General features: G+C 41.1%; 3 protein-coding genes across 5 annotated transcripts; 1 reads left to right on the plus strand and 2 right to left on the minus strand.

Annotated features, from left to right (window-relative positions):
• The first annotated feature begins 5966 nt into the window (after positions 1–5966).
• PPIC (peptidylprolyl isomerase C) lies at positions 5967–15986 on the plus strand. Its single transcript, XM_035099534.2, has 5 exons — positions 5967–6148; positions 10093–10206; positions 11793–11886; positions 13794–13978; positions 15202–15986. The coding sequence occupies exons 1-5, from the start codon at positions 6032–6034 to the stop codon at positions 15334–15336; spliced, it is 645 nt and encodes a 214-aa protein (XP_034955425.2). The 5' UTR covers positions 5967–6031; the 3' UTR covers positions 15337–15986.
• SNX24 (sorting nexin 24) lies at positions 15509–92199 on the minus strand. Of its 2 annotated transcripts, none has more exons than XM_035099535.2 (7): positions 92025–92199; positions 52109–52192; positions 48611–48715; positions 23177–23271; positions 22443–22475; positions 21703–21767; positions 15509–17288 (listed from the first exon to the last, which is right to left on the minus strand). In XM_035099535.2, exons 1-7 carry the CDS (start codon positions 92082–92084, stop codon positions 17218–17220), a joined length of 513 nt encoding a protein of 170 aa, XP_034955426.1. In that variant the 5' UTR covers positions 92085–92199; the 3' UTR covers positions 15509–17217. The 2 variants fall into 2 exon arrangements, with proteins under 2 accessions (XP_034955426.1, XP_060136121.1); XM_060280138.1 differs by lacking the exon at positions 92025–92199 and adding an exon at positions 91727–91755.
• Positions 92200–97659: 5460 nt separating this feature from the next.
• SNX2 (sorting nexin 2) lies at positions 97660–128921 on the minus strand. 2 transcript variants are annotated; one of them, XM_035099882.2, is made up of 15 exons: positions 128682–128921; positions 121881–121998; positions 118300–118463; positions 116746–116812; positions 116550–116593; positions 116313–116454; positions 114792–114870; positions 111459–111534; positions 109896–110009; positions 109544–109637; positions 106632–106837; positions 105753–105896; positions 99655–99735; positions 99477–99548; positions 97660–98725 (listed from the first exon to the last, which is right to left on the minus strand). In XM_035099882.2, exons 1-15 carry the CDS (start codon positions 128847–128849, stop codon positions 98675–98677), a joined length of 1620 nt encoding a protein of 539 aa, XP_034955773.1. In that variant the 5' UTR covers positions 128850–128921; the 3' UTR covers positions 97660–98674. The 2 variants fall into 2 exon arrangements, with proteins under 2 accessions (XP_034955773.1, XP_034955774.1); XM_035099883.2 differs by having other exon boundaries at positions 97663–98725; positions 128742–128919.
• Between the last annotated feature and the right edge of the window lie 15258 nt (positions 128922–144179).

Here is a 144179-nt window from a genome sequence, read left to right on the forward strand (position 1 = left end):
ATCTTGCGTGTACCTTCCACAAATTGACTCCTTCCATTTGCAGAAGGAACTGAGATCCAGTGGAGACTAGAGGAAGAGCAGAAGCTGACTTTGCTGCAGATCCCACGCTGTTTTGGAAGGCCTCCCCACCCATCTTTTCATGGAGCACAGGGAGCTGCAGTGGGAAGGAGAAATGGGCAAAATGGTCATTCTTCCAGGGAAATGTAAAGTCTAATCTCATGTTATCCAGAGCGAAAGAACAGGCAGCCATGTGCAACATGTGCAGAGGAGGGTGACTAAGATGATCAAGGGTCTGGGAATCAAGCCTTCTGAGGAATGGTTGAAAGAGCTGGGTATGTTTAGCCTGGAAAAGAGGAGAGAGGGGATATGATATCTATCTTCAAATATCTCACGGACTGTCACATGGAAGAGGGAACAAGCTTGTTTTTGTCTCCTCTGGAGGGTGGGACTCGAACTAATATCTTCAAATTACAAGAAAGGAGTTTCTGACTAAGCATCAGGAAAAAACTTTCTGGTCTCCCTTAGGAGGTTGTTGACTCTCCTTCCTTGGAAGTTTATAAGCAGAAGTTGGATAGCCATCTGTCATGGATGCTTTAGCTGAGATCCCTGCATTGCAGGGGGTTGGACCAGTTGACCCATGGGATCCCTTGCAACTCTAAAGTTCTATGATTCTATGAGTCTCCAGTGTGACCCCGTGGGCACCATGATGCCATCAGACACCTCTGTGGTATCATCCATTACTTCTAAGTGTGCAAGCCATGTGATTCACACTACTTCACAGATCACAATCTGAGCCTTCTGTTGAGGGATCTTCATGCCCATCAGGAAAAAGCTGGACATCCTTTTTTGTAACACGATGATTACGTCATTTTCTAGCTCCAAAAAGGTGTGAACTGTGAACTCCTGCCTGCATGCAACCCAATCCATTGGCTGTGCCAAGCAACCTACTAATCAAAGCTAACTTACCAACAAAGATACAAAATCAATTTGTTTGTTTTCTTCTTTTCATGTATGAATTGCTCCTTATGAAACATCTCAAGGTGATTTAACAGTAAGTATATGATGCTTAGGGACCCAGGTGGCGCTGCGGGTTAAACCACTGAGCCTAGGGCTTGCTGATCAGAAGGTCGGCGGTTCGAATCCCTGTGATGGGGTGAGCTCCTGTTGCTTGGTCCCAGCTCCTGCCAACCTAGCAGTTCGAAAGCACATCAAAATGCAAGTAGATAAATTGGAACCGCTACAGCGGGAAGGTAAACGGCGTTTCCGTGTGCTGCTCTGGTTCACCAGAAGTGGCTTTGTCATGCTGGCCACATGACCTGGAAGCTATACGCCGGCTCCCTCGGCCAATAATACGAGATGAACGCGCAACCCCAGAGTCGGTCACAACTGGACCTAATGGTCAGGGGTCCCTTTACCTTTACCTATATGATGCTTAGGTTTCAGGGTAAATGGGATGTCCTAGGGGGGAGGAGCATCAAGTAGGTTTGTTGTTTTTAAATGGCTGAAATAAATAAAAGTACATCAAGGAATGGCCTAGCCCCCTATACCCCCATCCCCACCCCATGGTCACAGCAGTTTTGAAAACACAAAAGGCTATATGGTGTGCAATCCACAATGGGCCACATCCAACAGCAACACTACTGCAAATATTTTTCAATGAAATGGTCTTATAAGGAGCTGGCAAAGGTGAAGCATTCCCCCCCCCCCGTTCTGTTCTCACCATTGTTTTGAGTCTCATTTCCTAATTAATGACAGTATAATTTATTCCTCATGTTATTAAAAGACAACACTTTTGAAGAAAATGACATTGTTTACCTTCCCTGGGAACACTGGTTGCTTAAGACATAAACACATTGCCAGGATGTTTATAAAATAACTGCCAATTAGAACTTTGAATTAAAAAAGGTTTACCAGCCTGAATCTACAGATTCAGATCGGATGAAAAGTATGAAATGAAGTAGTTTGCACTTCATCTCTTGCTTCAGTCTTATTTTATGGCTCTCTCTTCTCACAACAGTTGTGAATATAGACGGGATTTACAATAGTACTAAGCTCTCCTACCAAAAGACACATATAAAACTGTCATTGGGCAGCTCATGCTGTCTGAAGTTAGTGGATGTTGACAAAGAACATTGCTAAGACTTAGAAGGCACTGAATTTTCTTCCAACTCAGAGTGAGACAAGACTTGGGCCTGGGGGAAGGGGGTTATTGGCAAGTTTATTTAACTGTTCACTATAACCTCCTTGTCTCGACAAGCATCCAGGACTGGCAATCTTAAGAATGACTTTTTTCTCACTTGTCAACTTGATGGAAGGAAAGACCTTAAAAGAAGAGCTCTCTAAAAAGCTAATTTGCTAGAAGCCTGTGCATGTAATGGGTCCGATGTAATGATTAGAATGCTAATGTTTAAAAAAGCTTGAACATTTTGGAACGCAGTGGAATATGGACTTTATCAAGCTGATGTTTTAATGAGGAGAAAAATGCCACCAGTTGTCTTGCCAAGCCAAAATCTTTCTGCTTCTAAGAATACCATTGACATGTCCCTAGATACAATCAAAGAAACATCTGCACTGCTTCCAGGCTGCTATTGCTGCTGCTAGAAACCAGGGACGTATTCAGACATATGCAAAAATGGACTTTGGAGTAAATCATCAGCAGATAGACGTTTTAAAACCTGTGTTTGAATCCCCAAAGCTGTAAGTTTTGAAGGGGGAAGAAGACATCTAAGATGTAACAGAACACTGACATTAATTCATCTAAGCAGATTTGATAATGTAGGTATGATTTCCTAACATTAAAACATGCCTGCAAAACCTTTAATTTGTTATAATTCATTGCTATATTTTGATATAATTCCTTGACTGAGAGGAAGAGACTTGAGAATTACAACCACATGAAGTCTAGCATGCTTTTAAAGTTATTTTGTCTTCCATTCTCTGAAACTATTTTTCAACAAGGTATCTAGTAAAGCATGCTAGAACTCAAGTAGTTGCAGCCTATAAATCCCTACCTCTCTAGCAATTGTAATGAAGCCAATGCACATAATTACAAAGTAAGTTGTTTATGGACTGAAACTTGATTCGCTTCAAGCTGTATTAAATGTAGCTTTATATCTACGTGAAAGAGTAAAGCAAAAGGGAAGCTACATCATCTACTGTACCTCTTGAGTTCTTCATTGTACAGAAGATGAAAGCCTGTTGTAAATATCCTGTTTCTTACTGTCTTTTAGTGCTTCATTTTAAAGCAACACAGGAACAAGTAACAGTAGTATAAAACATGGCTTGTAACAGTGCATAAAGAGTAAACATTTACAATGTTGGAGGGAATGCCGTACAGTAAATATAGACAAACCACAGTGTTTGGACATTAAAGGTTATTTGAATGGTGTGTCAAACATATATAATCTTTAGAGCAGGGAGCCAGGTTTTTGTGCTCAGATTCAGGGCAATGGAAAGCACAGGTATTTGTGGCACATTTATTTTGTGGTTATTCTACTAACCAGTGATTTTGAGAAATTTACTACCTGATATAGGTTACTTTGTGGGTTCTATTCAATGAAGTTGACCAGTTAGTGCAAATACTTCTGTGTGCAACATATTGCAGATATTAATACTGTGCAGTTTGAAACTGGATGTATAAAAACTGACTCCTTTTGGAAATGAAGCAGCACAATGAAGAGTGAGCCTGATCAGTGGTCACAGAATATACTGGTGTGGCTGGATAGTGGTAGAAGGGGAATGAAAAGGAGCATTCTGAAATAGGGCATATCTGGCTGGAATGCTAAACCAGAACAATAACATTTTGTTGTACGTCCCACTTTTGAATCCATCATTTGAACCTTTTAAAAAGAATGACTAAGTGAAACTTGGTCAATTTGTCCATTACAACATATTTAAAGCTTGCTTTTGCCTTTGCCTTCAAAGAACTTACTTACCATAAACTCCCTTACCCCCATGCACCAATTTGATTGTGATGATCTAAAATTCCTGGCAACACTGCCTCTTCATAACATAAACGTAATCTTGCAATAAATTCCCCCTTCAGTGCATGTGTGGAGTTAGTGACATCAAATGGGTTTTGCCATCTTTACAGCCCCCCTTTTATATGACTTATCAATTAATCTTATTCCAAAGATACTTTAAGTATCATTGCTTACACACTGCCAAAGTAAATTTAAAACAGATTCTACCATATTATATTTTAAAATAAAAAGGCGACTAAGGGGTTGCGCCACTCATCTTGCTTTTCAGGCCAAGGGAGTTGACGTTTGTCCACAGGCAGCTTTCTGGGTCATGTGGCCAGCATGACTGAACCGCTTCTGGTGCAACAGGACACCGCCACGGAAGCCAGAGCGAACGGAAACGCCATTTACCTTCCTGCCACAGTGGTACCTATTTATCTACTGGCACTGGTATGCTTTTGAAGTGCTAGGTTGGCAGAAGCCAGGATGGCGCAACGGGCGCTCACCCCGTTGCGGGGATTCGAACTGCCGACCTTCCAATAGGCAAGGCTCAGTGGTTTGGATGCGGCTGGCGCTGTGGTCCTCCTTCCACTGAACTTCCCTAGAACGAGATGTCACTCCATAGTTGCTCCATCTCAAGATGCTAGAACAGCCTTCATCGACCTGCCATCTTCCAGACGTTTTGGACCACAACTCCCAACAGTCCCAACTTGCAGCACCAAACCCCTGGAAGGCACCAGGCTGGTGAAGGCTGAACTATAGAGTACTGAACACTATCTATCCCAGATGCGCCCCTTTGGCTTGTGCAGGGTTTCCCAAAACTTGCGTCTCCGGGTGTTGTTTGGGGACTACAATTCCCAACACTCCTGACCCCTGGTCCTGCTAGCTAGGGATGATGGGAGTTGTAGTCCAAAAAACCCAACAAGTGGAGACCCAAATCTTGCTTTTAGAGGCGGAAAAGTTCAGAAGGACCAGACTTTTTCCAACTGTGCCACAGGACATAGGCGCAGCCAAGATTTGTGTTAGAGGCTGCATGCCTTTTGTTAGGGGATGGGGTGGAGCAGAACCTGTTTGCTATGCCTTTTTATTTATTTTTATTTATTGGGGGGGGGAGGTGGCAGCATGCCCCACGAGCAGGGCCGGATTTAGGTTTGATGAGGCCCAAAGCTACTGAAGGTAATGGGGTAACCTTTGTCAACAACAAATGGTCGCTGTTTTTGTGTTGAATATATGCTATATGGGAATTTATGGATCTAATAGGTATCTAAAGCAATTTGCACATGTTGCCATGCAACCAGTCCATGCAGAATGTAGGCACCCTATATACAGAAATGAGCAAACCAGTGATATTTTAGGGAGCATTACATCATAGGGAGCCTACACAACACAAAACACTGTTGCTGTATGTAGGTTTTATTTTATTTGTTTTTTAATCTTGTACTTTGGAAATATACATCCAGTTGTTTTTCCTCCTTTACATTTTTTTTGCCCCCCCCCCAAGAGAGTGGGGTCCTAAGCTATAGCTTGTTTAGTTATACACGTAAATCCGGCACTGCCAGGAGCAGCGATTTGAAGAAACCAGCGGCAGTGTCCCCAAACCCTTTTTGGGGTTTTGTTTTTGTAGCGTTCTGGGAAATTACTTTTTACCATTCGTGATTCAATTCATCTGGGGCCTAAAGAGGCGCAGAAGGAGACCTAAATTTACCTCAGACGACACAGCCAAACAAACAAACAAACAAACGAACAAACAACGGGCCTTCAGGGCTTCTGAGGCAGAAAGCAGCGCGGAGCGGAGGCCGCTTGCCCTTACTGAGGCAGCTTCCCTGCTTGACAGAACAGAAGAAAGCCCGTTTCCGAGTCCGGAGTGGGCGCGCCAGCGACCCCTCCGCTCCGCTTCCTCAGCCCTGAAACTACGCGTCTCCGGCTCGCTCCGCCTCCTGCCACGGTGTCCGTTATTTGGGGGGGGGGGGGCTACAGAGCCGAGACGCGCAGGCGCCGGGAGGCGGCAGCGCGCCCCGCTCTCAAGGCCAACCGCGGTCTCCAGTCGCGGCCGCTGAGGGGAAGAGGAGATGGGCCGCCTCGGCGCCTTTTCGCCCTGGCTGGTCGCGGCCACGTGCCTCCTCCTGCTGGCGTTCCTCTGGGGGGCCGAGGGCTTCAAGAAGAGAGGACCCGCCGTGACCGCCAAGGTGACTATGGCTGGGTGCCGTCCTGCCGCCCCTCTCCCTTTCCCCCCCCCCACACTTTCCTTGGCTTGAGGGTCAGCGTCTTTCCACGCTGGCCTCCTCAGGGTTTCCCAAACTTTTCTCTCCAGCTGTTTTTTTTTTTTACTACAACTCCCGTCATCCCTGATTGCTGGTCTTGCTAGCTAGGGATGATGGGAGTTGTAGTTCAAAAAACAAAACAAAACAAAAAAGCAGCTGGAGAGCCAAAGGGTTGCTGTGGCGCAAGGAGCAAATGCTGGCCACCACCTAGGCATGCAGGTGTGCTTGTAATAATGCCAGGGAATTGCTTTTCCTCTTCATTTTCCGGGTGTGTGCTTGATGAATAACCAAGCTTTTTTTGGGGGGGGGGGCAGGGCAGGGCAGGGCAGGGCTGGAGGCGAGTGAGGCCATTATTATTGTTGTCCTTGTTACTGTTATTATTAATTGAATTTATATACCCGCAGGTCTCAGGGCAGTTCACAGGATAAAATCAGATGCTCCCATGCTGGGTGAAATTTATATTTTACATGCTTAATAGTTCCCGCATATTGTATGAGAGCCACAGGCTGGACATGAGCCTATGACCGTTCAGTAAACTTGCATCTTATGCACGTGTAACTTGTGCACATTCAGCATTCAGGCCCATGTAATTTAGGTAATCACCCACCCACAGTAGACCACTTTCCAAGGTGAATGTATTGTTTGCACATATCTTGTTCCCTACACCTAATAATAATAATAATAATAATAATAATAACAACAACAATTTTATTATTTATACCCTGCCCATCTGGCTGGGTTTCCCCAGCCACTCTGGGCGGCTTCCAACAAAATATTAAAATACAATAGTCTGTTAAACATTAAAAGCTTCCCTAAACAGGGCTGCCTTCAGATGTCTTCTAAAAGTTTGGTACCGGTAGTTGTTTTTCTCTTTCACATCTTTGTTTAATCCACAGTGTGGCCGATATATTCTTCTTCAGTAGACTTTTGCTTGTACAACTCTTAAGGTAGAGCTAGGCATCAAAAAGAAACAGGGAGCTATTGCGGCATTCAAATACTGAGATGGGATGGGGACTTTGTGGCCCTCCAGATGTTGCTGGGTGACAGCTCTGATCCACCCTGACTATTGGCATTGCTGGCTAGGGCTGAAGGGAGTTGGAGAGCAACCATATCTGAATGGCTGCAGGTTCCTCATCCCTCTTCTATTGGATGCAACTGCTCTGTGATTTCCTCATTGCTACTACTGATACCTAGTGAGGTGAGGTGGTGAAATGCACAGAGCAACTGTGTATTGTTGGTGTAAGGACTTCAACTTGCACAGTGAGGGTTCTCCCAATCCCCTCCATACCCTTTGCATCTGCAAAAATTGTCTTGGGGTGGCGATATCTGGAGCATCCCCAGAAGAGCCTGCAGAGGGCAGAAATGGTGGGGGATCATGGTGAGGTTTGTTTGTTTGTTTTTTAAAGAAAATTCAGTAGATGTACATCTCTTGTAAGGTACGGTAGGTGTATGTACTTTAGGCAACTGGAATATACATTGGATTTTGTAGAAAAATCCTGGTCTGCAGCTGCTCCTCAATTAGTGAGCAAAAGAGAGCAAAAGGCAAGTGCATTCTAGCATTTGACAATCTACAGACCTTGGTGAGGACTTTAATTCCTTCATAGAAGTAGTCATTACAAGATATGGCGAGTTTCAGCAGATATCCCGATCAGCACCAATTGATGAGAAACCCAGATTTTTGCTTTTAAATGATCGTTTAAGAGGAAAGCAAGGAAAGATTAATGGGTATTTTTATACTTCCTTCTAATATAACTTAATGTGTATGCCTGTTCGGCAGCATATGCAATCAATTTGGCAGTATTTAACCATCTGCGGTAGTGAGCTCAGGGGCCCCTACCTCTGACCCCTTATTTTTGAAAGATGTTTTTCTCCTGAAAGCTGGATCATCTCACTGCTTTGCCACCTCTCCCTTGTGTTCTGTTTTCCTGACATGTTCTATTCTTGAAGATGTGCATTAGAGAACAGGTACTATGACATCAGCCTAGTATAAATTGTGCCTTAAAAGAAGTAAAAGATTGACATTCTGGTATCAATTAACACAGATAATTCATCTCAATTTAATATTCCTCTGTGTTTTGCTTCCAAGGCAATGGATAGTCATTGAAGCTTGAATCCAGATCTGTGCATCATTTTATAAGTAATAATAAAACATTCTTAGAAATGGATAAAATGGATTTGGTCAGTGGGTGGAGAACTTGTAACCCTGCAGATGTTGGCATACAACTCCCATTACCTCTGACCATTGACTGTACTAACAATGAGCTGATGGGAATTGGAGTCCAGCAGTATCTGGAGAATCACAGGTTTCCATCCCTGGATGAGGCAAAAGGAAGAATTTGAGAAGGAGTTAAATAGACCTCATGGGACACTCACAATACTTTTGAAACTGGTTGCTTCCCCTCCCCTTTCATAATGAATGGCTGTCTCATTAAAATTTCTTTAGTAATAAGATCAATAACACAGTGGGGGTCAGATAAACAGGAAAGAGAAGGAGATATGAAGACAACTGAACACAATAAAATGAATACAGTAAAAAAAAACCTCTTTTGAACAGGCACTAGGTCTTCTTCTTTTTACCTGTGTTGGGTTGGTTGAAAAGGCTTTAGGGCTAAACTAGGTATGATGCTTAATGTATCACTTGCTATTGTGTCTTTAATTTTTCCACCATTGCTAAAAGCAGTGCAAAATTCAGCAACTTGAAGAGCTTCTGCAGCCTATTGATAACACGAAAGAAAACCTGAATTTTTTATTTTATTTTTTTAAAAATCTCATTAGTATTGTGTGTTTTCTTAAGCTTTTATCCCTTTCTGAAATATGACACTTTATGCATTCTGTACGTCAAGTGAAAAATCACGTCCACCTGGCCTAATATTACCACAATCACTCCCTCTAATTGCAAACTGAGATGGTTGAGTGTTGAATCAACACTGGGACACTGGGAAGAGCTCAAAAAGGATTGACCATGCTCCAAATCCACAAAATGTTGAATGCTGGATAATAAAAAGATAAAAAAACATGGAGGGAGGAATGGCCTAATTGAGCTCCTTATAACTTATCACAAAGCTGGAAACCTGAATAGGGATATACTGCAACACTTTGTTTAAGGTCCTACTTAAACACTTGTATTTCTGAATTCTCAATTCTACCTGACATTTCCTTTCACTTACCTCCTATGAGAGATTTGAATATCTCCAAAACCAGCTGAATAAAATAAGTTTTCTGGATATAGCTTGACATTTCATACCTTAGCTGATGTTTCTTCTATATCTAGAGAAGGTTGAAATGATTATATGGAAGAAAGCATATGGCTTGCATGTATAAATTAGGCCTTCACTTCCTATTTGTCAGAATTGGTGCCACCAATGTAACAGGTTGCATTCCATTTGTTGAACTTTTAGAGGCAGATGAAGCTCTCAGGAGTTGCCTGCCTGATAATATTGTAGCTTTTTAAATGCAATATTGAAAATAGTGAAAGTGAAGAATTAATATGCCGAAATGTATTTTTTAAAAAATGCTATGTATATTGTTCAATTGATTATTATATCATTTGAAAGAAAAAAATACCTTTGATCCAGCTGAGGCTCATGTGATCAGAATGAGGAAGGTGATACTTTGCTGATGCTTCCCCCCCCCCAATTGCTCCACAGAGTTAGGGGATCAGCATGGGCTATGGGGGCAAGGTGGAATTGGCAAAAAGTCTCTTCCCACTTCCATGCCTGAGAGCCTCCACTGCATCACACATCCTTGTGTGCACAGGCAGAACTCCTCCCATGAATGGAAGGGCACCTTTGGATCCTACCAGACTTATTTCCTCATTAATGATATTCTGTGGTTTTCAATGATTGCTTTCATTTTTTGGAAATTTGTAGGTATTCTTTGATATACAGATAGGCGGCAAAGATGCTGGCAGAATTGTAATTGGATTGTTTGGAAAAGTAGTACCAAAGACGGTGGAAAACTTCGTTAAACTAGCAACTGGAGAAGTAAGAACTTTTTAAAAATGTTTTGTACATGCATTTTAGTGAAAAGACAAATGCATTGTGTTCTCTCTCTCTCTCTCTCTCTCTCTCTGTGTGTGTGTGTGTGTGTGTGTGTGTACATATTCACGTGGTGCAGCATGGCAAATGCTCCATCACATTCTAGTGAGGTTGAAATCAGCAGCTTCGGCCCTCCCCTTCAGTTTGGAGCTGGGGCAGGAATTGTCCTCAAAGTTCTGCTGCAACCAGCACAGTTAAAACTGTGAATGTCTGCAATGCCTATGCCTGGCTGCTTTGGATCTGAGTGATAGGAGGCGTTTGGAATACCTTTTTGCTCAACACTAAAACAACTTCAACTTTATGGAGATAAAGTCAGAGGCTGCTTTGCACTGCATGTCAGGAACATAAGAGCTCTGCTGAATCAGACCAGAGGTCAGCATTCTTGCTCTCACAGTGGCCAACCAGGTGCTTATGCAGAACCTGTGTGCAGGAAGGCTCTTGATTTCCAACAGCTGCTATACAGAGGCATACTGCCTCCAACAACAGGGCATGACATCATGGTTATTAGCCCTTGATAGCCCTGTCTTCCAAGAATTGGTCTAATCCTCTTTTAAAGTTGGTGGCTGTCACTATATCTTGTGGAAGCAAATCCCAGCATTTCGTGCTGAGCTCAGATGTCCAAAACAGCTGTGGGGATAATCACTACCCCACTTCTCTAGCTCTATGGGAGGAGAGTTAATGGCTATCTGTAACCTTATGCAAAGTTGGATTAAGGGAAGGGTAGAGTCCTGAAGACTGGAAGTGTTGGCTTGGTGACAATGACCAGCCAAAATCTGTCAAACCCTGTTCTAGTGGTTTCTCTACTTTTTGTTGGGTAAAAGTAATGTAAAGTTAAAGGACCCCTGGACGGTTTAGTCCAGTCAAAGGTGACTATGGGGTTGTGGCACTCATTTCACTTTCAGGTTGAGGAAGCCAGCGTTTGTCCATAGATAGCTTTCCGGGTCATGTGGCCAGCATGACTAAACCGCTGCTGGTGCAATGGGACACCATCATGGAAGCCAGAACACACAGAAACGCCGTTTACCTTCCTGCCACAGCAGTAACTATTTATCTACTCGCACTGGCGTGCTTTCAAACTGCTAGGTTGGCAGAAGCTGGGACAGAGCAATGGGAGCTCACCCCGTCACAGGGATTTGAACAGCTGACCTTCTGATCAGTAAGCCCAAGAGGCTCAGTGGTTTAGACCACAGCGCTACCCATGTCCTTTACCTTTACCTTTTTGTTGTGTGACACAGCCTCAATATAATAAATAATAAAATTAATAAATTATTTATTATTTATACAGTAGGGCGGGGGTTATTGTTTTGGTTTGTTACTATGGTGTGTATTTTTATGATCCTTGGATAAAGGGTGGGGTAGAAATTTAATAAGTAATAAAATAATAATAATTAATTGACACAACCCCATCCGCCATCTCTTTTATCTCAAAAGTTCAGGGTGGCAGGCATCTTGTTATTCTTTATTTAATCGCTTATTTCATCATAGTCTATAGTATTTTGCTGAATCATGCCATTCTGAATTTTGTCTCATAGAAAGGTTTTGGCTATAAAGGAAGCAAATTTCATCGTGTAATCAAAGATTTCATGATTCAAGGAGGTGACTTCACAGCTGGAGACGGCACTGGGGGTAAAATTGCTTTCTTTTTAAATGAATTTTATAAATAAATATAAAAGATACAGAACTATGTAGTCCAACTGATGCCAGTGGCAAAGTCCAGGAATGATGTACAACAATCAAACAAATCTAGAATATAAAATAATTATAATGTTCTGAAATTTAGAAAAACCAAAATTGGTATGCCTTTGGCCAAACTGACTGATCAATAAACAACCTTCCAGTGGCATATGTAAATAGATAATTTTATTGTGATATAAGCATGGTTAAGGTTAATTTACAGAAGAAAACACAATTGATCTGGGATTTAATATGAGAAACTATTTCTATCTTGATGCAGCTTCAAAGAAGCAGTTCTCTTTTTCCTTCCCAAAACAATTTCCCCTGTAAATAGATAAGTTCAGCATCAGTATTTGGAACTAGGTCCCACTGTGTTCAATTCTCACCACACTTAAGTGGGAATAAATCAAATTGACTAGGTCTTACTGCTGCTTACTGCAGACCTACAATCATTGCCTTGATGGTGTTGAATTTGAATGTAAAAATACAAAGTGAGGCAGAGAATTGTCATATTCTGATTCAGCAAATAAAGCTTTCAGAACATACTTAAAGACTAATTTAGTGCAAGAAGCAAGAATTAATTTCATTTGTCCTGTTCTTGCAGAGGTGACTTAAATGTAGAAGCAGACATCTGCATACACATTCCTGTTCAGAGCTTGAAATGAGTGTCAAGTTGGGCAAGGGATCTTTTTGTGTGCTGTTGGATGGAACAAGAAATTAGACACATCACACGTATATGTTTATTAAGCACTTGCATGACTAGCAATGTCAGGACAGCTTGTACAGAAAATACAGGGATAGAATATACTACTTTACACTGTCCAAACCTAAAGCCACACTTTTTTTTGCCAAAATCTTCTCTTCACTACTATTTAAGGTAAAGCCTTAAACAGTAAATATCCTTAAAGTACTCAATTTTTTGTGCCTGCTAATTATTGAACTAAGACAGATCCATAAATGAATAATCGCTGCATAGTAGATATTAGATGACTAACTACTGTGGAGAAACTACCACTGATATGGGATGTGAGTATAAGCAAGGGGCAAAGCATGCTTTATTTTGCTCCCTCCCCCCTTTTCCAGTCTGAAGTGTCTTGGGAATTTTAGCAGTTCAAGAATCTGCTGTAAAACCGCCTGCAGTTGCCTGTTGCACTGGCTTCCAGCACTTTTCAAGAGGATGTATGTAGTGCTAGAGAAGTTCTGGTAATGCTGGCCCAAGACACTCAAGGTAAAGGAAACATGGTGCCTCATTCATTTACATGTACAAAAGCAAACCAAACTGCTAGTTGACCCTTACTTCAACATTTGTGAGTCCTATGATGCATCTATGGACAGCATCCTAGCAAAGGGGGTGCAAGTTAGACAGTGTTGCTTCCTGGAGCAGCTGCCTTCCTCTGCCAAATGTTAGGGCCAGGCCTTGCTTCTGTCAGCTTTACCATGTTAGTTACCTGTTTGGCAAGTATGGTGAATCCATTCCCGTTCTTTCCCATCTTATACATCAGCTTGCAGATGCATACTCTTGATCTTGGCCAGGGTGGTATTATATCACCTTAGGGAACAGTGCCTTGCCGCCCTCTGAATACCATTTTTATGGTGCTGGGGAAGGGGAAATGCATGGACGCGGCCGGTGCCTAATTACTAATTACATTGCATGCTGGGATTGTTCTTACTGTTGCAGTTAGCATGATCCCTGGTAGCTGATTCAGCAGTTGAAAGTTCCATTTAGGTGGATTGGTGAGGTTAAGGCAGTTGAAGGTGTTCTGGAGATTCAGGTGTTGGCCTATATCTTAAACCCTTTTAGAAACAAAATGTATTAAATAAAATATTGTTTCTTCTGAACCTGATGTCTTGTTTCCCAGGAAAGAGCATCTATGGAGAGACATTTCCTGATGAAAACTTTAAACTGAGGAATTATGGTATTGGATGGGTCAGTATGGCTAATTCTGGCCCAGATACCAATGGTTCCCAGTTCTTCATTTCTGTGACAAGGCCTCGCTGGCTAGATGGAAAGCATGTAGTGTTTGGGAAAGTCATTGATGGAATGGTAGGTAAAAAATAATTATACCAGCTTTGTTCATTAGTTGGAAGCAGTGAGTATAGCAGAGAGTGCCTGACCTGTGGCCTGTGGGACACATCCTCCCCCACAATAGGTTTTTTTGTGCCCCCACTTATAATAATTTTTTAAATAAACATTTTTTAAAATGATTGCTCCCATAGGTCCCCCACTGTGATGCCAAAATGATTTTTTGTGACCCTGCAAGGACTCGTAAAACCAGTCCATTTTAAATGTTTCTGATTGACCACTCCCATGGGTACCCTGCAGTGACTGTGATGCCACAACATTTTTGTGACGTTCCCCAAAAATGTGTCCTTTATTTTTTTTAAATGGCCAGGCTCACTTTGACATGAGTCCTCCAGAGATTTGATCATGGGTCTACGTCAGGGGTAGGCAACCTAAGGCCCGTGGGCCGGATGCGGCCCAATCACCTTCTAAATCTGGCCTGCGGACGGTCCAGAAATCAATGTGTTTTTACATGAGTAGAACGTGTCCTTTTATTTAAAATGCATCTCTGGGTTATTTGTGGGGCATAGGAATTCGTTCATATTTTTTTTCAAAATATAGTCCGGCCCCCCACATGGTCTGAGGGACGGTGGACCAGCCCACAGCTGAAAAAGGTTGTTGACCCCTGGTCTACGTGACCCCTGGCTGGTTAGCTATCTGGGGGCTGGTTAGCTATCTTTGCTAGAATGGTTTTCATGAGTTCTGGTGTAGCTTTATAGGCCCTTAGCAATTATCTAACTATTCTTAATTATGATATATGTACACATCACTAAAGTGGGGAATGACATTATTATTATTGTTATCATCATCATCATCATCATCATCATCATCATTATTATCATCTGTTTCCTCCCTTGGCTGAAATAAAGCCTGCAATATGGCTTTCTACTATAGCCAATAGAAGGCTTTTTTCCAAGCCTAATTGTGGTGTATGGGGCACTTTGTGGGGAGGTGTCTACAACTATCTCCAGCTGTGACTTCCCATTTCAAAAACATCCCCATGCCACAATTAGGTTTCAAAGCAGCCTACTATTTTCTATCAGAAGCACAGAAGCAGACTGATTGTCACCTTAGTGGGGAGATACAGAGCAAAAATAAATAAATAAACAGGAGTTAAGACAAATCCCACAAAATGTAAACTCAGCAGTAAATTTCACATCTATATCGTGTTTGACATCAGAGGTCAGTTTTTCTTCTTCTTTTAGTTAGTGGTGCACGCCATAGAACATGAGCCGGTAGATGATGACGACCGCCCTCTTCAAGACTGTGTGATTGTTAACAGTGGAAAAATAGATGTAAAAGAACCATTTGTGGTTGAAGTAGATGACTGGAGAAGTTGACGGCAACATGAGCAAAGGAACTGCAATGGCTTCTCCTCTGGCTAAATGCAGGCAAGGGTATCTGAAGATTCTTTTGCAAGAGAACGTGGTAACCTCACAGGTAGCATTGAAATATCTAGGTGCTAAATCCAGATGACTATTTGATTGCCTTTCCAGGAAGTAGTTTTATGGGGGGGGGGAATTAGGAATGTATTGACTTAAGTGGTTGAAGGCAGTATTTTTCCTGCTCTTTGATTATTCATATGCTACTTTTATTAACAGCTCACCCTCATTCTTTGGACATGTGAGTCTTCCACCTTATGGATAGATCTGCTTATAGGGTTTTATAAAATATTTCATCCTGGAAACACTTAAGTATTTAGTAGTTTGTGGTGAATGGAAAACACACTCCTTCAGCCTGCTCCTCTAAAACATGTTCTCTGCTTCAAGCATCTGACACAGTTCTCTTTTCATATAAAGAATATTTGGAATTCTTCTTTCCATTCCTTTTTATAACAGGGGTTTCCTTCATCAATGATGGACACATGTGCAGGTGCTATGGCATGTATGATGAATTTAAATTTGTCCAAATTCAATATATGCAGAATGTGAGCGTATTACTGTTGCAAATAAGTATATACCCACTGTTGTGTATTGATATTTTATACATACATTAAACTTCTGCTAAAAAGCTATTCTTGTTTTCTGAAACATATTGCCTTGTTTGCCACGCAACAGTATAAAGATGTAAAAGTATTTTCATTCGCTGCATTTGCATGGAATGTTAAACCTTGATTAGCTACTTTGGGGATGAAGCAGAAGGGCTCTTGAGAAAAATGCTGGGCTTGTGTGGTGCTCCCTTGCTCTGCAGAGCACTGGGACTCCTGCTGCAGGGTTACTTTCACTTTTAAAGACGTGGTTTAGTATTACTAGTTATGAATCAGATATAATAGTTTAAAATCTGGTTTGGTATACACTCTGGGGCATAATCCATGGCTTGAGGCTGTCCTGTTTAGAAACTGACCACAAGCTGTGATTCCTTCATAACCCTTAACACAACCACCCAACTAATAAAGCAGCAAGCATTGACAAAAGAATCCAACTGAGTAGGTTGCTATTAACAAACACTAGAATTAGACCGGAAATAGATGCACGTAAAACGCTAACATATGCAATGTAATGCCAGTGTTTTATTTTGGGTTCTGACATCTTGTGAAGCATATATGCATATGGTTCACTTAGACAACTGACCTCTGAATGTTTATTAGTTGATTATTTTTACCCATCATGTTCTGTCTGCTTCCTGTTACATAATGGTACAAGTTAATTAACATGGGAAAGTTATGCTCACCAAACACAGTCTATTGGCTGGAAGCACAAGGTTTGTTGCCAGGGTTCTAAAGTAAATTTAAGTCATACTTAAGATAATATAGATATGATATAATCACATCAGAAATACTGATAATGATAAGCTTAGATTGCATTTCAAGTTTTGGCAGTAATTCTCTTAACATTTTTTTCGGTCTTGCCTGTGTTATAAGTTGCCCTGTGTACCCACTGCCAGCAGTGGATACTACATGGAGACAAAAGGCTTAGTGTAGTATTTTATTATTTTAAAAAATCAATACATGATAAAAGTGGTTAGTGTAATTCAGCTTATGAATGTCAGCTTTTTAAACATTTGGAGTTGGGTAGACAGATTCAACAGTAGCGTTTTCTCCATAATTTTTAAAGCAGCAATATTAGTGATACACTAAATAAATTTTAAAAGGGGAAATGTTCCATCATTAAATATCATCTCCACTGTGACCACATTCTGTTGTTTTAGGAGTTTTACTAAAAATGTGCAGTTCCAGGAAGAGGGCGAGTGTATTTCAGTTACTATCCATCCAAACCCATTTTCTACCTGGGCTGTAGATGAGGATAAAACAATCCGCGGAGAACACCTTCAATAACTACGTTTGGAAAGTCATCTGGAAAAAAAAGGAAGGAAGAAAAACTGCTTTCTTACATATGTCAATACAATATAAATGTTTTTGTAGAACTTAACAAGGCAAGGCCCAGTGTAATTTAGGATATTGCATCACCACCATGTTTATCCATGCTCAGGATTGTGCTATTAGTAATGCTGTTTCAGCACTAAACCCACTTTAGTATAGCACTGGGCATTGCCTGAATGCACTGCCAGATTTGTAGCTTATTGATTTAAAGGGATGTTCTAATACTTAATGCTGCTAGGCTCCAGCTCTTTATCTGAATCTTTTCTCACAAGGAAGATGGATTACACTGGCAATTCAATTTCTAACAAAATCTCAATACACTTGAAGGAATTCCAAGATTTCTACTGGGAATACTTCACAGCAGTTTTTCCATTGTAGTTTACAACACTGTTTAGTCCAAGTTGACTGGAAGAGGCTGATGCCATCACATAAGCATCCTTAAAGCATCTAGTCAACGTAAAGGGACAGATTCTTGCAATAAGTCCCAAAGGAATAGTATTCCTAAAAACAAAGGATGCTAATCATCATAATAAGATAAGCTAATGTGAGACTTGCAGAGAAGAGAAGAAATGCATAAATGTGATTAAAGCACATTTATTCTACGTTCATAGCATTTTCTCCAGTTTTGTGTTAACTCTAAGCAGACACACTAAATATAGTAAGACTTAAGTAATTTATTTAACAAATGCTGATCCATTATTACTGTTCAGGCGTTTTGACTGCTATAAATGTTCAACATAAGCCAAACTTTTGTGTTGTTGTTGTTGTTGTTGTTCTACCCTTCATCTGTAGATCTCAGGGCAGTTCACAACATAAATTTACAATACTATTCAGCAGCTTTTAAAATCAGCTCTTGAATTTCACAAACACTTGTATGACCTGAAAAACTAGGGGCTGCCCCCTGCTTGCCAGCCCCCTTGCCATTCCTCCCTACATTTACCCCTTAGAATTTATTCCCACACCATGAAACTGCTAAGATCACTTTTAAAACTGTTTCTGAAGCCTTTTCTTCTATTTGACAGCCCTGCTTTGCATTCGTTTTCACCTTCACTGCCATGTCCATGCTTCCTCCTCTTGTGCAAACCTCCCGCTGCACATAAACCACTTTCTGGGTAACTTTCTGCATTTTCCTTCTCCCACACATTGCAGCTACTAAGCACCCCTTTTCACCTTCCGCTCAGTTTTGAAGTCACCATTGTCTCCTACTCCTTTTGTGTCCTTGCTTCCATCTTCACTCCCATTTCCATGCCTCCTGTCCTTTCCCTTTGGCACCCCCCTTTACACTTTCACACATTTTCCTACACCCCTCCTTACTTTTCTCAACCCTTGCACACAGATCACCCCCATTTCCATTCCTTCCCTTCTTGTCTAATTCTGCAGCCCCCTTTGGGTGCCTATCCCATGATGATATATGTTACTCTATCTTTAGGATAACTACAGCCTTAATAGCAAGCCTGTCAGTTAGCTTGTTCAGTTAGAAAAGGTAAAGTTCAGTGGTCAGATGTATATCGGGGTGGCCAACTCCCAAGAGACTGCAATCTACTCACAGAGTTGAAAACTGGCAGTGATCTACCCCCTTTTTGTTTTTAGGAAGGAGGAAGGCCCATTTGGGGGGGGGTTGGGTCAAAGTTGTTGAGTTTTTCAGGGAGGAGGTAAAACGTTGAGCTTTTTTTTAGGGGAGCCACAGTTGTTCAGCTTCTTTGGGGGGAGCCAATGATCTACCAGTGATCTACCACAGACGCCCAGTGATCTACTGGTAGATCACGATCTACCTGCTGGACGTGTCTGTTGTATATAGATAAGTGTTTGCTTGTTAAAAAAAATCTGCTCTGAATTACTACATTGAATCTGGAACTTCAGACAACACATGGTTCCAGGAGTGAAAGACATTGTGTGAAGGTACTTTGGAATATTTGAGGGCTCCAAATCCTTTATCTCTCTCTCACATGAAGCAGCTGAGGAATGGGAGAGAGAAGTTTGAGTACAGCAAGAAGGGAGGAGTGCGGAAAGGGAAAAAGTAGCTGTTTTAAATGACGGAAGTTTCAGTAAAGCAGGAGTGGAGAGACCCTGAGAGGAAAGTGGTGGTTATAAACAAGAGCAGAAAATTGAGTAAAGCTGGTATGGTGGAATACTTAAAAAAACCACACACCAATTTTAAGAAGGAGAAACAGCAGAGATGGGTACAAAACAGAAACTTAACATCAAAAAGCTAACACAACTGCCCTCCAAACTCCATTCCCTCTGCTGACCTCCCCCCACCTCTCTCAAACCTCTGCCATAGTCTAAAAATGTCATGTTCTCAGTTTCCTCCATCTCTGCTCTACTCAAACCGTGGCGTTTTTTAAACCACTTTTCCTCTCTCAGTGTCTTTCCCCTCTCAATCCATGTCAGGGGCCCTGCTGTTGTGCCTTCACTTTTGCTCCTCTATTTTACCCTCACTTTTTACAAATCCAGGATTGTGATACGGTACTGCAAATCATCTAGTGGGGGCTATGTGACAACATTCTTACATTTTTATCAAACAAAGAAAACTGCTTAAGCTTATGAGTACCAAGGCTGCACCCAGCAGCAGTGCTCTGCACACCTTACATTGCTACTTTGAAAAGCTGTGGCGTAAGAATATAGGGACACCCCAGCTTTCATTGACTATGGGGATTGGGATGTGTCCCAGCTAACCAAGCTGGTAGGTAATTTGCATGACCATGTTAGCAGCACTGACCATTGGACCACCCTTGGCTTAGCAACAAAAACGCAAGAGTTGTCCATCACAGTTGAAGTGTAACATAGATTGAACCATGTTAAGAGTTAGCAAAACATTTGGGCTGTGTATAAATAGAGAAGCAAAACTGGAAGCAATTAGTTACAAAAGGCTGCTTCTGTGAAGAATTAGACATACGGTGACACTGACCTTTTCCAATACAGGATAGATGTACTTGATTTCTCCCAAGGAAAATTATGTTCTACTTCATACAATCTCACAAATTAGCTTCATCACAATGTGATACTAACAAGAAGTTGTTAAGAATGTCAGAAGATATAATCCAACCAACATCCTGCCTCACAGATATTTTCCCCGCCACAAAACCAATGAAGAACTATTGCAATTATATATATTTTTGCCTCATATATTCATTGCTCTTGGGTTGTTTGTGCTGATTCTATGCAGTCAGGATATAACGATATCGGATGCAAGAGTTCAGACAATGGAACTGTTCGTATCTTTTTATTTTACAAAAAGCGAGAGAGGCTGACTTGACCTTCCCATCTCTCCCATGGTAGACCTCTTTTATTCCCATGCTGCAGCCCTGAACCAAGCTGTCTGCAAGCCCCTGCTCCCCAAAGCTGCTATTAGCCACAGAGAAGGAACTGCAAGGGGCTTAAGCCTCCACAAATAATAGCAGCTTTTGGAAGCAAAGTGACTAGGGATCAGTGTGAGCCTAAAGCAGAGGTGGAGAACCTATGGTCCTCCAGATGTTGTTTGACGCCAACACCCTTCAACCCCAACAAGGCCAATGGCCAGGAATGATGGGAGCTGTAGTCCAATAATATCTGGGTGGCAATAGAATTCACATCCTTATAGAGTAAACATCCCCTTCTTCCAGATCATACTGTGATCCAGATTAGGCTCTGCTGCATGTGATTTTTAATTTTTTTTTTTAATTCGAAGACGTCAAAATTTCCAGTCACAGAACTCTTGCATCAATTCCGAGCAAAATTCAAAGTGTTGGCGCTGACCTTTAACGGCTTTGGCCCTGCATATCTGAAGGAGGGTCTCTACCCCAATCATTCTGCCCGGACACTGAGGTCCAGCTCCGAGGGCCTTCTGGCGGTTCCCTCACTGTGAGAAGTGAGGTTACGGGAAACAAGGCAGAGGGCCTTCTCGGTAGTGGCACCCAACTACAAAGGTCTTGTACTCTGAAACATTTGGAAGGTATCAGGTTGGGGAATGCTAATTCTTGGCATGATACCTACTGAAATATTATCTATTAAACATCACCTAACACATTAGAACGCAGGAGTGCCTGGCGTGCTCTGGTCCATGGGGTCGCAAAGAGTCAGACACGACTAAACGACTAAACAACAACAACAACAACAACAACAACAACAACAACACATTATACTTCAAAATTGATGCAGGATAGATATAATTTAGGATTAAGATGTTAGCATTTTAAAAATTTAATTCTCTCATTTTCAGTTGTTAAGGGTGTTGTTTCTCTTTTCACAAAAGCCTTGGTTCCCAACTATAATTTTAAATAGCTTTAGAACTCCTGATATATTGCAAATTCATTGGAACTGGGGCTCAGCATGTATTAATAACAAGGTGGTTTGTGTGGTGTAGGGTCACATCAGTAAAGAGCTGTTAACAGATGACAGCTTTGATTACCATTGGCTGCAGGCAAGACATATGGATCCCTTAGGAACAGCAGCACAGGCTGGTGGGACAGTTTGCTAGAAAGGTCAAGAACAGGAATGTCAGCATCAAGGGACAGTAAACTGAATGCACTACAAACTAGCTTTGATAAAGTGAGCTGATGTAGCTGGTTAGGTAGAATGTTTGCTTATATAAACCAATTTTATTGTAAAAGGAAAAAAAACATCTTCAAGGAATGAAGCTCATTATAGATTACTGTAGGTCACATTTTACTCAGCACTAAGCATATTTATTCAGAAGCAAATCAAACAGAGTTCAATGGGACTTACTCCCCAGAAATCGAATCTAGTAATCCTGTCCTAAAACCACACACATGCTGGAATGATCCAATTTTAAAGCGAGGAGTTGAATACTGTAGATGTCAACAACTCACAATGTCTTTTTATTTTTTTAACACTTCAGCATTAATTTGTTTTACCTGCTAGATTGCCTTTGAGTATTCGGTCAGTCTAAGATTGCATACTTTTACTTTTAATCACATTGGACCAGTTAAAAGTTTTATTAATGCAAGAAACAGCAGATAACTTCACAGCTGTTATTTAAATATCTATATACTGTATGTACCCACAGAAAGCTTTTCAATGGGTGTTAAAATATGGTTTTAAAAACATGCTCAATTATTCTATTGATCTCACATTTTAAAATATGAACAATATATTTCTCAATTGGAAACTGAAGTGGCAACAGCTTACCTTGATTCTTCAGATTCTATTTCTTCAAAAGAGCTGAAATATTATAATACATACAAAATACGTTATGCCAGACACACCTGAAACCCCCAAACATTATATTCTTAAGAAAAGATCCTCATTTTTTAAAAAAGGCAAAAGTAATAAACAAGGTAAATTAATTTTTTTCTAGTCAGTGGGTTGCATGCAACTAAGTTATACCCAGAGTAGAACCATTTAAATTAATGGACCTAAGTTGATCAAACCTATTCATTTCAATGAATCTTCTTTGAGGATACAAAGCAATGCCATTATAATGCTAATGGTCTTTTATGCTATCTTTTATGCTAATGGTCTTTTATGCTACCTTCCATTTAAAAACTATTTTAATCAGGAGAGCTACGTACTCAGGAAAAACTCCTGTGCCTAGGACAAAATGCTATTTGGGGTAATCCAAACTCTGATGTTAAGAGCTTCTTACTTATTCTTTTCTATTACTGGTAAGTCAAATGCTCTGCCACAGGCAAGACAATAAACAAATACAAGTTTCACTTGTTTCCATGCTTCATCTATGAAACAGCCACTGGAGTGCTGAATTGTTTTTTTAAAATCAAATGCAAGTGCAACCATAACATGAAACTCATTTTGTAAATTAGCAGTGTCTATTTTCAGACAGCGGAGTTGTACCAGAGTGTAGAACTAGTTCTACAGTGGGGACTTGTACACTGCATTTTGAGATTTCTAAGAAAAAGCCTTACCCACAGCTTTCTGCTTTTGGGAGAGAAGGAAAATGACGGATGCTGAGGAAGTCAAGGAAAATTTTGGGAAGCTCTTCATTTTCTAAAATAATACTCTGTAATAAAGAAAATTCCAATCAAGATAATGCATACATTAAATAGAATCTTTCTATTACTTTCATAGAAATAAATATTGTTTTCTTCCTCCTTTGAAATGACACCTACAAGAGCTACAGCCACTCAATTTCTAACATCTCATCCATCATGGTAGCAGAGGAGAGAAAGTCTTCTGAGTGTCTGGAGGTCTAGCTGATTTCATTAATGAAAGATTTAGAGCATGTTAACAAGCTAAGGCAAGTGTTTGGCTTGACAGATCAGCTTACAATGCACTGGTTCATCAGTACAATGATCGTGATCTGGCAAAAGTTTTGTAACCGGGGGGGGGGGGGACGACACTGAGTGTGTGACACTCAAGAGTACTGGAGGAGAAATGCTTATCTTTTACGACAAACAACCATTCACTGAAGGGATGATCTATAATTTATTAGAAAACTTATTTTTCAAGAGACTTAATACAAAATAGGAAGCTTTTATCGGAGCACCCATCTATTAAAGAGTCCTACTATGAAAACAATACGTAATTCAGAGTCAGGAATCCTAATGATGTAATGAAAAGTTAGCCTCTCCTTCCAACATAAAACAAGCCACAGGGTGCCAACTTAAATAAAATATGGGGGCGGGGCAGGTAAGCCCCGTCTAATCGATCACATGATGCGGTCCATGCACACCATTTGAATGGCAATATCCATAAATTTAGGGGAAGGGGGCTGGCCCTCTCAAATATTTTATGGGGAACGACGGCGACAAAGTTCCCATGGCTCCTAGAAGCTGGCTCCTATGACAAGCCAAGAGAAAGAAGAAATAAATTGTAGTGGATTGAGGGCTAGATTTTGATCAGATAGACCTGCGTTCAAATCCTGCTTGGTGAAGAAGCACACAAGGTGATCCCTTTTAGGGCTATGCAGATAAAATGGAAAACCTCCAATAGCTTGTTGGAAGAAATATAGTATAATACTCCTCCTACTTTCACCACCACCACCACCATAAATGCTTTAAAACATCCATCACCCTAGAGGATGAGTTTATTGTGTATTCTAGGTAAGATTACACACAAACGCCTACATAATGAAAAGCATATTTCCATAGGAGAAAAGATCCGTTCCTTGAAGCCTTAAATAAATAAATAAAAGCAGTTAATCCCATTTATCCAAGGTAATGAAAAGGAAACCAGATTTTTAAAAAAAGTTTTCATATTAAAAAAAATGCCTCACATTGATCTTGGCTGACAAAGGCAGAAGCCAGTATTGTGTAATATACTTAATGTGACTGCTCACAGAGTAGTGCATAATAAGAACGCAGAAGGGCCATAAGATCATTTGTTCCAACCCGACAGCAAATGAGCCTCTTTAACATTTGCTAATTTCTCTTGGCATTATTTAGTTCACAGTATACCACAAAGGAAGAGGAGAAAGGTATATCCAAGCTAAAATCCACACTACTGTAGTTTGATTTATGACCTCAGCCATCTCCTTTAAGCCCAGGATATTTCCAGGAGGAACAGATAATATCGAGGATGTGAGCATTTATTACATCAAGATGGCGGGAAGTGAGGGAGATGGAAGCTATAGATGAGCATTCTTCAGGAACTCTACAGTGGTTCACCACTTGACTGCCAACTGGTCACTAAAGACACATGTCATAAAACTGAACCACCACTATGCGGACAATCTGGGGCTTTTAGCCACATGGAAGTCTGTCAGCAACCAACCACTGTGAAGGAGGTAGACAACATTGAAGCAGATCTCCATGGTTACATAAGGTGTTTTTTTTTGTTTTTTTAACAGATAAGACATAAACCTTGGAATTCTGGCAGGTGAAAAACCTTCCAGTTCATCTTTAAATGAGAATTCTGCATTAAATGTGTCTTTCATTTGCATTTTGTAAAATCAGCACTCTGCTGCTACAAAATTCATCTTGCTCAGCATGGGAGGAGAGGTGAAGGGAGATGCAAGTCAAAGGGTATGTGAACTGCATAACAATACACGTTATCACAAAGAAAACAAACTGCTAATAGTCACTGATCTAGATACCGAGAGAAAGTATTGAAAGCTTTGCAGGCAACAAAATCCAATTTTTAATGCAGGCAAATAAAGCTTAGTCTAGCTTAGACTCAGCCTACAGTATACTTTAATGGCCTACAGCAGCATTTCAAGCCAGATGTGCTGCAGATGTTTTAGACCAGGCATCCCCAAACTGTGGCCCTCCAGATGTTTTGGCCTACAACTCCCATGATCCCTAGCTAACAGGTCCAGTGGTCAGGGAAGATGGGAATTGTAGTCCAAAACATCTGGAGGGCCGAAGTTTGGGGATGCCTGTTTTAGACTGTCAGTGTGGCCAGGGGTGATGGGAGTTGTAGCTCAAAACATTTGCGAGGCGCCAGGTTGGGGAAACTGCTGTATGCCATTTAAGTCTGCTGGAACCCATGTGGGATACAAAGTTGATCCCATTGCTTTCTATAGACCTTGGACAAAGGTTCATCTTAACTATGGTTTAGTAGGGGGAACCAGTCTGAAGCCAGAGGTTAATTAGCTGAAATCAGAGATTAGTTGAAAACCAGGGCTGGTGCAAGATGTTGCAAAACTTGAGATGAGCTCAGCCTCTCTTCCTACCCTCTTCCTCTTCCCTCTCCCATCACTAGTTGTAAGGGAATAGTTTATACCTGAAAGAGCATCTCCACCCCTATCGTTCAGCCCGGACACTGAGGTCCAGCTCCGAGGGCCTTCTGGCGGTTCCCGCACTGCGAGAAGTGAGGTTACAGGGAAGCAGGCAGAGGGCCTTCTCAGTAGTGGTGCCCGCCCTGTGGAATGCCCTCCCATCAGATGTCAAGGAAATAAACAACTATCTGACTTTTAGAAGACATCTGAAGGCAGTCCTGCTTAGGTAAGTTTTTTAATGTTTGATGTTTTATCGTGTTTTTAATATTCTATTGGGAGCTGCCCAGAGTGGCTGGGGAAACCCAGCCAGATGGGAGGGGCATAAATAATAATATATTTATTTATTTAAATACTTTTAAAGGGCTGGACCCCTTCCTCGGAGTAAAGGCAGGCGTGCAGAAGGAAGAAGCAGCGGCAGTGGGCAAGCAGGAAGGAATGTCAGCAGTGAATAGGGGCACCTGCTCTGCAGGTGGCAAATGGAAAGATGGGGCACAATCTACCACCCCTCCCTATCTGCCACCTGAACCACAGGGCTCATGATAGGGCCAGTCCAGTGGAAAGGGAAACAAACCTTGTAGGTTTTCTTATGGCTCTGCTGAAACAGGAGAGAGAAGTGAGCTCACAAGCCCAATGCTTGGTTATGCAAGGCTAATCCATAGTTTCGTGTTATGTCTGAATACAGACATTAGCTCTCTATGAAGATAAATCAAATGCAAATGTTTCTGTCATTTCCTGACTTGAGTCTGAGAAAGCTGGGAATGTTTCAGGGCATTGCATCTATATACCATCAGCTCAGAGCCAGTTTTAGTCACATGACAGCAAGCAGTCAAATCCGCCCCCCCCTGCCCCTGGCCCGGTATCAGATGGTGGCCCAAGCAGGAACATGCCAACTGTCCAAAAACGTTAGTTGCTGTTCTAAGTTCCAAAGAGCATACTTTTGCACATTTGCACCCAAGATTTTTCATTAAAGGTCTATCTAAGTTATATGTGTACAACTCACAGTTTGGTATAATTACCGTAAACTACAGGTGAAACTCCGAAAATTAGAATATTATCGAAAAGTGCATTTATTTCAGTAACTCAACTTAAAAGGTGAAACCAATATATGAGATAGATGCATGACATGCAAAGCAAGATACGTCAAGCCTTTATTTGTTGTAATTGTAATTATTTGTCATTAGGCGGGTCAATTATAAATGGAATGTAATTAATGAAATGTAATAGCGATGTTTATTTTTGTATTATTGTAACTATTTGTTTTATTACTGTGGAATTTCCAAAAGAAAGCATTTGTAAAAATTAAAAGAAAAATAAAAAATAATAATTTGTATTACTGAAATAAATGCACTTTTCGACGATATTCTAATTTTCCGAGTTTCACCTGTATGTCTATTCATGGCAGTTTAATGCAATTTGCATGGCATGACCTAGAGGGATTATGAGCAAGAGAAATTGGCTACAGACATTTCACTCACAATCTGTATGCCACCTGTAACATGGGAAACCTAGTTTTCCCCAAGCTGTTGATACTTGGGACACAGTTGTTTTGCTTAAAACCTCCTTGCGACTGTGGTATATATTGAGAGATGACCCACACATAACAGTCCTGGCTTGCACAACTATGCTTTAGCAAGCCAGGAATGGGTGCTGGGCCCACATATTCCTTGCCCCCCTCCCCATCCTGCAATCTCATTTGTTTGAATGAGATTTCCCCATAAATTCCAAATGGAGAAATCTGACATAATGTCAGTCGGTTAACCAGAATCTTAAACCAGGAACAAATAATAATTTAGGATGCTTTAGAAAAAGACTTCTTGCGTTTTCACCCTGCCCTCTGCCCAGTAAGGACTCATATATGGACTGTGGGTTTGGCAAGGGAATCTGGTGCATTCTTATTCCACTCCAAAGAATGATGTGTCTGTTTAGTTGAAGAGAAGGGACGGGACGGTCCATACTGCATCGGCTTCCCCACTCTGATAAACTTAGTGTGGCAGATATATCCAACACACTAGTGTGGAAATTACTGCAATGAGCTCTGCCCATCTGATGTTCTGAACTGCTTTTCCTGCCATAGCTGCCAAGTTCTCCCTTTTTTAAAGGGATTTTCCCTTATGCAGAATAGGCTTCCTCGCGAGAAAAGGGAAAACTTGGCAGCTATGTTTCCTGCCGTATGTCGTGTCTGAAATTATATCCCCAAAATAGCATCTAAATTCCACTTCCTGTAGTCGGAGTAAAGGGGTAAAATAATCCAGATAAAGTTTCGTGACATAGAAACATTTCTTCCATTACCTGGGGTACAGGTATAAAGTGATCCTAGGAGATCAAATTGTAGCTGAGCTGAAAATTTAAGTGCTATGTTTTCACCGTCTGTTTTAAAAGAGTGTACTAATCATTGCCACATTTCACTAACCATTTTGAAGGATATTTAAGAAGTTTTCTTCTAGAAATGTTTACCAGAAGTGTTGGTTTTTTTGGTATATTATGTAACAAAACCCCTGAAACGCTAGTTCTTCTACCTTCTCAGCCTCATAAAAAAAGCATTCTCCCAGAGGATGTTATTGGCTAGTTGCTCCTGTTCTCTCGGTGACATCCCCAATTCTTAATTGTCAGTTATCTTCTCTCCTCTGGTAAGTAAAATATAGTCACAAAATTGCACAGGGACTTGTTCTGCCTTAACCTTAGGTAGATGCCATCACGCAGTAGAAAACAGCGCTAAAATATCACAGGATATTGCTTTCCAGGATGGGAGACATATAAACAGCATAATGATTTCCCATGAGTTTCCTTTTTAAAAAATTGTCACTAAAGCCAGCATAAATGGTGACACATCTTCACAGAGGACACTTTGAAATCGAACCCTGGCATTCTAGTTAGGTCCAGACCTACTCATCAGCCAATTATAACAGTAACTGAACAGTTTGCTAGAAATTTGGACAAGACCATTTCGCTAACCTTCCGAGAGCGCACTGGAGGACTGCATTGTTTTCAAATATTGATTCCCCCCTTTTAACACACAAAACAGCTCTAAAAATTCAGGACACTCCCCACCCCACAAACCACCAATCACCCAACCTAGTTCTTCAAGACCACAACCATCTTCTGGCCAGAAGACTCAGCATAGTATACGGTAAGAGGCTGTGTTCCTGTAGGTTTAAATCCTTTGTGCAAGATTCCAGTCTGAAATGCCCTATTGTTAGGGTGAAAAAGTTCATGACAGTTTTTCCTCTCTTCACAGGGAGAGATGCTTTGCAATATCTAATTCAGTGGTGCAGCTAAAAATGGGGGAAGCAAAAAAAAAAATCAATAAATCCTAGCTACAGTAAGTAGACTGGAGTGTCTGCCTCCACTGGGACTTAAACCCACGGTCTTTATAGAACACTTTGTAGTATATATTCCTCTGTTTGCCTTGTCTCCAACAGTCGCTTAAAGAGCACTAACAATGATAAAAAGTTGGCAAAAGAACATTATATACTGGTGGGGGACAGGGGGAAACTAAGAAGGATCCCAAGTAGGTTCCAATGTTTTGGTGTTTTTTTTTTAACAAAAGGAATAGGACTTGCTAATTCATATCTCATTTCCCCTCTACAACATTGTTACAGTAATGCAAAGTATGTGTTCAAAAAAGAGCATTAAAGGATGCCGTTAGGAGTCAACAGTGGTCACATTCATACCTGCATAGGTCACAATTTAGGAAGTGAGCCAGAATGCCCATAGGTTAATGAAATGCTTCTTAGCCAAAATATGAATATAACAGATATAAAACTACTACATTTAAATGTCAATGGTCAAATTGAACGGCACATGGAAAACCATGTGGACTGAAGCTAAAAAGTTGAATTAGGGTGTGCATGTTTCTCTGTGTCTTCTTCTCTTGAACCCGTTCAGTGGCTTGGATGGGAGAAAGCTTGTAAGAGGAACATCATGTGCTGCATTTCTGCTATGACCAGCCAATACACCAATCATATTTCTCATCTTACAGACGTTAGCATGAGTCCAGCTCCTAACACAATGGGTTGCATCCAATGGTTGTGCAAAGAAACTACAGCCAGGCTTTCTTTATTATTTCCAATTATAGACCACTTTACGGTCCAAAAGATCATGAAGCTGTTTACACACACAAGTGCAATAAAACCATATCAAATGATTGTCAGGGACTGGCTGGATGAGGAAGAGTGGTGGAAGTAACCCACCCAAGAGCCCCCCCTGGGAAGGCACAGAAGGAGATGACTTAGATCCTGGAGCCTGGTAGAGGGACACCAGCCACACCTTATAGGAGGGGACACACCGAGAGGTACTAGAAGCAGGGAGCGTGAGGGATCACGAAGAGGCAGAAGTGGGCAGGTGGCCCAGCACAGGGCAACACGGTGATGTGATTTCCAATTTGGATACAGGCGCCGACAGAGATGACAGAGGGGAGCCAGACCCCGCAGCTCTCCCACAGATTCACTCTTGACAGCTTCTCTGCAGATGGCTCCCTGGCCCCACTGACTACTAGAACATGACAAATGTTACATGCTGCCGATCAACAAGCCAGGCAGGCACAGAGGCTCACCATAGCAGACGATGGTCACAGAGGGAGGGGCCCTGACTCAGAAGGCTAGAGAGCGAGTGAGGGGCTGCACGCCAGTTCAAACAACTGCTTCATTAGAGGAGTTTGCCTTTATGAGCCTCCTTGTATTCCCCCCCCCTTAATAAAGAAACCAACTGCAAGTTAGCCTTGCGTCTCTCTCTATACCGGACCTGTGAATAACCTACTCTGCCCGTCAGCTCTATGACACTGATTCACGTAACAAAATGCATAAGGAATTACACACACACACACACACACACACACACACACACGCTAGAGAAACTCACCTAGAGTATGGAGAAGGAATAGTTAATCAACCAATGTGCAGTCTATAAGTCTGCTTTCAAGTGTTCTGCTTTCAAATTACTTTTCTTTGGTTTGTGAAGATACTCCTGTTCACTTATGCCAAGGGAGCAAAAACTGTAGCAAGCCACTTAGGATCTTTGATGAGATTTTAATTGATATACATTGTTTTATACCCCCCCCCCCCGTATTCCTACCTTGGGACCAGTTAGACAAGGGTGGGTTAGAAATTCCATAAATATTTATTTATGTTAAGTGTCAAAAGGCAGATCTTGTAATAATAATAATAATAATAATAATAATAATAATAATATACCCTGCCCATCTGGTTTCCCCAGCCACTCTGGGCGGCTTCCAACAAAATATTAAAAATACAATAGAACATCAAACATTAAAAACTTCCCTAAACAGGGCTGCCTTAAGATGTCTTCTAAAATTCAGATAGTTGCTTTCATGTTCCACCTATGGACAGAGCCCCTTGTCTGAAGTCATTTTAAATTTCAGGATGAGTCCCCTCCCTTTTCAGCATGTTGTCTTGCAGTTGGATATGCATAATTCTGCTGACTGAAGTAACCTGGACATCCAACCAAAGCAAACAACTTGTGGTTGCCATTGTGTATTCTGCAGGAATACCTGCAGTGTGCCATTTCCCCATGCTCTCACCTGATTCAGTTTTCCCTGAGAATTCCACATATGCACTAACTTCTCATTTCATAAGTCAAATCTTCATTTCTGAAGGTCAAGGGCATGCCACAGAGAAAATGAAGCTCCTCAACTATTTTAGAAGAGATGTCACAACTGGCTCAGATTTTTTTTGAAGTGTAAAATTATCACAGCCTCAGCTAAGAGAATGTGTACCCTTTAACATCTCCTGTGGTGGCTATGTGCTATGAAGCTCTTCAGCGATCCTTTGCAAGCACCCCCACTTCTGCCTCCAGAGTCCTCAACAAACTTTCCCAATGTCAATATCAAGAAGTGAAATACACCAAGCATTCTGAACAATAGCTTGCCAAACATAGAACTTCCATCTGCTTATATTGTACATTTTGCAAGGGTCAAATTAATGTCACATTGATGTAGTTTTGCATTACAGCTGTTTGGAGAGATCTTTTCATTGTTTCTGCAATAACATCTAGCGATCGCAGGGTTGACTTACAGGAGATATGTGATTTGCTGTTGGAGAAGCCGATTCATCAAAACTTAGGATATTCCAACCTACCCTCAATGGAGTTCCCTCTGTCTTAAATGCATGGGGTGTCATTTCATTAATGATAAAACCACTCCTGTAGCAACAATAATCCTTTGCTTTGTCTTCGGTGATAAGATAGTTCACAGTTTCAGAACTGATGTGCAGAATTCCAGTTGAGTACAGTAGAATTCTTTTTATGGTGCCCACCATATGAAATAGTCTGATTCTGATTTGGGATTGGCTCTAAATGGCCTCGGTCCTGTTTACCTGAAGGAGCGTCTCCACCCCCTTCTTTGGAGAAGGTAAGTCCCAACAAAATAAGTCAGATTGGACCGCCTGGAATGCTGAACACTATTCTCAAGAAATACCATTATTTTCATCCATGTAGGGCAGGCATGTTCAACAGATAGATCGTGATCTACTTGTAAATCACTGTGGCTTCCTAAAAAAAGCTCAACAACTTTGCCTTTTCCAAAAAAGCTCAACAAGTTTGGGCTTCCTAAAAAAAGTTCAACAACTTTGGGTAGATCACTGACAGTTTTTTTAAAATACTGTGAGTAGATCAGAGTCTATTGGAAGTTGGACATCCCTGATGTAGGGTGTAATTACTAGCCTTGGAAATTTTGGGGTTTGGGGAGAATCGCCACCAGAGCCAGTCCTATCATGAAGCTAAATGAAACAAGAAGCTTAAGGCATAGGATATGACACCCCCCTCTTTTGTATATTTACTCCATTTCCCCCTGCTCCCACCAGTATATTAGGCTACAACGTAATATTTCCTTTTGTAAAATGAGCACAGTTTTCTTCTCTTTTGCACACATGCAAAGAAGGGAGGGGGGAAATCAAGACCACACCAAAACCCACCAGCAATGAGCATGCCTAGTTACGTGCTGCTCTGTAACTATAGGAGCAAATCAATAGCAGCTGAATGCCATCTGCTTCGGGCAGCAGAACAGCACCAAAAGTGTGAGCAATGCATCTTCCCTTATTGAAAGGTTATTTTATGCAAGTAAACAATTCATCGTCTTCTTGCACGCTTGATGCTCATTTACCACTTTTGATCAATAAAATATGCAAAACAACAAAAAAATTGAATCCTAAGAGTAGTTCTGATGCCAGTGTGATAGCTAATCAATATTCAGGTCTCCACTCTTAAGAAGGCGAGTGGAGAGAGCACTTGCCTTTATACAAATCCACAAATTTAAGGAAGTGCCTTTTGCTGTTTCTAAAAACAAGCTTGCTTAGAAAACCAAACATGCAAAACAGAGGGATTAGTAATGAGGAGCCACTGTTCTAACCACACATTTCCTTAAGTACAATAAAGTTTCAGGTAGATACAGTTTTTCTACTAAAAATCAAGCTGTGATGGGATTTTCCTTTACAGTGTGCTCTTCTAGTCAGACTACAAGCTGCCTTATTGCATTAGGCCTCCTGGCAATTGATTCAAGTAAAATTATTCTTGTCCAACAGTGAAAACTGCACTGCTTGATAGAGGTCTTGGAATAAAACTGCTTCTTCAAGTAAAGCTAGGGATGCTAGAACTTTTTTTCAAAGCAACCTTTCCCTGTCATACCCCAACCCACCTAGCATTATGTTCTCATGCTAAACTAAACTCAGTTAAGCATGAGCACCTGAAACCTAAATAAGTCTGCTTGGGGAAAAGTTCCTATTGATTTCAATGGCATTCAGTTACAGTAAAGTGAGTTTATATCACGAAACAAATTATATTCATGATTATATTACGAAACAAAAAATGTTCAACCATCTACTAGAAGCTATATGATAAATTTATAATGCATGCTCCTAGATTTCCAATATTTCTTTGGACTTGCAGCACATATTTCAATATATACAAATGCCTACTGGGAAATGTTATGAATTCAAGAATGTAGTACAATAAATAAAAATCTTCTCGTGCTTTTACCAGTAATTATGTATCAATCTAGGGGCACGGGTGGCACTGTGGTCTAAACCACAGAGCCTAGGGCTTGCCAATCAGAAGGTTGGCGGTTTGAATCCCCGTGACGGGGTGAGCTCCTGTTGCTCGGTCCCAGCTCCTGCCAACCTAGCAGTGCAAAAGCACGCCAAAAAAGTGCAAGTAGATAAATAGGTACCACTCCAAGCTGGAAGGTAAATGGCATTTCTGTGGGCTGCTCTGGTTCACCAGAAGCGGCTTAGTCATGCTGGCCACATGACCCGGAAGCTGTACGCCGGCTCCCTCGGCCAGTAAAGCGAGATGAGCGCCGCAACCCCAGAGTCGCCTGCGACTAGACCTAATGGTCAGGGGTCCCTTTACCTTTATGTATCAATCTAAAAATGGCTAATTAACATGAATAAACATAAACTGCTTGTCAGACTAGGGCTTTTGCAGTGCTAACACTGATCAGCATTTGCATTTGTGTTCATCGCGTGTAAAAAGATTGTCCATGTCTAGTCACAGCAAACTTCCCAAAGGAGAATGTGTAACATGAGGCAGAACAATAGAAGGTCCAAGTGATGTTCAGAGACAAAACCTATTGGAGTTAATGGCAGTTGTGTAGGTTCTTTTTTTGGGGGGGGGGGTTGAATTCTATGATAGTAATACAAGCCACACTTTGGAGGGTAAATTAACTAGTATAAAATCAAGGTGAACAGAGTTAATCACACTGTTTTTTCTTTATGGCACAATGCCCTACTTTTTAAACTCCTCAAACAAGCCTTCAACGAGGCTTTTGCACACTTGGTCTTGAAAATCCAATTCAATCCAAAATAATATATAATATTTAGACATATAAATGTGCTGCTTGTGCACTTCGTCTTCTGATGAAATCTACTTACTAGCAAAACAGACTTCCTGAAATCTTTATTTAATTTATAGGAAATGTTGGTTAATAATCAGTTGCAATACTTCCACATGAATGTAGTCATTTGGGAACCACTCATGCCTTACAAATTGCAGCAGCCTGCTTTCATTTGATCGCATAAAACATGAACCTTAATCTAATGCTTTTTAACTACAGGCCACCTCGTTTTAAATAGACTCAAGCGCAAGCTTCAGTTTAACCATACGATTTTGATCAAATGAATAATATAGAACATGGTCATGGAGAAGTGCAGTAGTAGCTTTGAGTCAATGATCCAACTAGCAGCAAGAGTATAATTTAAAGGCAGAAATTTCCAGTGCATGCACCGTTAGCCACAGTGAACCTGTTACTACTCTAAAGGGAATTGTTTGCCTCTTATTAGATTTTCTACAGCACAGCCATAAGTGATAAATGTACTGCTGTACTCACTGTCAAGTTAATCAATGCTGCCAAAGTTTTGTTGACCTAACAGTAATCCATAAAGTGAGCAGCATTTTCTCTATCCATATGACATCTCAGTCCACAGTGGGATAGGAATCCTACAGCAGCCTTGTAAAAAGAAAATCAGACTGAAATAAGGAAGGAGGGAGAAAAAAGAAATAAGGAGGACACTTTCAAAATTCTGCTTTTAAAGAAACAGGATTCTTTGCCTGCTCGAGGAAAAGAAACTCAGAAATAAGACTCAGTTTGAGGGTTTAAATGCTAGCAAATTGATAACTTCACAGATTACAGAACTTGGGTCTCTTTTTGTTGTTGGCTTGCTTGTGAAAGCTCCAGGCATCTCCAGGAGAATAGCTGTGCATGAAGTATTTTTGTCTACAGTTCAGTGTTCCAGCTCAAACACCAAACAGTGAGCAATAATAAGAAAGCTTGACTTCTGTTGTTACAGATTGGAGTAATTCAGTCCATGTGAAAGGAATGAACACTTCAAACACCAGACACAGAAAACTCCCCCACCGCCACCCTCACCCTGGTCATCAAACAGGAAACATCTAACAATGGAGAAGCCTTCGCCATAAAGAATTGCTTCTCTGCCTTCACTAGCAATTATAGGCATATGAAATATGAATTGCAATTGATTTTTCTCCTAGGGGTCACTTGGCTCCATGTTTTATGCGCTCTAGGCATTTATTTGGGTGGCAAACATGACACGTTTTTATAGAAGGAACTGAGCAATGTAATCCTTGCTCAATCAAAGGTACTTCATTGTACTGTAGTGCCTGTTTCCTGACACTTGTCCCTCCCAAACTCACGTGTGTGGGATTTCTTTTAATAAAGGCAGGGAAAATGAAATTGGCAATTTAAAAGGCCAACACAAGGCAGACATTAAACACTTACTAACCTTTTCTGCACTGAGGACAAATGGTAGAAGCCTGACAACTACTGCGTATTACAGAGACTTGCAGCTTTATTCTGACATCATTCCAGTCTTCATTATATAGCTGCTGTGTGCGCTCAACAAAATAAATGAAAGGAAACTGTGTATTTATATGCTTCATAAAATTGATTGAGGAATTAACGATTAATTGAGCCAACCTCTTACATTAAAACTAGTTTCGCATACTGAATATTTTCTGCCTACGGATGAAGAACAGTTTAAAAGTTGAAAACTAGACAGATTATAACAGTCTTCTGCTCCATGGTTGGTATATGCTAAGCATACATATGATCTGGACACTTTCTTTTCCTGTTTCACTGGAGTTGAAATTAGAAGGCCAATACTAGTTTTGTTCAGTAATTATGATTTATTGTTCTTCAATGTAGCATTCATCTGGTTGCTAGCATGAGCAGTATTCAGGGATAATGAGCTCAGTCCAACAGCACCTGAAAGGCACCACTTTCTCTATCCCTCTGCCAAACCACAGTTATGAGTTTTCAAACATGAAACAGCAAGTGGTTTAGAAATGCTTGTCTGAAGCACTCAGCTTCATAAGTTCACTCTGCTGTAGCAGATTCTGGAGGCATAGTGGATGGTCTCAGGGCTGGCTCTAGGTAGAGTCCTGGTGGCGCGGGGCGCCAGGGCTGTGCGGAAGCCATGCTGCGCCCTGCAAGGGCGGGGGCGCCGGAGCGATCTCTGCCCCTCAGCGCCAGGGCGCGCGACCTGCTCGAGACTGCCCTGGATGGCCTCATCTCATCTTATGCCAAACCATAGTTAGCATAAACCATGTACTGCCAGTTCAAACCATGGTTTTCAATTAACTAGCTAATTGAAAACCATGGTTTGTTAATTCAGACATAATGATAAATCATATTTAAGCTTCCTTCACCATGGCTTGCAATCATTTGAGCTGAGCTACTGTATCATGGCATAAGTTGAACAGGACATTTTCATATCCCAAGAAGGGAATACTTGAAAATCAATAGAATCTCACAGTTGATAATAATAATCAATAGAATTTCACAGTTGATAATAACTATTACCACTATAATAACTATTACAACTATTACTGTTGTAAGCAGAAATGCAACAAATTTTGTTGAAAAGCAGGCCAGTAGATACAGTTCAAAGCAAAAACGTTTAAGTAAGCTGAGCCTTACTGTTTTATAAAGGCAAACAGGAGGAAAAAACCAGTTTTTAAAAAAACCCAGCTACTAGTTTTTGGAGTTGTCTAATTTTAAGCATTTGTATGTCTATTAGTTGAACTTCTTGAACAGAATGCTTCACTAGCTAATTTGTGTGACATATGCTTCTAAAAACACAAAGAATTGTGCATGTAAAATCGGCAATAATATACTTTTTCTTTACAGGTAGGTAGCCGTGTTGGTCTGATGTAGTCGAAACAAAATAAAAAAATTCATTCCAGCAGCAACTTAGAGACCAACTAAGTTTGTCATAGGTATGAGCTTTCGTGTGCATGCACACTTCTTCAGATACACTGAAGCAGAAGTCCCCAGACGCTTATATATAGTCAGATGGTGTGGGGGAGGTATTACTCAGAAGGGTGGAGGGAGTGGGTGATTGACAGATGTACTATGTTGTCATTTGTTACCATAAAATCTTGTAAACACGTGCCCCCCCCAATTGCAGCCCAGAGTTCACTGGTTACTTTGGGCATATATAAGTTAAGTATTCTGTTAATTTATTTGCTACAAATGCCATGCTACATCATTGGACAGTTTGTCCATAGTACATGGCTATGTGTAACACGCCATCATTCTAACTGCAGTTGATCACCTCAGGTGTGGTCCAGCTTCCCACAGGCCGAGTCCAAGTTCATTGCCTTTGAGCTGAGGAGTAACCACTAGATTCCAACAGTTTAACCCCAGGCCTGATAAAAAGCCGCCTGTAGAACCGTAATGTGTCATTACTGAGATTTTAATAAGCTTCTCACTTATTGAGAAAGCTGTGAAGCCACTGCCACTCAACTCACACTAGAAAAGTAATGTGAGATCACTGATTTATGATTTATGGCTCTGGACTTCATTATCAGAGTAGTTAGATGCTTTCGGTTGGCACTTATCTGCTGCATCATGTGCATGGAATTTGATCTCAGAGATGAAATAATCGAGTAATATTTTTTCTGCCTTGGTATATCCAAGCTGGCTCACCTTCATCAATTGCACAAAGGGCTCTTTTAGTCTAACAATATGATTTCAGCAATAGTCAGTCAGATGTTGCTGGCTGGGAGCTCGCTGAGGACAACCTGCCTCAGTTACTTTCCCCCAGCTAATGCCATGTAGATATCATGAGCATGGGTGCTTTATTTAGATATTATGGCCAATACTTATTCATGGACCTATACTCTATAATTTCATCCAATTAAACGCACACATAAAAACACACCATAATATATATGGTATCCAAAATAAATATTAGAGCTACACTGAATGCCCACATATAACAGAGATGGAAAACCTGTAGCCCTCCAGATTATTACTGCAACTCCCCATTAGCCCTTGTCAGCGTAGAATAAGAATGATAGGATTTGTAGTCATAGGAGCCAACTCCTAGGGGTTGAGGGGTCCCTTCAGCCCCCCAATAAAATATTTGAGGGGACCGCCCCCAAAGTTGATGAGCATTGCCATTCAAATGGGGTGTGCGTGCCCCACCTTGTGATCGATTATGTAGGGTGGAGCTTACCTCCTCCCCCAAAAATATTTTATACAAGTTGGTACCCCTGTTTGTAGTACAAAGACATCTGGAGTGCAATGAGTCCCCCACCCCTGACATATAATATACTAAAATCAGCATGGCTCCCTATGCATATTGGAAAAGAAAGGGGGGGCGAGATAACCTTTGGTGATTTCTTGTCCGAGACATTCGTTTCCATTTTCTGTCAGCATATCTAAATAACTCCTGTGATATGTATGGTAAGGAGGACAACCTCCCCTAACAAGATGCCCCTCAGAGGTTTTGAACTACAATTCCCATCAGGCGCAGCCAGCATGGCCAATGGTCAGGGATGATAAGGACTGTCGTTCCAAACATCTGGAGGGACCCAGGTGGGGAGAGGCTGTCCTATATTATCAAAGCAAGCATATAAAGCTTGAAATCCTCAAACTACCTCTGCTGTAACACTGCCACTGAAGACTGTTACTAAGTGGGCTGAGGATGGTCAACAAAGAGGTTTGCCCAAAGCTCGTGCAAAACGCACTCTGGAGAAGCAGAAAATTGAACCCAGGTCTCTCGAGTATTTTGCCGACTAGGGTAATGAGATGGCAAGGGCTAAAATGCTTCTAATCCAAGAAATAATTTATTTTATGTCAAATTTGTAGCCATTGACAGCATTGGCTTTGTCTGACTTTTCTACTAAGCCTTGAATTAATTGCTCTCAATTAATCTGTTCCAGTCTTTGATAGCTTATTTATCAGACAGGGAAAGATAGATTTAATGGTGCTTGCTTGAAACAGATTCTTTAATTGGAAACACCAGAGTGTTTAGCTCACTTTGTGTTCTAGCAATTAAGGACAATTTGGAGAAGTGTTTCCCCCCCCCCCCCCACTATTGTCTCCTTGATTAGATTTCCAAAGCAGCAGACAAAACAAATGACAATACTACCTAGCAATATTGGTTCAAATAAAAGCCCAACAGCCAAATTACTTACTATGAGAAATGTGAGCCATCTCCGTCAATTCCAGCATCGTCTTACATTTATTTCATTTTATCTTTGCCTCCTGTACAAAGCAAGGGCTACATTCCTTGCAAAATGCATGTCTACCCTGTTCTTTTCCACAATTATGTGTCCCTCCAAATAAGCCAAATCAACAGGAGAAATTATTTTTCTTGATTAAGGGCCCACATTTCTCTTGGGATGAAACAAAAGGAACAATTAATCTTTCCTTATTTGTTCTCGGAAGGACCTGCATTCTTTATGTGTACAATAGCAGGTACCTGTGGGCAGCCAGTCGGCAGCAATTAGGCTTGAGCTGAAAATGAATGGACTCTAGTCAGAGAGCCTAATCTGCTGAGAGTTTCTACTAGAGGGCAAGGTTATGCTGGGAAAATTCCCCTGTTGTGGAAATACTGTTAAAAATTACCTCTTGACTTCAGCATAATTAACAAGGCCTGGGAATTTATATGAACTAAGTAATTGGAAAGAATTAGCAAGAGATATATACATTAATCTTCAACAGTTACAAGGTGTTTAATGAAATTAAAGCACTGGGTCTACTTCATGCTTGTTTTAGTTTATGCAAACTTTAAGAGTTTCACCTGTAGATCAGGAACCAGGTGCAAAAGAGGCATTGGGGATTGGGCATGTAAAAGAGAAAGAAAAGGGGCAGTGCTCTTTTTCCTGTTGCTCTACTCCTGTCAAGAATAGGACCTGGGTGCATCAATACCCTGAACATAGTTTCAACAAGTGTGAAAGGGTTTGCGGGTTGGTCACAGTTTGGGACTGCAGATTCATACAATGAATTAACAAATCTATGGTATACCTAGATCATTCTTAGAGAGCAAATGAGATTCACAGAAACTTTCAGCAGACACTGGTCAGTGTAAGACTTATTCAAGGGAATCATTTTATTTTAAATTAGAAGGACATTTCTTCTGCTTTTGAATTCTTAGGGCTTATTTCCCACCAAGTACAGTGGTGCCTCGACTTACGAATTTAATCCGTTCCGAAGGCACCTTCGTGAGTCGAAAGGTGCCATTAGAAACGCGATTTCCCATAGGAATGCATTGGAAATGGGAAAATTCATAAGTCGAAGCAACCCCATCTAAAAATTCGTAAGTCGAAAAAACCCTATCTAAAACCGCCGCGGTTTCCGTTCGGATGTCGATAAATTCGTAAGCGTGCAGCCATTTGTCCCATTCGTAAGTTGAGTCGTTTGTAAGTCAAGGTACCACTGTACCGGTAGCTGTTTTACACTACTAAAGTGTAAAGTTCATCATTCTCCAGCCCTAAGTGCTAACCAAATAAAACTGATTTCTTGGATCTGTTTCCCATCAGAGCAGCTTGGGTGTCCTGAGTGGACAACTTCTGCTAGGAACAACACCGAAGGCATTTAACTGATGCTTTTCCTGGACACCTGAGCAGCTTTTGATTTCATCGGTGAAGGTGAATTTGGGGGTGGGGGCATCATTCTGCAGTTGTTTCATTTTCACTAGGCTGGTAGGTTGGAATGGTGATGGGAAATTCTGTGTAACTTGCTCTACAGAATTACAGAGCTTGTGTTTTGTTTTCAGTGCTACTTAACATCTACATGAAACTGCTGGCATACCATGGATTTGAACGAGTGATGCTGTTCCCTTTATGTAAGAACCAGATGTAGCAATGGAAGTGACAAACTGATGTTTCAGTGAGAACCACCACCACCAGCACAAAACAATCTTACTCTTAAAAGAGCAAGTTCATAGCTTGCAGATGTTGTTCAGATCCAGTGCTTTGGCATAGCACCAGTTTCAGCAATGGTTATAGCTAGGGTCCCTTCCTGGACAAAGATAACCTTGACACTATCCATGCCTATCTCCATGCTTTGGTAATATCACTCCTTTTAATGCTGGACTCAGTTTGAGCATGCTGGCGGCTCTGTAGCCAAAACAAGACCAGCCAAAACAAGAGGGACGTAAGTGCATGTTCAGGTGAATCACATGGGGTTGGGGGGAAGTGAACCTAAAACAACCCAATGAGGGCTGAGCATGCTCAGTAGTCATAGACCTTTGGGGGAGCAGTCAAAAAAGCAAACTGGGGAGTGGGGTCTAAAACAGAGTATTCTACGCACAAGATGAATACTTGGCTGGAGAGGCTGAATGCAAGAAGTTAAGAAGCCAGCTGGCAAAACCAATACTTTTCTCCCTCACTTCCCTGCTGTTTGGAATTTTTTCTTCAGTTCCTCACTACCATGAACTTCTTTACCCGGACTTTGCTAGGCTTGGTGATGTATGGGAAACTGAAGGGGAGACAGCTGGGAGGCAGAAAGGAGAAGCTGGCTGAGAGAGAAGACAAGGAGGCATGTGGAAGTTGAGCTGTTATCTCTGTGCATCTCTTCCTACATTGTCCTTTTTCAATCCTTCCTTTCCCTTCCTTCACCCAGTGGATGCCGCAGAGAGAGACACATTGAGTAAAAAGCGATACAAGAAGAGACACATATAAAAAGTACAGAGAAGCTATTTCATTGTCATATAGGACATTTCCTGTTTCATACATAGAATCTATTCTTAAATGTCCCCAGGGACTGACGGGAGAGCTGTCCATAGAAATCAATTGGGAAATCCAAAATTTAAATGTAGCTGTAACCAAACTCTAAAAAGAAAAAGAGAATGTCTCTTGCTCTTTCTAAGTCAAGTCTTATTTATTAACTTTTTTCTAAATAGCCATGCAGTACTGCAGATTCCAAGGGGCATTTAATTGCCTCCTTAGTGCAGGTATCTATTCAATTTTGTTCACACAGGAAACACACATTCCCCAAAAAGCTACTCTAGATGTTTTGGAGAGGGGCGGGGTCCTCTGGAAGAGAATGGGAGGTAACATTAGGGCTGCAGAAGGAGAATTGGTGGGAAATCAACTTTTCCGCTTCTTCTAGCAGGGAGCTTCTATTAGGTTTTGGTCCTTTCCACTAGAGAATGAGCCCTTCCATTTCCAGAAGGATCTAGCTGAGAACTCAGATACTGTATATCAGAAGGCTTTAGAAATATTGCATTAAAATGTTACAATAATTTCTAAAAAGTATTTAGCAATACGGGATACAAATTGGACAATGCATGGAAATATCTGCAATCTGATAAACAGTAAACTAGGCATATTTTTTTTTAAAAAAACTGCAAGCAAAGGCTTGCATCAGACTCTAAAATGTCTGTGCTGTGAGACAAATAACAATCATTGATGTTTTCTATAATTAGTAAAAGAGATTCTCCCATGTCTAGAAGAGATACAGTTAAATGCACTGGGACGGGAGAATAAACACTGGTAAAAACTTTTATTGATGCATTCTATATCAAATACCAAAGAAATGTGTGTTCTCTCTACAGAATCTAAAAACAGCTCGTAGCAACAATGATGGATTTAAGTTATTAACAGATCAAAAAAAGATGGATGGTGTTCTGCTTTTCTTAATCTACATCATCATCTAGATCTATTTAAAGATATGTGGTGCACTAACAAACTTAGTTAAGGTTTCGATAAAATCAGTAGCATAATCTGCCCCGTTACATTGAGTCTGCATTGATCAATAAAATCACTTGTACTAGGAAAGTACTGTTAAACACTGACAATCCTAGCCATTAATATTATTTAACACACTGTTCACAATCTTTAATGAGGATAAAGAACATTTTGTCTCTTTACACTTATCATACTGCCCTTTCTAGAGATCCTTATAAACACAGCACAACAGTGATTATTCAAAACTAATCGGGGTTTCAAAGGACGAAGGATACTGAATAATTTCTTGTAGGTTTTCTGTTTGATTAATAGATGTATTCAGTGGTTTGCTTTTAAAATAGATAAAAATGAAGTTAAATAAAATTTGCATTCATGATTCCCAGGATGAATGTCCGTTCATTTCTACCCCTCAAGAAACCTAGCTTCACAGTTCATGCACATTTACCTACTAAGGTGATGAAACCATGAATTAAAATGCTTTTTACTACCACATATGGAGTGTAAAAACAAGGCAATTCTACCAGAAAAAAACCAGAAATGCAAACAGAAAGAAGTAGCAAGTCTTAACAAAAAATGAATTAATAAATACAAAATTATGATTTCAGATATTCTTACGGTAGATCCTGGATGCGGTGACATACCATGTTTAGTGAGTGCTATTGCTATTTGTTTAGAAAGGTAAAGGTAAAGGACCCCTGACAGTTAAATCCAGTCACAAATGACTCTGGGTTCAGGGCACTCATCTTGCTTTACAGGCCGAGGGAGCTGGCGTTTGTCCGCTCTGCAGAGTTTTTCTGAGTCATGTGGCCAGCATGACTAAGCTGCTTCTGGTGCAACGGAACACCGAAGCCAGAGCAGTGCATGGAAACGCCATTTACCTTCCCGCTGGAGCGGTACCTATTTATCTACTTGCACTTTTGGACGTGATTTTGAACTGCTAGGTTGGCAGGAGCTGGGACCGAGAAACGGGAGCTCATCCCCACCGTGGGGATTCGAACTGCTGACCTGATTGTACATGTTAAAAAACACAAAAATCATGGGGAGTTGGTTGATGGCAACTGAAGGAAAGGGCTGCCCCAACAGTTGATTACAACTATTTCTCTTAAACTTGCTAGAACTTAAAACAGCTCCTTCTACTAAAGTGGATGAACAATATCTAGACAAACAAGAGGAAATACATGTCAGATCTCCTAAGCTTTGACAGTGACTGATGGGGTAACATTTCCCCCCATCAGTACAGGTATGGAGACTGGAAGACTGTACAATCTGTCCTTACTTTTTGATAAACAAGGGGCTGTAGTAACTAGGAGTTGTTTTATCAATTATTTTTGTTGCATTTTTCTGTGCCACTTTTCTGAGATCAACATATATACTGATATACTATTTTGCACCCTTACCCTTGTCTACTATAAACACATTCTGTGGGGCTGCCCTTGGCACTAACTTGGACACTTCAGCTAATGCAAAAAGCTGCTGCACATCTTCTCAAGGATACTGGAAGGCACAATGAGACACAGCCTTGGGCGTTAGGCTCAGGGATGCCTATTTGCTAATTGCTGTTCTTGGGTGGCGCTGTGGTCTAAACCACAGAGCCTAGGGCTTGCCGATCAGAAGGTCGGTGGTTCGAATCCCCGCAACGGGGTGAGCTCCCGTTGCTTGGTCCCAGCTCCTGCCCACCTAGCAGTTCAAAAGCACATCAAAGTGCAAGTAGATAAATGGGTACTGCTCCAGCAGGAAGGTAAATGGCATTTCTGTGTGCTTCTCTGGTTCGCCAGAAGCGGCTTAGTCATGCTGGCCACATGACCTCCGGAAGCTGTCTGCGGACAAACACTGGCTCCCTCGGTCTATAGAGCGAGATGAGCCCTGCAACCCCAGAGTCGTCTGTGACTGGACCTAACAGTCAGGGGTACCTTTACCTTTATTTTGGGATTCAATGGGAATGTGGATGGCAAGCTAAGATAAGTTCTTTCAGTAGCAGCTTTTTCAATCCTTCCAATACATTTCATTGGTAATCTCCATATCCAGGTTATCTTTATATGTAAAATAACAGATATTTGACCTTTCTTAATAATTATGGTAATCAAACTTCAGGTACATGCTGTATAATGACATTTACTCGTATTCTTCTCTTCCTATAACAAACTCCAACAATGCAATGTCTTTTGTTTTGTAGCTGTGTAATTTGTGCTCATGACGGGCTGAGCTCCCATTGCTCGGTCCCAGCTCCTGCCAACCTAGCATTTCAAAAGCACATCCAAGTACAAGTAGATAAATAGGTACCACTACAGCGGGTAGGTAAACGGTGTTTCCGTGTGCTGCTCTGGTTCGCCAGAAGCAGCTTTGTCATGCTGGCCACATGACCTGGAAGCTGTACACCAGCTCCCTTGGCCAATAACGCGAGATGAGCGCCGCAACCCCAGACTCTGTCACGACTGGACCTAATGGTCAGGGGTCCCTTTACCTTTACCTTAATTTGTGCTCATACTGTATTGTGATGGCCATCAGCTACAAACAATAAAGTTTATTGAACTTGAATTCCAACTGTTTATTTTAGATTGTTAGAAGCTACTTGAGAACAGCAATTTGCCTATGTAACTCTACAATGAACGGTATTAACACCAATTATTTTTTCTTCTAATATTGTTAGACTTGAAAATGAAGATTGTTGGTCACCAATGTAGATTAGATTACAGAGCTTTAAACTCAGCTTGCACAGCATTAACTGCACCAATGAATTATTTCCCTGGCTGCAGCTATATTTTTGACATTTAATTCTTTCTTCCCTAAGTTAAGTAGGTCAATCAAGTCATACAAAGTTATTCTTGCAATACATACCAACAGGCATGCTTTATTTTTGGTTTTTGGTTTTAATTCTGTATGAGGAAGATGACTGAGAAGATATTGGAAACTGTCATATTTTCTTCAAATCCAAAGACAACAGCTTTGACCAATAACATTCCTTCTACATAGACCGCAGAAATCCTAAGTGTGTGCTCATTATGCCAATTAGTATCTAGAAGCTTAGCAGAGGCAAACTGTTTACTCCTACAGCAGACACTTTTTATTCTAAGCTAGTACTGTTTTATCACAGCCTCTGATAGCTACACCTTATCTTAAACCAAGACAGAAACCATTAGCAATGAGATTCTTCTGCTGAAAGAACTGAGATATGATCTATTATGCCAGTACTCAGAATATCAACAGACTATACAACAAGCATTCAGAGAAACAAAACAACAACATGTTCACTTCACTATAGAACTACTGCATCTCCTAGAACCCAAATTCCTAGAAGGCTGGCAACACGATAAAAGAATTTCATACATTTAAAAAGTTCCAATATACAAGTCATTTATATATGACACAACTGCTTTGTAATTTATCTTGCCTTGCCATCCTATAGCTGCTGCAGAGCTAAATATTTCATGTTCAAGACACTGTATACTTAGGGCTGAATCATATAAATTTTTGTATCAGCATAGTACTGCTTTAAGTCAATGGCTTTTTTTTACTGCTGAGACTATCACAACGTGGTTTACACTAGGGCTACAACACAGATGTGAATGCGTGAGCAGCAGAGAGAAATATACTAATTGTTAAAGATTCATAATGAAATAACAAATAAGTTACTATATAGTCTCACTTCATTACCACAAAAGTTAGTCAAATAACTGGTATTAGACTCATTTTCTCTCATTATATGGGTATATTGTTGGATACCAACAAAATGAGACCAGTTTTTAGTGCCATAAATGCATTTGCATATTTTATTCTAAAACAGGGGTGCCCAAACTTTTTTCAAAGAGGGCCAGATTTGATGAAGTGAATAATGTGTGAGGACCTACCAAAGTTGATGAGCTTTTTTAAGGGTTTAACCCCAAGGCTGTTGAGCTTTTTTTTTTTGCTGAGCTTTTTTTAGGATTTTACCCCAGGACATATATTGCCATGGGGGCAGATTAAATCGACCAGCAGGCCGGATTAGGCCCCCGAAACAGACTTTGGACATGCTTGTTCTAAGAGATATGTAATTTGATGAGTATTTGACATGTATTTTGTGTGTTCAGAGTAAAGCAGAACATTTTGAAGAGGTTCTACCTATGACTTAATGTAACAAACCGTTCATTTTTTGTGTCAAATGCAAGTGACAATCTTCATAAATACTGTGTTATTAAAGGAGAGATTATTATAGTTCTTGCCTGCACTTCACTAGTAGATCTACGGGGGCTGAGGGGAGCAGTGTTACAACATATAAAAATATGATACAATTTAAATAGCAATAATTATACAATTTAAATAGCAATTAAATAGCAATAATTATCAACAACCCCATCCATAAATCCAAAACAATAATCCAGCTAGTTTAGGGTCAAAGATTGTGCCTGGAACCACGTTACCCAGTGAGCTTCATGACCAAGCAGAGATTGAGCCAGAGTCTCCTTAGTCCCAGTCTGGCACTCTAATCATTACACTATGCTGGTTCTCGACTGCCCATCTTTGAATCAATTTAATTTCATCGCAGAACTTTACCAAGCTCAAATATAGTGCAACAGCATGACAACTATATCCCAGATAGTACAGAAGCAGTTAGCTACTACACTAAAAGGGTAGTTTATAAATGACTTAAACAAATAAATATAGAAGAGATAAAATGGTTGCTAGAATACACAAGTTTGAAATAGCAAGTTGTTCACTGTGGCTGGGGAAACCCAGCCTGATGGGCAGGGTATTATTATTATTATTATTATTATTACTACTACTACTACTACTGGCGGCACTGTGGTCTAAACTACTAAGCCTCTTGGGCTTGCCGATCAGAATCCCCGCAATGGGGTGAGCTCCCGTTGCTCTGTCCCAGCTCCTGCCAACCTAGCAGTTTGAAAGCCCGCCAGTGCAAGTAGATGAATAGGTAGCAGGAAGGTAAATGATGTTTCTGTGAGCTCTGGTTTCCGTCACAGTGTTCTGTTGCGCCAGAAGCTGTTTAGTCCTGCTGACCACATGACCCGGAAAGCTTAGGCTCCCTCGGCCTATAGAGCGAGATGAGCGCCGCAAGCCCATAGTCACCTTTAACTGGACTTAACCATCCAGGGGTCCTTTACCTTTTTACCTTATGATTCTTGACTGTGTCAATATTCTGAAACAATGGATGAGCATTGATGGATTTCTGCTCAAACCATGACTAAGTCTGGATCCAACCCATAGTTCGAGGAAAAAGGCATTGTTATAAGCAGCTCACCTGCAAATAAGCTTCCAGGCCTTGCCGACGCTGTTCCAGAACTTTGGGCACCCAGTTCCTTACATGCTTCGAAGGGATTTCTGGTGTTCTTATGCATTTCTTAAGCTACAAATATGAACAGACAAATACATTTCTCCCCAATAAAGTCTCTTTAGACATTAAAAGGAAAGCATTCAAAGAGAAGTGAAAACAGGGAACACAAAACTAGAAAGAAACAGGAAGGGGGGGTGTTGGGGAGACAGAAAGACAGCAAAATGAATTTTGTTATCAAAAACTTGAACAGTCTACAAATAAACTGACTTTATTCCATTACAAATGTTATTGTATACAAGATGGTGAAGTGAATTTGAAATAAATACTATTAACAGGCAACATGCTAGGCAAATTCTTAAAGCAAGAACTAAGCATTCTGTTATGTCAGCTAAATATTACTACATGAACTGGCCAATCTACACACCTAATAAAATCTAAAGAATTTAGTTTAACACAGATTTTAGCTGCACTCTTGTGTATTACGTGTATAAACAAACCTTAAAAACAGTATCACTTGCTCAAAATACAATTGACTTTAGTCCCTTTCCAGGATTAGGCATTTAGAAAACAACAAATAAGCTGTGCAATACTGAACCACCCATATTTCACAGATATTTGAAGAAACAGAAAGCAAAGAACCAAGGGAATTCAATTGAAATCACAACAAAAAACACAACAGAAAAATGGAAGTTCAGTAAATCTTAACTTGGATGTATATTCTGCTATATCAGCGACCTATTCCAGGCACCGGAAAATGGTTCCAATGGAATAAGTGCAACTGTACTTTCCTTGTGGTAGCTAAATTTATAGGATTGCATACATAGGTTTTTTTTATCATGCCTTCCTTCCAGCCCCCCAAACCACCTTTTAAATTTGGAGGACTTTAAGAAGTGGTTGGGTAGGTAAAGTTGCTTGACAAGGACATACAAAACATGGGCTTGCACTACTGTGCATTAACCGTCTTCTCCTAATACATTCCATCAGTGCAAGGATTCACATCAATACTTTTTCTCCCCTCCCCCCATGCCCTAATCTGCTCCAGGTGGTTGGGTAAACTCCAAGGCCATATTTAGGGAGCCCACACAAGTGGGGGAGAATGTTCTGTTGAATGAACAGAAATCCTCGTGCTGATGGAACAATGGTCTTAGCACTGTGCTGGATTCCACGCAATGGATTGGAAGTCTTCCTTTGTAGGAATGGCACAAGCCACACCTGTATAGGAAGAAAGGAATAATCAGGACTGCACTCTCCAGCGTGCTCCCAGTTCTTCATCTGAAATTGAATCACCTGAGGTTCTGTGACATTAGGTGATTTACCAAAAATGGATTGTCAAGGATGGAAGAGCTCCATATCTGGTCTGCTAGTCAGCCACCCTGTTTAATTTGTTGTGCTTATCTTCCATTGTGCTGCTTTTATGATATGCATATGGATTTTCTTTATGTTGCTAGCCACCCTTTGGATTATTTTATGATGGAAGGCCAGGATACATATGTCTTAAACAACTAACTACTGGGAGACATCTGTGTGGCCTTTATCAAGCCACCCTCTCTTATCCTTAGGTCTCTCTCGTGTGTAGTAACAATAGGACTGCTATAAAGATGAGCCAGAGAAATATTTGTAAAGCTGAATGATTAACAAGGTTCCAAGCAGAAGCCCCTCTACGATTCAAAAGAGAGAGAGAGAAAGAAAGAAAGAGAAAGAGTGGATTTCCTATATTTGATACAAGGCGACATAGGTATTCTCTCACCTCTAAATGAATGTGATGGATGTGTGTGCGGAATTGCAAAGACAGAAACTCAAAACTGACTTTGACGTGCACACCCACAGGAGTTGAGAAATTTACATTTCATCTTTGAGCCTGAGGAGATGTCACCCTATGGAAAGCTGTGTCAACAAAAGTCTCTGCTGATAAAAAGTTTGAACATCCAAAACCATTGCTCAAGGAAGACTATACAATATAATTGCTCATACACTCACACAATTGTTCTAGGAGAGGTCTTTAATAAGAAAACCAGTAAGGCAGAAAGGGAAAACCCAAAAATTCCACTGAAATTCCACTGACCTCTTATAAGTGATTTTTTTTCGTAGTATTTCTAGTTTGGGAGAATTAAGGCACACAACTTCTTCCTCTTACAACACATCTCCACTTCCTGATAAAATGCTATGTGAGTTGAGCACACTTTTTTTTTATAAGTATGGTTGCATCACAGAAACATTACTGCAGGGGTGAGGAGCCTCCAAACTAAAAGGAGCCCTCTAGGTCTCCTCATTTGGCCTGGCAGGCCATTTTCAGCAAGCCACATGGGTGAGAGGAGGATTTCAATGGAGCAATTGGGAGCTTAAACCTCCCCAGTTGTTCGATGGATCCAGCAAAGCATGCTACTCTCTGCCTACCCTCCATCAGCCGATGGACGCATCACAGTGCACCTTCAGTCCCCTTAAAGGTAGGGCCTTCAAAGGTATACTCCTATTCTCCATTATTCTCTGATGGGCAGATCAGAGCACATCCCCTCTCCCTCTCCCACTTCTCCTTCAAACTGCTGAGGTTTAAAAGACAAACTGGGAGGAGAGGAGGGGTATGAAAACCCTTTGTAAACATCCCAGCCCTGCTCTGTGGATGTGTACAAAGGGCTTTAAAACAGCCCATCCTCACATCTGCTTCAAACAGAGGAGGTAAGATAAAGCAGAGGACATAGGACAAAGCCATCCTGAAGGAGCGTCTCCACCCCCATCGCTCTGAGGTCCAGTACTGAGGGCCTTCTTGTGGTTCCCTTGTTGCGAGAAGCCAAGTTGCAGGGAACCAGGCAGAGGGCCTTTTCGGTAGGGGTGCCCGCCCTGTGGAATGCCCTCCCATCAGATGTCAAAGAGAAAAACAGCTACCAGATTTTTAGAAGACATCTGAAGGCAGCCCTGTTTAGGGAGGCCTTTAATGTTTAATCGATTATTTTATTTTATTTTTCTGTTGGAAGCCGCCCAGAGTGGCTGGGGAAACCCAGCCAGATGGGCGGGGTATAAATAAATAAATAAATAAATAAATAAATAATAATTGTTATTATCATGACTTGTAGCCATTATCCGCCATTCTTCTAATCCTGTTTTTAAGCCATCCAAGCTGGTGGCCATTACTACATGTTGTGGGAGTGAATTCTATCATTTACTTATGCACGGTGTGCAGAACTACTCTCTTTCGCTTGTCTCAAATCTTCCAAAATTCAGCTTCACCAGATAACCCTGGGATTCTAGTATTGTGCAAAAGGAAGAAAAACATCATGGGAAATTTTATGCCCCTCTATCTTTACTTGCCTTTTCCCCTAAAGAGCCCTAAATATTGTATCATTTCCTCACAGGGCAAGAAAGACAAAAGAAATGAAATACAAAAGTTTCAGAAACCAGAGAAATCACTTTGGAAAAAGTGGAGGGAAGGTTCAAGCAGAATCACTTTAACAACTTACGTACAATATTTACCTTTTTATGAAGAGCATGAAATTCACTATACCGCTTTTCAACAAAGTGCTTTCGTCCATTCATTAGTACCTCTATCTTAAAGACCTGTAAAAACCAATTCAAGAGATTACTTTACCTGTTCAAAACCCTGTTTGCTTTGTGATGTGTTTAAAGGAAAGAATTACTGAAGCTGATTCGTTCCCTCCCCCAAAACACAAGATACTCAGGAGATACTGAGGTGTAGCCACTGATTAATGAGTATGCTGGCTAAATCCCCTGCTAACCAGTGGGCTCCACAATACATCCAAGGAGAATTAAGATTTGTGAGGCTTAAAAAACTTCCACTATACAATCAACCTATTAGAAGTGCACCCTTTTTTTTTTTTAAAAAAAAGCAAAACAACTCAAGAATACCTGGGTCTTTCAGTGATGTGCTATATAGTACATCAACAACCTTACACACATACAGTTCAGTGGTAGCTTGTCTTGTGGAACACATAAAATATAAATGCAAAGACTATACTGCAGGTTAATTTCCACCTAACCTATATATTCATCTCTAGTCTCAGCTGGGCTTGCTCTAGTGTTTACACCATTAAAAAAATGGTTTGGGCTCATTTTCTTTGCATGATGTGTATGACAGCTTTTGCTTCCTCCTGTGGAAGGTTGAAAGGCCAGCTGAAGATGATCTCTAGTTCCACTAATTAGTAGCCACTAACATGACATTTTCTTGATTTTCAGGTCACTGGGTCAGATCTGAGGGCAGGTGACAAGAAGTATCTCAAAATGCTCATGAAAACATAACCTAGCAAAACCAAGGCCAGCAGAAAAGCATAATAAGGAGAGGCCATCACTACTGCAACCAAATGTGCCTACTGTCGGGATTTATTCTATTAGGAGATCCTTGGATTAGATGAAGTCAGGGCACCAATATTAGAACCCAATTCTAGACCAGAAACTACTGATTTTTTTAAAATTAACTTGAGAAAGGATTTTGGATAGGGAACCTTGGCTTAGCTGCTGTGCTGTGCTAAACTAAAAGGGCAGAGGAGGAGCAAATTGGATGCAATTTGCCGGGTTGCCGGACATCGAAAGTTGGCAGAGTGCTGTTGCACTCAGATTTCTGGCTGGTCACTGTGAGAACAAGACACTGAACCAAACAGGCCTTCAGCCTGAACCAGCATGCTTGCAAGAAGCCATGGTTTGGCTTAGCATTACATGTAAACGTGGCCAGTATGCCTGAAGACCCCTGAACCTGTTCTCTACATTGTCACGAGGATACTTTTATCACTCTAATGTAATCTGTTCACATTACACGGAGAGGGGAGATAGTTATAAGAGTCAGCAAATCAGATCGTGTACTGGATTCTGTGTACACAGCACACTTTTGGTCGCCTTCACCTTTTCTCTCTCTTTTCTTAACCTTATTGTAGACGCTTAAGCCATTGGTGCCAATGGCTGTGAGTACTAATGCTTCAAATTAAATGCTCTGGCACGCATGACAACAATGCTCCACCGAGCCAGGTTTGCGGTGATCCAAAGGACTAGCAGCCAATGAGAATGGTAATGTCGGAAAGGGCTTATACTCACACAGGCTCTTTCAGACATTATGCTGAAAGTAAATGGGGAAGCGAGTACTGTAGTAGAGAACTCTGTCTCTGCTCCTTCCACATTCAGAAAATAGCTGAGGATTGCTATTCTTTTGGTTATGCATTCACATGTCAGTATGAGAAAGGGCATTTTGCACCCCTCATAATAGCGTATTTATCATCCATATTATTAATTTAATTTCAATTAGTCCTACTGTGATCATCTGATCACTGTTTAGAATCTCAGCATGAGTACTATGGCCAGCCTAATGTGGAACATAGGTGGATTCTGAAGCAATACAGATTTGTGCATAAAAGAAAGGGAAACTTTCCTAACAGTTAAACATTTTGAGGTTTTATTAAATATGGACATGCATGTATAAATTTTCATAATAAGCAGTAAAGGTCATCTATAAAAAAAAATCTAACCAAGCAACAAGTAATGAGTTTCTAGCAATTTAATCCCTAACTTCCAATAGGGCTTGCCGATCGGAAGGTCAGCGGTTCAAATCCCCGCGATGGGGTGAGCTCTTGGTGCTCAGTCCCTGCTCCTGCCAACCTAGCAGTTCAAAAGTACGTCAAAAGTGCAAGTAGATAAATAGGTACCGCTCTGGCGGGAAGGTAAACAGCATTTCCGTGCACTACTCTGGTTCACCAGAAGCGGCTTAGTCATGCTGGCCACATGACCCGGAAAAACTGTCTGCGGACAAACGTAGGCTCCCTCAGCCAGTAACCCCAGAGTCATTCGCAACTGGACTTAACTGTCAGGGGTCCCTTTACCTTTTTAATTGTGTTTACATGACATGAACAATCCCAATATAAAATATTCATGCATTTACCATACCATATTCTTATCTTAAAGTTGAGAGAATAATGGGACTTTCCATAAGGACTGGGAATCCCTGACAGCCTCTTGCCTCCTCAATGTCTAACCATCCAAAAACATATTCATATCCCATTCTGGGAAGAGGTTAACCATTGCCTTCCCTGCTACTGTTGAAGTAACATTTGATCCTTCCCCCATCCCTGCCCTAGGACAGAAGTAGCCATTGGGAGAAGTGGCAGTTTCCCTTTTAAGGAAAATGGCAGACTTTGGGGGAGCAAGTAGAGGGACAACTTTCACTAGGACACAGGATTCAGAGTTAAGAACACTTCCTGCAAGCCATGGCCTCAGTTGTGAACAAATCCCTCTTTCGATTGGCTGTAACTTTTTAAGTAAACAGAAAACTCGTTAATAGGTTAAATGTGTATTATTCATTTATCTGGTTTGCTCCTTTTAGCAAACGGCAAACATAAATGTGCTATACATTACCTTTTAACTGCAGAATGAGTAAGTGCATTAAATAGAACTGATAAGATTTACAACGATTTGTCAGCCAAAATAATCTTAATTTCTCACCATTACCACAATAAAATCCATGCTCAATCCTTAGCAAGTATTTTTTTCTGCATGGAGACAATACCTAATAGGGATAACAATTAGACATTTAAAATGTCTGCCATATAAACCAAGAATAGGAGGAATAGCTTTTGGTTTGAAGTACGTGTGGAAACTCACATTTTTATTTATCTGACCATCATGCCAAGTACCGTAGATGAAATTTTATTTTACAACCATCAAAAGGCTGGAGAGGAAGAACTGGGGCCTATTAAATCAAAGTCCTGTTTTAAGAATTCTTTTTAGGAAGCCATAACAAAGTCTTTCAAGGTTCTTGGATCAATCTGCATAACAGCTGTCTTTATTTAAAATTATTTTTTAACATAGACAAGTAAGTCATCATCTGATTACCAGTTATAATAAAAATATGAAAGACAGTCGTAAATTGGGGAGACTATCTCCCATCTTACTATAGCAAAAAAGCATATCCACCCCAATTTCCAGAACCAGAACCATATTCTTTTTCTGTCTGCATTCCAGTTTTAAGCCTTGTAACTGAGAGACAGTGACATAATGGGAAGGGCTATAGCTCAGTGTAGAATATATGCTTTGGATCAGGGTCAGAAACTCAGATATATAAGCTAATCGCCAAATGGCACCCTAAACCTAGATTATTGTTGCCACAACAGAATCTCTAGGTGCCAATATATTTTAAAATGAAATTATCATCATCATCATCATTTCAAAAAAGAAAATAATTGCTTTCTGTTAATGACTCATATACTCAAGAATTGTAGTAAGAGGTTATGCATAGTAATATAATTCACTTCTGGTTCCTAAAAAAATGACTTTGGATGAGTCAACAAACCATTCAAAATAATGCTTTGGTTTTTAGAACTATTCTCTATAAATATATATATAAGACATTTTAATGAAATAGCAATGATGTAATGATTTTAAAGTAATTCTAACTAGAAGAAGAACATACTGAAATCTGGATACGGACTCTTTAAGTTCCTCCAGTTCCAGCTACTGGATGCAGGAAGCTTTCCTGGGAATTAAAAAAATAAAAGCTGCTAGGACAGGATAGGTGCATGTGCTGGAGGCATGATCTTACAAAGAATTTCAGGAATGCCTAAGTGTCAGGAAGTGAATCTTGAGAGGGAAAATCTATATAGATAATTCAAGGAATGACAACTGTTTTCTGACATGTGTCAATCAGCTCATCCTCACTCCATTTAATATGAACTTTCCTTACCTCTTTTTGAAACCATCTTTTCAATCATTTCTGGAATCACTAGTGACAGCAAATACAGAGTGCATCTTCTGTAGCACTAGCATTTTAATAATAATATGATGCAATGAATGAAATGCATATTTACTGTAGGTCCACAAATATACCCCTTAATGCATACTGTAATCTGATTAAACACAAACATAAAGGTAAAGGTAAAGGCACTCCTGACCATTAGGTCCAGTCGTGACCGACTCTGGGGTTGCGCGCTCATCTCGCATTATTGGCTGAGGGAGCCGGCGTATAGCTTCCAGGTCATGTGGCCAGCATGACAAAGCCGCTTCTGGCAAACCAGAGCAGCACATGGAAACGCCGTTTACCTTCCCGCTGTAGCGGTTCCTATTTATCTACTTGCATTTTGACGTGCTTTCGAACTGCTAGGTTGGCAGGAGCTGGGACCAAGCAACGGGAGCTCACCCTGTCACAGGGATTCGAACCGCCGACCTTCTGAGCAGCAAGCCCTAGGCTCAGTGGTTTAACCACAGTGCCACCTGGGTCCCTAAACACAAACATAGCCTAACTAAAAACAACATAAGGAAATAAAAACGTAAGAGGTCACCTGCTTCGAACTAACATTAGTCAACTTTACAAATCCTGGTTGAATGCTGATTTTTATTGGCCACTTGTATCCCTTGAACATCATCACAACTAATTCGACTCAGGTCAAGATTTCTCATAGGCAACCTAGAGAGCATTCAACCAATTTCAGAACCAATTTTACAAAACAGATGAAACAGATCTGAGCATAGTTCACTGACTAAAAAGCAAGCTATCCCTTCTAAGTATGTTGAACGTAGCTATACAAGAACAAAAAGAAATAGCTGTTCTGACCATAAAGAACCAGATGCAACCGAGAGGGGAAATCTTATTGGTTATTTTGTTATTCTAATATGTGATTACTGGAACTCTTAAAGCACCAGAAGGATCCAGTAATACAAAAACAGAAAGGATGCACACTGTACAGTCAAGTTATATTTTAATGGAAGTTATAAAAAGCAAGAAGCTTTAAGCTTTCTAGAATATTCAAGGATATGCAGAACTCAATGTATTATTGAATCCATTATAATACAAATGAGGAAAGCTCAAAGGGCATGGAGGAACGGGAAAGGAAAACTTGTAACTGAGCATTGTTTCAGCTGACAGGATCTCTAAAAGAATGTTTTCTGATTCATCAATGATTTGGTACCAAACGAAGACTAACAAAACAATTCATCAGGTTTCGTATTTTTAAAGAAGTTCAAAGAAAGACAGAAGAACTTAGGGAAGTACAACAAAAACAGCAAAACCATAGTGGGATATGAATAGGCCAGCTCATACCACCCTTCAAGCTCTGAAAGACATTCACAGAATTGAAAGAGAACTTAATTATTATCTAGTCCAGCTTTCTGCAGGACATAACTGCAGTATCCCTGACAGTCTCAGTGGACCACCAAGAATCATGTTAGAACAACATCAACAAAAACTGGAAAACATCTCAAAATCAACCCTTGCAAGAACAATTTCATAGTAACATAATGAAGCAGCAACGTAATAACAAATGTAACAACATACAGAACAACCAACGTTTCAGTACTGTAAATACAACAAGTTTACACTAACAACATGATACCTTCTGCCATTTGGAGCAATGGAGAATGAATCTGCTCAGTCTGTACCCAGTAATTCCTATACGGCTCCTTCCATTCCCTTTGCCAGAAAAACCAGGAAGGAGAAATACTGTGAAAGTGAAACAATTGCAGATGGGAATTTATCAATAGTCCACTTTGAGAAGGAAGGTGGTTGGGCCCCCGCCTAATTAAAAACTGAACTTCTTAATCAAATATTCCAAATGTTAAGAGTGCTGTGCATGTTTCTTTTAAAATAGCCAGGTTAAAATTATAGTTGAATATATGCACATTAAAACCATACATATAGACTCTTAAAAGTGAATCAATTGGTTTAGTGCAGGGATGGGAATTTAATTGGACTGGATCCTTATACTGTATCCCTTTACCCATCCCTGGGCCTAGTTTGGCAGGTGGGTGGGGTCACTCACCTGTCAACTGCCTGATGTCGCAAGGACACCAGGTGACCCATTTTCTTTCGCCTAAAATCAGGCTGCAAGGGCAAAGGCACAATACTTTGCAAGTATTAGCCGATAAGTGGGGTTTGCAAAGCTCCACACTCATGACTTTGCAAGCACTCACAAATTCCCATTCTCCCCAGCCACATCCTTCCCTGCACCAGGCATGGTGGCATAGATGAATTCAGGTGTAAGACAAGTGGGCACGACTTTGACAAAATGGCCTTGTTGAAGGCCTGGCATTCTGATGGTTCCCCACCTCTGGATTAGTATTAGGGCAGCGTTTCCCAAACTTGGGTCTCCAGCTGTTTTTGAACTACAACTCCCATCATCCCTAGCTAGCAGAACCAGTGGTTAGGGATGATGGGAACTGTACAGTAGTCCAAACACAGCTGGAGACCCAAGTTTGGGAAACACTGTATTAGGGAAACCTCAGGTTTGTGTGCTTTCACAAGTGTCAGGAAGTGAATCTTGAGAGGGAAAATCTATATAGATAATTCAAGGAATGACAACTGTTTTCTGACATGTGTCAATCAGCTCATCCTCACTCCATTTAATATGAACTTTCCTTACCTCTTTTTGAAACCATCTTTTCAATCATTTCTGGAATCACTAGTGACAGCAAATACAGAGTGCATCTTCTGTAGCACTAGCATTTTAATAATAATATGATGCAATGAATGAAATGCATATTTACTGTAGGTCCACAAATATACCCCTTAATGCATACTGTAATCTGATTAAACACAAACATAAAGGTAAAGGTAAAGGCACTCCTGACCATTAGGTCCAGTCGTGACCGACTCTGGGGTTGCGCGCTCATCTCGCATTATTGGCTGAGGGAGCCGGCGTATAGCTTCCAGGTCATGTGGCCAGCATGACAAAGCCGCTTCTGGCAAACCAGAGCAGCACATGGAAACGCCGTTTACCTTCCCGCTGTAGCGGTTCCTATTTATCTACTTGCATTTTGACGTGCTTTCGAACTGCTAGGTTGGCAGGAGCTGGGACCAAGCAACGGGAGCTCACCCTGTCACAGGGATTCGAACCGCCGACCTTCTGAGCAGCAAGCCCTAGGCTCAGTGGTTTAACCACAGTGCCACCTGGGTCCCTAAACACAAACATAGCCTAACTAAAAACAACATAAGGAAATAAAAACGTAAGAGGTCACCTGCTTCGAACTAACATTAGTCAACTTTACAAATCCTGGTTGAATGCTGATTTTTATTGGCCACTTGTATCCCTTGAACATCATCACAACTAATTCGACTCAGGTCAAGATTTCTCATAGGCAACCTAGAGAGCATTCAACCAATTTCAGAACCAATTTTACAAAACAGATGAAACAGATCTGAGCATAGTTCACTGACTAAAAAGCAAGCTATCCCTTCTAAGTATGTTGAACGTAGCTATACAAGAACAAAAAGAAATAGCTGTTCTGACCATAAAGAACCAGATGCAACCGAGAGGGGAAATCTTATTGGTTATTTTGTTATTCTAATATGTGATTACTGGAACTCTTAAAGCACCAGAAGGATCCAGTAATACAAAAACAGAAAGGATGCACACTGTACAGTCAAGTTATATTTTAATGGAAGTTATAAAAAGCAAGAAGCTTTAAGCTTTCTAGAATATTCAAGGATATGCAGAACTCAATGTATTATTGAATCCATTATAATACAAATGAGGAAAGCTCAAAGGGCATGGAGGAACGGGAAAGGAAAACTTGTAACTGAGCATTGTTTCAGCTGACAGGATCTCTAAAAGAATGTTTTCTGATTCATCAATGATTTGGTACCAAACGAAGACTAACAAAACAATTCATCAGGTTTCGTATTTTTAAAGAAGTTCAAAGAAAGACAGAAGAACTTAGGGAAGTACAACAAAAACAGCAAAACCATAGTGGGATATGAATAGGCCAGCTCATACCACCCTTCAAGCTCTGAAAGACATTCACAGAATTGAAAGAGAACTTAATTATTATCTAGTCCAGCTTTCTGCAGGACATAACTGCAGTATCCCTGACAGTCTCAGTGGACCACCAAGAATCATGTTAGAACAACATCAACAAAAACTGGAAAACATCTCAAAATCAACCCTTGCAAGAACAATTTCATAGTAACATAATGAAGCAGCAACGTAATAACAAATGTAACAACATACAGAACAACCAACGTTTCAGTACTGTAAATACAACAAGTTTACACTAACAACATGATACCTTCTGCCATTTGGAGCAATGGAGAATGAATCTGCTCAGTCTGTACCCAGTAATTCCTATACGGCTCCTTCCATTCCCTTTGCCAGAAAAACCAGGAAGGAGAAATACTGTGAAAGTGAAACAATTGCAGATGGGAATTTATCAATAGTCCACTTTGAGAAGGAAGGTGGTTGGGCCCCCGCCTAATTAAAAACTGAACTTCTTAATCAAATATTCCAAATGTTAAGAGTGCTGTGCATGTTTCTTTTAAAATAGCCAGGTTAAAATTATAGTTGAATATATGCACATTAAAACCATACATATAGACTCTTAAAAGTGAATCAATTGGTTTAGTGCAGGGATGGGAATTTAATTGGACTGGATCCTTATACTGTATCCCTTTACCCATCCCTGGGCCTAGTTTGGCAGGTGGGTGGGGTCACTCACCTGTCAACTGCCTGATGTCGCAAGGACACCAGGTGACCCATTTTCTTTCGCCTAAAATCAGGCTGCAAGGGCAAAGGCACAATACTTTGCAAGTATTAGCCGATAAGTGGGGTTTGCAAAGCTCCACACTCATGACTTTGCAAGCACTCACAAATTCCCATTCTCCCCAGCCACATCCTTCCCTGCACCAGGCATGGTGGCATAGATGAATTCAGGTGTAAGACAAGTGGGCACGACTTTGACAAAATGGCCTTGTTGAAGGCCTGGCATTCTGATGGTTCCCCACCTCTGGATTAGTATTAGGGCAGCGTTTCCCAAACTTGGGTCTCCAGCTGTTTTTGAACTACAACTCCCATCATCCCTAGCTAGCAGAACCAGTGGTTAGGGATGATGGGAACTGTACAGTAGTCCAAACACAGCTGGAGACCCAAGTTTGGGAAACACTGTATTAGGGAAACCTCAGGTTTGTGTGCTTTCACCTCCTCTCTCCTCCAGTGCAGATGCAAAGAGAAAATAGAAAGTTTTCACTTTTATTTTAAGTGGCCACATTAGTTAATTAAGTTTGAGTCCCTCACAGGGCAAAAGGCTTCTTCATTTGGGCTGCTGCTGCTGTTTATCACAGTTTCTGGTTCCAGGTGCAAGAGGCCACAGGGAGAGGAAAGGTGTTTAGAAAGAAATGAATTTGATCTGAGCTAATCTATTCTATTCATCAGACCCAAATAAAACGCAAAAAGCTTAAAATGCCAAATCTCCCTGGCAGATCATGTGCCCTTATAAATAAAATAAAATTGTGCCTCTTTCAATAAATACTAAAATGAAATGAGCTTACACAACTATGAATAAAAGCAAGCAAACGATTAAAAGGATAAAACAAACTTTGCAAATTCTGAATCTCCCTGACAAGACACAGGAGTCTCTCTCAAGAATTCTCCCTTCTCATCAGCTACTGCAGATAGAACATGTGCAGTCTTTACAGCTGTATATTTATCTTGTCTGCCTAGCAGATAAATTACAGACTCGAGGTCAGACCTCTCTTCATTTCTCCCTAAAATTTGTCCCAAGTGTTGTTTCCCTAATGCATTATACAAAAGACAACATATAATAATACGCACAAGGTCCTCACAACACAGTTTAATTTACAAGGACAGATATGTTCAGAATATGGCATGTTTTGGAAACTTGCTTTTAAATCATCTGAGGGCATCAGATTTAACTGGGCTTTAGTAAAGACCATCCTATCTCTCAGTCTCTGCAAATTCTCAAAAGAACAAGGTAATACATGAGGAATGCAAGGGAAATTCTTATGCAGTCGTGCTATTTTAGAAACAGATACAGTTGCTCTGCCCATCTGAAAGGTCACATCAGTCAATCCCTGCTTCAAAAGCTTTTTAACGAACTCCACACCCAAACTCTTCGCATATAGTTAAAGAAAAAGCCCAAATTCACTACCAGGGATGAAATGACCCCCTTGCAAGAGTGATTGTTCATTTCCTCAAAATGGGACAAAAAAGGGGTAAATTTTAGCCAAAAGTTTAACATCATTTTGTATACCACTGTTAGTATTTCTATATAGCCAGTTCAGCTCTGCATAAACCAAAAGGTACAGATGGGGGCTGGGGAAGCAACGGTAATGATAATTGAAATTTATTTTGAACTATCTCCAAGGGACCTGGCCCCTGCCCAGAAGCAGACAAATGAGTTTCTGACTACTGTACAGTGGTATCTTGGTTTTTGAACTTAATCTATTCCAGGAGTACATTTTACTTCCGAAACTGTTGGAAAACCAATACACAGCCTCCAATTGGCCGCAGGAACTTCCTGCACTCAAGCGGAAGCCACGTCGGACGTTCAGCTTCTGAAAAACGTTTGCAAACCAGAACACTCACTTCCGGGTTTGTGGCATTGGGAGCTGATTTGTTTGACAACTAAACCATTCGGGAATCAAGGTATACCACTCTATACAGCTCCAACACTTGTGATACCAGATGTCCAGACCTAGCTCTACAAAAATGTAAAATACCCAATGTAATCTTCTCACTTCACCTTTGAAAACTCTACATGTTGTATCTAGTTTCCTGCCTGAGAATACAACACCCCCAAATTTGGGAAGGAGGGGAAAGAAAGGTGTTCACAAGTCTCCCACAGTCCTCAGACATAGCTGCCATTTTGGACAAAACAGTGAGTATATATTCAGGAATTACACAACTCAGCATGATGACGTATACATTAGAAACAAACAGAAAATTCCTTCCAGTAGCACCTTAGAGACCAACTAAGTTTGTCATAGGTATGAGCTTTCGTGTGCATGCACACTTCTTCAGATACTCTCAAGAATTTCATGTGCATGCACACAAAAGCTCATACATATGACAAATTTAGTTGGTCTCTAAGGTGCTACTGGAAGGAATTTTTTTTTAAAGATTTGTTTCGACTACGTCAGACCAACACGGCTACCTACCTGTAACTAGTATACATTAGAAGGCACTCTAGATTCTGCATTAATACCACAAGCCTAGAAATGTCTCCTCAAAAGTAAACCCCATTTAGTTCACTGGGGCTTTTTCCCAGATAAGCAGGTATTAGGACCGCACCCATTTGGTAACATTTCTGCTGTTTGCATAATACTACTGGTCTACAAAGTACTTTTGATTAGTTAGTACCAAGTAATAGCTAGCACAGCTAGTCTGGTAGAAAAGGAGAGGCCAGAGAGGATATAGCTTTTTTAAAACCTCAAATTGTATGTCACCTATGAGCCAAGTATTCGGATAAACATCTTTGTACTATTGATATTTGCTACATTTTCCAATGAAACATTTTTCCTTTCTAATTTAAAGATGGTTTCACTCCATTAGCAGAATAGCTCAGTTTCCTTGTTTCGTTGCATGCCAAAAGAGGAAATTCAGTGCCCCTCCACCCCAAATTCAAAATACTTGCATTCAAATTGGAATTGCATTATCCTCTCAAGACAGCTATTTACATGAAATCTCTTATAGTTTCTCTGTCGGTATAAAATGTAGATGCCACTGCACATCAGGCCTCTGTTTGGCTCTTTGAACAGACAGTCCAAAACAGTTTTCCTGATCTGTTTCAACTTGAAATGTTGTCAATATATGGATTGTCTTGCTTTCTAATTCAGTGAAAAATCTAGTTTTCCATTAGTCTCTGCCTTTCTAATTTTCAATACAGCTTTACTAAATGTAATTATTAAAGGCAGATTCAAGAAAGCAATTACTGAGCTACTGGTTTGTATCTCTGAAGTCTTAATAAGCAGCGCGAAGTGGAAATGCCAGGAATGGTTAAAAATAATTAATAATAAAAATAATAATGCAAGTGATTGCAGAGATGACATGACACTTCACAGAACGACAGCAAGTAAAGGCTTAGGGCTGTGATCTAATTCAGGTCTGTTTTACCTTTCCATCACCCAGCTACAGCTGCTTGTTGCATTGTGCTTAACAGTCTGCTTTTGAAACTCTCTCCTTTTTCAGGAGCAGTCTTGTTGGACAGCAGGCCTTGCTACTTCAAGGGAAAGGGGTGGGGGTGGGGAGCCCTGCCATCCAGTCCTTTGGATTGGGGCTTTAATCTAGTCCTGTTTGGACATTGCAATGGTTGAGTTGTACATGCAAGTGGGAAGTCGGGTGTGCTGAGTACCTCCTTTCCCTGGCATCACTCAGAGTTCCAGATAATTTGGAAATCTGTACCCTCCCTTCTGATGTTTGTGCTGTACGTGAGAGGAAATCACCTGAAATTTGACAGAGAAATCTTGAACCGGAAGGAGTATAAGAGCTCCCTTGCACATGTGCTATGTGCTATGAAACATTGGCACATGTGCAATGTGCAAGGGATCCAATCAGAAGCCAGGGTGGCTTCTATAATCCAAGGAATAGGCTGCTCAAAGTGGAACAGTTGAGGGGTATGAAAATGGAATATACCAATAAAATTAGAGCTATGAAACAAATTAAATATCAGAAACAAAGACGGTCATTACAGCAAATAAACCAATGTATCCATCTTCAAAAGCCAGAATTTAAATATAACGTCTTCTCCTGAAAGCCATCCTTGGGTTGGGATGAGAATCTAAACTCTAGAAGTTTAAGCCAGACAAGGCAGGTGTACCCGTTGGTGAAAGATTCCAGGGAACCAGAAATAGGTATGCAAACGGTTCTGGGCAGCTTTATACTTGTTTCAAAGCAGCAGGTTCATAATTTGGGGTGAACTTCTGGATCTTATTTGAAAGCTGCAGTACTAATTTTGAAAATAAATAATGATTTAAAGAAAACTGAATAGCTCGATTAAACAGCCAGGATAGCTCCTTCAACAATGGAATGGCTGAGAATGAGAATACCGGCAATACCAGTGGTATATCAAAGCTGGGAACACCTTGAAAGATCAAACATCATTCCATGCTCATCTTTAGTGAGATAACTGTTACATTCAAGCTTAAGCAAGCAGAGATTTTCACCTCCTCTACCATATGGGAGGTTGATGACATAAACCTGTTGTAAAAATACCATTTAAAGGGTTTAAAAACTCCACTCATTCATTTTATAACAAGGTTAATTATTTAATAGAAGAGTTCTGCAGTGCTTTGTAAAAGCATGACAGAATGGCCTAGAGGCACAGTGTATTGATCCATATGGTTAACTGCGCAGAAAATAGTTTTAAGTATTCACTCTACTTTTCTAAATATTGAGAAGCAAACAGCATTCCTCAACTCCAGCTACATGGTTTATAAAGTTAAAAATAAGTAAGTGAGGTGAGGTCTTAAAAGAACAATAATTATACAAGTACTTCCAATTAAACAGATGTTCTGTTTTCTATATATGCATGTCCTTGGCTTAGTGGAGATACGACACTTTCAAATTTCTTAACCATTAAGCAACTGGGAGTAACCTTCAGGAGCACATTGTTAAACATGGCATAGCTTCAAAGCACATTTTCAAACTCTAGTTTAAAGCTTACTATGGGCAGTATTAGATACAAACTGATATTATGGCTGCCCTGGGATTAATTAAATCCTGCCTTAGCACATAGCTCCATCACTCCTCTATGAACGGGAATGGGGAAACAAGTCAGAAACTCAGAGTTAACCACAGTTTCCTGTTACACGCAAAAAATGAAACTATGGCTAATGGTTTGACCAGAAGCCAGGATACTAAGTGGAAGTCTAAAGCTGGCTTATGAATCCTGGTTTGCTTGCAAGCTATTACACATACCCTGCTTATTAAGGCAGGATTTGATTGTGCAAACCAGGTCACAGTCAAACCATGGTGAATGCTGAAAACGGAAACGAGGAGAAAATTTGTGGGAGAAAGAGGAAAAGGAACCATGATTAAGCAATACCTGCAAGAAGCCTTATTGCTGTGGAAATATAACATATTGCAACTTTTTAAAAAAAGAAAACAACAACTGTATGAACAATGCTCTGAGAGCTTTCCATGTCTTATTTTTATACTAGGCTAAATGCACCAACTACTGTTACTGCATAATCTTTGATTTAACAGGGCTTGCACAAAGCAAACTGTAGCATTTTTTTTTTAAAAAAAACTTCCATATGTGAAAGCATTTCAGCTTGCCAGGTAGAATGATCCCCCCTCTCCTTTTCCCAGGAATTTTCTTGACCCCCTGAGCCAATTTTTTTTGGGTGCAGGTAAAGGGGGAAGTTCCATTGCACAAACAGAAGCCCTTATGCACTGCTATGCAGGGCTTGTTAGGTAAATCCTGTGCTGTATGTTTAAATCCTGAATAATTACCTGTGTATTAAAATCAATAGATTGTATCCAACAGTAGTCATATACAGAGCACACCCAATGAAATTAATGGACATTACAAAACTTAGTTACACAAATTTTACTTGGTCTGTTCTGAGTCAAATTTTGCTGGATACAACCCAATATTTTTAAACTAGATACTTTTAATGAAAATATGAACGGTTTTGTTTCTCTGAAGTAGTTACCAAGATTGATCATAATCAGGGATGTACATTTTTGAAGCTTTTTAAATATGATTGTAATTCTACAAAACTGGACCTAAAATTTGGGCTTCCATCAGTTAATGGTAATTTAGTGGTATGTTCACAGACAATAGAAAAGAAGTTGTGTGTGTAGCGATACCAAATAATTTATACACAGCAGATGTCAGCTGTCATCTTTGTCAATTCCACTAGTCTGCCCTCCCTCCTTCCTTTCCTCCTTAGTCTGGGTGAGCTGTCAAGTTTCTAGTTTCTGATGTGTATTTACAACACTCAATGATACTTGACAGTAGTGAAAGGCCACAGAAAACTGCTTATTGATCAGAGCAAAACTAGTTGATGGAACAGATGAGGCTGTATTACTGAATTGCGGCTACACTCAGGTGATGACATTTTGTTCCCCTGTATACAAGTGCTTAATGGAATACAACTTCATTATATCATGCCACTAGCGCTTAAAACATTGCACAGATTTCATGACTGCTTTTGTGTACGTAGTGATGAAGACAATCTATTTGCACCTGTATCAATGTGCTGCTCACCGTATGTGCTCATAAACACTTGCAAACTGCTAGCCAACTTGCCAAGATGAATATACCAGACAGGCACTGAAGTTGCAATCTTGCAAAATCCTAATTGAGCTGACCTTTTTTGTTTTTTAACCCAGTGTTACCATTTAGCAGGGAACAATGGCTTGGGTTTCAACACTTTTAAAACTTCCCCACCTCTCAGTGTACATGCTTATATGGCTTTTTAAATGTTTGGAACTGATGACTTTGCCAGTGACTAAGATCTAAAAAGTCTCATAGAATCCTGAGTTAAAGGTAAAGGTAAAGGGACCCCTGACCATTAGGTCCAGTCGTGACCGACTCTGGGGTTGCGCGCTCATCTCGCATTATTGGCCGAGGGAGCCGGCGTATAGCTTCCAGGTCATGTGGCCAGCATGACTAAGCCGCTTCTGGCAAACCAGAGCAGCACATGGAAACGCCGTTTACCTTCCCGCTGTAGCGGTTCCTATTTATCTACTTGCATTTTGATGTGCTTTCGAACTGCTAGGTTGGCAGGAGCTGGGACCAAGCAACGGGAGCTCACCCCATCACAGGGATTCGAACCACCGACCTTCTGATCGGCAAGCCCTAGGCTCAGTGGTTTAACCACTGCACCACCTGGGTCCCTAGAATCCTGAGTTAGGCGCGTGGAAAGAGACATCATTAAAGGTAAAGAGAAGAGGTGATTACAGGAAAGATATGGAAGATCAGATTGTCATATTTTCATGCAGTGTCCAAAGCCTTCCGCTATGTGAAATTCAGCTCTTAGAAGATGGAAACCATTTCCCCACTGCTGAGTTGAACAGCTGTCTTGCTTTGGGACCAAGATGAAAGCCAACTCCATCATCAATATCCAATCTTTTCCTCCTGACAGATACTGCACAGAATTAGCACCACTAGACAATGTATCTAATGCTGGACTGAAACTAGAAAAGGCGCAACTTCATTTCACTTATTGAAACATACAAATTAAAGTGTTTTCAGTTTTGTGTGGTATTTATTCCTCCCCTTCCAAAAGAGGGACAGAAAGAAATGCATATACGGTGCATTGCTCCTTCTCTTTTATCATTTACTCCCCCAAATGCCTATCAGTACTGGGAACTCGCATAACTTGGGAGGGCTGGCTATCTGCACCACAACATAGTCTGTGCAGATAAGGCACACACACACACACCCCACACACATTCATGCAATGCAGAATTGCTCATGTTAGGCACAACACAAAAGAGTACTGGTAAGTGTTCAAAAGAATATAAAAAGCTACAAAATAAATCAATATTGACTACAGCACTGATATTTAGCTCATAAGCACAAAAAACCTGTAGTGCTATCAAACCGCTTAAAAAAATAACTAAATTGGGTAGGCTCTAGAATTAATGATGCGTTGAGTAGACCCATTGGTTTCAGTGGGATTATTCCAAGCATTGCTAATTTCTGGATCTAACCCATGAATAAAAGTTATTGGTAATTCAATTGCTACTACAGACTAGAATACCCTACCCCCAGAATGTTGTTAACATAAATTTTAATCTTTCTTTACCATGCAGAGAGGTAAGTGCACACCTGCTTTTAACAGAAAGGAGGGAAATCCACCTTCTTTATAATATTTCATTTGGCACATGGAAGGACTCATTTCATTCAAGGAAGACTTTTTCCATGAGTAGAATCTCCTCCTGTTCATGGAACTGAACTTTTGGATCTAAACCCATTACTTGAAGAGACTCTGTGAAGCTGAAAGGCACTTTTGCTCATACAAGGTGGTGGGGAACATTTCTGCCAATTCCTTTCCCCCGTTTCAGCCATGACAATACATTTCACAACTTTCCAGATGAAGCCTATACCCTCAGAGAGCATGAGAGGCCATGAGGGAAGGAACACATGAAATTGTGTAAGTGCAACCCATCCTACAGTTTTTAGGATTCAAGTCACTTTTTGTTTATTTGCCAGGTTTTGAGCTAAAGACCTGTTCAGCACTTTCCCCTGAAGCTATGAGTACAAGCCCATTTTTAAAGTCCTGTGGTAGCTAAGCTATCATAGGTTTAATACTGGAGAAAAGCAAAATTCTGGAAAGTTGAAAATTCATCCTTAATTATACATGCTACCATACACGCAAGTATGTAGCCAAAAGTTTAAACAGCGAAGCTCAGAAAAAAATCATTTTTGTTCATTACTACATTATGTATTTTTTGTGTTTATATACGGTAAACTGCCCTGTGATCCTTGTATGAAGGACCGTAAGGAAATAAATAAGTAAAAATACTGCTTTAAATCATATTGGTATTTGTTGAAAAGCATACCAGGGAGTGCATATAACAAACATGTTAGATACTAGGAAATAATTAATAGGAACCTCAGTCCCATTGTTAGAAACATCCCTGTACTTGATGAATCTAAGCAATTGTAGGCAAAAATAAAGTTACTGGTAATTTTATCATTAGTTGGTGAACTGTGATACAATGTGAACATTTAAACAGAAGGGACCCTCCCCTGTCTAGTGAATACAGCCAGATTACAGGCTCCCCCCCCCCATATTTTTATATAACAGTCCATATCCTGTTCTGAAAGTAGAATTTGTTCATAGGATACAGGCACCTAATTACTATCATTGGGTTCATCCAGATGGTTAAAAATTTAAAGCAACACCCTACAATATAAAAGCCACAACACAATAAAAAAGGAAGTAAAAAGGAGAGGAGGCAGGAACAATGGTCTACTTTTTTTTTAATGCTACATAATTTTGGGTTTCAATTTGTTGTTTGAAATATCCTGTACACCACCCTGAGATTTTTATAATGAAAGGGAATTTATAACAAAAGGCAGTATAAACATGCTTTTAACAAAAATTTAACAAATTTTAACAAAATGAAATCAATATCCCCCATACTTTTATTAACACTGCTAAATTTGCAATACTGCCTTCCGTCACTAAAATCCAGATCCCTTGCTTGAAATGCCTACAGTATTGTCAAATGCACATATTTTTGCCTGACCTTATTTTTTAAAAACAAATAGAGAAATTGTTTTTACTGAAACCTTGAGGGATTTTTGGGGGGGTTGGGGGGGGATCAGCCTGAGGCAAAGACCTGGTATGGAAATTCCCAATAGATGAAAGCTGGCAAAGCTATACGCAATTACAAATAACAGGAAATAACAGTTCTTAATAATAGTGGTTGTATCTTGAGATATAATGGATATACATATTTGCCAGTGTCAACATTTTAATGGCAAATTTTTTAAGAAGAGTTTTGAGTGTGTGTTTACACAGACTTATTTTACAATACACAGAGCTGGAAGAGATTGCAGAGATGAAAAATGGAAAAAAAAGAACGTGTTTAGCTCTTGTAAGCTTTCCCAAGCACAAATGGATGAAAAGCTTAGACTAGGTTACAGCTGGGAAATGGTGGAACTGTCCAATGGAGAAAATTACAATGAGGGGGAAAATGCATAAAAAAATACACATGGTAAAAAATGACATGGTAAAAAATGCACACTTGAAAAAGTAAACTGTCAGGAAAAAAACTTTGATTTCCAAATGTTCTTTCTAATGTGATATTGAGTAACCCAAATAGGGTAGTTAGATTAGACCCACTAAAATCAGTGTACTTAATTCCATTGAACTGAATATGTCTACTCAGAGTATGACTGACATTGACTACTGCCCAGTTGATTTCCCATGCCCTCTGGAGAACATTTCATAAAATGCTCCACAAACTAGGGAAATATTTTATGGTATTTACTGTATATAAACTTCCATTCCCACAACTAACATATACAAAATTTTAAATGACCAGATGTGACTTCTGCCAGAGCCTCACCTATGAAGTATTATTATTTATCAAATTATTAATACAAGCCTCTATAGCCACTGGTTCTTTTCCCAAGTACTCTTAAGCAGCACATTATGCGGGAATGATACCTGGCACTCTCTATATACAGTGGTACCTTGGTTGCCGAATGTAATCTGTTCCAGAAGATGGTTCAACTTCCAAAACATTTGACAACAAGGGCGTAATGGGTGGTCGGCAAATTCCGTTGAGAAAATGGAGAAACGTGCCTTGGAAGCCGTTCGACTTCCGAGGCACGTTCAAAAACAGAAGCATTCACTTCCGGATTTTCAGCGTTCAAAAACCGAAATGTTCGGCTTCCAAGACGCTCAAAAACCGAGGTTCCACTGTAGTCCCAATTACCCCAAATGCTAACAGTGAAATAAAAATGGGAAGTTTGTGAGAGAGGCAGAGAGAGAGAGACAGACAGACAGAGACAGAGAAGCACCCCCCTGCACACCCACCTGGAATTTATGTGACTACAAAAGGACCTCACTACACATGATGAGGAGTGAATAGCTAGTGTGGTGTAGTGGTTAAGAGTGGTAGACTCGTAATCTGGTGAACCGGGTTCGCTTCCCCGCTCCTCCACATGCAGCTGCTGGGTGACCTTGGGCTAGTCACACTTCTTTGAAGTCTCTCAGCCTCACTCACCTCACAGAGTGTTTGTTGTGGGGGAGGAAGGGAAAGGAGAATGTTAGCCGCTTTGAGACTCCTTCGGGTAGTGATAAAGCGGAATATCAAATCCAAACTCCTCTTCTTCTTTTTCAACCTCTATTGAAAATCTTCTTCTAGGAAAATATAAATAGATATCTAGAAACATTTCGCAACCAAACCTTTCACCAGCTTGTTTGCTTTATAAATGACGTTTGACTTAATGGAAAAATATTAAGCCACTTCCCCCTGTACTCAGTATTTATAGAGAAAACAAGAAATTCTCAGCCATTCTATATGTTTATAACTTAGCAACTTTGACACTCATAATGAAAACAGATAAGGATGATGAAGGGCAGTGGCTTCTCATATGGCCTTGTTAAGTAAAAAAAGGGAAATAAGCTAGAAAATGAATTAGTTGTTCCTCAATAGTAAAACTATGCATCCAATGTGTAAGGCACTAAACTATGCACAACTAGGACCTGCCTCAAACTGAGAAACAATGCCTTTAATTTCCAGCCACTTTCAGACACTTTAAAATCGTGCCTTTACCTAACGTCTTTCTGCAATAGAAAAGAAAGATTTGCTGCTGCATGCTTAGGTGCCTTATTGTGTTCTCTTCAATGAATTTGTAATTCTACCGAAATAAACATCATTGAAAGGTGACCCAAATGAGTTGCTTGCGTTTAGCGCCACCCCTGACTAGTTTTATAGCACTAATAAACAATATTCGTTTTGTTGGTGAGAAAGAATTCTACTGTACAGAGGTTTGCAAGATGCTCACATCACTGCCTAAGACTTCAAAAGGGCAGAAACTGACTCTTTGTGACAGGGATATGTGAACTGGGTAAATACCTGCGCCACTGCTCTAAGCATGCCTGCAGCGGTATCCTTACTTATTTTCAAAAAAAGCAACGTAACTGGAGCAATGACTTTTACTGTTTTTTTTAGTTAAACTCAAAGGAATCAAAACAATATTTTCTTAAAGCGAACAACACTTTTAAAAATGATGTACTGTTTGGAAACAAGCACTTCCTAAACAGTGTGACATTCTGTTTTTAAATTGTTTTGTTTCTAAATAGTGCATCCTAAGAACCTAAGAGCTGGCCGGAAGAAGTTCCTGCACAAGATTTCAGTTCCACAAAGAGATGGAGCTCTTCCTTTCATACGAATGGCAGCTCTGTATCCAACCCATTGACTAGTTGGTGGTATGATTTACTTACAGGTCTGATTTGCATCTTTGCATTTTTCAGAGGCACCGTGCATTGCTTTAATGCCTCTTCTAGAAGCAAAACCAACTAGAGACCAATTCCCAACCCCAGTCCCAAAAAATCAGATGTCAACACACACATTATGAAAATAGAGCTCACAGAAAATTATCTAGCTTTGATGTAAGCCCGGTTTCACTATTTAAAGGGCAGGTGTACACTATACTGATTTTGTCACTCCCACTATGCTTCAGGCAGGCTATTGAACAGTTCCATATGAAGGTTTCATAATCATTCCATAGACAGAGTTACCCATCACTGAGTCTAAGAAAGCCACTGGGACCCTGTTCAGATAATGCTTCATGGAAGAAGTTTCCAAGCTTGCATATCATGTTCCCAATCCCCTAGAAAGCAATGCTTGATCCATGGGTTCCACTCATTTTGGATTTTCCAAGCTCCCGTGCCCCACACACTATTTCTGGAATTAGAATTATCTGTTCCTGAGAAGTCAGAGAGATTGTTGTTGTTGTTGTTGTTGTTGTTTAGTCGTTTAGCCGTGTCCGACTCTTCGTGACCCCATGGACCATAGCACGCCAGGCACTCCTGTCTTGCACTGCCTCCCGCAGTTTGGTCAAACTCATGTTCGTAGCTTCGAGAACACTGTCCAACCATCTTGTCCTCTGTCGTCCCCTTCTCCTAGTGCCCTCAATCTTTCCCAACATCAGGGTCTTTTCCAAGGATTCTTCTCTTCTCATGAGGTGGCCCAAGTATTGGAGCCTCAGCTTCACGATCTGTCCTTCCAGGGAGCACTCAGGGCTGATTTCCTTCAGAATGGATAGGTTTGATCTTCTTGCAGTCCATGGGACTCTCAAGAGTCTCCTCCAGCACCATAGAGATAGATTATTCAAATAAGCACCTGGTGAGAAATGCAAGACCAGATGGTTTGATCTGGAAGGGCTCTCCTTGCCTCCTTTTGTTGTATCCTGTCTTGATATTTCATGATAAGATTACATCATACAAATGGCCCAAGCCAGCAAAACAAACAAACAAACAACAACAACAACGAAAAAAGAGGCAGGCGGGAAACATGCCATTTAGTTGTGCTAGTGAGAGGTATTAGTTTACCAATAAACAGACATTAAATATAGTATCTACCCTCATACTTACTACTAGCTGCATGTATTGTGGCATTTGCAGAGACTTGAGTTTACAAGCATCATGATAAAAGATATGAACACTTTTTTCATTTTGAAGTAGGCTGTCAAGGAGATTAATGCAACAGTGTCAAGAAAAGGGAAGATTTAAATTTTTCAACAGACAGTAACAAAAGAAGCCAGAAGACCCTGAGGAAAAAAGAAAGTGGGAAAAAACTATGATTCAGCTAAACTACTGAGAATCCACAATAGATGCAGACGCCACGCAGAGCATCAAGAGATACTAGTGCGACACTTTAAGATACTTGTTAACTAATGTCAAGATCATTTGTAAAATGAGAACATCTGGTTAGACATGTCAGAGTTACAATTGTGTTCCTGTCAAAAAATCACCACTTGCCATTTGAAGGAAAACAAAATTAGGAAGCAAAGCATGAAGGGAGCAATCACCACACTGAAAACAAATATTACCAAGTGCACATAAAAATATTTCCAGAGCTAAAAGACACTGTCAGCATTGCATGAAGCATCGACTGCTTTGTCATATCTTTAGCATTTAGTTAAGGGGGTGGGGAAATACAGCTTCCTGTATTGTAGAATTTGGCCTTTTTCATTCATTCAATGTATCCTCAGACTGGTATCTCTGCGTACTTAACGTATTCAATGGCAATCCACATTTCTTTAGAAATTCTCGATTTAGTAAGTCACTCATTATTCATGGAATCAGACACAGGGCTCAAATGTTAACAAGGTCACATGAGAAATACACTTAAAACAACTTTTATTCATTTCAGAACAGCGTGTGCACATCTAATTTTCTTCTTTTCAAAAGAGAGGGTTGTTAGGGGGCAAGTTTATGTGTCTCCTCCCTTAAACTTTGCTTGAGCATGCAAGTCTTTTAAGATAATTTTCAGATGTCATGTCAAATTCAATGTACACAGTGACCCCTACTGTTACTCAAGTTGGATATCCAAGGAAAAGCAATGACAACCCAACCTGGTAAATGATTCATTGTCGTGCAAAGCTTATGGGTACAGTCATTTCCCAACAATGTTTCTTAAGTCTTTGCTAAAATATAACTAATTGTCTTTCCTTTAGTGTGAACTGATGATACAGTTCACGTATCATCCTTATTTCTAGTCCATAGAACAGGTCAGTAATTACTCAGCTCTTCGACTATGTAATGTTTTTGCCAGTGAAGATAAACCTTTGGATATATATTATTATACAAAACTTTAACAGTTTGCTCATTTCAATTCTAAAACTTTATTTCAAGATCTTCACTCTGATATCTAGTTAGGTATGTAGCCATGTTGGTCTGACACAGTCAAAACAAAATTTAAAAAATCCTTCCAGTAGCACCTTAGAGACCAACTAAGTTTGTCATAGGTATGAGCTTTCAAGTGTGCATGCACACAAAAGCTCATACCTATGACAAACTTAGTTCGTCTCTAAGGTGCTACTGGAAGGACTCTGATATCTGTACAAGATACAAAATCATCAATACAACACTTTTTAGAATGCACTTTGTTAATTCATGGGAAAGGTAGATGCATGGACCCTAGAAAATAAAGAGTTCTAGACAAATAACTTTTTAATTTGATATTTTGCTGTTTCAAATTATTTAATTTTCTTATTATTCTTGTATTTTTGGTTGGGTCTAAACTTGCAGAGGCTGCCTCTGGTTAAAGGAGAGGAAAGGCGATTCTTTATGATTCCCCTATACACCTTTCTCCAGAGCTGCTCCTGTACACTGTGAAATAACTCTCCATAAGAGTGTGGCAGGTGACACTGGACTTGCAAGGGGGGGGGAGCAAGGAAGAATAAACAAAAAACGATCCCCCTGATCTCTTCTAGCATGAATCTCCAATGGATCAGAACTACTTTTGTTAGCCACCTTAGGCATGGTTCATGGAAAGGCAGAAATTAAATGTTTATTATAAACAAAACAGAAAGCAACTTGACGACAAACAAATCCAAAACCAAGGATCTCTCTTCTATTTCCAACGCACTGGAGTGGTCAGCAGTTTCCAGTAGTAGCTCATTTACTCAAAAACATATAGAGAGTGAATTCCCACCCCCTAGAAACTGAAAGGTTTATGATGTAGTGATGACAAGCAGAGATAACTTTTCAAAGAGGCATGCCCAGTGTGTGGGAAAAAGCACCCATGGATTGCTCAGTTTATGGGTTTCCTATAGGCATATGGCTGGCCATATGAGAACAGGATGCTTGGCTACACGGGGCTTAATTCTTATGGGCATGTTGCCAAAAGAGATGGTTGATACATGCTGTCATGAAATGGGGGAAGGGGTAGTTGTGTGGGAACCTGGGTTGGTGATGGAGGGAATCTCCCATTTCCACTCCAAATTCTTTCCCTTTTCCACTCCAAATTCTTTCCCCCTCCAACCTTCCTGTAAGGTGGGACACCTCTGTGAAGGCTGTGGAGTGCTTTGAACTGCTAAGGGGAGAGGCTGAACACAAGGCGGTAGTGGCTGAACAGGAGCCTGAAAAGCAGGGTGCAGTCTTGTCACCTAGAAATAGGTGCCAGCTTCACGGATGGGAGTAGACCCACTCACCCGATGGCCATTGCGCTTGCAAACCCAACTTTCCTACAAGGCAAGAGCAGCTTGCGAATGTGCCATACCTCATCTTTAAAAGCTTGTTGGGGAAAAGTTGTTGGGAGACATGTTCATCAGTTCTGAACTTCTTTGCTTTGCTCCCAAACTCCCAAACTGTGATTCCTGCGCATGGTGTCTGCTGCCAATATGTCCTGTTCTTTGCCTGACTAAAGATTTCTTGCTTACTTCCAAGTAAGAGCCTGTGTGTGTGTGTGTGTGTTGGGAAGGAACCAGGACACATGTTTCATGATAGTTTCCCTCGTGTTCTACAACCCACTCATACAATCTGCCCAAGGTTGGAATGAGCAAACATCAAAGTAAGAAGTATATTCTCAATGCTAAGGAACAGGTGAACCACCTTGAGGGTAAGGAATTTTTTTTTAAAAAAACCCAACAACAATCAAGTGGTATATAAAGTTTATGAAATAAATAATAATAAATACTGAAAATACTGATTAAGCAGCTTATACAAGTTTCTAAATAATTTTTTTAAAAAAGAATAAGGACAAAAATATAATTATTTAACTTATCCTTTTTAATCCTTAAAAAAATCAGTAAGTTGCTTAGAGATTATTCATGTAAGCAACCATAACAATAAAAACAATGATAAAATAAAGTAACTGTCCATGAACACATGCCCAGAAGAAAAGTTCCTGTGTATGCTCACTGCTCACTGCTTTCATCTAATAATTTTTCCCATACCCTTAACAGCTGTTGCTAAATTCTCCCAGAGATCAGATAGGCCAACATGACTTAAGGTGAGCAGGGTGTACGTTCAGCATCTTAATGTGACAAGAAGTTCAGGATCAGCAAAAGATTTATTATACTCCACTGACTTGACATCCCTGGATTAATTTTGGTGGAAGGACAAGAATAGACTAAATAGCATATGTAGCATAATACATTTGTGATTTGGTTGTTGGTGCTTTAAAACTAGTGAGCAAGAACTCTTGGTGGGGTGAGGTAGAGAGATGTTGCTGGTTCTCTGAACTTACCAACATTTTAAAGAGAGAGAGAGAACAAGCACTACTTCTTCAAGCTCTGCTTACCTTGCTGCCGACTGGAAATCTGTGCACACAGGAAAAATCTAACCCAATTAGCTCTACTTAACATTTCCTCCATTCCATCTTAAGCTGGGGCAAGCTTCTGGCTTAGGCTTTTGATTATTTCCTGCAACATTCTTCCACCACTACCTCCCCCTTTTCTTTTTCTGCTTAACATCCAGCTTAAAGAACAGTTTTGGTGGAAAGCTTGCTCAGTATGCTTTCATAGGTCCCAATGAAGATATTAATCTGTTTGGATTCTGCCCCCTCTAATACGCCTAAATGACTAACTGCTTGGGTTGCTATTACCTGCTTTGAAGAATAAATTAGCCTCCATTACACAGACAGTGACAGGGAAAAATGGCAGCTCATAATTTACAGAAACAGGTGACTTGAGTCATCCGTAAAAAGTATTTTTAAAAGGTTTCAAAATACGGTATCTATGCTTAGCCTCGTAGAGCAACACTATGAAGCCTTATAAAGCACTAGAAAGAAAGACAAATATTTTCAGGTTTTGATATTTTTGCATGAATCATAATCCTATATCTATAGAACAACTTACCTTGGAAGGTGAGGGACCCTGGAATTAACTGGCTACAGGTTCATTAATTTAAACATTTACTGACAGATCAAAGTCGGCCAACACATACTACAGTCGCACCTTAGATCCTGAACGCCTTGGTACTCGGACATTTTGGCTCCCGAATGCCACAAACCCAGAAGTGAGTGTTCTGGTTTGCGATCATTCTTTGGAACCCGAACGTCTGATGGGGCTTCCACAGCTTCTGATTGGCTGCTGGAGCTTCCTGCAGCCAATCAGAAGCTGCGTTTGGTTTCCGAACATTTTGGAAGTCGAATGGACTTCCAGAACGGATTCCGTTCGACTTCCAAGGTATGACTGTACTGGACTTCTAACCAATTTCTAATGAACTGTCCAAAATCAATATAGAACATAGAAGTAGAGGCCTTGTATCAGCTGGTTGAACTATATGACATTCAGGGTCCCTTTCATCTCTACAGTTCTACGATTTTATGATTCTATGCCATTAATCAGGACAAGGGGAAATGATTGAAATATTTGTATAGAGGACATAGATGGGAAAGCACCCTGGAATTCTAATCTGTACAAATTAATATCTGCACACGTGAATGTTCCTTCAAAATTATAAACCGATTGCAGCTGTAGTCCACAACATCTGCAATGTCTCCTGCGGCCCTCCAGATGTTTTGGCCTAAAACTCCCATGATCCCTTGCTAACAAGACCAGTGGTCGGGGAAGATGGGAATTGTAGTCCAAAACATCTGGAGGGCCGAAGTTTGGGTATGCCTGCTCTAAGGTTTCAGGAGTCTTTCTCCAACCTGACCTGGAGATACTGAAGATTTGAGGTGGAACCTTTGGCTTGTTGCTCTAACCACTAAGCTCTAGCCCCCACCCTATCGACAGAGCTCCAGCCCCTACTCCTGTCCACAGAGAAACATGTTCAGGAGTGGGTGGGGAGAGAATGAAATAGGATGCTGAACTGCCCTCTCAACGATGTTAATCAGCATATTCTCACAGACTCACATAGATTGTAAATACTGCAAATAATGGCTGAAAAATTCTTCTCTGCATAAAAAAAGAAAGAAAGAAAGCTAAACCAATGTGTGCATGTGTGTGTAGGGAAAAGAAACTGACAAGAGCTCAGACTAGCTTCAGGGATGCTCCAAGTTACTCTGCTGTCAGACATTCCCAAAGGAAAAGTCAAAAGAAATGGTCTGTGTCTGAACACATCTTGCGTGAATTCCATGGAGAGAAAATAATGAATGTTAATAGATACCTTTTTTAAAACAGTGGAATCTAAACATTAATGCGTTTGTATTCCACACTTAATACAAAATAACAACTAGCTATTTTTCAAGAACTCAACTCATACTTCTCTAGACAAGTCCATGTTATTCAACAGTAGCTCAAAACAAGAGGTTTGCTAGCTTTTAGCTACAGAGCTTTCAACGTTTCTTGGATGAAACCACCAACATTAACACCTTTACGGTAATCGATGAGTGTCAACAGACATCTAGAGAGCTATGCTCTGATATCACAGAAGCGATCAATTAAAAGAGTCAGTTAAAAAAATGATGTAAAGATCAGAGTTGTCAATGGTAAAATAATCTCATCCAGTAGTGTCAAAATCAGAATAAAATATGCCATTTGTTTCATAACACTCTCAGACAACTAAACACTCACTTTCCTGAACAATTTCCCAATGTCCTAATTTTCTAACTATTCAATTATTGATTTCATCTTCTCAGTAGTTCAGAAAGTTAGAAGCACCTGCTCCGTGCAGCACAGATCAGAAGATGAAAAAAAAAATGACAATGATATACATCAGTTACACTAATAAGAGGAATTCAAATATTAAAACCCAGTTATTAAAGGGTATGTACTTTAGCCCAAATAGAAGGGGAAGAAATGGAGGCAGTGAGAGATTTTACTTTCTTGGGCTCCTTGATCACTGCAGATGGTGACAGCAGTCACGAAATTAAAAGACGCCTGCTTCTTGGGAGAAAAGCAATGACAAACCTAGACAGCATCTTAAAAAGCAGAGACATCACCTTGCCGACAAAGGTCCGTATAGTTAAAGCTATGGTTTTCCCAGTAGTGATGTATGGAAGTGAGAGTTGGACCATAAAGAAGGCTGATCGCCGAAGAATTGATGCTTTTGAATTATGGTGCTGGAGGAGACTCTTGAGAGTCCCATGGACTGCAAGAAGATCAAACCTATCCATTCTTAAGGAAATCAGCCCTGAGTGCTCCCTGGAAGGACGGATCGTGAAGCTGAGGCTCCAATACTTTGGCCACCTCATGAGAAGAGAAGAATCCTTGGAAAAGACCCTGATGTTGGGAAAGATTGAGGGCACTAGGAGAAGGGGACGACAGAGGACAAGATGGTTGGACAGTGTTCTCGAAGCTACGAACATGAGTTTGACCAAACTGCGGGAGGCAGTGCAAGACAGGAGTGCCTGGCGTGCTATGGTCCATAGGGTCACGAAGAGTCGGACACGACTAAACGACTAAACAACAACAACAACAACTTTAGCCCAAAATGTTTGGTATTTCCCCCCTCAGTTAATAATACTATTGGTGCAACCCTATACATCTCTACTTAGAACTCCGTCGTGTTCAGTGGGATCTAAACTCAGGAAAGTGTTATAGGATTTAAAGCATCAACATTTACAACTTCAGTATTTTTTTTAAAAATGTATGAAGTATAGCATTAGGTTCACTGCTGGGGAAGTCTAAGAAACCTCACACATTCATATCTGCATTTTAACCGAAGATGACAAAATGATTTGTAAGAAAAGAAACGCTGTGCTTTAAAAACGGGGATAATGATTAAGCAAATTTTGAAATTTCCTTTGAAGATTTGTCAATGCAAGCTTTTAGCAAAAACCACACAAGACAGCCTCGCTTCCTCTGTAGTCCTTCTGTCTGGGTTTCACCAGCACGAGGTCCTCTCCCATGTTACACACTACAGAAAGAAGCACGATATGACACAGGCTACAGTGCATTCTTTGCTCCCACAAGCAAACCATCAGAATCTATTAAAATTACCTTAAACTGATAGCACCAGAGACATGACAAATCACAGGCCAAGAGTCAGATACCAAAGAATGTGTATCAGGGCTTTGGGGCCAGGCCCATTTGCAAGCAAATGATATTGTGTAGAGCTGGCATTCTCAGTGCATGACAAACTGATGCAATTTCAGCACTGTCGGAGAAGCTGGGCGAGATTTCTCTGATGCTGGCCATGCTTAGCTTAGAGAATTGTGCAGAGTTCCCAGATTTGAATCACTAGGGGCCTGAAAGGGCGTCACTTGACAAGTCACAAATAATTACACTGCACTCTTTCCATTGTACTCTATTATTTTGCCCCTCTTATCTCTAGACTTTGAACACTTGTGAACAAGCAAGGTCGCCTCTTATTTTGACCACAACACAGCAAAACATTGTTCTTTTCTGATATGATAAATAAAACAAGGACCAAGGGACTAACCATTTTATCAAATCTATTTTCTACTTTTATAAGCAAAAACAACTTTCCTGTTGAGCTCATTAGAAGAGTTGGGTTAGAAATACCAACAGAAGCAGGTTCATGAGCTCTTAAGAGGGTTATGTAGTTATCAAGTTAACAGAGAAGAAGAGTGATTTTAGAAACAGGGCATTAAGTTCGTAGACCCTGACAGATAAAGTTATCTGTGGATTCTTTTAGAAGAGCCCTCTCTCCTTTCAAATGAGAGAGTTTTGACAATTTAGTCTACAACTAGCAGAAAGAAAGAAAAAAGGTTGAAACCTCTTCTTCTTGCTAGTTTCTTTCAAGAAATAAGGAATATGTCCACTGGGCATTGTGAAACTTAAATTTCTCATAATTCATAGAGAAAGTGTGTCATGAACATGTAATCCTATTATATACGATTGGCTCATTTCAAAAGGAAAAGAAAGAAAATGAACAAAGAGCCTGTTAACAGGAAGATGGATCTGTGGTTTTGAATCAATGCCTTTATTGTTTCGTCTCTTGTCTTCCCTCCAGTCTATACAAGGAAAAATACGAATAAACAATAGTAAAAAAAAAAAACAACCCAGCTCAGTTTGCATACACTACACTGAAATTAATAATACAGCAGGTTCTAAAATAAAATTTGTTCCAGCTCCAACTGATAGGAACAGCTTAAACAAGTGTGATGAGAATCTCATTGCTCCTATATTCTCTCACAAAATCAGCCTACCTAAACTGCTCTTTTTCTCCGTTATCCTTCAGTATAGATAGATAGAGAGATAGAGATGATAGAGATAGAGATAGAGATAGAGATAGAGATAGAGATGATAGAGATAGAGATAGAGATAGAGATAGAGATAGAGACAGAGACAGAGACAGAGACAGAGACAGAGACAGAGACAGAGACAGAGATAGATCAGGAGTCAGCAAACTTTTTCAGCCGTGGGTCGGTCCACCATCCCTCAGACAATGTGGTGGGCCGGACTATATTTTGAGAAAAAAAAATGAACGAATTCTTATGCCCCACAAATAACCCAGAGATGCATTTTAAATAAAAGGACACATTCTACTAATGTAAAAACACGCTGATTCCCGGACCGTCCGTGGGCTGGATTGAGAAGGCAGTTGGGCCGCATCCAGCCCATGGGCCTTAGGTTGCCTACACCGATATAGATAGATATAGATAGATGGATATAGATACACACACACACACACACACACACACACAGAGGGGGGGAATGTGTGTGTGTGTGTGTGTGTGTGTGTGTGTGTGTGTGTGTGTGTGTGTAGTGGTACCTCTAGTTATGAACTTAATTCGTTCTGGAAGTCTGTTCTTAACCTGAAACTGTTCTTCACTGGAGGCGTCATTTAACTAATGGGGCTTCTTGCTGCCACTGCGCTGCCAGCACACAATTTCTGTTCTCATCCTGAGGTAAAGTTCTCAACTTGAGGTAACTCTTCCAGGTTAGCGGAGTTTGTAACCTGAGGCGTTTGTAACTTGAGGTACCACTGTATATAGGAATACATATACTGTATTCCTACAGTGTTGGATTTTTGTATCCACCACTGTAGGAATAGTATCCCACTCATGCAACAGAACTTTCTTCCCCTTCCTTTCTACTCCCCACATGCTCCCAAAATCTGCTTCAAAGGGTCTCCCAACCCTCTGGAGCAGATTTTAAGGGTGCACAAGAGGCTGCAGAGAAGAGGAGGGGGAAATCCTGCTGCATAAGTGCAAGTCTGCTGTGGAATTGGAACGTCAGAGTTGGATACAACCCATTGTATATGAATATGAAATCAGCCTCTCATTTCATGGGAAATCTTATATAAAATATTTCCTCACCCTATCACATTCTGTTTCCTGGTAATTGTTTTTGAAGCATTGCTTATTTTGGATCCACATAATGTATTCTGACTTATCCTTCGTGTGCCATATTTATTTAAAATTTGTTGGCTCCGCAGGAAGAGGATTATTTTTGTTCTCTTTTAAACCAAAATCAATATTTTTAAAGACCAGTGTATATTATTAAATCCAAGTCTTTACTCAAAACAAATAAAGGAAAATGTTATCAACTAATATGTAAGCCTACAGACATTGATAAAAATACTAATGCACATAACTCTTTTTAAAGATTGGTGCACATGTATCATTATGGGATGCTTTAGTTTCATTTTCTGTATGAATGGAATGGATGTAAGTATTAGATCAATAAGTATCTACAGTGGTACCTCGGGTTACGAACCTAATTCGTTTTGGAAGTCTGTTTTTAACCCAAAATTGTTCTTAACCTGAGGCGCACTTTTGCTAATGGGGCCTCCCACTGCCACTGTGCTGCCGGCGCGTGATTTCCGTTCTCATCCTGGGGCAAAGTTCTTAACCCGAGGTACTACTTCCAGGTTAGCTCAGTTTGTAACCCAAAGTGTTTGTAACCTGAGGTGTTTGTAACCCGAGGTACCACTGTATTTGAATGAATCTAAAACAAACAATGTATTCTTTCCATCGTGTCATTTTGAACAGAAGTGTTTTAGATTACAAAATGAATCAGGACTAGTGGTTTGTGCCGAGTTAAAACGACTTTGCATAGCTATGCATCTCAAGCAGCAGCTACCATAGCAAACCACTTCCAAAATGGATGAGTTCCTAAGCCATTTGTCATGTGACATGGAGATCCATGCTTATAAAGAACCAAAGACCCTTGCTGTCTAGACCCTGGCCCACACTTGCAAGGCACATGCACACATTTTCATCTGGATAAAATGCAGGTTTGGAACCTGTATTAACTACAGAATGGCAACAGTTGGCCACATATTTCAAACAAAATGTAATTTAAAATTTTGCTGTGTATACACAGAAATGTGACCACACTTTTGCCAGTAGGAGGCAGTAATAGGGACTTTCATTGGCATTGTTTTGCCATTAAACCCTGAGAAGCAGTAATTAGTTAGTTAGTTGTGAGCTGTTGCTTGGAGTGTTGGCTGGTGCTTGGTGGTCATGGGCAGCTAGAAGATGAAGTCAGTAAAGGAAGAGGACCAGGAAGCAGGAAGCAAGGAGACTTGAAAAGAAGCCAGAGTAGTTTGGTGGCCAAGTACTTGATGGGGTAGTCAAACCACTTGGCTTAGGGAAAATCCTGCCTACAGAGTTGAGTAGTAGTAGGAAGAGGCAGTTTGGAATATGGAATATCCCAGTTACCCGAGTTATTGGTAAATTAAGTGTGCTAACTTCCTTAAGTGACATCAAATGTTGACAGTGGTACAGGTTAGGGAAAACCAATGGAGTAGAAGTTGGGATTGTTAATAAAATAAGTAATGAAATATCCCCCTGCCCTTTCGGATTTGTCTGCAAACATACCATGTCATAGGTAAAGGTACCCCTGACCATTAGGTCCAGTTGCGAACGACTCTGGGGTTGCAGCACTCATCTCACTCTATAGGCTGAGGGATCCGGCGTTTGTCCACAGACAGCTTCCAGGTCATGTGGCCAGCATGACTAAGCTGCTTCTGGGTGAACCAGAGCAGCACACGCAAACGCCATTTACCTTCCCGCCAGAGCAGTACCTATTTATCTACTTGCACTTTGATGTGCTTTCGAACTGCTAGGTGGGCAGGAGCTGGGACCAAGCAACGGGAGCTCACCCTGTTGTGGAGATTTGAACTGCCGATCTCCTGACTGGCAAGCCCTAGGCTCAGTGGTTTAGATCACAGCGCCACCCGCGTCCCTTGTCATACCATGTCATAGCCACTTCCTATTTTTAGGGACGCGGGTGGCGCTGTGGGTTAAACCACAGAGCCTAGGGCTTGCCGATCAGAAGGTCGGTGGTTTGAATCCCCGTGATGGGGTGAGCTCCCGTTGCTCAGTCCCTGCTCCTGCCAACCTAGCAGTTCAAAAGCACGTCACTGTGCAAGTAGATAAATAGGTACCGCTCCGGCGGGAAGGTAAACGGCATTTCCGTGCACTGCTCTGGTTCGCCAGAAGCGGCTTTGTCATGCTGGCCACATGACCTGGAAGCTGTACGCTGGCTCCCTCAGCCAATAATGTGAGATAAGCACCGCAACCCCAGAGTCGGTCATGACTAGACCTAATGGTCAGGAGTCCCTTTACCTTTACCTTACCCTAAGAATATTTACATTAAAGGACAGTGCAGACATTTACAAATAACCTATAAATAGTAGTACAGCATTTTACAAGGAAGAATAATTGTCTTTCAATCAGCACTCTGGCTATTGATACTTAAAGTTACTCACCTGTAACTAATGCTGTATGAGTAAGTTTAGTTATGAGTCCTCTGGAAGAAGGGGTTACGGTATGTTACAATTTCTATCCATACTTTTTTTGGGGGGGGGAGAGGAGAAAGAGAACACACACACATTTAATGCAGTGTTAATTGTCTTACAAAGGTATGTGAAATGTGTCTTAAGAGTGGAGATAGAATAGTCCTGCAAACCATTCTGAGTGCATTGCATAGAGTGGAACAAAAATAAATGAATGGCTGTCCTTTGAGGTATGGTTATATGATACAGAGTACAGACACAAAGACGGTGCCACAGCTAAGAATGTCATATGTGAGATGCTTGAGCACTGTGCAAAGATGTAGTGTTACACATCTGGTGCTAGACATTGTTAAAAGCAAATTCCATTGATCTTAGTGCATTCTATTATGTGTGCTATTCTAGATCATATGAACTGTCATCTCAGTACTGCAGTTCATAGGATCGGGCCATGAGAGAAGGCAAGTCAGCTGAAATGAATCTGATTACTTTTTATAAAAGCAATTTTCCTAATCAATACATACTCACTGCTACCCTATCGATTGTTTCACCACACAATCAAGATTCTTAATTTGTGTTTATGTAAGGGATTATGAGGTGATGTTGGATTCCATTATTCTCTTGTATGAAGACACTGCTGTGTATGATTCACTTCGGTTTAAAAAAACTAAACTTATTTCAAACAAAAATGAAATGTGTTTCATTAAATTTTTATGTTAGAATTTTCATGGCACATTAAGGGAAGAGCTTCCAAGATTCCAGAATCATGACATTTTGTACTACAACATTTCATTATTCCCACCTACCCCAGTTCAAAGCAGGATAGACATGTCTGCTTATATGGCACTAATAATAAGTGAAACCGGACTTTAGCACGAATATCTAGTGTGGTCTAACTGAAGGAGAGGAGACCAAGATATACATGCAACAGCTGCATATTTCAATATATTATTTATCTCAACTCTACTTTAGGAATGTGTAACTTTTTAAAAACATCCTTACAGCATGCGTATTCATTGTAGAATTCCAGCCTAATACTGGACTTAGTACACAATCACACATCTCCATCCTCAATACGTTTTAATAGAATTGTATTAAAGTTCTATTATCAACATGCTGCAGAAATTCTTTAAAAGTTATAGCTTTCACAGAACTATCAGAAATTGCCCCTGTTGATGCAAAGCATTCTGATTCCCTATCACTGACAGGGAACAGCACAGACAGCAAGGAGGAACCAACACGGTTGAGTAGAGACGGCCAAGTGAGGATTTTTTAAAAGAAAAGGGCACATAGTTGTTTAAAGTGGACCACATAGTTGTTTAAAGTGGACCAAGCAGTTGAAAAGGACAGAGGTCCATATTAAACCAAGGATCTTGGTTTTGGAACTGAAGTATTACCAAAGGTTGATGCCCAGAAGGACAAGGATCGAAAAAAGTCTGGCTGCAAAAGCCAGGAGTAGGATAAAGCATCACTAAAGAATCTATTATTGATATGCTTAAAAAATGAAGCAGGGATTATTAGCAGTCTTTTTAATGACTGAAACCTAAGACTTCAAGAGCAAGTTTCCATTCAAGAAAGTGAGATGTGACTGGTATTCCAATTTGTAAAGAATTACCTTCACCCACGCGGGTGGCGCTGTGGTCTAAACCACAGAGCTTAGGGCTTGCCGATCAGAAGGTCGGTGGTTCGAATCTCCGCGACAGGGTGAGCTCCCGTTGCTCGGTCCCAGCTCCTGCCCACCTGGCAGTTCGAAAGCACGTCAAGTGCAAGTAGATAAATAGGTACCGCTCTGGCGGGAAGGTAAACGGCATTTCCGTGCGCTGCTCTGGTTTTGCCAGAAGCGGCTTAGTCATGCTGGCCACATGACCCGGAAGCTGCGGACAAACGCCGGCTCCCTCGGCATATAGAGCAAGATGAGCTCAACCCCAGAGTCATCCACGACTGGACCTGATGATCAGGGGTACCTTTACCTTCTCCTTATATTCTCCTGTTCAACTTCCCATCCAGCTGTCAGACTATTTTAAACCATGCTCCTACATACTGCTGAACTGAATTGACAGAGCAGCATTAAAGGACTTGGAATAAGAGCCTTAGAAATGGAGGAAGGACACAAATCATGTTTTCAGGGCGGCACTGCTTTCTACCTCAGGACACTGCATAGCGTTGCTGCACAGGAAAACCAAGCGTAAGGGTAAGGTAAAGCCCAGAAGCAAAACTGACGTAGCTCTGTACTTGTACTGTATTTAAAGTCATTTTGTGGTAAAGCTGGGGAGAACTAGCTAGTTTGACGTCATCTGCTTATCATGGGATCAACAGATTTGGAATATTAGCATCAGGAAGTTACAGTGTTTCTTCCTGACTTGCAATAGGAGATTCCTTTCACTGCTATGGTGCACAATCCACAGCTAGAGCAGATTTAAAAGGAAGTGGGAAACTATATAAACTAAAATAAAGAATAAATCTTTAATGATTTTATAGGCAAGAGAGAGATTAATAACTTAAAAATGAGAATATCTGACATCATATCCCAGCTCCATAATTCAACTACTATACCTCAAAAAAGCAATTAAGGGATAGCATTAAAAAAGTTAATTAAAAACACTGCAAGCATGTCAGTCAAGTGTGCCCTTTGCACCTCGGTCCACTTAAACACATGTCACCTTGACCTGCAACACACCAATGCAACATTTTTGGTCAATATAAATCAAGTACACACTAATTTATTCGGCCAGTGTGTCCAAGTATCTGAATCAACATTAGAAATCTAACTAGTACTTGCTATTCTGTTATTGACAAAGGAGGCATATTTAAATGATAACAAGTGCTCATGGGTGTCATTTTGAAGTTAAATTGTTCCCCAAGGATATCTTTACAAAACGTCTACATTTAAAGGTCATTCACTGCCAAATTATGAACAACTGTTGCATTTTTAAGTAGAGGTTCAATAGTTTGGAGACCCACTCATCAATTTAAAGTGGCAATAAAAAGTTTAACTGTTGACTGGTATTAACTGAGGAAAACCAATATCACCAACATCTTGTCAAGCACAGTCTCAATTTGACTTGCATAAAAGCAAAAACGTACAAGACGTTCCCACTGTCAAATGGTAAGCTATGGAAGTCATGTTGCTGGCTCCCAACATAACCAATGAGAGAAGGTCAAAATTGGTGCTGTATAACTGGGCACCAAGAAGGATAGGTCCAGCTTAGGAACATGGGAAGCTGCCATTGGTCCATTTAACTTAGCACAATCTACATTGATAGGCTGCAGCTTTTCCAGAATTTCAGCAGCAGTCTTTTTTGGCCCTACACGGAGAAACTGGAAATTGGAACTAGCACTATTTGCATACAAGTCTGCCACTGAGCTACATCCCTAAATTTTACTTTCTCCCCAACATGCCAGTTTTGCATTCGGAGGGATTTTTCTTTCCTTATGGAGAAACATTCACTCATGTGAGTCCCCACTGAAGAGCAGTTCTAACCCAATGGTTCTTAACATTAAATCCACTACTGTCCACCAAGTATACAACATTAGCATCAAATGTCCGCTGAGCCCGAGACCCTTGTGGCCGATATTAAGTTTGGTATTAGTAGACCTGCAGTATTCAAGCAGCCATTTCTTGCCAAGTAGATGAGCGGATAGCTCAGCTGATCAGAATGTGGTGCTTGTAATGCCAAGGTTGTCGGTTTGATCCCTATATGGGACAGCTGCATATGCCTGCATTGCAGGTGGTTAGACTTGATCAGTGTTTGCCAAATTTGGGTCTACAAGTCCCATCATCCCTAGCTGGCAGGAACAGTGGCCAGAGATGATAGGAATTGTAGTTCAAAAACAGCTGGAGACCCAAGTTTGGGAAACACTGGACTAGATGATCCTCAAGGTCCCTTCCAACTCTACGATTCTATGATTCTATGACTGTGCTGAAGGCACATTTGACTAAATATAATGAGGGGAATGGCAGAAGCAGATTCTGTGCATGTACGTTTGCTTGAGTAGAGTATTTAGCATTTAACCCCCATTGTCAAGTGCCACTTTATGTATATGGGGGATAGAGAGGTGTCTGGCATGTTATCCTCAGGGCAGGGGGTGAGTAGTAGGTCAAAACTTTCTTCTGCTGAATTTCAAATGGCAGTGAAGGATCTGTCAAAAAATACCTAATGCTCACCTTTGCCTTCCCCAAAGCTCTGGATCACCCCAGATTTGTAGATAGCCCTACCCCCTCCAGACAAGAACCATTGGTTTACACCCATTGGTAACTAGACCCCAGTGTCAAGATCACAGATTATATGAAGCAATATGGAATACAGTTAAGCACAAGAAACTCTTGCTTCCTGCTATAATGTGTGAAATGGGACTTGAGCATGACACTTGTAGTAAGGTCAACGGTCACTGGGAACTCAAGGAACTGACTATGAAAAATGCTTATCCTGGCTTTACAAGTGTCAGATGTGGTTTTGTTTTCTCTGCTATATCTTAGGCAGCACTTTTGGGAAATATGCTAGCTCTTCCTTAAGACAGTTTCTTTCTTGCTCACTGCAGTAGCCAGTATCATTTTTGAATATTATTCCAGCTAAACCAATAAGCAAATAATATCAGGTTTATTTTCTTGAGATAAAATAGCAGAAGGTCAGACAGTCAAACCAGCTTTAAAAAAAAATTAGCATGCAATTGCCACCCCACCCCAGCAGCTTCACCTACAATTGACAATGATCTCTGTGCAACTTAGTTGATGCCATCCTTCTTTGAAAACTCCGAATGTGAAAGCAGTTGGGAGAGCTCTGACACTTTTCGCAAGTGGAGAATCTGGTACTCACAAACTGTTGTGTCACAGCGGGTTTTGATCTCGCCTCACTTAAAAGAACTTAAACGTAAGTTGAAAAACCATCCCAAGTCACAGAGATGTATTCTTCCCAAACACAGAGCCACTAAGCATTTTAGTTTAGCATACCTGGGCAGAAGCCCTCAACTTCACATAAGCCCTCTGTGTATGCTCAAGGGGACACTATTGTTTCTCAGAGGTCAGCCCTAGGGGCCAGAGATTTGGCAAAGAAAAAGTGGCAACGCAACCAAGCCTAGGAAATGGTCCCAGGTGCTTTGCTTCTGCCCTGGTTGATGCCAATTCTACCAGTCTACAGAATTGGCCCGTCCATTAAATGTCCAGTTCCCTGCGAGCAAACTCCATTAAACCAGGTTTCCCCAAACTTGGGTCTCCAGTTGTAGTTGTTTTGGACTACAGCTCCCATCATCCCCCAGCTAGCAGGACCAGTGCTCAGGGATGATGGGAATTGTAGTTCCAAAACAGCCAGCGACTCAAGTTTGGGAAACCCTGGATGAAACGGTAGCCAACGCACCTGACTTGTTTTCTCTCTTACCAACGGCACAGGGGGAACCTCGTCACGAAGAGCTCTCGCCTTACTATTGCGGGGCTTTGTACCGCCCTGTAGCGCAGGACGCAAAACTGAGGGAATTTCGCTGGTGTTTAGAGGTGCGTCTCACAGCTTTTCCCGCACCAACCCCCTAGGGCGAATGGAACGCGCCATGAAAGCCTCATCGTGGCCCGAGCTGTACCAAGCCGCTCCTTAAAAGGGGGGGGGGGGTAAAGGAAGAGGAGAGAGAGTTTAACCTCGCCTTTCCCCGCCCACCACTCACCGTATAGCCCCTCTCCAACTCGCTCTCCTCATAGCGGAACGACGGGATGAAAACCTCCATGGTGCGATCGGTGGTGCGCAAGAGCGCAGGCTCCGGTTATGGAAGCGCCTCCGGGACGGGGGCGGGGGCATGGGAAAAGGGGCGGGGCGTGCGCGGGAGAGAGAGCGGCCCTGGAAAAGGGGCGGGGCGGCGGGGGAGCAGGAGACCCTCTACGGCCCCGAGTAGCGCAAAGCCTGGCGGAAGGCGCCGTCGGCCAGCGCCAATCATGTGACTGGCAGGGACAGCCTTTTCCTATTTCTATGGGAACCGCCGATGCTCCCCACGTGATTCCTGGTGCAAGATGGCCCGGGAAAGGGGAGGGGGCCACGGAGGGTGATATACAGTGATGATTTCTACACCCGAGGGGAGTTTCCCTTCAACAAAGTGTAGGATCATGGGAACGAAAATAATAGAGTTGGGGCATAACACAACTGATCCCACTGTGAATGGTTCAATTTGAGAGCTATTGTTATCTGCGACTGTTGCTGTCATATTACCATGGAGGAGCCGAATGATGTTCACAAGTTTGTCTGGGCAGCCAGCTTTCAGGAGGACAGTCCACAGGCATTACGATTTAGTGTCGACATCCTTAGGTCAATAAATGCCATATACAGAGATTTATTATTCAACATCAGCTTCGTTGGACTGGTCATGTTGTGCGGATGCCTGATGATTGTCTTCCAAAGCAACTACTCTATTCTGAACTTAAAAATGGAAAGCATAATCCTGGTGGTCAACAAGAGAGGTTCAAAGACTCTTAAGGCAAACCTTATAAAATGTAGTATGAACACTGACAATTGGGAAACGCTGACCTGGGAGTGCTCCAATTGGAGAACAGCCTTTACAAAAGGTGTCATGGGCTTTGAAGACGCTCAAACTCAGGAGGAAACATGCTAAGAGGAAGGCACGCTTGGCAAACCCTCACTTTGATCAACTCTCACCAGGAAACCTATGTCCCCACTGTGGAAGGACGTGTGGATCCTGAATTGGAATCCACAGTCACTTTCGGACTCACTGTTAAAACCATGTTTATGGAAGACAATCTTACTCTCTGCTACAAGTGATCACCAAAGAAAATCAATGATGCCCATCAATATATTATTCTGTATTTACAAACTACATGTTCATGTAGCCATTGACGGAGACGAGGTAGCCTTTGTATTCCATTCCCCGCTTCAGCTTCACCATCACTGGCTTCCCAGTCAGCCCATTTAGGAAGGGCTTTGGGTTAAGAGGCAGACACACAGCAACCCTGGGTTCAAGCCCCATGTTGGGGAAAAGATTGCTGCACTGCAGAGTTCTGGATAAGATGACCTTCGTCTTCAGACCAACCTTACCAATAAAGAGTACTGTGCTAGTGGCATTTGTGGAGGGTTCATTCATGTATAAGCCTGAAGTTATAAGTGGAACGAGCCTTTATTGGTGTTGCCTATACAGTGGTACCTCGACTTACGAATTTAATCCATTCCGAATGCACATTCGTATGTAGAAAAATTTGTAAGTCGAATTGCGGTTTCTCATAGGAATGCATTGGAAACGGATTAATTCGTCCCGGAGCCTAGAAAAAAGCCCCTAGCACATTCTTTCATAAGTTGAATATTTCGTAAGTAGAGTCATTCGTAAGTCGAGGTACCACTGTAGATGTCCCACAAGTAGTGTTCCTGAATTGTCCCCAATTCTTCTTCTGGGTGAATTTTAAGCAAAATGAGAAAGGGGGCAGCTAAAGCAGAGAAGCGAGGAGTCAGGGGAAGCTGGGAACATAGTAAAGCTGAGCAGTTTGCAGATAAGATACAAGTTAGGTGGTGGCAGCATGCCAAGTGGAATGCTAGACGTAAACACATTTTAATTTGCATTCCTCCTTAATACTTTCAAACTGCTTGGCTTTTTGAAATGTGCCCTACTTTTCTCTCATTCCCTCTCCACTTGGGTTAACTTTCACCTTGAAGGGCAATTCTAGGTAACACACCTTTAAAACTGCAAACTAAAAAAAATGGCCTTGCTGTGGATCCCCCTCCCCCGTAGGCCAACATTTCCACCTATATCTATGATATGTGGGCTCACAACTTGCAGATTATTTTCTCCACCATTCATCTTCCTCATTCTCCTGTACTTTGACCTGTATGAGGAAAGTCTCATTAATGGACAGCTCAGACAGAGGTGCTGCAATTGACTACCACCCGATAGTACAAGTTGCTCTTGTTCATAATCACATAACTGTGATGCTGTTGAAAAGGTGTACATGTGTTCCTGTTACTTTTTCCCTGCTTGGACTCCAAGGAACCATAGTAGACAGTGCTTTGTTCTTGGAAACTAGATGCATGTCTTGCTATATGCCCTCAGTATATTGAAGGACGGGATTGAGCAGAACTTACTATTTTGTATCCTGCAAGAGCAAAAGAAAGCCATAAAAAAACCCCACAAAGGCCTTCCAAAAAGCAAACATTTTCGGTACAGTGGAAAATCAGAAGTGGAGGGCAAAATCACAGGGGAAATTATAGTAGTAAGTACTGAGCAGTACTGTGTGGATGGCGGTTTGGAAGTTGCTGCTCTTCAAAAAAATTCAGCTCAAAACTAAATTAGTTCAGGAATCTGTTTCAGATGTTGCACTGCACATTCAGTGTCCAAAATCAAGTAGATGGGTATCAAATACATATATGCATATTATTGACATAGCTTCATGAGAGTTGTGTGCAGGGTGGGGTGGGGAAGATTTGAAATCATCCAGTTTTTAAACAAGCAATTTAAAAGAGCTGCAGAAATTCAGCATTACCCCCCCCCCCCCCGCCAATATAATGCTATGAATACTTTACGTGTTTTAATAAAATAAAATAGAATTGTTATAATTTCAGTTCCTGGTTTTGTTAAGAAACTAAGCCCAATTGAAGTGTATTTGTTGTTGTTGTTTTCTGGTGTTGTTAGGATATAGATAATTGTGATCTCTGCAAACTGGAAAGTAACATACAAAGGGTTGTATGCAAAGCTGACCATACCCCACAACAGATCCATTAAATTAATGGGCATGACTTAAAGTTAGGTGCATGGATTTCAATAGATCTACTCCAACAAGAACTCAGTTGGATAAAACCCAGCATCCCCCCCCCCAAAAGGAAACACCACTTCCTGCTGAGTAGAAAAATCTTAACATCCTCAAATGTTACTTTACCAACAATTTGTTAGTGTAACTATGTTCTTACGGTAGGTTCTTTTGCAAGCACACAATTCAACCAGAACGGAAACTCTGTTACTAGATGTTGGTTTGCAGGTTCCATTTTAAGAGTGAAACATTTGTTACATTTAAGTCAAAGCCAGTAGATTTAGTACTGTTCACTCATCACAAAGTATACCTAAAGTCTATACTTTCCTCACGAGCCAGAATAGTACACTCAAGCATTTTTTCTCCATTTACTGTAAAAAAAATTATAGGTGTGGTGTTCTTGTAAATCAGGCATGGCCAAACTTGGCCCTCCAAATGTCTTGGGACTACAACTCCCATCATCCCTAGCTAACAGGACCAGTGGTCATGGATGATGGGAATTGTAGTCCCAAAACATCTGGAGGGCCAAGTTGGGCCATGCCTCTTAATCAATCAGCTTATAAAATTCACCAATAACACTCCCCTCCAAATATGTACCCTACTAGATAACGAAAAGAACTGCTAGGGATCTGATCTGGTAAAAACTGCAGTTTAAACACAACTATTGTACTGATCCCCACTGCTACAGTGGAGTCCTATTGAGAGCCTGCAAGCTTGTGTCCTTGGCACCATGGCAGATCTTTGGGAAATGCTATTCAAAAAAGGATCAGCTTGGTGTAGATTAGCTCGACAGAACTCAGCAGTATTGCCCCCAATACACAAATCACGCTACATTCCCTATGTAGCCACAGGACCGCAATCGTTCACATGCAAGGTATGTTTCACACTAACATTGTGCATTCATGTCATGACTTGTGGAATGAGGCAGAGGTTGTTTTAAAAAAAACACCCAGGGCCGTCTTAAGCGGGTTGGGCGCCCTGGCGCCTGGATCGCTCCGGCGCCCCCGCCCCGCCCCGTTTCTTCCCGCGGCTGGTGGGCGGGCGCAGCGTGGTTTCCGCGCCACCCAGCCTACCCCTAGAGCTGGCCCTGAAAAACACCCCAGCAACTATGCCCATCTGCATCACAGCTACTGGATTTTTTCAAAGATGTGCCATGCCCTGTTGGAAATATGAAGTTATTTTATTTATTTACTAGTGGAATTCAGCCCGTTTAGAAACGGGCGCTAGAACGCTGCTCTCGTGCAGCGCCGGCATGGGACGGAGCTTCGGAGGTCTCCAAAGCCCCGTCTCATGCGGGAGGTGCGCGGCGAGGGGGGGGGCCGGAGATCTTCTCCGAAACTCCGTCCCATGCCGGCGCTGCGTGCCAAGGCGGCGGGGGGGAGGAGTGCTTCTCACACACACACACCCGCCGCCTCGCCACGGACCTGTCCTTGCTGTCGGCGGCAGAGGGACAGGAACAAAGGAGGAGAAAGCAGCCCTTTCTCCTCCTTCCTTCCTCTCCCTCCGCCACCGACAGCCCTTTCTGTTGGTGGTGAGGGGAGAGGAACGAACGGAGAGAAAGCAGCCCTTTCTCTCCATTCGTTCCCCTCCCACCACCACCGACAGAAAGCACAGATCCCGGGGTTGCCGCCTCTGTCGGGTGGGGGGAGGGAGAAGCAATCCGATCCTCTGCTTCTCCCTTCCTCCACCTGACAGAGCCAAATGCCGGCTCTGATGGGCAGGGGAAGGGAGAAGCCGAAGACCGATCAGATCTTCTGCTTCTCCCTCCCCCCCACCCGACAGAGCCGGCAACCCCGCAGCGGGGGCTTCTCACCGTTTGCCTTCCCCCCAGGGGGAGGCAAACAGCGAAAAACCCCGCCACGCCATACTTCGGCTCCGGGACTGGCTTGGCGGCGGTGGGAAGAAGGGGAGGAATTCCTCCCCTTCTTCCCGCCGCTGCCAAGCCAGTCCCCGAGCCGAAGTGCGGCGCGGCGGGCCGGGACTGGCTTGGCGGCGGCGGGAAGAAGGGGAGGAATTCCTCCCCTTCTTCCCGCCGCTGCCAAGTGAGTCCCCGAGCCGAAGTGCGGCGCGGCGGGTGCTTTTCGCCGTTTGCCTCCCCCTTCACTCCGGGAAGTCAAACAGCGAAAAGCCCCCGCCGCGCCGCACTTCAGCTTGGGGACTGGCTTGGCGGCGGCAGGAAAAAGAGGAGGAATTCCTTCTCTTCTTCCCGCCGCCGCCAAGCCAAAGCCGGCTTCCCCCGGCGCCCGCTGCCGCTTCGGCCGAGGAAGCGCTGTCCCTTGCCGGAGGTGCGCGGCAAGGCTGCCGGAGGGGGGGAGCACTTCTTTCCCCCGCCGCCTCGCCGCGCACCTCCAGCATGAGACTGGGCTTCGGAGTGGCGGTTGGCGGAGCGGCGGTTGGCCGTTGTCCCTCCGTCCAATCCCTGTATCCCTGGGGCACATGCGCAGTGACCCAGGGACACACGGGACAGCTTGGACGCAGGGACAACTTGGACATTATTATATAGGATTTTAAAGCAGTTTACATCCCTCTCCCCCCGGTGGATTTTCCCATTGCTAACTGTGATTACTTGGAATGAGTTGTTGGAAGGTATATTTTTTTATCAATTCCCCAAAGCAGTATCTGTTCTGGTGGATCCCACAGTCCCCTGCAGCTGGTTTTCTGAGTGCACAGGAGAAATGGTAAAAGATGCCTCTTCCTACCTCCCACTAGAAGACACATCCTTGTAAGAAGAGTTTGCTTACGGAAAGTCAAACTCTAAGCTGATTTCTGTGAGGAATGAAACACAAGATCTTGAATTCCTACATCCTTCCCATTCTATATAGCAGTTTATCATTAGTAAATTATATAGCAATTTACTAAAGACTAATGGAGTACCGCTACTTTGCATACATTTCTAATATGACAAGTCCATGGGTTAGCAATAAGATTTAATGAGTCTTTGGTATGACCACTTTTCTAAAAACAAAAAGCTTCTATTCAAGTGCAGTTGTTTAAGAAATCCACTTTTTAAAGAAGCTAGAGTTAGACCATGTAAAAAAGTGTTCCTTGTTAGCAAAACCAACCCAAATTCCTCTCAGCCTAAATCTGTATAGCTGCTACAACTACTGAGTGCCAAACACACTTAAATGAGCTAGGAAATGAAGAACAAAGTTAAGGATTAATGTTTCACAAAGTACATCCCTTTTATTACTGAAATCACAAAATCTTGATTATGTACAGGAATGTGTTATGTGAACATTAATAAATGCAATTTGTTTCATAAAGATCAGGTAGACAGAACATATAGTAAAGAACAAAAATAACTTTCTGGCCTTGCATCGCACATTTTAGTGCAAGTATTAAGACACAATAGTGTTCAATTCAGCAAGTATTGCAGAATGTCATGCCCACAGTCCACTTCAAGGAGGGTCAGGACATGCAGCTGTTAATAAAATGCTGTAGTATATAAAAAGCCACATGTTAAATTCAAAATATATAGTGGTTTATTTGGATAATTTTAAAGTGATTTTCACTATGGAATTTAGCTCAGTTGGGACAAACATCCAAAGAGTCTTCATATTTTGGAAGAGTCTTCTTCTTAGGCAATGGCTTTGGCTTCAGGTAGGAATGCCTCCCAGTATTTTATCAGCTTGGGAAAAGAGGAGAAAGGAGTAAACATTTCAATTACTTACAATTCAGATATCTTCCTATCATCACCAGATGCTTTTCTGCATCTCAAGTGGCAAGAAAGCCCTTCAATACTACAGTATCACTTTCGGAAGCTTAGACTCTTTTCTTTTCATGCAACTATTATGTAAATAAAAGTCTGAACTAGGCTGCTCCCTTCTACACCTATAGAAAAACGAGTTCTTAAGGGTTATGGTACAAACAAATCTGAAACTAAGTTTGCTTGAAAAATGTACACACTGACTTTCATTTTAAGAGATATGCAATTTATGCATTACTCGTATGATCCAAGCCTACTTTTTATCCAACTGTGCTGTGCTCCACTGACATTAGGAAAGATGGTTTGTTTGTTTTTTTTAGAAAATGTCTTTCCCTCTAAAATAGAAATGCTATGACCAGCTTTATTGTTCAGAGTTGTAGAATATTTACATTATGTAAACTTATTAAAGAAACAAGTGCAATGTGATATTTGCCTCTACAAAGTAAGTCACACAGAACACATTGAATTTCTCTGCCAGCTCCCTGCTGAATTAGTAATGTTTAATCAACCAAGTAAGAAAGACTAGAAGAGACAGACTTAAAGAGAAGCTCCTGAGCAGCAGGGTGTGTGTGTGTGTGTGTGTGTGTGTGTGTGAAGTTCTTTTAATTTACTCATCCAGAGTTAGGAATGAAAACCCCACCAAATGAATTACAAACACCGATATCAAGTTTACCTGTTGTTGTGTTTGCACTAATGATTCCAAATACTTGATTATAACAGTTTTGAAGTCTCTCACGCGTTCTTTCTGTTAGCACACAAAACAAAATTACATATAGCACAAGTTAGCCAAAAATTTCGCTCCGTCGTGATTTTCTGAATGTTTACATTGTTTACTGAAAACATATACGTGCCTCAAATCTTCCTACTTCTTTGCGTATTGTCTTGGAGATTTGTTCAAAATCCCTTTCTCCTTGTAGAACTTTCGTTTCCCACTGAAAGAGAACACGCACAAACAAAGCTTAAATACGAAGCATCCAAAACCTCCCTGCGTGAGAACATTGGCCCAGCCTTTTACAGCAGGGGTGGCTAACTTTCTTCTGCCCAAGGGTCACATGCCATCAATGGGTGTGCCCAATATATGCATTATACACACTCAGCAAACATGCAGGCACATGGCAATCTGTCTCTCTCTCTCACACTCACAATATTTCCACCTCTCCTGATACCAGCGCTGGATGCATTCGGAAATGCTGCATTTTCCTTTGTGCTCAAGATCCACTGTGTTCTGTGCAAAGCAAGAGGTAGCATTTCTCCCCATCACCACTCCAATGTTGGGGTGGGCTGGGTGAAAATGCAGCCTTTTACTCTAAAAAGCAGGCAGAGGGCTTTATTATGGCCCTGTGGTTCTTAGCACTAATATCAGGATAAAGGATCAGAGGCTCTCTAAGGAGCAGGTAGGACCAACCAGGAGATTAACAACAACAACAAAATCTCTTAAGCACTGGCAGGCCACTTCCTGTGGTTTGGCGGGTCAGATGCAGGCTGTGTGTTAGCCACCCATCCTTTGCAGCAAACTTTTTCAGCAGGGGGCCGGTCCACTCTCCCTCAGACCTTGTGGGGGGCCAAACTATCTATATCTATATCTATCTATCTATCTAGTTTGGGGGGGGGTTAATGAACGAATTCCTACATCCCACAAATAACCCAGAGATGCATTTAAAATAAAACACAATTTCTACTCATGTAAAAACACCAGGCAGGCCCCACAAATAACCCAGAGATGCATTTTAAATAGAAGGACACATTCTACTCATGTAAAAACATGCTGATTCCCGGACCGTCCGTGGGCCGGATTTAGAAGGTGATTAGGCCAGATCCGGCCCCCGAGCCTTAGTTTGCCTACCCCTGCTTTACAGGGTTGTTTAAGGATTACACATGAAGCAATTTTGTTCACAATTAAACATTTAATAAATGCCACAAGAGTCTACTGCGAGGATTGCCAACAGATATGCCCTCTAATGATAAATCCACTATTGTTCATTTGAGTCTGTAGACTAACAGACAATACACTGCTACTGCTTATTCACCACGTATCCTAAGCTCAAGACTAATAGTACCATTTGGTCCCAATCCTTGAAGTTCAGGATAAGCTGTACACATGACAATACTAATTGAAGGAGGCGTGTGTATGTACTGAACTGTAGTGTCTATAGGCTGGAGAAAGTTGGCCGCCTTTATAATGCTTCTCTCATAATGCTGTTGGCTATTGTTAGAAGCTTTGGGTCTTAAGAACACTTAAAAGTGAACTGTAACAGGTTTTATTTTAAGACACTAACTGAAGCCCAGGAATCAGCTGTCAGATCCAATTGCTTCCCTATGAAAACAAGCCAAGAGTACACAGCATCAGTTCAGAAATATCTATTACGGTGTGAGGAGCAAAGGAAAACTGTGCCTTTCTTCAAAGGTCCTTAGAAAAGGCACCAATGAGCAGAAATAAGGTTACAGCACAAAATATGCTGAGCGGTAAATTACTAATGGAAATTAAAAAGGATGAATTGTGAAGCAACCAATAGTAACTTGGGTGGGCATAACCCCAAAATGTAAGAAGATTTAACTTTCAAAACTCTTTACCCCTGTAAGATCTAAGTTACACCAAGCACAAATGTGTAGAGTCACAGAAATAGAATTAATCTGGTGGCAGACACCCTAGGCCAGGGTTTCCCAAACTTGGGTCTCCAGCCATAGAAGCCAGCTTCTATGGGCCAAGGGATCTCCCCCCCCATAAAATATTTGAGGCGACTGCCCCCCCCCAAGTTGATGGGCATGGCCATTCAAATAGTGTTCATGCACCACTCCATGTGATCAATTATGTGCCCCCCCCCAATATTTTATTCAAGTTGGCACTCCTGTCTCCAGTTGCTTCTGGACTACAATTCCCATCATCCCTGACCACTGGTCCTCCTAGCTAGGAGTGATGGGAGTTGTAGTCCAAAAGACCCAAGTTTGGGAAACCCTGTCCTGGAACCTGCAATCCTCAACCTGCTGCCTACAGCTCATATACTCTGAGCATTGGCCATGCTGGCTGAGTCTGATGTGAATTGCCATTCAGAACTGCAAAAAGGCACCAGGTTGCGGGATGCTGTCCTAAGATGTTGGTCTCCCACAACCTGGTGCCCTTCAGATGTTCTGAATTGCAGTTCAGACTGGACACAGCTAGCTTAAGGTTTATGATGTATTAGTGGTTCCATGAAGCTGCCTTTTAATATTAAACACCCATATTTAATACTTCCATTTTTTTCACTTTACACACAAATATATTTGGCAGTGGGCCACTTTGCATGTAACGGTAAGGGAAACTATGGTTTAGTGCACACCAGCAAGCGTGTGGGCTACTGGAGAAAAGACTGTGGGCTGCTTTGCTTCTCCTGCTGACATTTTGCTGCTGCCAGTGTTCATAACTCCCATTGTTCTATGCGTATTTTGCGACAGGAAATTTCATTAGCATGAGCAGTTTCTGAGCTCTGGGCACAGTACTGCGCCTAAGATTTCTGATTAGAACTGCAGAGTGAAAGAAAAAGAGGACCTTTTCCTGCCTCCTCACTTCCAGCTCTTCTCTGAAGGCGGCAGAAGAGACCGTCTTAAGAATATTAGGGGGTGGGCAGGGGAAGGACTACTAGATCATGTGAAAAGTATACATAATATTTTAGCTGCAGTTCATTCATTTTCAGCTCTGTAGTCTTGTTACAAAAAAGTATGCCTAGACATTCTGTTGTTGTGCCCATAACCTAGGTTTAAGGTGCCATTTAGCTCCTAGCTTTCATATCTCAGTTTCTAACACTGGCTGCTGCACTGCACTGCACTGCACTGCACTGCACTAACCCATGGTTCTACTTGCATGCTGTCCAAACTTGGGTCCATGGTTTAGTTCTCTAGACAGAAGCAAACTTAAAGCTGTAACCATGGTTTTCAGAGCTAAACCATAAGCCTTGGTTCAGATGGCACACTAAGCCAAACCATAGCTAAGCAAAGCAGAACAACTTGAGGAGCAAAGCAGCCATGAATTCCTCTCTGGGAGCCCACACATTCCCACTAAGCCATGTTAATCCGAACACCATAGTTTAAAACTACTGCTAGAGGGCAAGAATCCCAAGACTACATTAAATGTAGCCAAATTCTGTGTGTCTGCAATCAATCACAGGAAGCAAGTGGTATCCCATAATGATCAAACCCCTAAATGCTAACTACAGGGGGTACGCTAATAATTATTTTTAATTTTTATATTTAAATCCTTGTTATATTCACACTGTCCTTTGTATTTTTGATATGTTTTATGATCTGATATTGTGCGTGTTGATGCTCGTCTGCGACCGTATTAATAAATTCATTCATTCACTAAGCCATGTTTCTTAGTCCATGTGCATTAAGACATGGCATTGTTTAGTGTTACATGCAGAAGGGGTCATCGTCCACCCTACAAAGAGTCATTTTCAACAGAGAGAATTCCACCAGAAGAATAAAGATGGACTGAGCTATGTGGATATTGCAATGAGCATGTCAAACTGGCCATACAAAGCTTCCATCACAAAAGCCATAATGGAAGGCTTTCCAAACACATGCAGGCAACAGCAGTGTGATAGCAACTTTATACAAGGAACTCACAACATGAATGCAACTTTTACCACCAAGACCTTTAGAAGAGAACTTAACTGTGATCAGACTTAGCATTTTGGTTCTGCACAATTAGAAATAATCTTTAGCATTAAAAGGGAGATTAGGCACCAATTCACAAGTCATTAGCATGTCAAGTTCACTTCAGGTTTAAGCTCCTAGTGCTCCAAGCAGCAGCCATGTACAGAATCTGTTATGTAGGATTGCAATGGCATGCAACAAACTGCTAGTGCAAACCGCAGCCAGTATAAGAGTGCTTACCAAGAGTTCAAAGCCATGCTCGTATTTGATTTTCACTCTATGTGGCTAGAGGGTGCTTATATCCCAAATCTCCTTTTATGGGAACAGAGTCTAAATATATATATATAGGGGGATTTTGTGGGCATTCGCCCTACTAAACAATCAGGAGTTTGTGCTCCCTTCCTCATCCCTAGCTTAAATACAGCTAATGGAAGGGGCAGAATTTGGGCTCTCAAATTTCAGTGGTGCTCTATGGAACGTTAAAATCTCTTCCCCACCCCCACCCCAATACCTCTTGCACTGCATTCTAGAGCATTTTTATGGCACCCCCTGAAGCACTGCGCCTAGGGCAGCCAAACTGGTCACACTCCCATAAAACCACCTCTGGGGCCAATAAGCCGTGCTTGAATCCATGTAAGGCAGAAGTCCTGTGAGTGTTTCCTAGAACTGGGAACTGTGGCTGTTCTACACTGAGTTGCACTATCCTGAAAGGAGCAAGGACATAGTCTAGAAATGGTCCTCTTTGTCATCGGAGGCCCCAGTAACCCCAGTGGCTTGGACTGCCTTGTGCCAGCTTCTGCTTATACATCAGCTACAACCATTCCTTGACCCAGATAGCTCTGCCACTGCAACTTATGCACTACTAACCTCAAGAATGGGCTGCTGTAGTGTTATTTATGTGGGGCTGGTCAGAAAGCTGCAGATAGTACAGAATATAGCAACTGCTATGTTGCTAACTAGGGCACACTATTACACAAACATTACACCACTCTTAAAGAGCTGCCCTGGTTACCTGACCAGGTTTAAGATTTAAGGTTTTAGTCAAAGCCCTAAATAACTTGAGCCCAGCTATCCACAGGAGCACCAACCACACTACCCTGACCAATAAGTAGGAATGTCTGATGAGGCCCTCCTGGCAATGCCACAACCTTCAGAGATTTGTGTCATGGCAATGAGGGAAGGACCTTTTCAGTTGTGGCTCCTTTCTATGGAAATGCCTCCCTTTTGGTCTAAGGCAAGAGTACCAGTGTGTTGTTTTCATTGCTTGTAAGAGTGTTCTGATCTACTAGCTGCTGTTTTATCTTGTACTGCATATTTTATTTTATATTTATATTCCTTACTGTTTATCACCTTGCTATTTCAAACGAAAGCTACTATAGAAACACGTAAATACTTTTAAATCTATATTAGTATTAACATCAAACTCTGTTAAACCATTGCCCCTGATTAACCATAATTCGCAAACTGTTTCAAACTCTCCCTTCAGTGGGAAGGGAGACAAGTGTTAACTGCCAAACTTTGTATCAACGTTATACTTAGTTGCAATTAAGATAGCAGAAAGCAGGCATGATCAAAGAGCCCATTCTCAATTATGTAGCCATTGGTAAACAATCAGGAATGCTGTAACTATCCTTGTCTATACAGCACTACTGCACAGTTGGGAAAGATACCATTCTGACCCACAGGGCTCTCAGCTGAAGAGAATGAACTATTTTGCTGTTTCATAAATGGAGAACTTGCATATTCTTATACTGTGATTTAAGTTGCATTCCTTATGCAATTTATGAAGCAGCCAGAACAGGAAAAAAGCAGCATGGAAATAAGTTATCCTACCTCTTCGATTTCCTTAGTGAAGCATAACAGAAAAAGTGCAGAGATTATGATAACTTCAAAATGCTTTGACAGTTTTACTGAAGTTATACCATACATATATAAAAGGTATATATATGGAAGGAAGTGTTCCATCAGTAAGTAGAAACATTCACTATTCACCGTCATTTTGCAGATTTATGTGCAATTTGTTTTGGAAGTACGTACTTGACTGCATAGCAGAGAAGCAACTGACCTTTGTCTCAATATATATATTTATTTCAAATAAATGGAAGTCTCCCACTTACTTTGTAAAACATCAGAATGAAGGCATGTTTCAGAATCCATAGAGGCCTAACTGAAGCATGAAACTACTGAACCATTTGCTGCTCTTATAATGGAACACACAAGCAATGATTAAAATTAATAAAATAATAATGCACTTAAAGCCAATGAATGGAGGGGAGAACCGCAGCCTTACATAGGAAAAGCACTGCATTCCAAAATTTACCTCTTTGATTTCATCTTTCGCTTGCTGCAATTTGTCAGGCTTGTTGGCGAGCTGAAGTTTAGCTTCAGCCTCCCGTTTTTTCTGTAACATGACCTGAGCATCCTGCCATTTCTGCCAGCATTTCATTCGATGATCAAACACTCCCTGTAAGCAATAGAGTTAACAATTAAAAAGTGATGAGTCCACGTAAAATCTAAGACTTAAACAGGTAAACACCCTGTCAATATTAAACTGTGCTTTGGCCATCTACCTCTCGTATTAAAGCCATCACTATGGCAAAAATCTCAAGAATCTCAACGGGTAAAAGTTTGATTCTGACCACATGCCACATTAGTTTTTAAACAGTATGAGACCATTTAAACAGTATGAGACCAGTGGTCAGAAATGATGGGAACTGTAGTCCAAAAACAGCTGGAGACCCAAGTATGGGAAACACTGGCTGAGAATGAGCACAAGCTAGTCAAATCCACAGAACATTTCTAACTACAGGTGGGAAACTTTTGACCTTCCAGATGTTGCTGGACCATAGTTCTCATCAGTCTCAGCCAGTGTGCCCGACGATAAAGGATGATAAGAGTTGCAGTCCTGCATAATCTAGAGCAGGCTTCCTCAACCTCGGCCCTCCAGATGTTTAGAGACTGCAATTCCCACCATCCCTGCTAGCTAGGGATCATGGGAGTTGTAGGTCAAAAACATCTGGAGGGCTGAGGTTGAGAAAGCCTGATCTACAGCAGAGGGCCATAGGTTACCCATTCCAGCTACAGACATTACTTTCTGTTACAGCATGCCATCCTGCACACGTTTATACTGTAAGCACTATAACCTTCAATGCAAATATTGTCTTGCAAGGTCATTAAGTAGTTTTTAAATCGGGCTTACTTTTACTGCACCAATAAGGCGAACATAGTCACTCAGCAACTCAGAGAACACATAGAAGTCAGCAAAAGCTTGTTCTTGATGCAGCTGATCAATTTTTTCTTCAACTTCAGCAAGCTGAGACAAGGCTCTTGATAAAGCAGTGTGGTCTTCTGAGTTCCCTAGCATGGCAGCACTTTTAGCAAAGGCAGCTGTGTTGGCTGAAAGTTCTGAAACAAGAATCCGTCTAGAGTTGATGTCAGCTGTCGCAATGTGAGTCACAAAATGCAAGTCCTTTAAATGCTACTTTGCATACAATGGCATTTTGGTGTACAGAGATAGAACAATTGGCTTGAGGGGGGAAAGCTCAACAGAGCAAAGAGAAAGCTTGCTTCAAAGTAATTCAGCTTAATAGAAATTACAGTCATACCTCGGTTTAAGTACGCCTCGGTTTGAATATTTTCAGTTTAAGTACTCCACGGACCTGTCTGGAATGGATTAATCCACTTTCCATTACTTTCAGTGGGAAAGTTCGCTTCAGGTTAAGTACGCTTCAGGTTAAGTACACACTTCTGGAACCAATTGTGTTTGTAAACTGAGGTACCACTGTAACATTCATTAACTTTGCTGTAAACTAGAAGATAGTTTTGACAAGATAAAGGAATTCTGTTGCCAACAGTTGTTAAAGAAGTCCTTTTAAAAAAAAAAACCTGCCTCTTTCTGCAAGTTTGTGACCTCATATAATTGGCATTGTGTAAAATTTCATAGTCTTTAAGAATAAGCATGCTTAAAACGATATCTGACTAATACAAAAATTTAAAGTTAACACTTTGCCTTAAAAAAACCCAGGTTAACCCATTTCTCATTTGCAAGAAGAAAGCGGCGAGAGATATCTTGCTAGAAATCAAACACTTGAGAGGTGACCTATTGTGTCATTTATATTGCAGCATGTAAAGACAAGTTATACCTGCCAGACACCATGCACATTTAGTGCACAATCCAACTTGTGCTATGCAATTAAGTCTCCCGACTTTAAGTTAGCCCAATGCTTAACTCTGATAGAAATCCATTTAGTTGCAAACTGGAATGTTTGTGTTTTATAAACCTATATAGGGTTTATATCCAACCAAGTTATACTCAGATTTGACCCACTGAAATGTATTTGACCCACTGAAATGTATGTATGTATGATTCAATGCATCTACTCTGATTGTGAGTAACGTATCGCCCATAAATGAGCATGCATTGTTCAGGAAATGTGAATTAGGCAATGAAAAAAGCATAAATTGATGACACAAATAAGTTATTTTGTTAGTTAAATGGACTCCAGTGTGTAAGCTTCCCTAAACCCCCTAAATTATGGTGTGTAAGCTTCCCTAAATTCTAGATAAGAAAATGGGTGGGCTGCAGTAGGAAAAGGAGTCTTGAGTGAAACAAGTTGAACGAGATGATACCAATGCATAAGTGAATCCAGAAGCAAGTAACCATTATACTTCCTAAAGTAACTAGTCAGAATAGTGCCACCCCGACCTATAATCCCTTTCCCATCTAGTCCCTATAATTCAGTTCCCTCTTGCCACATCACAGCAGTCTCATATAGTCAACAACCTTGTTTCTCCACCTACTGCTTCAACCATTACAAGAGAGTTCAGTTTCAGCACACTAGAATAGATTGTGCCAGTTTATGGTCCTACGGTTAGTATATAAACCCCAGAACAGCATGGGACCAGTTTATGTGAGAAACCGCCTTCCCTCATATATACCTTCCTGATCTTTAAATTCAGTCAGAGGGGGCATTTTGTGTGTCTGTGCCTCGGTTGTGGAACTATTAAGCAAGAACCGTTGGGGTTTTGTTCCAGATGTCTGCTTAAAACTCTTCAGCTTACAGAGACCATCAGTTCAACTTTTGCTTATTCTATATGTTGAACTATATGTTTATACAGGTTTATTAATGTTTTATGTATATTACCTAAATACTTTGCTTATTGTGCAGCATAAGCTGATAAATAAGTCACAAGTAAAGGAAAAAAACGCTCCTTTTTAACCAGGCCTTGGGTTGATTTGATGGACATCCTATGCCAGGTATGGCTAAACTTGGCCCTCCAGATGTTTTGGGACTACAATTCCCACCACCCCTGACCACTGGTCCTGTTAGCTAGGGATGATGGGAGTTGTGGTCCCAAAACATCTGGAGGGCCAAGTCTGGCCATGCCTGTCCTATGCCCTTTTAAAATGTGGGTTTTTTTTTTGAGGTGGGGGAGGTTATTGGGTTGTTGTTTTTATTTTGATTGTATATTTTGTGGTTTTATATTCTGATTTTGTTCTGTGAACTGCCCTGAGACCTCCGGGTATATGTGCACTAAGAAGGGGTAGGTGTTCCTAAAATCTCAGGCAAATCAGCTGTAACCAGATATCGTGCAGAAGTGCCTCATTGACTACGCATCTAGGTATACTAATCTGTCAACAAATTTCATTGGAAAGCCTTGTGTTGCTGTGCAAAACGTACAGGAGTTGGATGAGATACTTATTATATCTGGGGAGGAAGAAAACAATGTATGTGTTATAATGAATTCATACTACAGTACATGCAGATACAAAACAGTAATCTAGTCTGAAGTAAGAAAACTTGGAACATCTGATGTGATGCAAGGCGTACAATTGCCATGTTGTCCAATCCCCAATTTACATCTTTCTGCTTAAACTGTTGAGTGGGGGTGTAAGCACCTGCTAAGTTCCTTCCTATTTTAAAAATATATGTGCTGTTAGGATTATTGCTGAAAGACCCTATTATGTTTTGTATGAGAGGTATTATACACTTTGTATGACTTTGTATTTAGCTTCTGGTGCTGAAAATATTTATTATTAATCAGGAAATGTTTGACAAGAAACTGATTCAGCAAGGGCTCACTTTGTGAAAACCTGAATAAAACATCTACCTTTTCTATGACAGACCAAGGCTTCTACGCTACCGTGAAGTTTCCGGAGCTGCTGATCCAAATTTTCAAATTGTTGCTGTTTTTCTTCAAACCACTGGCAAGAAGTGAAATTCAGCCATTACAATTTACGTTACCATTGCAAAATACACCCCCCCCCAAAAACCCCCACACAACATCCCCCCAAAGCAGGAAACAAATTAACTGGGTCCAAACATGGTAGCCAACTGATTCAGTTGAGAACCCAAGCCAATAAGTAAATTAATATCCCATTTTCTACTCCTACAGTCTTAAAATGCAACTGTTGAGGCTCATTAATTCATCTCATTATTCAAGTCGAAAAATCAGCTCTTACTGCATCCGATTCATTCATCTTGATCGTCATTTTGTTGACAGCGTCGGCAGCCTTGTTCACCATCCTCAATATTCCTGCTCCACTCAGAGCCTGAGTGTTAACTGCTCTCGGCAGCTGGAATTGAATGACAAATAAGGGCAAACAAACCGGTTAAAAGGCTGGAGGTTTAACTGGGCACCAAAGGGACTGAAAAGGATGTAGTGTTTTCTTCCCCCTCGTACATTTCAATATAGTGGAACCTAATTTCTTAAATTTACTACTTTTACATTCTCAGAGGAAAACTTAAAAAAATAGACTTTCAATTTGCTTTTCTCCTGCACCTTTACATTTAGATGGAACACAGAGACCATTTGTCAAAAGTTGTTACAATGCCGCCAAGTGCCTTAACTAGTCACCTGTATACCAACCGCAGCAGCGGCTTTTAAGGGGTCCTCTGCTGCTGTTTCCAAGTTACAGGTGCAGCAACAATCTGTGTCAAAATAAACACTGTGTCTATCTTGCTATACAAATATAAAAGTTCCTCAAAGATAATGAACTGTTATCTATACTTTCCTGAAAACACACACAAATATTAGCCATAACATTCTTTTCACTAGCCGTTGTAGCCCAGAAATATGGTAAAGCAGATTTCTGTGCACGATGGACTTCTTTCAAATCCCACCCCGCCAATGTCGCTACAGGATTACAAAGATCCTCTGCCTATAGCTGCATTATCGAGTGAGTACCAATTCAAGGACTTATGCCTACTACTGGCAACCTTACAAAAACCTTTGCCACACATTGAGATTTAAGGGTTTAGCTATGCTCTTCTGCCAATTATCTGCTTGTTGCGGATGTGGTGGTCGATAGGTAAGTTTTGGAAAGCTACAAGTGATTGATGCACCAGGGACACAGGAATTAACATGGTCCTACCTGTAGGAAGCGAAAGCTGCAGCTTTTTAAATAGGTGAAATTTAAACTTGTTAGCCCTAATGCATGGCATCTCCCCAGGACACTCTCAAAGTGTAGTTTTTAAAAGTAGTTGCAAAATTCTAACTTATTACCAATATAAACAAACTGGTATGCAAAAAAAAAAAGGTTACTGAAGTATCCGGTACAGTGTAACATTCTCATAGAGTTGGGTGGATTTTAAGAGAGATTTCCATTTGCACATGAAAGGTGCCAGATTGACAGCACTGGTGACTGAAGTCCTCTATCCATGAACTAATTATTACCGTACATAGCGGACTGCAAAATATTTATATGGTTGTGGTAGAAGGATCCAGTCTATTTAGCTTCCATGTCTCAAACTAGTGAGTTTTGAGATAATGCCCCTATTTTACAGAGAGATCAGTCAAGTTAAATCTCATAAAAGCCAGAGAGAATTGATGCTCTCGCTTGCCTTGCACTAGATCAAATGTCTGGCAACTTATTTTTTTTGTAGCTTGAAGTCATTCAATTCCTATTTTGAGGGCACAACTGAAATTTATGAATAGGAGGACCAGATTTCCATATATGATGAGAATGTTTCCTTTGTGCAAAGCATCTTTGTAGGTTGAAAGAAAAATAGGATAATTTAAATACCTCAGAACTTTCCAAGAACTGCCTTAAATCAGGATCCTGTAACAAGGTTGGGTGTTTTACTGTTCGTTGTAGATACCTATGGTTTTAAAAATTAGATAACATTTAATGTTCCTGACAATACTGAAAAATGTTTGCCATGCACAGAAAGCATGCCGGCAGCAGTGCCATTCTTTAGCAGGCAGACAATGTGCTTTAAGTGTGCATTAAGATGGTTACCTCTAATGTTTAGAGGATAGTTCAGTCTCAATGCCCCTTCAATCCTTTGCCTCTCTGCGGAGACTACCAATTAAGGATGAGCATTTGCCTAAAATATCAAGTTTGCCAGCAAGCAATTAATAGACGCAAATAGCCTGCCTGCTTCCCACCCATCTGCCCCCCAACAAAAGGTCAGAGCACTAAACAGAAAAGAGAAGGATGATTTAAGCAATGTCATGTTCATAGTATTGTGTATCTATATGACTTAAAAACTAACACTGTAAGCCAGGTTTGCGCAACACAGAATGCACAACAGGAGCATGCAAAATAGCTTTCTTCCTCTAAGTAACATTATCTTTGAATATCAACTCTTAAGGCATCCAGTGTTCCTGGAAATGATATGAAAGGAGCTGCAACAGGAAGAATTCTGCTTTTCAGAGTTAAAAGTGATTCAGATAGCCTTCCACAGAAGTCAGTTCCAGAAGCTTCAGAATACCCTCTCCATGCCATTCTTCATAAAGCACACCCTAAATGTTAGGGTAGATTATTCTTGGTGCATCTATTTGCCTTTCTTCTGGTTCATTTGTAGGAATATGAAGCAGCAATGTAAAATGCTTTTATAAATAAATAAGACAGGGTGGTCAGAAAAAAGGCTTTCTTAGGAAAGAACATCTATTTTTTGGCGAAAAAATATAGATCCCCAGTCTCTGAAATCAGAGGATACCCCAACAGTGAGGGCATTAGTTCTGACCCCATTTCATTTAACCAACAGTGAGGGCAGCTAACTTCAAAGCCAAACACCAAAATGGGCTGTAGACTTTCAGTGAGTTCTATGAGAGGGTATTCCGCTCACCAGCACTAACCTGATTTGTACATTGTACTGCTCAGGACTCTCAAGAGCTCGGGGGCAATTTAGGTTGGTTTGGGGCAGGCTTCCTCAACCTCGGCCCTCCAGATGTTTTTGGCCTACAACTCCCATGATCCCTAGCTAGCAGGACCCGTGGTCAGGGATTATGGGAACTGTAGTCTCTAAACATCTGGAGGGGCGAGGTTGAGGAAGCCTGGTTTGGGGGAATGAAGGGTCACACATTCTTGTCAATTGAATTAAAACTCTTCTCACTAGCACAAACCAAAGCCACCTTCTCTGCTTGCATGAAAGCCAAGGACAGCCAGTCTAGCCTGTTCTCTCCAGGAAGCCTATACTGTCTCCTGCTACACTTAAGCCCACCTCCTTAAGCGGTCCTCAACAAGGAGCAAGATGCAGGAGTTTGGCTCCCCATCTCCCTTAGTGAATCTATGCTTGTCCTATCCACCAAATTATATTTTCATTTCCAAGAAAGCATTAACCAATCTTTGGCAGCAGCTTGTGGGTAGCAAGGAGAGAGCTTAAATGTCAAGCCTGGGGACAGCCACCATGTCACACCAAACCTTGGCTTAGCATGGGACAAAATGACTAGGGAAGATCAAATGAGCTGTGGGGTCCTCTCCAGAAGCCCACACATTGGGCTTCTGCACAGTGTTGTGCTAACCAGGCTATTACATCCTTTTTATGATAGGGCAGGCACAGCTGCATATTATTTATACATAAGAGTCCTATGCCATTGCTGCTTTGATATCTAGTAGCCTGTTTGGCTTTAATAGCTTCCACAACAGCTCTGCATACTTTTCCTACTAAGATGATCAAGATTCTCAACAGGGCACAGGGGAATTTTATATCATCAAAGGAGGGAAATGGAACATTTGTTCAATCCCGCCCCATGGACAATTTGCATTTCACCATCCTTCTAAATGACTGTTTAGGACATAAAGGATGCTTCCTGCGGCAGAACAGTCCAGTCAAGTAGATCTCTGTGATTACAGAACTGTACGATTGGAAGGTGCTGAAAATTATTCAGATTACCATCCCAACTATGAGTTGATTCCTCAATGGCAACTAAATCAGGGGACCATAAAATGTAACATATGGGGGGGGGAATCAATTTCTGTCATCAAAATGTGGTTCTTATTGTTATATGTAAGCCACCTTGAGTCCTCTAAGGGGAAAGGGTAGGATATACATAAATATATAAATAATAATACATACATACATACATACATACATACATACATACATGATATGACATGGTTAATTTACATACTCTAGCTTAGAAGTGCAGTTTGCCTGTGAGAATGGTAAGAACAGTAATTTTAAAAACCATTTACGGAAAGCAAAAAGGGGCAAATTTTGATCAATGGATAAACATTGCAGCTCATCACATAGCAGAATACATACGCAGGAAGACTCCAGCCATTGTGTCACAGTTATATTAACTGCAAAATGAGTGCGAGGTTTCAAATAGTTACAGCAAGTGTCCAAAAAAGAGTCCCATAGAGATAGCCTGGTTTTCCAAATAGCAGGAAAATTGCACCTTAGGTTGGGTTTTTTTTGGGGGGGGAGGGAGGTACAGTGCCACTGAACATTAATAGCTTTTGTCTACAACAGGACCAGGTATGTGAAAATTCTTCAGATACAGAAGAGTGCCGACCCGCTTCTTCCTTCGCAGGAAAACGTCAAACTTTATGACCTTATGGGTTCCAAAAACAAATTCCATAAGATGCATCATCACAGCAACATTAAAGAATAACTTTTAATTGAGAATCCCAATAGAATTGCCTGCTATGGAGGATTAGACTTGAAACGACTGAAAAGCTGAATGGACACGTCTTCCTTAGGAGTAAAACATTGGTGATCTCCCCATACAGAAAAAGGACAGTCCCAGAATGCTAGATAAACCTTGGAAGGCAAGAAGCCACCATTAAACAATGGATACACAAGAAAATGTTTACATATTGCAATTTTTCATTCACTGCAGTGAAAAAATGGTCTACTAGCATGAGGGGATGATGTACCAAGCTTTTAAAAAAAGTTATTGCATGTACCCATGGCCTATACTTGGAGCACTCCTGTGAAAAGTAGATAGCGTACTTGAAGTCTATCCAATAAAATCTATATCAAGATATCTCTGGCTGCAGTATTTATCACCTGAAGAATATTATATTTCTACATGTTCACAGCAGCATTTAGAAGTTTTAATTTTAGCATGTGTCTCTTAAAATTTACATAGATTCCCACTTAATTTAGCTGAAAGTATAAATTACCTTTCTAGTGATGCTCTTCTTTTTTCTACGAATTCTGTAGATGACGAATCTTCCTTGCCTACTTTTACCTTAGTCATGCCTTTGAAGAAAGCGACAAAAGACTTTACACTTTGATGTAGCTCATTAACTGAACTTCATGACTTATTTCTCAGTCACAAAAGGTAAATGAAACTATTAAAAGTTACCCCCCAAAAATACATTTGAAAAGCTGCTGTGAGTTTGGCATCACATCTGTAAAACCCAGTCCACGGTTTACCATTTATCTATCTCATGTTAAAACCTTTACAGTTTTGCCCAAGTCCATTCTGCTGACAGACAGCAAGTATTGGATGCCACTCTGCTTAGCAAATATATGCGGTTTTACATTTCATAAAGAACGTGGCATATAGACTTCACTGGGGCAGCTCTTCTTCAGATCACCTTCCAGATTAATCTTTATTGCATTAAAAAAATGGAGGGGATTATGACTGAGGTTATAAGACGTAGTGGATATTTGTTTGAGTTTGGAAAAGTCCAGGGCCATTCATAACATCACTAAAAGGTGCTTTTCTATTGTAGGCAAGAAGTAGGTCGTGAAACAAAATGCTGCGATAAATCTAACACTTTAGCAGGAGCACTCCTGTTAAGAGTGCCAGCCTTTCCTTTCCTCTCAGATACCGTAAGAGGCTCAAACAAGCCAATCTATTCTCCCTCCATTGCTTTTCTTTTCCTACTGACACCAGTAACTCTTGGTGAAGAATGAGCATGCTCAGTCACTGGGCTGTGTTGGGAAGGGTTAATGCTTTCAAATTTATTATTACTTTATTATTTATTAAATTTGTATACCACCCCCTTCACCCAAAGATCACAGGGTGGTTCACAACATAAACATACAAAAAAAGAGAGAATATAATAATATACTAAATAAATAAATACACACACCATAATTAGATTCCTACATAAAGAAAAGACTATGTTGATGACAAGAGGTGCTTAAGAAGACCTCTTAGGGACTGGAAGGATGTCTTAAAGAAATTTAGAAATGTAGCCAGCAGGATGCACACCAATTTATGCCGGATACAAACACAATCTTGAGATTCCCCTAGCACCCCTCTTTTGTTTCTTAGTGGCCTTGTTCAGAGCCCAGTAGTGCATAAGACTCTTAATCTCAGGGTCACGGGTTCAAGACGTTGGGCAAAATATTCCTGCATTGCAGGGGTTTGGACTCAATGACCCTTGTGGTCGTTTTCAATTCTACGATTCCGTTTGCAAACCACTGCCGTTGACTCAGAGGCACTAAGTTCACTATTAGATGGAACAATGCCCTTGATTTACTTTATTCATCAAGTTTAAATGGCAGGGGCTGTTTGGAGAACACTGGGCTAACAATTCCTGTGCACCAAAAAATGGGTAGGTTTTCTGCAAGCTCAAAATCTAATTCAACCATCAGACAGAAGAGCAGTATATAACCCCCCAAGACTCATTCAAGTATAAGTAACACATTCCCTGTGCTGCCTGCAAAATAACCACGCCTGTACTTACCTACAATACTTTTTTCTGGAGCTGGAGGCACAATATACCCAACATGCAGATATTTGGATGTTAATTTGGCATGTAAGCCAAGAAAGTCACTGAATCTTCTTTTAACAGCGAATTCGTTTTTGTGAAACATGGACAGAGATGTCTAAAAAAACACAAAAGGGGTCATTTTAAAACATTCGGCATTTATGTATTCCATGACAGCCAAAATTCTGCACTGTTGCCATTACAACAGGTTACCTTTGTTGTTACTCTGTATGCCATATATGCATTCATACCATCGCCTGTAAAACAAACACACAAATCAGCCCTTCAGTATCTCTTTCAGCATTTCACTCTTTATGCGATGAACATTTATTCTAAGATGGGCTATATAAAAAGAGGATCCACAAAAAGTTGATTCAGTTTTTCTGCAATGTATACTGTTTTCACTCACCAACTTTCTCTGGATCTGACACATTGATTTCAATATCAAACAAGTCGCCATTAGCTTCTTCTTCAATCTAGAAAGAAAAAAAACAAGGTTTTGTTCAAACTACTGTCTAGTCACAAACTCTGGAAGCCTAAACACTAATTTTCGAATTTATGGTTGAGCCAATAACCCAATGCTAGCTAGTAACCGTAGCTAGTTAGTATGCCATAAGAAAGTTATTAGAACAGTCGATACTATAGAACAAAATTTAGCGTATTGCCATATATTCCAACAAAAAAGGAAAAAAGAAGAAATCAGGAGATCTGGAAGATTCATCTGAATTGCTCAACACAGTTATTGCTCATATGAACCTAAGCAAGTGTAATTAAAGGGATGCGGATGGTGCTGTGGGTTAAACCACAGAGCCTAGGGCTTGCTGATCAGAAGGTTGGCGGTTTGAATCCCCATGACAGGGTGAGCTCCCGTTGCTCTGTCCCAGCTCCTGCCAACCTAGCAGTTCGAAAGCACGAAGTGCAAGTAGATAAATAAGTACCGCTCTGGTGGGAAGGTAAACGGCTTTTCCGTGTGCTGCTCTGGTTTGCCAGAAGTGGCTTAGTCATGCTGGCCACATGACCCGGAAGCTGTACGCTGCTCCCTTGGCCAGTAAAGCGAGATGGGCTCCAGAACCCCAGAGTCGTCGTTGTTATCCCAGAGACTGGACCTAATGGTTAGGGGTCCCTTTACCTTTAAGTGTTGTAATTAGGTCACTCAGTTCAAAAACACTTCAAAGGGGGGGGAGTTGAGGCGACTTTGATTTTGATATAAACATTGCAGCAACCCCTTCTACACCAAAGCACCATTGTGAGAGTTTAAGGGGTGCCTGCTTTCATTGTTCCAAGCAAATAAATATTGCTAAAATTGCAAACAATTTGGACTGAACTATTCTGACTATTACACAGCAATGCAATCCTTTCCAACTTCCAATGCTTCTCCATCCCAGACTTGTCCTGTGACCATGATGCGGCTGTTCATTTTCCCTTGAGGCCTGGGTTTGGATGCGCATCATTTAATAAGCCACCATCCTTTGTTTCATTAGCAGACCATAGTTAGCGGATGGTCTTCAGAAGAAACAGAGTTTCAATTAACGCTAACTGTGGTGCACACAATGTGAAGGCGGAGAGAAGTAATGATGTAAGAATAGAGCGCATGAGCACAAGGCTTGTTAAATGCAAGAATCATTTTGACAGCTGCTGGAGCTGCCTTAATTGGCAAGAACTATTTCTACCTGTAACAGTAGTTACCAATATCAGTTAAGCCAGTTATAAAATTATATTTTATATATTACACACATAGGATATATACGGTTTGTGTGTGTGTGTGTGTGTGTGTGTGTGTGTACTGCCCTTCACCCAAAAATTTCAGGGCAGTTTGCAACATAAAAATACATAATAAAAACTGAAAATACAATATAAAATAGGAACAAAAGCAAAACAATAACCCCCTTCCCCCACCCCACGTTTTAAAGGACACAGAATGTTCATCAGCTTAATAGAAGTGTTTCACTAAGTTATTCAATACCTCTTCCCTGGATCTGTCAAAGTCCACTGGAGCCACCACTATTTTTGACTCCATTCTGGGTGTTATTAGTGTGGTTGGTGTAACAGGTGTAACAGCTGGAGTAGAATCGGATGAAAGTATCGGTTCTCTTTCCGGGCTGTCCAGAGAAACTTCCTCCGTGGCTTCTAGATTAAAAAAAAGAATGAGAAATGTCCATGCATCTCAGGAGCACACACCCCAGACAGTTTTGAGACTATTGTGGTCAGCAAGAGAGATTCACAATCCCCTTTATTGATTGTGCCATCTCTCTCATTTATGCTATGCTGTGTAACACCTGATCTCAAGGCAGTATTAGGCAAAAAATACATTTTCCAGAGAACATCAGGGTTGTAGTTAGTGTCAAAGCGCCTTTAGGAATTTGCCTGAATGTGTTTGGGATAGAAGTAGGGCACAGGAGGTTGCTGCGCATAAGCCCCATCCACAGTGCCCCCACACCTGCTAGCTCTGCTTTAGGCCTTTAGATGTTGAAGAGGAATTCTAAGTAGTTTTGGAGTAAGTTGATGACACACAGCTCCGCTTCTGCTTTACATCTGCAGGTGGGACAGCGGATGTGCTGGACCGTTGTGTTGCCTAAGTAACTGACTGGATGACAGCCAGCAAACCAAAGCTCAACCCGGATAAAACCGAGCGGGTACGTCTGGATTAACTGCTGTTGCTTGGGCTCAGGTGGACTCAGTGGCACAGAGTGCCTTCCATCAGCTTCGGCTGGTGGCCCGGCTGCATTCCCATCTGGACAGGGATGGCCTAACTTCTGTTGTCTATGCTCTGGTAATCTCTAGGTCAGATTACTGTTCGGGTTTTGCAAAATTGGTAGCATGAGAAACCATTAGATTGCTTCTTCACACAATCAACTCTAGAACAAGCAATTAACACTGGGCAGAAAGCCAAGGTGTACTTCTGCCATAGTAACTGCGCTCTCATTGGTTGATGATCAGCACAGAGACCTGTTATCAGTGAAAGCTAGCACAATGTGTGGTGTGGTGAGTGTAGGAGGAGAGGTGCTGTATCGGTTGTGTGTGTGTGTGTGTGAGAGAGAGAGGGGGGGGGAAGGATTTATTTTACTTTGTTTTTGAGTTCTAAAGCTGTACATAGAAACTCTGGATTTTAATAAATCCTGTATATAGTTTATTCTGCATCCAGACGTCTAGTCATTTAAGTTACCGCCAGATGCTTCCGGAAAAACCTGCGCAAACTCTGCTGTGTTCAGGCTGAAGTTATACCCGACACTTAAAAACACTAAGAATTACTGCGGTGCATTATGTGTGGGGCTGTCTCTGAAGATGGTTTGGAAACGTCAGCTGGTGAAGCGGGTTGCTCACCGGGGCAAGATGGTTTGAGAATATAACACCAATCCTAGCCTGACTGCAGTGGCTGCACAGCTCTGCCCCCTCCCTCCTTTTAGCCAGCGCATATTCAGGCAAATGCTTGACTAGGAACTCCATTAAATGTTTCCATTAGTTAAAAGAAAGTTACAAGTTTCCCACTAGTGCTAATTCTGGCCAGTTACGACCTGTACTTTGGATACCATTAACATCAAGGAGGTAACAGCCATCAAGCAAGGGTTAGCTCACTTCTAAATGTGATGCACTATCAAACTGTAGTGGGCAAATGTACCAAGTACTTTTACGTACCATGCAGCCTCTTCCGGCTGTTAAGCTAAGTGACTGAACATTATGTTTCATGGGGATTGTGGGAAAAGATCACTTATTCCCGATTAAAATGCAATTCTGAATTTTAACTCCTTTAGGAATAACAACAGTTTTCTCGTGTTATAGTGTATCTGAAACACTAGTTCTACCAAGCTGGATTACTGGCAATTCAGTCAAATAACCACTTACCCAAAAGATTCCGAACACAAAAATGACAGGGAGTTATGCAGAATAGCACAAAGATCAAGTAAACAGGGATAGCAAGAAACTACTTCAAAACAAACATAACTTTTTCATACATCTGAGTACCTGAGCTTTTAAAGTTTTACTTAGGTTTGTTCTAGAAACAAAGTTTAGCTAAATATGTGATTTTGATTGTTTGTTTGTGTGTGTGTGTGTGTGTGTGTGTGTGTGTGTGTGTGTATACACACACATGTATTAAGCAGGTTACAGGTAGGTAGCCGTGTTGGTCTGGATCGAAGTAAAATAAAAAAATTCTTTCAGTAGCACCTTAAAGACCAACTAAGTTTTTATTTTGGTATGAGCTTTCGTGTGCATGCACACTTCTTGTGTGCATGCACACGAAAGAAGTGTGCATGCACACGAAAGCTCATACCAAAATAAAAACTTAGTTGGTCTTTAAGGTGCTACTGAAAGAATGTATTAAGCAGTGTGATTTCTTGTGTTTTGCCTTGACCAAGATGAATGACAAACTCCCCCAGCAAGCAACTGAAGAGGAAATTACTCAAGGTGTATTTGTTATTGGCCAAGCACATCTATTATGATGGGCTGCATCTTGGCTTTAAGGGCTCCAGACTTTAAGGCAGAAGTAAATCTAGAGAGGCAGGCACATAGTAGAGCATTTGTTCCTGGCTATAGCTGTTGCTGGAGCACTCAGAATGCAATACTCTGGGGCATTTGGCTGCATTTTCTCCCTCTATTAGTTTAGCATAGAGAGAAAAATGAAAATTAGCAACATAGCTTTGGAGAAGCAGGTCTGCTCTCTCTTTCACTATGTCTTCAAGCTTTAAGTGGGGTGAAAGGAATGTCTAAAGCAGGTGATAATCCCATAAAACGTAATTTGTATCATTGACTATGTGCAAGTAAAGCTCATTTAACTGACTAACTCAGTTTAATTAACTTACAGTTTCAGGTAGGCCAGCCCAGGACATTTCAGATTGAAATATTTATAGAGTAAAACTATGAGCAAGACACAATAAACCATGGTTTGCCATTTTGAAGAACAGTTTGCATGAGGAGAACTATGCTCATGCACATCCTCTCTCACCACTTCTTCAGTCATGACAAGATATCAGAAGCTTCAATTTTCATTTCTGAAAGCATGTCTAAACTCAGAGAACAAACCAAGATTCAACTGTGGTTCCCAAGGTTTGGACAAAACAGTGGATAGTTCAAAGAGGTAAGCAAATGCTTTCAATACCCACTTTGTACACATAAAGGACTTCTTAAAGCAAACAAGCCTGAGGCTCAAGCAGGCTCAATCTTGCAGCGAAGAACCGTGATTTGTTGTTGAGTATGAACCAAGCCTGCCAAAGTTTACTGTTACCCTTCAAGGCTATACAACTCTCTCCTGAATGTTATCTGCTTGTTAGCTGATGTCCATCATGTTATAATATATATTGAGATCAAACTGATTTCAAGTGTTTCAATCCCTTCTTTTGCTCGAAGGCAAGTATGAAACTGTTCACAAGCCTGAGTCTTTGATTCAAAGCAGTTCTAAAAATGTAATTCAATTTCTTTCCTATGACAAAGCTCCAAATCCCAGTTCTCTAGAAATTGTACATTGTAATGACTTCCAAAATTATGTTTTTCATTAAAAGCTATCTGAAATATCATTTTAAAATTTAAAAAAAAGATGAGGGAGAACATTACCAGCAAAAAGGTCTTCCCTGTCATCATCTAGTATGATTTCTGCAGGCTTTGGGCCATTAGAATTTGTACTGATGTCTTCTGCAGGAAGACTGGCTGGCTCTGGAGATGAAGGGCTTGACTGTTGAAAGAAGCAAACAGTTGAGAAGAACAGCATCAGTACTTATGAAGCAATCACAGCACATGCTATCATTTGCAAGCACATAACATGAAAAAAAAACAGCGTGTAGAAGCAACCATGTCAGCAATTTCCATTTCCTAGCAGTTATAGGATAACAATGCACTAAGGAAACATTAACCTTTCAGGGGATCTCTCAACAACTGTTTCCTCTTCACGATAACCCCATGTTAAATACGCCTGGAACATAAATATTCACTTACTGTTTTGAATATAACTTAAGTTTACTAATATTTATAAAATGACTGTTTTCTGAAAGCTCCTCCTTGGGCCCAATTCCCAAGGGGCAAAATACCCGAACTTTAGAACTAGCATGTCCTGGCATAAAGCCTTCCAAGGCTGTAATTATATGAAGACTTATTTGGAAAAAGCATCATCGAAAGAGTACAACCTTCAAGTATATCAGCACATATCTGGCTGCAAAGTGTCCATCTATTAAGCTACTGCTAATTATGGTACAAAAAGCTTGCGGTACAAAAATATTCCAAAGCAAGGTTCAAAGTGACCCTACAGGTTTTCAAACCATTTTACAAATGTGAGGACCCCGCTGTATGGCTAATGTCTCATTTACAGATGCCACTACTATTACTACTACTACTTTGTAGTCTAACATTTTAAGTTGTCTCAAATGGATCAAGACCCAGTTCCATTAAGTTCATCATCCTATTTCCAACAGTGGCTAGCCTGATACCTACAAAAGCAATGCATAACACCTGACATATTACATCTGACCCACCCTCCAAAAACTTGTCATGCTACATCTGAAAACAGAGGTTCCATATATCTATCATTTATTTATAGTCCAATTTTTCAAAACTGCTAACAAATTAATATGGAGCAGAAATAGGTCAAAACAGAGAAGTGGAAGGGCTTCTCCTTATTCATTCCCATTTGGAGTGGTTGGCTGTTGCTAGAGACTAAGGAGGAACAGGCTAGTCAGACAGGTCGGTGGCAATAGACAATGGGCGTAGCCAGGATTTTTGTTAGAGGGGGGAGACTTTTGTTAGAGGGACCAGAACCTCAGATTTGTATTGATTGTTATTTAGTTAGGAGGAGGAGCTGCCCCCCTTGGCTACACCCATCCAATAGCCATCTGCAATGACTTTGCCTATCAATGACTAATCCCATTTTCAAGCTACTAAAACTAGCGATCATAATCATCTATTGTGGAAAGGAAACAAACTATCAGTATGCACTGCCTGAAGTAGTATTCCAATCTGTCCCTCCGTTTTATTGGGTTACTCCAAGTTCTAGCACTTAGATGGGATCTTTCTGGCCATGTTGAGAGATGCTACATGTACTCAATAGAATCACAGATTTGGAAGGGACCACGAGAGTGTACATCAGATTTCAAGAGGCCCAGCACAGAATGAACAAGACAGAATGCACGGGGTGCAGCAGGAAGCAGCACATTCTTCTAGCTAGCGTGTAGGACATTTTGCACACTTGCCAAGCTAAAGAGAGGCCCCATCATTCACCTCCAGGTAAGCTGCACAAGAACAAAAAAACGTTTCATTGCTAACTCTTAAATAGCAGTCACCCAGAAGCACCTAGCACCCAGAAGAGGCAATGGACACGTGGAGCTGTTAGTAAGTTAAGTGTGCAGGACAAAAGATGAGTTAAGTAGAAGTGTATAATTTATTCAGGAAGGCAAGGCATGTGGGTACCAGATTCACAAGTAGCATTTGCATTAAAAGGCCACCACAGGACTTAAGACAACTGTAAACAAGTAACAGAAGCAACACATTACTGTGCCATTTCTTTGGAGTAGCTACTGTTGACCCAAGTCATATAAAAGGCACTTCATATAAGTAGTTAAGTGTGCATCTTGGTGCCCGCACAATTCAGCCTCCCAGGGAGAAAAATCACACCACCAGCATGATGAATGAACTGTTCCTGAGAGGTTCTTTTTCTTTGTAGAAAATATTTGCACAGTGCTTAGTCACTGTAGTAGGCAGTGTTGTGTCTGTAAACTCTTCATGAAGAAATTGGTCAGTACCAGTAAGTTACTTTGTACCAGTAAGGTACTTTGAAAGAAATCCTAAAGTGGCTTTGTAGACAAGAAAGACAGAACTCTATGTAACATCACAAGCAATGCCTTTTTGCACACAAACATGTAAAACTGCAAAGCACAGCTACTCCTGATGAACTCCTCACAGAAACTTTATCAGGGATCGAGCCTCTCATAACAAAGTGCCAACTTTTTATACAAAGCAAAAGAGAAACTGACATTTATCATTCAATATTTTTTTAATTTCCATTATTTCAGTAATCCTAAGGAAGTACCTGCCCGACCAAGTCAACACTGTCACAGCGCTATTTAGTCTTTCGCACAGCAGAATTCCAAGGCCTAGTATGTGAGATGGGGGCAGTAACTGTATAGGTGAGGAGGGAAGGCCTCACTATACGCCAACTTTGTAGATCTAAAAGCAGCCTTCGAAACAGTCTCCAGAACCAGACTCTGGGACAGACTACAGGGTACTACTATAGATAGAAGGCTTCTGTTCTTAATTCAGGCTCTGCATGCAAACAGGACTCTCAGAGCCTAGGACACCTAACAGAACCCATTAAAACCTTCAAGGGAGCCAGGCAAGGGTGCCTTTTGGCCCCTCTACTATTCAATTTTTATTTAAATAACTTAGTATCTACACTCAGTGACTTAGAATTCCACCCCCTGAAGCTCACAAATCGGCATATTTCGGTTCTGTTATATGCCGATGACGCGGCAATCCTATCTCGAACCCCTATTGGACTCAAAAGAGCATTAAGAAAGCTCACAGCATACTGTGAAATTGAATGTCTCAAAATTAATTATCAAAAAACTAAGATACTCGCTTTTGGGGAAAACCAAAGCTTAGAACAGACATCCCCAAACTTCGGCCCTCCAGATGTTTTGGAGTACAATTCCCATCTTCCCCGACCACTGGTCCTGTTAGCTAGGGATCATGGGAGTTGTAGGCCAAAACATCTGGAGGGCCGCAGTTTGGGGATGCCTGGCTTAGAAGCTGGGAACTTCAAGGCCATAAATTAGAACAAGTCACAAATTATAAGTACCAAGGAATGGTGGTACAGGCTTCAGGAACCAACAAACTCCATTGGGAGCTCTGCGGAAAAACCCGCAAACTGTATTCTTAAATTCTTTAGAGCCCAAGGGGGCTTCTTCGTCCCCGCGGCCCTAAAATTATACAAAGCCAAAACATTGGCACAACTCCCCTATGTATCCTTTCTGGGCCCGCTTTCCTCTGCTTTCTCCCCCCTTGAGAGAGTTCAATCCAAACTTCTTAGAGCTCTCCTAAAAGCCCCCAGATGTGTTTCAAACGCATGGGTCAGACTAGAAACAGGGATGATGAGAGTGGAGGCTTGTATCTGCCTAACATCAATCTACAAATGGCTGTTATTGAATCTGCTCCCCCGAGGAACAGCCCCACTGATCCTCTGCGACCAGTTCCAGTCAGGCTGGCAGACAGCAATCCTGAACACCCTTCAGAAACTGGGTTTTGCCCCTCAAGCCCTTCTAAGTCTGGGGTTGACCAAGCAAAAGCTATGGTTAGGCAAAGAATCATAGACACAGAGAGACAACAGGATTGCTCAAGGTGCCCGACTATAAAACTGGAGAAATCGAGAGAGAGATAGCCGCACTGGCAGCATATCTCTTCTTTCTAGTATCCAAAAATGCAAGGAGGGCTTTTACTCTCACCAGAACCTTGGCTTTGCCCTCACCGTCCTGGAAGGATCCTTTAAAAAAGTCCCATATCCTCAGAGAATTTGTGCCTGTTCATTGGGGGAGACAGGAAGTCCAAAGCACTGATTTTTTAGATGTCCTTTTTATGAAGAGGCACATAGTGAGACCATTGACCCCCTGCTGGTGAGGCTTGCCGACCTCCCGGAAAAGCAAAAATTCGATCTTCTCCTGTTAGGCAAAGATCAAAAGACAACCCAGATTCTGTGTACAGATCTGTAGGCGCAGACCATCCCCCGATCCAAACTAGTTCATCAAGAAATTCCCCAAACTCGGTCCCTCGGGTGATTCTGGGTCACGTCTCTGCAGTAGCTTATCTCAAAGTTTTTAGTGTCTATACGCTTATCGCATTTATAAATTTTAAATTTACTGTTGTTCAATGTTTTAAATGTTTGTGTTCCTTTTGGGACTGTACCCCCAAGTGTGTTTTATATGCTGGTCTCCGACCATAATAAATTATCTATCTTGTACAGTGTAAGTGACCTGGTCCCCTCTCAGCTATATATCTTAGCAACAACAACATCACCTCTCCCAGCAATAAGCATCAGGGCATAAGTTAGTTCCAAAATCAAGACTGCCAGATATGAAATCGACCACATATTAATAGTACTTTCATCTTAATGCCCTCTAAGTCAGAGCCTTTTATCAGCACCAGGAGTGCATTGATTATATTCCATTGCAGAGATCGACATTAGCCTCAATTCCAGCTGTTGTTTCACTCTCAGTTTGTAGCGTTGCTCCAATAAAAAGCTACTTCTAGATGATTCATCTAGAACAAGAGAGTAGGTTCCAAAGGCAGAACTTCCACACATGTGGAAATGTGCACATTTACTCTTCTAGACAACTAGCACTAGCTATCAAAATGGTTTCTGGTTTTGCTGCCTTTCATATTTCAGTGTTTATTTAACTAAATTTATACACCACTTAGTTTTAGTAAAATCTCTAAATGGTTTAGAAGAATTGCATGTTTGGATAGGCTTGCCTAAACAAAAAATGTTTTAAGCGAAACAGTACAGGCAAGGTGCCACCATATTAAAAGATCAATTTCTTCCAACTACAAAATGAGTATTATGTGACACCTGTAAGAGTGCCAGTTCTGCAGATAAAAGTGGTCAAGTGGGCACATGTGGGATAAGGTGATCCAACAAGTAAACTGGCCCCAAGCTATTAAAAGTTTTACAGTATATTCCCATACTAATTGAACTTGGCCTGGTAACAAATTAGAAACCGGTGCAGATCTCTGAAGGTGTGATATGTTGAAAGTGACTTACTCATGTCAGCAGCCATACTGTAGCATCTCTCACTATCTGCCATTTCCATTTCCAGGACAAAAGCAAGAGAAGTCCCACAGAGAGTTCATGGGAATAATCAAATACTGAAGTTACCAGTGCCTGAACTGCTGTGGTTTATGGTTGGGTTTTATGCTACAGAGAACTCTTTTTAACTGCTGTGAGAAGCACTTAGTAACTGAGGTGCAGATTAAAACGGTTCACAAATAATTAGTTTTGAAAACTATTTCTTTCATACTACATTTAAAAGCATTCGGCTGCTCTCCAAAAGCAGCCTCTCTGCTATTTTAAAAACAACCTCACAGTATATCACTGACACAGCACGATAAGCTGGAAACAAACTTACTGTCCCTGGCCTTCTTAAAGTTCAGGGACAGGAAGCATTGTCCAACAAAACAGCAACACTTCATTTTGTGACAGATTGTTCCCCGTATGTTTTTCACCAAGTGCACAGTGGAAACAGGGCCAGGACTGGAATGAGAAATCCCTTACTGCTGACAAATCAAAGGAAGCACGTTGCTTTACAAACATTAACAAGCTGAACTGTACCTATGCAGAGGTTTCAACTCCCGAGGAATACTAGACTTCATAGGCTAGTTATCAAAATAAAGGTGCTCTGAAGACAGAAGTCAAGTGTGCTGCACATATTTATGCAGGAGACAAAAGCAAAAGAGGCAGGATGCAAGTTAAATAAAATAAGGCTACAGGCTTATAAGCATATATGGTACTCACCACCTACTAGCTATTGTGTACCAACATGGTCTTTCAGTACAGTTCTATAAATGTCTACTCAGAAGTAAGCGCCACTTAAGCCAGTGGGACCCCAGTTAAGTGTGGGCAGGATTGCAGCCTCAGGCATTCACACTTTGCAAAGTCCATTCACAGTGCTATTTTTCTAGAAAAAGAGGTTCTAGAACTCACCATGAACGCCTCCCTCATTCTCTTAGAATGGCAATGGTGCCCACCTGAGAGGTGCCGGAAGTTGCTGCGAGTTCTGGCTGGGGGGGGAGCCTTGCCCATATATACCACCCAACAACACTATTGAAACCAGTGAAATGAAAGCTTCTTGGGACGAAGAGTTATGACCATATTTAAAGTGAGTGGTTTCAGTCTAACAGGGTTTTCCAAACTTGGGTTTGTATTTGGGACTACCATTCCCATCATCCCTGACCCTTGGGGGTCCTGCAAAGCTGGGGAATGATGGGAGTTGCAGCCCCAAAAGCAGCTGGAAACCCAAGTTTTGGGAAACCCTGGTCCAGAAGCTTGCCTTTATAGAGCAGAAAATGCAAGGGGGGGGGGGGGACGCAGCCTTCAGAGCTGACGTGACAAGACTTCACTGGGCAGAGAAAGAGGAAGGTGCGGATGACTCTGGAGGGGCAGGAGCGCAGGGCCAGATGGGGAAGGGGAGCGGCCCGCGCAACGTCAAGCGCAGGTGGAAGGAAGCATCCTGGCGCTTGGGGAGGCAGGTGGGCGGAAGCGCCTCGCTCGCGAGGACCCGGGTCAAGGTGGCCTTGGGGGGCCGCTGCACCTGTGCTGAGGGGACGGAGCGGGAGGGCGAGGAAGGCGCAGAGGGGCTGGGCAGCAACAGCAATGCCTACCGGGCTGGCCGAGGGCGAGGAAGCGGCGGCCGCCAGCTCCCTCCGAAGGGCGCGCCTTACCTCCAGGGTGGAGACGGTGCTGGTGAAGAGGTCCTCGCCGTCCTCCAGCTCCTCGAACTCGGTCTGCCGGCCGTCCCCGAGAGGAGGGGGCTCCCTTTCCGCCGCCATCTTTGCCCACCCCCCTCCTGTCCCCGCCGCCCCGTGCGAGCAGAGGCGCGAGATTTCCGGCAGCTGCCGACGGTCACGTGACGGCCTGCCTGCCTGCCCCGCCCCTTTTATCCTGGCCTCCCTTCCCTCATTCTCCCCGCCCGGTGTCACGTGACGGCAGAGAAACCAGGCGGTCCTTCCGTCAGTCTCCCCTCCTCCGTGGGCGGAGTCAGGGGCTGGTGGGCGGGGAGACAGGCGGAGGAGCGGCGGAGAGGGGGAGGGAGGGGGAGAGAGGAGAGGAGGGAGGACGGGAGAGAGAAGTGTTGATCTGTTTTTACTTTACTGCTCTTTTTTTAATGTTTCAAGTAGTTGCTGTTATTGTTGATTTCATTGCTTCATTCTCTTTATAAACCGCATTGAGGTTCTTATTTTCTTTTCAAAATTAAAATGGTGTATGCTTATTATGAAATAATAAATAATAGGAGTATGTTTAGGATGGCAATGTGATAAATCTTATACATAGTTATGTGTTGTCACTCCCTCCCTCCAACTTCTCTCTGAAAGGCAATGAGACCCATTGTGAACTGTTATAACAGGAGTTGGGAGGTTCTGTGACAAATACTCCCATTTCCCCGAAATATTTTTCCTTTGGAAAAAAAGCAGGCGCTGTGTGATTTTCTGCTGCTTTATGGATAGGGGGAGATGAACTTCTCTGAAATTTTCAGGAGGTCATTTCCATTTCTCACTGGGAAGTGTTGCCAGCAGGACGCTGTGGAGAGACTTTTGTTAAAAAGGCAGGGAAACTATAGCCATCTAATAAGGTTAAGTGCACCGTTTTATTTATTTATGACCATATCCATAATGTTTTGTATATAAAATATCTCCAAGCAGTGTACAGCAGACTAAAAACACGAAGATACAATAAAATCATCAATACAGCACTAATGATATTGTACTTCTCATTTTAATACTCAGCTTCCTAGCTCTTGCCAAGGAGTCCACCCTGGCTTTCAAACAGGGCCCAGGTCACCCCAAAATCTCTCACAAGAAAGAACCAAAGATTTCACTCGTGCTTCCTGCAACACCATGCTCACAAAACAGGAGAGTTATACAGTATATTTTCAGAAATTGCTATTGAGGGCCAAGGCTAAACAATGCACAGGATTCTAACAGACAGCAGGGTGCTAATTAACAAACTTTAGTGCAGGACATGTGTGACACTTTCAGGTCTGGCGAAGTGTTTCTTTTCTTTCTAAAATCTCTTCTATCCGATCTTGCTCATTTCAGATGAAGTATACCAGGCCTCAGGCTGGTCCCAGTGGAAGTGCGAAGGGCTATAGTAATTTCTTAATCAATTGTACCACATGCTTTATGAGAGAGGGGTGAGTTGTTAGATTTTTTTTTTTGACAGTACGTCAATGAATCACACATTTGTTTTCGCTACTTTCTTGCTTGTTAAAATGCTGAATTAAATTACTGCAGATCGTAAAAATGGTCTGTCTAGGTAAAGATTTACAGGTTCTGCGGTGGTCTCAAAATTTGTGCTGTCACAGTTTGTTGCATTTTAACATTTCACAACAGATTCTATATAGCTCGTTTCTTTCAACTGAAGGGATAGCAAAGCCATTTACTGCGAAGACAGGAAGTGCAGTCCAGTTGGTAATCCAGACAGTAAAAAAAACCCGATCCCTTTTAGTTCTTCCCACCCCCAAAGCAGCTTTAAAGGTGCCTGGTGCAAACATCCCTGGACCTGTTTATCTGCAATTTGATCGGCTTCTTATTCAGGGGCACCACTCTCCTTTCTGCAGTATTCAGACCAATTGCCCACAAAACCCTGAGTCATGACATCTTCCCTTGACTGTGATTAGAAGTCCAGGAAAAATTGGGAGCAGTGAGGCAGGACCAGAAAGGAAACTGATTCTGAACTTATGCTTCCTGCTAGGATGCAAAGGCAGATAAGACTCTGGACTCAGCTACGTTAGTCAAAAAACAACGTTTTGAATTTGTTATAAACATGCAACACCAGATGGTGCCAGAGAGCAAAGAAATGTTCTAAGCGATTTTTACATAGTGTCTCCCCCCTGTGATATATGAACCTACCTGAACCCTGAGATTATCTTCTGAGTCCCTCCTTCGTGTGCCTCCTCCTCGATAGGTCTGAATGTGGCAACATGAGAACAGGGCCTTCTATGCAGTGGCTCCTCGTCTGTGGAATGCTCTCCCCAGGAAAGTTTTCATGGCGCCTTCATTATACTCTTTTAGGCACCGGGCAAAAACGTTCCTTTTTAACCAGGCCTTTGGTTTATTTGTTTGACATCCTATGCTCTTTTAAACTGTGGTGGATTTTTGGGTGTGTGTGTGTGTGTTATTGGGTTGTTGTTTTTATTTTGTTTATGTATTTTGTGGTTTTATATTCTGAATTTATTCTGTGAACTGCCCTGAGACCTGCGGTTATAGGGCGGTATATAAATTCAATAAATAATAATAATAGTAATACTTGGGATAACTGTACTACTAATTCAATAAATAATAATAATAATAATAATGATGATGGGACTGTAGTTCGAAAACAGCCAGAGACCCAAGTTTAGGAAACGCTGGTCTCCACTGACTGGCAGCAGCTCTCTGAGGTTTCAGGCAGGGTTTTTCACTAGCACCATGTTTACAGGGATTGAAGCTGGAATTTTTTGCTTGCAGACCTCAGGCTCCTTATTGGGCTGCAGTCCAATTAATAAAAATGCCATTTATTAGCCACTAAGGCCAATCCTTTTCATGGGAAATGTTTAGGCGGTAAAACCTCAGAAAGTGAGGGATAGGTGTATCTCATAGTATTGCTATGTCTTTTTTGTATCTTGAAACCACTGTGGCTTGGCTCAAGCTGAAACTGCCTCAAAATTGGAGTATGTGTGTGTCCTTGACTTTTTTTTAATGGCACAGGATCTGCCCCTTGTGTATCAGCTGGAAATCAAACAGCCAAGCTTTTTGCTGCATTCAGATGCAATGAAAGGAAATCTGGACTTGTTCATAAAAGGGGGCTGTGTGGTGGTTTTGGAAGTTTCAGGGGAGAAGAGGGCAGCATCTTCGTTCCACTGCCCCGTCAGGGAAGGTTTATTTGCAAGAAGTCGCCCCACCAGAATTAGGACTCTGTACCTGAAGAGGAAAGAGTGGTAACGATTGAAGATAAATGCACCGTTGATGACCACACATCCTCCCATCTTCCAAAACTTGGCTCAGAGCAAGTGCTTCCATGCCGTTGTCCACCCCACCCAGGCACCAGCTTTGAGGGGTGGGGAGAGGAGGAAAGAAAGCAGGTGGAGAAAGAAGGTGTTGCACAGGTAGACAGGTGAGAAAAGAGGTGGTTCCATCCAGTGTTATTTTCTGGGGGTACGCAGGGGTATGCATACCCCTAAACATTTTGAGAATCTAACAGAAGAAGAAACTAAAAAAAATTAAAAAATTCCTTCAGTAGCACCTTAAAGACCAACTAAGTTGGTCTTTAAGGTGCTACTAAAGGATTTTTTTAAAATTTTGTTTCGACTCAGACCAACACGGCTACCTACCTGTAAAAAAAATTAGTTTCTTCTCTAGCACGGTGAATCACCAGTTCCGTTGAATAGCATGGTGAATCGTCGGTTCAGTTGCTACCACCGATGGTGGCCTCATTTCCTATCCCCGGTGTTTCCTGAGTCTCAGATGGAAGCGAGCACTTAATGTTTGAAGCAGTGAATGTGGGGTGTCTTACTGATGAAAGTTTGGCCTCATTGAGGGGCAATATTTAAATATGAGCAATGCATGTTCTGTGTACTTTTGTCCATTTACTGTATTTATTTTCCCCCATTTGAACTATTGAATGGTGGTTTTCTTGAGTCAAAATGAGAGTACCCCAAACATTTTTTTAATAGAAAAAAAAGCACTGGTTCCATCCATCCATGGTTCCAGCACTACCCACCAATTTCTGTGGTCCCCAATTTGGTTTTCCTGTTAATCAGCCCTTCTCAAAAACATGGATTGAAGAAGAGAAATACGCAGGAGGAATTCTTTTTCCATTACCATACCTTCAAAACTGGTCTCCTTTCAGTACCTCTAAAAATTTGTTACCACATTGCTAATTGTATGCTGCTCTAATCCAACAGATTAGATTTTATTTTATTTTTTAAAAATGTAAACAATGTGCCTTCCCCAGTCAAGGCTAGTCCTTTCATGAAGTAGGTGAAGTGGCTAACTTCAGGTGGGGAAGAGGTGGATCAGTGTCCAAATGGTGCAAAAGGACTTTAAAGCAGGCACCCCCAAACTGCGGCCTTCCAGATGTTTTGGCCTACAACTCCCATGATCCCTAGCTAAGAGGACCAGTGGTTAGGAATGATGGGAATTGTAGTCCAAAACATCTGGAGGGCCGAAGTTTGGGGATGCCTGCTTTAAAGCAAGCAAGGGAAAAAACCCAAAGAAAAATAAAATACATTTTCATAAAGTACTGGATGGGCGAGAGGAGGTACTATTTGTGCTTTGTTTTAGGCAGCACAATACCCTGTGGGCTGGTACTTCCTCTAGATGTTCCAGCTACAGGAATCTTGTGCTATTAGGATCAATTTCTATCTTGGAATAACATCAAAATATCAATAAGCAAGTGCAGCCAAAAATGTTATTTCTTTTTAAAAAAATGTATTTATTGATCCAATTTTTTTTCTTTACATAACAAAAGAATCGGAATAACCAATGTAAAAAAACCAGGAAAGAAGATGTATCACGCAACCTGAGACTCTTGGCATCAACTCTATAAAAGAGCTCTAAAATCTAGATTTTTTTCAACATTTGCTGTATTTTAATAATATCCATGTCAAGCTTTCACAGCAGCTTTTGTTAATGCCAATAAAATATTTGCTTCAACTTTGTAAACTCCCTGCAGTTGTAAGTTTGGTCCCTGTTCTGTCGGATGCTTTGAATGTATGTAATAGGTTTATTTGACTTTAGATAATGATAACAAAAAGAGCCATTTCAGATACCTCTGCTTCCTTTGTTCCAGCCTGTTATTCCAATACTTTCCTTTCCCTTTCCACTCCTCTCATACCATCATTCAGTCACGCTTCCTTCTTCATTATTTTCTTTCCCAAGAATCCTGCATGTTCCCCCCCTGCTAAAATGTCTGCTTTGCGCTTTTAGGAATTGTACACCTTGTTTCACACTTTAACAGCCACTTTCCTCCAAAAAGGTTGTGTGGAGGGGAGGTGGCTTCTAGAGTGATATATGGCTTCAGCTATACAGCTGCAAATAAAACGTTTTTAGTGTGTTTTAAGTGCAATATACAATGTGACACTAGATGGCGGTGGTGAGCCTTATGGAAAATTCAGTGCATTTTTTTGTTCAGAACGTTTTTTTTTATATGTGTGTATTTTCCACCCAAGTGTCTTTCAATCAGTACATAGGCCAGTTTCCAGTAGTAGTAGCCAAGTAAATCTACTTTCTGCTAAAAAACAGAGCAGGTTTTCCTCTGAGTTCTGTCTAGGGCTGTGTACACACTAACCCATTGGAGCCAAAAAAATGTTGTTTTTCTCAACCTGGAATCATTCATGTTCACCCACCAACATGCTGCTTTCAAATTAGATTTATTCTAGACCCTGCCCCCTACAAAGATGGGTGTGGCTACTTGATACCATTTGAAAACCCCTCCCTGTGATTAAATTACCCACCCATTTTCCTCCCTGCACACATCCCCAGGTGAATGAAGAAGGAAGTGCTAATTGCAATCTTGGTAAATGCACACCCACAATGCCATTAGGATACACACCCTCTGTACCAGGACTTCCTGCATCTGTTTTAATCTGCTTTCAAATGTAATCAGTCTGTAATCAGCTTTTCTTTTTTTGGAAGCAAACCAGTTTTTCAAGAAGCACTTTTCAAGGCTCCCCCCAAAATGTGGTAGATCTAGATCATGGGCAGGCAAACTAAGGCCCGGGGGCTGGATCCAGCCCAATCGCCTTCTAAATCTGGCCCGCAGACGGTCCGGGAATCAGCATGTTTTTACATGAGTAGAATGTGCGCCTTTTATTTAAAATGCATTTCTGGGTTATTTGTGGAGCATAGGAATTCGTTCATTCCCCCCCTCCCCAAAATATAGTACGCCCCCCCCACAAGGTTTGAGGGACAGTGGACCCTGCTGAAAAGGTTTGCAGACCTCTGCTCTAGAATGTGTGTAGACTACATAGGGAAAAGCAAATATTCAGTCTTCACTGATTATAGAATAAAATGTGTGTACACAGCCTAGGGGAAAGGACCATATGTGTAAGAGTGCTCTTACGGCAAACTCATAATTAGGGATCTCACTCAGTTACACACACACACATTTCCACACTTTATCCTAGTATATGAATCTTACCTTGTATTTGATTTCAATACACATTATTTGACCAAAGAACTGCATTGCAAAATTCAGAGATGTACGAATTTTGGAGCATACCTGTGTTTCACTTTGATTGTTTTGGAAAATGTGGATTTGGTAGGTTTACCTTTAAATGAGCACTGAGCTGAAAATCTCTCCCATTTCCCAGTGGGCAACTTATAGAGATCTGTTGAACTTGTTGGGGAGTAAACCTAGATTGAAAGCAATGGAAGAATTAAGGAGCCAAATTACGGATTGGTTACAGTATCACCAACTACATATGTTTAAACTAGATAAGAAAAATGGGTTTTCGGACCAAAGTTCACAATCTGAAAGAGCGTTATTACAGAATAAGGAAAAGACAATGTCTAAAATGTATGAATTTTTATTGGAATGGGAAAGGATGAGCTGGTTAAAGCTTCAATGATACACTAGGCAATGGACAAAGGGCACAATATAGAACTAAACCTTTGGGAGAAACTTTGGAAGAATGACTTGAAATTCACTGCCTGCCACACACTGAAAGAGAATTAAATGAAAATGATTCATAGATGGTATTCAACCCCGAGTAGATTGGCTAAAATGTATAAAGTGTTGGAAATGTAAAGAAATGGAAAGAACTTTTTTTCATATGTGGTGGGCATGTAAAAAGGTTAGATAATATTGGGAATGATTTATAATGAGATGAAAAAATGTTTAAAAAATAGACCAGAGGTATTTCTCTTAGTAATTGTTCAGACAGAGGTCCCCAGGTGCCAGAAAAACTTATTTATGTTCGCAAGAAAGTGGCTCAGCTTTGGTTAGCTCAAAAATGGAAAGTGAGAGAAGTCCCAAGAAAGGAAGATTGACAATTTAAGATGATAAACTATGCAGAACTAGCTAGTCTAATGAATAGAATAAGAGAGCAACAAGAACAGGTATTTAAAGAGGAGTGGAAAACTTTCGCTGAGTATATGGTAAATCACAGCTGAAAATGCTGGCAGCATTAACGTAAATCAACAGTATAATAAATATTTGAGTGATGTAAGCTAGGAGAACTGAATTAGATTCTTATAGCAAAATATGCAGGAATGGTGGATAAACTACACTAGTGGCCAACATTGTGTAAACCTTTTGGGGAAAAAAGTGTATTTCTGACGTTTGATGGCTCCTAACATCACTTTCTTGGAGTAATGCCATAAAATTATATATCAATGGAAGGATCATTTAATAAAGAATGTAATGCAACAAAGTTTGTTCAATTATCTATATTCTGTCAAAGGTTATAGCCAAATAACCAGAAAAAGGAAGCACAACTTGCTTAGGTTGCTATGCAGTAGCTTTCCTTCATTTGCATATAACCAGTGAGCATGAGCGTTTAGAGAACCAGCCAGGTGTTATGAGCCATCAAACCTCGAAAATACGCTTTCCCCAAAAGGTTTCCACAATTTTGGCTGCTAGTGTAAATGAACCATGGAAGGGGAAGGAGCGAAGTCACTGGATGTATGGCGTAATGAAAGATGTTTCTTTTGAGATGTAAAATTGAAAACTTAATAAAAACTATATATATATATATGTATATTAATTCCAAAAAGAAAAAGAAAATCTCCTCCATTCCCAGCTATATATAACCACACCCAGCTTCAATGTAGGGATCAGTGAAGATTGTTCCTTTTGTGTAAATATTAATATACCAATGTCCCACCAATCTTAGTTTGCCCTGCTCCTGCTTTCCTTATTACTTACATCCAGCCCAGTGCATTGTCTGTCAGCTCCCCCCTCAGTCTCAGTGTTGTAGTATTCAGTAGTTTGACAATGACCATGCACCCCAACATTCAAGGGGAAATGGGCTAGGGACTTTTTTCATGGAAAGGATCGGCAAATATTGTGTAGGGGTGGGTGGGAGTGAGTATGTGTCAGTTACATATCTGTGTTCTCCTGTGCTTATATTTCCTATCTGGTTATGCCCTAAAGCAGATGGACCTTCATCATTCTTAATCAGCAAGGCTCCTTAGGAGTGTTCATCTACATCTTACAGAAAAAGCGAGGAGGGATTATTAGAAGCAGCAGCCTCCCTTTACTCCCCTCCATGCTCTCAACAGCACCCTTCACGTATTTGATTACATGTTAGCAATTAGTGGGGATGGAATTATTTTTTAGCTTGCCTGTCTGAGGGAGGACGACTGCATCGTTGCAACTCCTTTTTTATTTTTGTTTTTAATGGTGCTCAGGAACTTGCAGGATTTAACATCTCACCCTTTGTGAATTGAAAAAGTCAAAATATTTCATCGTATCGTGGCTAAATATTTCTGGCTGCATCTCTCAACGACCTTTAAAGAACAAGAAGAGCAGGCATCAGCAACTTGGCATATTCCAGATGTTTCAGACTACAGATCCCAGAAGTTCACGCCAGCAGAGCTGACTTGGGCTGATGGGAGTTACATCCCAAGGGCACCAGGTTGGGGAAAGCTGAAATAGGGAAACACTGGACAACCTGCAAGAGACATTTGCTGCTTCAACATCTGGCCTGCAGTAGCCACCAGGATGCATTTTACATCAGACAGAAGTAAGCAGGAACCTTTTCACACATTATTGTGGGCTTCGAACAAATACCAATAGGGAATATTTTTATGAGAAGTTAGTTTATAGACTTCTGAGCAATGAGTGACTGAGTGACCAGAAGGAGTGCCAACACTCCTAAAATCTAAAAAAAAAAAGTAGTATAAATGCCAACAACTGGGAAACCCTTGCCTGCGAGCACTCCAATTGGAGAACAGTCTTTACCAAAGGTGTCATGGGCCTTGAAGACGCTCGAACTCAGGACGAAAAAGAGAAACGAGCTAAGAGGAAGGCACATTTGGCAAATCCTCACTGTGATCAACTTCCACCCGGAAACCTATGTCCCCACTGTGGAAGGACGTGTGGATCCAGAATTGGCCTCCACAGTCACTTGCGGACTCACTGTTAAGACCGTGTTTATGGAAGACAATCTTACTTGGCTATGAGTGATTGACAAAGGAGTAGATAATGAAATAGATAAATAAATCTTTCTGGGGTCCACTCCAGATTCAAACTACAGCCTCTAAATGGTACCATTACAATCCCTTATGCAGTACATAGACCCCTTATTCAGTTGAGGAATTTCCCCTAATTAGTCTTTATAAAATCCATAGAAATAAGTCTATGCTAGTCTGAATGCAGATAAGAACTTGAGCTTTCTGACCTCAAGTACCTGGAGTCACGGCAGAGTGAAATAAATTGCCAGGTCATTGCCTCCTGCCTGTTTTGGTCTGCCTTCATATGCAATAAATGATGTGTGATTATAGTAAGCAGTTAGAATTTCGGGGGTTGGTGTTGGCAAGCAGGATCTCTGCCCCTGCCCACACACCCCTTTCTCTTCTGAACATGAGTGCAATGGCTTTGAGCCAAGTAAGGCATTCTCTTGTTTTCTATGCACTGGGAACAGAATAAACCTGGTTGAAAGTAGCCATGTCTGGAATGTATCTTGTCACAGCACAGTAATTATGTGAGAGGTAGCAGCAGCTAGTTGCATCATTTAATTTGCATGTGGACCTCATGTTGCCATCTTTTCTGGACAGAAAAAGCAGGCGTGAGAATCAACAAGCAATGCTGAATGCCGACTGGCAAGCATTGCTTCTGGGCAACCTCCATTTTCTTCAAGAGGGATGGGATCCCAAGTCCCACTGAAAACATGGGAGACTACGTAGACTTGTCATGGGCAAATTCGAATTCATTTTTTAAAATACCATATTAGGTTAGGCTAAGGTCTGGTTAACTACAATAACAACCCCGTTTTTTGTAATGTTCACAATATCTGTTGTTGTTGTTGTACATGGGTACTATTTCTTGTTATCTTACTCTGTGCACTTGTAATTTTGTACTTTTTATTTTTCAGTAAGGAATATAAAATAAAATAAATGGATATTGGGCACCAACAATCTCTTGGTTTTCACATCCTTTATTTGCTTTTGATTTTACAATGGGGGTGATGACCGTGGGTTGGTTCCTTATTTGCTCTTGGGGAAGTTCCATGATGTTCCACTAGAAGCAGAGGAGATGGTTGTTCCCAGTTTCTCCCCGCAATGCCCTTTCTATAGATCCTTTGGAGAGGTGAGGAGGCAGCTGGAAATGGGAGTGGAACTCAGTGGAACTCCTCATTATTACCCAAAGTTATCCTTTTCAGTTACCTCTTGCCTCCTTAGAAACCCTATCATGACTATTAAAATTTTCTTTTATGGCTGGAACAAATGGAAGACCAAATTTATATTTTCTCACCTGTTACTGAACTACTCTTATTAGAAAGGACTGATGCTGGCTTACTGCTGGACTACCCTGAACAGATAAACACACCCCAAATTTTGTAGCAACACAACTTAAAAGAAAAAGGGACATGGGTGGCGCTGTGGGTTAAACCACTGAGCCTCTTGGGCATGCTGATCAGAAGGTTGGCGGTTCAAATCCCCGCGACGGGGTGAGCTCCCGTTGTTCGGTCCCAGCTCCTGCCAATCTAGCAGTTCGAAAGCACGTCAAAGTGCAAATAGATAAATAGGTAGTGCTCCGGCGGGAAGGTAAACGGTGTTTCCATGCGCTGCTCTGGTTCGCCAGAAGCGGCTTAGTCATGCTGGCCACATGACCCGAAACTGTACGCCGGCTCCCTCAGCCAGTAAAGCAAGATGAGCGCCGCAACCCCAGAGTCGTCTGTGACTGGACCTAATGGTCAAGGGTCCCTTTACCTTTACTATGGGCATGGCAAAGCATGCAGTAGTAGGAACTTCACCACTCTGATGCTTATCCTTTTAAATAATAGTAATGCTTATAATTATGATAAGTATCACCCTCAGCTACAGCTGACTATTAGCATTTTTTCAGTTCTTATATTCAGGAGGAAACCCCCCCCCCCCAAAGCTATCCACAGTAGCACCGTTCAGTGAATTCTGAGAATGGTATCTGTATTTATTGAATTTTCTCTTCCCTGTCAAGGAGAAGCTGACACCATTATCACCCCTTTTCCATGCAGGTAGATGGTGCTGATACAATTAAAACCTTTTTATGAAAGAATCCACACGATGGATGATATGAGAGTACTGGCAGAAAGCTCCTGCCTGCCTGCCTGCGTGCCTATGGTGAATAGCTTCAAGTTAGAATTCAATGCTTCAAAGTCTGTGACAACCCAGAAATGGCTCATTACTGAGGGGCTGATTCTGATGCTGAGCTGTTCCTTGTTCTGACAACAGGGGATAAACTCAGCAGTATCTTAATAAGCTCTGCTGCGTACCTGATGGCCACCTATTGTGAGGAATTCCATGTGGCAGCCTACTTGCTGAAGGCTGAAGGCATGAAAAGGCACTTATTTGAGCTACATTTCACCTAGCCAAAGCAACAGCAGGTGATGTGAACGAAGAAGGGAAGAATAATAGGGTGTCTAACAAGACCACCTTTATTTCTCAAATGCAGATTAAAACCTATACAACACCAATCAATGTGGTTGCTGAACTGAAGGATTTGCTGTACAGAACAAAACTCCCTTCAGAAACGGCATGATGTGATGGCAACTGGGCGCAAAACACTATGAAAGCTGCATGATGCAACCGAGGCCTGCTTTTGTTGAAGTTAAAATTCTTCCAGGACACCATGTGGGCGTGATGTTAATTCAAGAACTGCCCCCCCAAAAAAATCTCTGGCTAAAGAATTTGGGTACGAGATTGGCCCGAACTTTGAATGTTAGAATGGTTGGCTCATTTAAGAGTCTCTCTGCTTTGAACGTACATTGATAGGTCAATTGGTTAGAGTGTGGTGCTGATTGATGACGCCAAGGTTGCAGGATTGATCCCTGTAAGGGACAGCTGCATATTCCCGCATTCCAGGGGGTTGAACTAGATGATTCCAGAGTTCCTTCCAACTCTATGATTCTATGACTAATGCTTCACGAAGTGCATCACACATAAAAGGGGGACATTAGTCTTAAACTGCTTGGACATCGTGTTTTTACATGAAGTATTCTCTCATGTGGGTGTCCAGTCACATGGGAATTTGAAAATGGGAATTTGATAAACCACAGGTTTATCAGCTATAAAAATAGCTCGGCTTTAGATAGTGCTTAGCTACGAAATGGTGCCATAGAATCACAACCACAACCACATATGCCAGCCCCGAAAGGACTTTGGGCCAGGCCAAGCTAACATTTTGCTAGATCCAGGGTAATATAAAGGTACCAAAATCCACCCAATCCCACTATTTGACCCAGCCTAGAGAGCATCCTAACCAGCCCAAATCCAAAGGAATGGCCATGAGTCAGGATGACTGTACTGTATGCTACTCTCAGGATCAAAGGCATCTGAATGTCAGTCTCTGGGATCAGGACATTTTGGTCCCGGAGTCGAACTATAAAATGGCGACACCCCTGGCCAGGGAATAAGGGATTAGTGATCATAGGAAAAAAGGATGGGGTGGGGGAGACAAGCAATGCATCTTATTTGCCAAGAGCAGGCACCCCCAAACCCGGCCCTCCAGATGTTTTGGGACTACAACTCCCATCATCCCTAGCCAACAGGACCAGTGGTCAGGGATGATGGGAACTGTAGTCCCAAAACATCTGGAGGGCCGAGTTTGGGGTTGCCTGGCCAAGAGGCTGCTGTTGAGGAGGCATTGGTGGCAATTAAAATGGCATTTTTTAAAATTTACTGTAAATTACAAAGGAAGAAGTTGTTTGGGATTTTAAAATTTTGAGCGTATTTGACACCATAATGAAATTTCAGCACAGTATGAAGAGAGGAGAATGGGGATAAACTTGATGATTTCTCTTGGTTTTTAAACAATTAGCACTCGTCTATTTATTTATTTATTTATTTATAGTTATCTTTCCGGCTGTTCTGAGCAACCATAACTTGGATGACTTGTCTTCTCCTCCCTGGGTGAAAAATGAAGTTTGAAAGACCGTTCATTACCTTCTTGGTATGTGTTGACTCTGCTGATTCTTCATCTGCCAAAGTGGATACCCTGGCTTCTGTCTCATCCACAGACTTCTGGTAAGAAAAGTAATTGATCAAATTAGCTCGTCTATAATCCCACACAGACTGCTTGCCACCACAGCTTGTTAACTTTCTACACAGTTTATTTAGCTTTCAGTATGACATCATGAAAATCACCTCCAATACATCAAATGGATATGAAAAGAAATCCAGATTCCATCTGCCTCAAAGCTATGCTATTTTAAAGATTAAAATTTAGGCTTTCCATTCATAGTTAGTTAGCTTAGTATACATTTTCTACTCTGCTTTTTGTTTGCTAGTAATACCTTATTCCCTACAGTTTTGAAAAACACAACCTTTCAAATTCAGCCTCCCAAACACAAACCAATGGTGGTAGTCTAGACAACATTAAGTGTTAAACCAACCCTTTTATAGCCTAACATAGATCTTTTTGTTTGGAGGAAGCTGGGTCTTAATTATTTTGGGTGACCCTGGTGTGTTTCCATTTAATGGTGACAGAGAATTTCACCATTATTATGCCCATCTTCTGGTTTCATGTGAAGCAGGAAGTCAGGTGACCTCTCTCTAAGGGCCAAATATGCATTCTTCCATTGTAGGGCAAAAATAAGAATTTTTGCTTGAAATTGTTTGCCTTTTCTTGCAAGAAGCAAAGCAAGGGAATGTATGCCTTACTCACACATTCTGTATCATCATTCTGGGTCCATTTCAAAGTTGCTCTAAAACTTCTCTAACAGGAACATTTACCTGTTTATTAACAATATGCATTTTGTGGGCCAACAAATTTCAACTTTTTTTTTTTTTAAAAAAAGTTGCTGCTTTGGGTCTATGACTGCAAATAACTGTTTTCACTGGAAATATAATTACTGTGCTCTTGTTCTGACCTTTTTTATCTTTGGCTTAACAGTTGTTTCTGTTAAGTGTCAGAGAGAACATCACTGTTGAAAAGCACCACAGGTTTATCAGCTATAAAAATAGCTTGGCTTTAGATAGTGCTTAGCTACGAAATGGTGCCATAGAATCACAACCACAACAACCACAACCACAACCACAACCACAACAACATATGCTCTACTCTGAGCTTCAGCCAAATTAGCTTCTTGTATTGATGACATTATATAGTTCAGTGCTGTCTGAAGACCTTCAACAAGTCTTTTATTTTTATTTTTAAAAATTATTTGGTTTTACATATTTGAATTTATAAATCATACCACAACACATCTGAATTTACAAGATTCCCATGAATCTCTGGACTTCCCACCCTCCCCTCTGTGGGTTCTGTTGTTAAACCCTTTCTACTGCAACTTTGTTTTATTAATCCAAGTTTTTATAACTCCATTGTATACATAGTTCTCGTTACATTACAAGTGTTATTGCAATCCTGCCAATGTTTTCAACTGCTTACAGTGGTCTTCAAGGTAAATTATAAATTTTCCCCATTACTTATTAAAGTTTTGGTCTTCCTCGTTCCTGATCTTTCCAATCAATTTTGCCATTTCGGCATAGTCCATCAACTTAATTTGCCATCCATCTCTGGGCTAACAACATCTGTACAGCTGTCCTCACATACATAAAAAGTCTTTTCTGCTCCCTTGGAATATCAGCACCTACAATTCCTAATAAAAAAGTCTCTAGGTTTTTTTAAAAGTTATTTCAAACATTTTTTTCAGTTCATTATATATCATTTCCCAGAATGCTTTTATTACCTTACATGTCCACCACATATGATAAAAGGTGCCTTCTTTTTCTTTACATTTCCAACAGATATTTGTACCTGTTCTTATAGGGGGAAGTGGGACAGATTGATGCAGAAAAATTCAATCTCATTTTTTATGTACCAAAATGAGTCAATATATATATATATATGCTTTATGCATGGCACAACTAATCAATATTATAATAGCAATCAAAAGAACCATTAAAGTTAGAGGATAATGAGAATATAATGACTTAAGTAAAAAAAAAGGGTTTTTTGTATCATTCTGCCCCCAC

Source organism: Zootoca vivipara, chromosome 11, assembly GCF_963506605.1.
Source record: "Zootoca vivipara chromosome 11, rZooViv1.1, whole genome shotgun sequence".
Taxonomy (NCBI): Eukaryota; Metazoa; Chordata; class Lepidosauria; order Squamata; family Lacertidae; genus Zootoca; species Zootoca vivipara.

Excerpts from the sequence above, each read along its gene's own strand:
- SNX24 (XM_035099535.2), bottom strand. The coding sequence starts at position 92,084 with ATGGAGGTTTTCATCCCGTCGTTCCGCTATGAGGAGAGCGAGTTGGAG. Across the intron at positions 22,476-23,176 it reads CCAAAAGCAGAAAGCTGTGG|CTCTTTTGAAGAAATAGAAT; the intron begins GTAAGGCTTTTT and ends ATAATATTTCAG. Across the intron at positions 17,289-21,702 it reads TGTCTTGCCTGCAGCCAATG|ATGACTTTCCAAACGTAGTT; the intron begins GTAATCAAAGCT and ends TTTTTTTTCCAG.
- PPIC (XM_035099534.2), top strand. The coding sequence starts at position 6,032 with ATGGGCCGCCTCGGCGCCTTTTCGCCCTGGCTGGTCGCGGCCACGTGC. Across the intron at positions 6,149-10,092 it reads GACCCGCCGTGACCGCCAAG|GTATTCTTTGATATACAGAT; the intron begins GTGACTATGGCT and ends GGAAATTTGTAG. Across the intron at positions 13,979-15,201 it reads GGAAAGTCATTGATGGAATG|TTAGTGGTGCACGCCATAGA; the intron begins GTAGGTAAAAAA and ends TTCTTCTTTTAG.
- SNX2 (XM_035099882.2), bottom strand. The coding sequence starts at position 128,849 with ATGGCGGCGGAAAGGGAGCCCCCTCCTCTCGGGGACGGCCGGCAGACC. Across the intron at positions 116,455-116,549 it reads CATACAGAGTAACAACAAAG|ACATCTCTGTCCATGTTTCA; the intron begins GTAACCTGTTGT and ends GTGTTTTTTTAG. Across the intron at positions 106,838-109,543 it reads CTTGGTCTGTCATAGAAAAG|AACTTTCAGCCAACACAGCT; the intron begins GTAGATGTTTTA and ends TTCTTGTTTCAG.